At 38.6% G+C, this 141369-nt stretch overlaps 11 protein-coding genes across 13 annotated transcripts in view; 5 read left to right on the top strand and 6 right to left on the bottom strand.

Annotated features, from left to right (window-relative positions):
* Positions 1-38750: 38750 nt before the first annotated feature.
* LOC146478499 (carbonic anhydrase-like) lies at positions 38751-51104 on the top strand. Of its 3 annotated transcripts, XM_085112061.1 has the most exons (12): positions 38751-38852; positions 38949-39055; positions 39576-39750; positions 40831-40890; positions 41058-41109; positions 43700-43773; positions 45904-45942; positions 47073-47413; positions 48488-48580; positions 49104-49170; positions 49943-50115; positions 50392-51104. In XM_085112061.1, the coding sequence occupies exons 5-12, from the start codon at positions 41099-41101 to the stop codon at positions 50503-50505; spliced, it is 912 nt and encodes a 303-aa protein (XP_084968187.1). In that variant the 5' UTR covers positions 38751-38852; positions 38949-39055; positions 39576-39750; positions 40831-40890; positions 41058-41098; the 3' UTR covers positions 50506-51104. The 3 variants fall into 3 exon arrangements, with proteins under 3 accessions (XP_084968187.1, XP_084968188.1, XP_084968189.1); XM_085112062.1 differs by lacking the exon at positions 40831-40890; XM_085112063.1 differs by lacking the exons at positions 38751-38852; positions 38949-39055; positions 39576-39750; positions 41058-41109.
* Positions 51105-52339: 1235 nt separating this feature from the next.
* On the top strand, positions 52340-62549 carry LOC146478498 (EGF-like repeat and discoidin I-like domain-containing protein 3). The gene is made up of 8 exons (XM_085111700.1): positions 52340-52714; positions 53467-53581; positions 54699-54812; positions 55560-55885; positions 59328-59466; positions 60272-60606; positions 60937-61075; positions 61670-62549. Exons 1-7 carry the CDS (start codon positions 52340-52342, stop codon positions 61072-61074), a joined length of 1542 nt encoding a protein of 513 aa, XP_084967826.1. The 3' UTR covers position 61075; positions 61670-62549.
* A 190-nt stretch (positions 62550-62739) lies between these two features.
* On the bottom strand, positions 62740-88782 carry LOC146478496 (striatin-like). The gene is made up of 18 exons (XM_085112023.1): positions 88319-88782; positions 84266-84369; positions 83010-83165; positions 81809-82066; positions 81053-81273; positions 79819-80007; positions 79394-79419; positions 79007-79091; positions 78454-78758; positions 78080-78135; positions 77587-77703; positions 77131-77178; positions 76124-76245; positions 75699-75866; positions 74803-74946; positions 73681-73788; positions 66814-66900; positions 62740-64985 (listed from the first exon to the last, which is right to left on the bottom strand). Exons 1-18 carry the CDS (start codon positions 88481-88483, stop codon positions 64816-64818), a joined length of 2529 nt encoding a protein of 842 aa, XP_084968149.1. The 5' UTR covers positions 88484-88782; the 3' UTR covers positions 62740-64815.
* LOC146478497 (histamine H2 receptor-like) lies at positions 66913-71968 on the bottom strand. The gene has a single exon (XM_085112044.1). It carries the CDS (start codon positions 69897-69899, stop codon positions 68907-68909), a length of 993 nt encoding a protein of 330 aa, XP_084968170.1. The 5' UTR covers positions 69900-71968; the 3' UTR covers positions 66913-68906.
* Positions 88783-89151: 369 nt separating the features above from the next.
* LOC146478495 (uncharacterized) lies at positions 89152-98273 on the top strand. Its single transcript, XM_085112039.1, has 8 exons — positions 89152-89214; positions 89997-90126; positions 91135-91620; positions 93889-93998; positions 94353-94517; positions 95732-95887; positions 96663-96775; positions 97786-98273. The coding sequence occupies exons 1-8, from the start codon at positions 89212-89214 to the stop codon at positions 98177-98179; spliced, it is 1557 nt and encodes a 518-aa protein (XP_084968165.1). The 5' UTR covers positions 89152-89211; the 3' UTR covers positions 98180-98273.
* A 1521-nt stretch (positions 98274-99794) lies between these two features.
* Positions 99795-103928, bottom strand: LOC146478494 (uncharacterized). Its single transcript, XM_085112038.1, has 2 exons — positions 103743-103928; positions 99795-101930 (listed from the first exon to the last, which is right to left on the bottom strand). The coding sequence occupies exon 2, from the start codon at positions 101844-101846 to the stop codon at positions 100320-100322; it is 1527 nt and encodes a 508-aa protein (XP_084968164.1). The 5' UTR covers positions 101847-101930; positions 103743-103928; the 3' UTR covers positions 99795-100319.
* A 1098-nt stretch (positions 103929-105026) lies between these two features.
* Positions 105027-120462, bottom strand: LOC146478493 (spermatogenesis-defective protein 39 homolog). The gene is made up of 20 exons (XM_085112027.1): positions 120378-120462; positions 120178-120212; positions 119287-119513; positions 118797-118901; positions 116213-116386; positions 115435-115517; positions 115252-115320; positions 114408-114500; positions 113432-113465; positions 112979-113081; positions 112079-112106; positions 111855-111928; positions 110713-110803; positions 109968-110102; positions 109513-109554; positions 108635-108724; positions 106807-106893; positions 105669-105758; positions 105429-105533; positions 105027-105201 (listed from the first exon to the last, which is right to left on the bottom strand). Exons 1-20 carry the CDS (start codon positions 120429-120431, stop codon positions 105181-105183), a joined length of 1740 nt encoding a protein of 579 aa, XP_084968153.1. The 5' UTR covers positions 120432-120462; the 3' UTR covers positions 105027-105180.
* Positions 120463-122478: 2016 nt separating this feature from the next.
* Positions 122479-125481, bottom strand: LOC146478492 (uncharacterized). Its single transcript, XM_085112056.1, has 3 exons — positions 124410-125481; positions 123236-123530; positions 122479-122762 (listed from the first exon to the last, which is right to left on the bottom strand). The coding sequence occupies exons 2-3, from the start codon at positions 123519-123521 to the stop codon at positions 122614-122616; spliced, it is 435 nt and encodes a 144-aa protein (XP_084968182.1). The 5' UTR covers positions 123522-123530; positions 124410-125481; the 3' UTR covers positions 122479-122613.
* A 1092-nt stretch (positions 125482-126573) lies between these two features.
* LOC146478491 (uncharacterized) lies at positions 126574-127595 on the bottom strand. The gene is made up of 2 exons (XM_085112058.1): positions 127310-127595; positions 126574-126826 (listed from the first exon to the last, which is right to left on the bottom strand). The coding sequence occupies exons 1-2, from the start codon at positions 127593-127595 to the stop codon at positions 126690-126692; spliced, it is 423 nt and encodes a 140-aa protein (XP_084968184.1). The 3' UTR covers positions 126574-126689.
* A 5815-nt stretch (positions 127596-133410) lies between these two features.
* Positions 133411-139472, top strand: LOC146478490 (uncharacterized). Its single transcript, XM_085112055.1, has 3 exons — positions 133411-133441; positions 138147-138447; positions 139263-139472. Exons 2-3 carry the CDS (start codon positions 138153-138155, stop codon positions 139403-139405), a joined length of 438 nt encoding a protein of 145 aa, XP_084968181.1. The 5' UTR covers positions 133411-133441; positions 138147-138152; the 3' UTR covers positions 139406-139472.
* Positions 139473-141255: 1783 nt separating this feature from the next.
* LOC146478489 (uncharacterized) overlaps positions 141256-141369 on the top strand; it is a 1961-nt gene continuing 1847 nt past the window's right edge. The window contains exon 1 of the mRNA XM_085112054.1: positions 141256-141369. This exon is cut by the window's right edge and continues 30 nt beyond it. Within this exon, the coding sequence (XP_084968180.1) occupies positions 141271-141369 (99 nt within the window). The 5' untranslated portion in view covers positions 141256-141270.

Below are 141369 nucleotides of genomic sequence, written 5' to 3'. Positions count from 1 at the left end.
TGCCCTCACCCCCCCCCTTTGGAAAAAATTCAATTTTGGGACCCAGAAAAAAGTTTCGTTGAAAAGGTTCCAATCGATTCATCTTGTCCTAAAATGTCTCCCGGGATACTTCTTAGGCCTCCCAAGGGAACAGGGATAAAGAAATAGCCCACAAAGCATGAAGTCACTTTTGAGTCAAAACTGAAAAAAAAATAAAAAATTTTGCCAGGGCTTTGTTTGTACTTAAAAATGATTCCCAAGTGATGTTTTCAAGATCCTGAGGTCTCTAGGGACTTGAAAAAGTGAAAAAAACTGACTTGAAAATTTTTCAAAATTTGGTCATTTTTGAACTTTTTGCCCCCACCCCCCCTTTGGAAAAAATTCAATTTTGGGACCCAGAAAAAAGTTTCGTTGAAAAGGTTCCAATCGATTCATCTTGTCCTAAAATGTCTCCCGGGATACTTCTTAGGCCTCCCAAGGGAACAGGGATAAAGAAATAGCCCACAAAGCATGAAGTCACTTTTGAGTCAAAACTGAAAAAAAAATAAAAAATTTTGCCAGGGCTTTGTTTGTACTTAAAAATGATTCCCAAGTGATGTTTTCAAGATCCTGAGGTCTCTAGGGACTTGAAAAAGTGAAAAAAACTGCCTTTAAAATTTTTCAAAATTTGGTCATTTTTGAACTTTTTGCCCCCACCCCCCCTTTGGAAAAAATTCAATTTTGGGACCCAGAAAAAAGTTTCGTTGAAAAGGTTCCAATCGATTCATCTTGTCCTAAAATGTCTCCCGGGATACTTCTTAGGCCTCCCAAGGGAACAGGGATAAAGAAATAGCCCACAAAGCATGAAGTCACTTTTGAGTCAAAACTGAAAAAAAAATAAAAAATTTTGCCAGGGCTTTGTTTGTACTTAAAAATGATTCCCAAGTGATGTTTTCAAGATCCTGAGGTTTCTAGGGACTTGAAAAAGTGAAAAAAACTGACTTGAAAATTTTTCAAAATTTGGTCATTTTTGAACTTTTTGCCCTCACCCCCCCCCCCTTTGGAAAAAATTCAATTTTGGGACCCAGAAAAAAGTTTCGTTGAAAAGGTTCCAATCGATTCATCTTGTCCTAAAATGTCTCCCGGGATACTTCTTAGGCCTCCCAAGGGAACAGGGATAAAGAAATAGCCCACAAAGCATGAAGTCACTTTTGAGTCAAAACTGAAAAAAAAATAAAAAATTTTGCCAGGGCTTTGTTTGTACTTAAAAATGATTCCCAAGTGATGTTTTCAAGATCCTGAGGTCTCTAGGGACTTGAAAAAGTGAAAAAAACTGCCTTTAAAATTTTTCAAAATTTGGTCATTTTTGAACTTTTTGCCCCCACCCCCCCTTTGGAAAAAATTCGATTTTGGGACCCAGAAAAAAGTTTCGTTGAAAAGGTTCCAATCGATTCATCTTGTCCTAAAATGTCTCCCGGGATACTTCTTAGGCCTCCCAAGGGAACAGGGATAAAGAAATAGCCCACAAAGCATGAAGTCACTTTTGAGTCAAAACTGAAAAAAAAATAAAAAATTTTGCCAGGGCTTTGTTTGTACTTAAAAATGATTCCCAAGTGATGTTTTCAAGATCCTGAGGTTTCTAGGGACTTGAAAAAGTGAAAAAAACTGACTTGAAAATTTTTCAAAATTTGGTCATTTTTGAACTTTTTGCCCTCACCCCCCCCCCCCCCCCCCCTTTGGAAAAAATTCAATTTTGGGACCCAGAAAAAAGTTTCGTTGAAAAGGTTCCAATCGATTCATCTTGTCCTAAAATGTCTCCCGGGATACTTCTTAGGCCTCCCAAGGGAACAGGGATAAAGAAATAGCCCACAAAGCATGAAGTCACTTTTGAGTCAAAACTGAAAAAAAAATAAAAAATTTTGCCAGGGCTTTGTTTGTACTTAAAAATGATTCCCAAGTGATGTTTTCAAGATCCTGAGGTCTCTAGGGACTTGAAAAAGTGAAAAAAACTGCCTTTAAAATTTTTCAAAATTTGGTCATTTTTGAACTTTTTGCCCCCACCCCCCCTTTGGAAAAAATTCGATTTTGGGACCCAGAAAAAAGTTTCGTTGAAAAGGTTCCAATCGATTCATCTTGTCCTAAAATGTCTCCCGGGATACTTCTTAGGCCTCCCAAGGGAACAGGGATAAAGAAATAGCCCACAAAGCATGAAGTCACTTTTGAGTCAAAACTGAAAAAAAAATAAAAAATTTTGCCAGGGCTTTGTTTGTACTTAAAAATGATTCCCAAGTGATGTTTTCAAGATCCTGAGGTTTCTAGGGACTTGAAAAAGTGAAAAAAACTGACTTGAAAATTTTTCAAAATTTGGTCATTTTTGAACTTTTTGCCCTCACCCCCCCCTTTGGAAAAAATTCAATTTTGGGACCCAGAAAAAAGTTTCGTTGAAAAGGTTCCAATCGATTCATCTTGTCCTAAAATGTCTCCCGGGATACTTCTTAGGCCTCCCAAGGGAACAGGGATAAAGAAATAGCCCACAAAGCATGAAGTCACTTTTGAGTCAAAACTGAAAAAAAAATAAAAAATTTTGCCAGGGCTTTGTTTGTACTTAAAAATGATTCCCAAGTGATGTTTTCAAGATCCTGAGGTCTCTAGGGACTTGAAAAAGTGAAAAAAACTGCCTTTAAAATTTTTCAAAATTTGGTCATTTTTGAACTTTTTGCCCCCACCCCCCCTTTGGAAAAAATTCGATTTTGGGACCCAGAAAAAAGTTTCGTTGAAAAGGTTCCAATCGATTCATCTTGTCCTAAAATGTCTCCCGGGATACTTCTTAGGCCTCCCAAGGGAACAGGGATAAAGAAATAGCCCACAAAGCATGAAGTCACTTTTGAGTCAAAACTGAAAAAAAAATAAAAAATTTTGCCAGGGCTTTGTTTGTACTTAAAAATGATTCCCAAGTGATGTTTTCAAGATCCTGAGGTTTCTAGGGACTTGAAAAAGTGAAAAAAACTGACTTGAAAATTTTTCAAAATTTGGTCATTTTTGAACTTTTTGCCCTCACCCCCCCCCCTTTGGAAAAAATTCAATTTTGGGACCCAGAAAAAAGTTTCGTTGAAAAGGTTCCAATCGATTCATCTTGTCCTAAAATGTCTCCCGGGATACTTCTTAGGCCTCCCAAGGGAACAGGGATAAAGAAATAGCCCACAAAGCATGAAGTCACTTTTGAGTCAAAACTGAAAAAAAAATAAAAAATTTTGCCAGGGCTTTGTTTGTACTTAAAAATGATTCCCAAGTGATGTTTTCAAGATCCTGAGGTCTCTAGGGACTTGAAAAAGTGAAAAAAACTGCCTTTAAAATTTTTCAAAATTTGGTCATTTTTGAACTTTTTGCCCCCACCCCCCCTTTGGAAAAAATTCGATTTTGGGACCCAGAAAAAAGTTTCGTTGAAAAGGTTCCAATCGATTCATCTTGTCCTAAAATGTCTCCCGGGATACTTCTTAGGCCTCCCAAGGGAACAGGGATAAAGAAATAGCCCACAAAGCATGAAGTCACTTTTGAGTCAAAACTGAAAAAAAAATAAAAAATTTTGCCAGGGCTTTGTTTGTACTTAAAAATGATTCCCAAGTGATGTTTTCAAGATCCTGAGGTTTCTAGGGACTTGAAAAAGTGAAAAAAACTGACTTGAAAATTTTTCAAAATTTGGTCATTTTTGAACTTTTTGCCCTCACCCCCCCCCCCCCCCTTTGGAAAAAATTCAATTTTGGGACCCAGAAAAAAGTTTCGTTGAAAAGGTTCCAATCGATTCATCTTGTCCTAAAATGTCTCCCGGGATACTTCTTAGGCCTCCCAAGGGAACAGGGATAAAGAAATAGCCCACAAAGCATGAAGTCACTTTTGAGTCAAAACTGAAAAAAAAATAAAAAATTTTGCCAGGGCTTTGTTTGTACTTAAAAATGATTCCCAAGTGATGTTTTCAAGATCCTGAGGTCTCTAGGGACTTGAAAAAGTGAAAAAAACTGCCTTTAAAATTTTTCAAAATTTGGTCATTTTTGAACTTTTTGCCCCCACCCCCCCTTTGGAAAAAATTCAATTTTGGGACCCAGAAAAAAGTTTCGTTGAAAAGGTTCCAATCGATTCATCTTGTCCTAAAATGTCTCCCGGGATACTTCTTAGGCCTCCCAAGGGAACAGGGATAAAGAAATAGCCCACAAAGCATGAAGTCACTTTTGAGTCAAAACTGAAAAAAAAATAAAAAATTTTGCCAGGGCTTTGTTTGTACTTAAAAATGATTCCCAAGTGATGTTTTCAAGATCCTGAGGTTTCTAGGGACTTGAAAAAGTGAAAAAAACTGACTTGAAAATTTTTCAAAATTTGGTCATTTTTGAACTTTTTGCCCTCACCCCCCCCCCTTTGGAAAAAATTCAATTTTGGGACCCAGAAAAAAGTTTCGTTGAAAAGGTTCCAATCGATTCATCTTGTCCTAAAATGTCTCCCGGGATACTTCTTAGGCCTCCCAAGGGAACAGGGATAAAGAAATAGCCCACAAAGCATGAAGTCACTTTTGAGTCAAAACTGAAAAAAAAATAAAAAATTTTGCCAGGGCTTTGTTTGTACTTAAAAATGATTCCCAAGTGATGTTTTCAAGATCCTGAGGTCTCTAGGGACTTGAAAAAGTGAAAAAAACTGCCTTTAAAATTTTTCAAAATTTGGTCATTTTTGAACTTTTTGCCCCCACCCCCCCTTTGGAAAAAATTCGATTTTGGGACCCAGAAAAAAGTTTCGTTGAAAAGGTTCCAATCGATTCATCTTGTCCTAAAATGTCTCCCGGGATACTTCTTAGGCCTCCCAAGGGAACAGGGATAAAGAAATAGCCCACAAAGCATGAAGTCACTTTTGAGTCAAAACTGAAAAAAAAATAAAAAATTTTGCCAGGGCTTTGTTTGTACTTAAAAATGATTCCCAAGTGATGTTTTCAAGATCCTGAGGTTTCTAGGGACTTGAAAAAGTGAAAAAAACTGACTTGAAAATTTTTCAAAATTTGGTCATTTTTGAACTTTTTGCCCTCACCCCCCCCTTTGGAAAAAATTCAATTTTGGGACCCAGAAAAAAGTTTCGTTGAAAAGGTTCCAATCGATTCATCTTGTCCTAAAATGTCTCCCGGGATACTTCTTAGGCCTCCCAAGGGAACAGGGATAAAGAAATAGCCCACAAAGCATGAAGTCACTTTTGAGTCAAAACTGAAAAAAAAATAAAAAATTTTGCCAGGGCTTTGTTTGTACTTAAAAATGATTCCCAAGTGATGTTTTCAAGATCCTGAGGTCTCTAGGGACTTGAAAAAGTGAAAAAAACTGCCTTTAAAATTTTTCAAAATTTGGTCATTTTTGAACTTTTTGCCCCCACCCCCCCTTTGGAAAAAATTCGATTTTGGGACCCAGAAAAAAGTTTCGTTGAAAAGGTTCCAATCGATTCATCTTGTCCTAAAATGTCTCCCGGGATACTTCTTAGGCCTCCCAAGGGAACAGGGATAAAGAAATAGCCCACAAAGCATGAAGTCACTTTTGAGTCAAAACTGAAAAAAAAATAAAAAATTTTGCCAGGGCTTTGTTTGTACTTAAAAATGATTCCCAAGTGATGTTTTCAAGATCCTGAGGTTTCTAGGGACTTGAAAAAGTGAAAAAAACTGACTTGAAAATTTTTCAAAATTTGGTCATTTTTGAACTTTTTGCCCTCACCCCCCCCCCCTTTGGAAAAAATTCAATTTTGGGACCCAGAAAAAAGTTTCGTTGAAAAGGTTCCAATCGATTCATCTTGTCCTAAAATGTCTCCCGGGATACTTCTTAGGCCTCCCAAGGGAACAGGGATAAAGAAATAGCCCACAAAGCATGAAGTCACTTTTGAGTCAAAACTGAAAAAAAAATAAAAAATTTTGCCAGGGCTTTGTTTGTACTTAAAAATGATTCCCAAGTGATGTTTTCAAGATCCTGAGGTCTCTAGGGACTTGAAAAAGTGAAAAAAACTGCCTTTAAAATTTTTCAAAATTTGGTCATTTTTGAACTTTTTGCCCCCACCCCCCCTTTGGAAAAAATTCGATTTTGGGACCCAGAAAAAAGTTTCGTTGAAAAGGTTCCAATCGATTCATCTTGTCCTAAAATGTCTCCCGGGATACTTCTTAGGCCTCCCAAGGGAACAGGGATAAAGAAATAGCCCACAAAGCATGAAGTCACTTTTGAGTCAAAACTGAAAAAAAAATAAAAAATTTTGCCAGGGCTTTGTTTGTACTTAAAAATGATTCCCAAGTGATGTTTTCAAGATCCTGAGGTTTCTAGGGACTTGAAAAAGTGAAAAAAACTGACTTGAAAATTTTTCAAAATTTGGTCATTTTTGAACTTTTTGCCCTCACCCCCCCCTTTGGAAAAAATTCAATTTTGGGACCCAGAAAAAAGTTTCGTTGAAAAGGTTCCAATCGATTCATCTTGTCCTAAAATGTCTCCCGGGATACTTCTTAGGCCTCCCAAGGGAACAGGGATAAAGAAATAGCCCACAAAGCATGAAGTCACTTTTGAGTCAAAACTGAAAAAAAAATAAAAAATTTTGCCAGGGCTTTGTTTGTACTTAAAAATGATTCCCAAGTGATGTTTTCAAGATCCTGAGGTCTCTAGGGACTTGAAAAAGTGAAAAAAACTGCCTTTAAAATTTTTCAAAATTTGGTCATTTTTGAACTTTTTGCCCCCACCCCCCCTTTGGAAAAAATTCGATTTTGGGACCCAGAAAAAAGTTTCGTTGAAAAGGTTCCAATCGATTCATCTTGTCCTAAAATGTCTCCCGGGATACTTCTTAGGCCTCCCAAGGGAACAGGGATAAAGAAATAGCCCACAAAGCATGAAGTCACTTTTGAGTCAAAACTGAAAAAAAAATAAAAAATTTTGCCAGGGCTTTGTTTGTACTTAAAAATGATTCCCAAGTGATGTTTTCAAGATCCTGAGGTTTCTAGGGACTTGAAAAAGTGAAAAAAACTGACTTGAAAATTTTTCAAAATTTGGTCATTTTTGAACTTTTTGCCCTCACCCCCCCCCCCTTTGGAAAAAATTCAATTTTGGGACCCAGAAAAAAGTTTCGTTGAAAAGGTTCCAATCGATTCATCTTGTCCTAAAATGTCTCCCGGGATACTTCTTAGGCCTCCCAAGGGAACAGGGATAAAGAAATAGCCCACAAAGCATGAAGTCACTTTTGAGTCAAAACTGAAAAAAAAATAAAAAATTTTGCCAGGGCTTTGTTTGTACTTAAAAATGATTCCCAAGTGATGTTTTCAAGATCCTGAGGTCTCTAGGGACTTGAAAAAGTGAAAAAAACTGCCTTTAAAATTTTTCAAAATTTGGTCATTTTTGAACTTTTTGCCCCCACCCCCCCTTTGGAAAAAATTCGATTTTGGGACCCAGAAAAAAGTTTCGTTGAAAAGGTTCCAATCGATTCATCTTGTCCTAAAATGTCTCCCGGGATACTTCTTAGGCCTCCCAAGGGAACAGGGATAAAGAAATAGCCCACAAAGCATGAAGTCACTTTTGAGTCAAAACTGAAAAAAAAATAAAAAATTTTGCCAGGGCTTTGTTTGTACTTAAAAATGATTCCCAAGTGATGTTTTCAAGATCCTGAGGTTTCTAGGGACTTGAAAAAGTGAAAAAAACTGACTTGAAAATTTTTCAAAATTTGGTCATTTTTGAACTTTTTGCCCTCACCCCCCCCCCCCCCCCTTTGGAAAAAATTCAATTTTGGGACCCAGAAAAAAGTTTCGTTGAAAAGGTTCCAATCGATTCATCTTGTCCTAAAATGTCTCCCGGGATACTTCTTAGGCCTCCCAAGGGAACAGGGATAAAGAAATAGCCCACAAAGCATGAAGTCACTTTTGAGTCAAAACTGAAAAAAAAATAAAAAATTTTGCCAGGGCTTTGTTTGTACTTAAAAATGATTCCCAAGTGATGTTTTCAAGATCCTGAGGTCTCTAGGGACTTGAAAAAGTGAAAAAAACTGCCTTTAAAATTTTTCAAAATTTGGTCATTTTTGAACTTTTTGCCCCCACCCCCCCTTTGGAAAAAATTCAATTTTGGGACCCAGAAAAAAGTTTCGTTGAAAAGGTTCCAATCGATTCATCTTGTCCTAAAATGTCTCCCGGGATACTTCTTAGGCCTCCCAAGGGAACAGGGATAAAGAAATAGCCCACAAAGCATGAAGTCACTTTTGAGTCAAAACTGAAAAAAAAATAAAAAATTTTGCCAGGGCTTTGTTTGTACTTAAAAATGATTCCCAAGTGATGTTTTCAAGATCCTGAGGTCTCTAGGGACTTGAAAAAGTGAAAAAAACTGACTTGAAAATTTTTCAAAATTTGGTCATTTTTGAACTTTTTGCCCTCACCCCCCCCTTTGGAAAAAATTCAATTTTGGGACCCAGAAAAAAGTTTCGTTGAAAAGGTTCCAATCGATTCATCTTGTCCTAAAATGTCTCCCGGGATACTTCTTAGGCCTCCCAAGGGAACAGGGATAAAGAAATAGCCCACAAAGCATGAAGTCACTTTTGAGTCAAAACTGAAAAAAAAATAAAAAATTTTGCCAGGGCTTTGTTTGTACTTAAAAATGATTCCCAAGTGATGTTTTCAAGATCCTGAGGTCTCTAGGGACTTGAAAAAGTGAAAAAAACTGCCTTTAAAATTTTTCAAAATTTGGTCATTTTTGAACTTTTTGCCCCCACCCCCCCTTTGGAAAAAATTCGATTTTGGGACCCAGAAAAAAGTTTCGTTGAAAAGGTTCCAATCGATTCATCTTGTCCTAAAATGTCTCCCGGGATACTTCTTAGGCCTCCCAAGGGAACAGGGATAAAGAAATAGCCCACAAAGCATGAAGTCACTTTTGAGTCAAAACTGAAAAAAAAATAAAAAATTTTGCCAGGGCTTTGTTTGTACTTAAAAATGATTCCCAAGTGATGTTTTCAAGATCCTGAGGTTTCTAGGGACTTGAAAAAGTGAAAAAAACTGACTTGAAAATTTTTCAAAATTTGGTCATTTTTGAACTTTTTGCCCTCACCCCCCCCCCCCCCCCCCCCCTTTGGAAAAAATTCAATTTTGGGACCCAGAAAAAAGTTTCGTTGAAAAGGTTCCAATCGATTCATCTTGTCCTAAAATGTCTCCCGGGATACTTCTTAGGCCTCCCAAGGGAACAGGGATAAAGAAATAGCCCACAAAGCATGAAGTCACTTTTGAGTCAAAACTGAAAAAAAAATAAAAAATTTTGCCAGGGCTTTGTTTGTACTTAAAAATGATTCCCAAGTGATGTTTTCAAGATCCTGAGGTCTCTAGGGACTTGAAAAAGTGAAAAAAACTGACTTGAAAATTTTTCAAAATTTGGTCATTTTTGAACTTTTTGCCCCCACCCCCCCTTTGGAAAAAATTCAATTTTGGGACCCAGAAAAAAGTTTCGTTGAAAAGGTTCCAATCGATTCATCTTGTCCTAAAATGTCTCCCGGGATACTTCTTAGGCCTCCCAAGGGAACAGGGATAAAGAAATAGCCCACAAAGCATGAAGTCACTTTTGAGTCAAAACTGAAAAAAAAATAAAAAATTTTGCCAGGGCTTTGTTTGTACTTAAAAATGATTCCAAGTGATGTTTTCAAGATCCTGAGGTTTCTAGGGACTTGAAAAAGTGAAAAAAACTGACTTGAAAATTTTTCAAAATTTGGTCATTTTTGAACTTTTTGCCCTCACCCCCCCCTTTGGAAAAAATTCAATTTTGGGACCCAGAAAAAAGTTTCGTTGAAAAGGTTCCAATCGATTCATCTTGTCCTAAAATGTCTCCCGGGATACTTCTTAGGCCTCCCAAGGGAACAGGGATAAAGAAATAGCCCACAAAGCATGAAGTCACTTTTGAGTCAAAACTGAAAAAAAAATAAAAAATTTTGCCAGGGCTTTGTTTGTACTTAAAAATGATTCCCAAGTGATGTTTTCAAGATCCTGAGGTCTCTAGGGACTTGAAAAAGTGAAAAAAACTGCCTTTAAAATTTTTCAAAATTTGGTCATTTTTGAACTTTTTGCCCCCACCCCCCCTTTGGAAAAAATTCGATTTTGGGACCCAGAAAAAAGTTTCGTTGAAAAGGTTCCAATCGATTCATCTTGTCCTAAAATGTCTCCCGGGATACTTCTTAGGCCTCCCAAGGGAACAGGGATAAAGAAATAGCCCACAAAGCATGAAGTCACTTTTGAGTCAAAACTGAAAAAAAAATAAAAAATTTTGCCAGGGCTTTGTTTGTACTTAAAAATGATTCCCAAGTGATGTTTTCAAGATCCTGAGGTTTCTAGGGACTTGAAAAAGTGAAAAAAACTGACTTGAAAATTTTTCAAAATTTGGTCATTTTTGAACTTTTTGCCCTCACCCCCCCCCTTTGGAAAAAATTCAATTTTGGGACCCAGAAAAAAGTTTCGTTGAAAAGGTTCCAATCGATTCATCTTGTCCTAAAATGTCTCCCGGGATACTTCTTAGGCCTCCCAAGGGAACAGGGATAAAGAAATAGCCCACAAAGCATGAAGTCACTTTTGAGTCAAAACTGAAAAAAAAATAAAAAATTTTGCCAGGGCTTTGTTTGTACTTAAAAATGATTCCCAAGTGATGTTTTCAAGATCCTGAGGTCTCTAGGGACTTGAAAAAGTGAAAAAAACTGACTTGAAAATTTTTCAAAATTTGGTCATTTTTGAACTTTTTGCCCCCACCCCCCCTTTGGAAAAAATTCAATTTTGGGACCCAGAAAAAAGTTTCGTTGAAAAGGTTCCAATCGATTCATCTTGTCCTAAAATGTCTCCCGGGATACTTCTTAGGCCTCCCAAGGGAACAGGGATAAAGAAATAGCCCACAAAGCATGAAGTCACTTTTGAGTCAAAACTGAAAAAAAAATAAAAAATTTTGCCAGGGCTTTGTTTGTACTTAAAAATGATTCCCAAGTGATGTTTTCAAGATCCTGAGGTTTCTAGGGACTTGAAAAAGTGAAAAAAACTGACTTGAAAATTTTTCAAAATTTGGTCATTTTTGAACTTTTTGCCCTCACCCCCCCCTTTGGAAAAAATTCAATTTTGGGACCCAGAAAAAAGTTTCGTTGAAAAGGTTCCAATCGATTCATCTTGTCCTAAAATGTCTCCCGGGATACTTCTTAGGCCTCCCAAGGGAACAGGGATAAAGAAATAGCCCACAAAGCATGAAGTCACTTTTGAGTCAAAACTGAAAAAAAAATAAAAAATTTTGCCAGGGCTTTGTTTGTACTTAAAAATGATTCCCAAGTGATGTTTTCAAGATCCTGAGGTCTCTAGGGACTTGAAAAAGTGAAAAAAACTGACTTGAAAATTTTTCAAAATTTGGTCATTTTTGAACTTTTTGCCCCCACCCCCCCTTTGGAAAAAATTCGATTTTGGGACCCAGAAAAAAGTTTCGTTGAAAAGGTTCCAATCGATTCATCTTGTCCTAAAATGTCTCCCGGGATACTTCTTAGGCCTCCCAAGGGAACAGGGATAAAGAAATAGCCCACAAAGCATGAAGTCACTTTTGAGTCAAAACTGAAAAAAAAATAAAAAATTTTGCCAGGGCTTTGTTTGTACTTAAAAATGATTCCCAAGTGATGTTTTCAAGATCCTGAGGTTTCTAGGGACTTGAAAAAGTGAAAAAAACTGACTTGAAAATTTTTCAAAATTTGGTCATTTTTGAACTTTTTGCCCTCACCCCCCCCCTTTGGAAAAAATTCAATTTTGGGACCCAGAAAAAAGTTTCGTTGAAAAGGTTCCAATCGATTCATCTTGTCCTAAAATGTCTCCCGGGATACTTCTTAGGCCTCCCAAGGGAACAGGGATAAAGAAATAGCCCACAAAGCATGAAGTCACTTTTGAGTCAAAACTGAAAAAAAAATAAAAAATTTTGCCAGGGCTTTGTTTGTACTTAAAAATGATTCCCAAGTGATGTTTTCAAGATCCTGAGGTCTCTAGGGACTTGAAAAAGTGAAAAAAACTGCCTTTAAAATTTTTCAAAATTTGGTCATTTTTGAACTTTTTGCCCCCACCCCCCCTTTGGAAAAAATTCGATTTTGGGACCCAGAAAAAAGTTTCGTTGAAAAGGTTCCAATCGATTCATCTTGTCCTAAAATGTCTCCCGGGATACTTCTTAGGCCTCCCAAGGGAACAGGGATAAAGAAATAGCCCACAAAGCATGAAGTCACTTTTGAGTCAAAACTGAAAAAAAAATAAAAAATTTTGCCAGGGCTTTGTTTGTACTTAAAAATGATTCCCAAGTGATGTTTTCAAGATCCTGAGGTTTCTAGGGACTTGAAAAAGTGAAAAAAACTGACTTGAAAATTTTTCAAAATTTGGTCATTTTTGAACTTTTTGCCCTCACCCCCCCCCTTTGGAAAAAATTCAATTTTGGGACCCAGAAAAAAGTTTCGTTGAAAAGGTTCCAATCGATTCATCTTGTCCTAAAATGTCTCCCGGGATACTTCTTAGGCCTCCCAAGGGAACAGGGATAAAGAAATAGCCCACAAAGCATGAAGTCACTTTTGAGTCAAAACTGAAAAAAAAATAAAAAATTTTGCCAGGGCTTTGTTTGTACTTAAAAATGATTCCCAAGTGATGTTTTCAAGATCCTGAGGTCTCTAGGGACTTGAAAAAGTGAAAAAAACTGACTTGAAAATTTTTCAAAATTTGGTCATTTTTGAACTTTTTGCCCCCACCCCCCCTTTGGAAAAAATTCAATTTTGGGACCCAGAAAAAAGTTTCGTTGAAAAGGTTCCAATCGATTCATCTTGTCCTAAAATGTCTCCCGGGATACTTCTTAGGCCTCCCAAGGGAACAGGGATAAAGAAATAGCCCACAAAGCATGAAGTCACTTTTGAGTCAAAACTGAAAAAAAAATAAAAAATTTTGCCAGGGCTTTGTTTGTACTTAAAAATGATTCCCAAGTGATGTTTTCAAGATCCTGAGGTTTCTAGGGACTTGAAAAAGTGAAAAAAACTGACTTGAAAATTTTTCAAAATTTGGTCATTTTTGAACTTTTTGCCCTCACCCCCCCCTTTGGAAAAAATTCAATTTTGGGACCCAGAAAAAAGTTTCGTTGAAAAGGTTCCAATCGATTCATCTTGTCCTAAAATGTCTCCCGGGATACTTCTTAGGCCTCCCAAGGGAACAGGGATAAAGAAATAGCCCACAAAGCATGAAGTCACTTTTGAGTCAAAACTGAAAAAAAAATAAAAAATTTTGCCAGGGCTTTGTTTGTACTTAAAAATGATTCCCAAGTGATGTTTTCAAGATCCTGAGGTCTCTAGGGACTTGAAAAAGTGAAAAAAACTGACTTGAAAATTTTTCAAAATTTGGTCATTTTTGAACTTTTTGCCCCCACCCCCCCTTTGGAAAAAATTCGATTTTGGGACCCAGAAAAAAGTTTCGTTGAAAAGGTTCCAATCGATTCATCTTGTCCTAAAATGTCTCCCGGGATACTTCTTAGGCCTCCCAAGGGAACAGGGATAAAGAAATAGCCCACAAAGCATGAAGTCACTTTTGAGTCAAAACTGAAAAAAAAATAAAAAATTTTGCCAGGGCTTTGTTTGTACTTAAAAATGATTCCCAAGTGATGTTTTCAAGATCCTGAGGTTTCTAGGGACTTGAAAAAGTGAAAAAAACTGACTTGAAAATTTTTCAAAATTTGGTCATTTTTGAACTTTTTGCCCTCACCCCCCCCCTTTGGAAAAAATTCAATTTTGGGACCCAGAAAAAAGTTTCGTTGAAAAGGTTCCAATCGATTCATCTTGTCCTAAAATGTCTCCCGGGATACTTCTTAGGCCTCCCAAGGGAACAGGGATAAAGAAATAGCCCACAAAGCATGAAGTCACTTTTGAGTCAAAACTGAAAAAAAAATAAAAAATTTTGCCAGGGCTTTGTTTGTACTTAAAAATGATTCCCAAGTGATGTTTTCAAGATCCTGAGGTCTCTAGGGACTTGAAAAAGTGAAAAAAACTGACTTGAAAATTTTTCAAAATTTGGTCATTTTTGAACTTTTTGCCCCCACCCCCCCTTTGGAAAAAATTCAATTTTGGGACCCAGAAAAAAGTTTCGTTGAAAAGGTTCCAATCGATTCATCTTGTCCTAAAATGTCTCCCGGGATACTTCTTAGGCCTCCCAAGGGAACAGGGATAAAGAAATAGCCCACAAAGCATGAAGTCACTTTTGAGTCAAAACTGAAAAAAAAATAAAAAATTTTGCCAGGGCTTTGTTTGTACTTAAAAATGATTCCCAAGTGATGTTTTCAAGATCCTGAGGTTTCTAGGGACTTGAAAAAGTGAAAAAAACTGACTTGAAAATTTTTCAAAATTTGGTCATTTTTGAACTTTTTGCCCTCACCCCCCCCCTTTGGAAAAAATTCAATTTTGGGACCCAGAAAAAAGTTTCGTTGAAAAGGTTCCAATCGATTCATCTTGTCCTAAAATGTCTCCCGGGATACTTCTTAGGCCTCCCAAGGGAACAGGGATAAAGAAATAGCCCACAAAGCATGAAGTCACTTTTGAGTCAAAACTGAAAAAAAAATAAAAAATTTTGCCAGGGCTTTGTTTGTACTTAAAAATGATTCCCAAGTGATGTTTTCAAGATCCTGAGGTCTCTAGGGACTTGAAAAAGTGAAAAAAACTGACTTGAAAATTTTTCAAAATTTGGTCATTTTTGAACTTTTTGCCCCCACCCCCCCTTTGGAAAAAATTCGATTTTGGGACCCAGAAAAAAGTTTCGTTGAAAAGGTTCCAATCGATTCATCTTGTCCTAAAATGTCTCCCGGGATACTTCTTAGGCCTCCCAAGGGAACAGGGATAAAGAAATAGCCCACAAAGCATGAAGTCACTTTTGAGTCAAAACTGAAAAAAAAATAAAAAATTTTGCCAGGGCTTTGTTTGTACTTAAAAATGATTCCCAAGTGATGTTTTCAAGATCCTGAGGTTTCTAGGGACTTGAAAAAGTGAAAAAAACTGACTTGAAAATTTTTCAAAATTTGGTCATTTTTGAACTTTTTGCCCTCACCCCCCCCCCTTTGGAAAAAATTCAATTTTGGGACCCAGAAAAAAGTTTCGTTGAAAAGGTTCCAATCGATTCATCTTGTCCTAAAATGTCTCCCGGGATACTTCTTAGGCCTCCCAAGGGAACAGGGATAAAGAAATAGCCCACAAAGCATGAAGTCACTTTTGAGTCAAAACTGAAAAAAAAATAAAAAATTTTGCCAGGGCTTTGTTTGTACTTAAAAATGATTCCCAAGTGATGTTTTCAAGATCCTGAGGTCTCTAGGGACTTGAAAAAGTGAAAAAAACTGCCTTTAAAATTTTTCAAAATTTGGTCATTTTTGAACTTTTTGCCCCCACCCCCCCTTTGGAAAAAATTCGATTTTGGGACCCAGAAAAAAGTTTCGTTGAAAAGGTTCCAATCGATTCATCTTGTCCTAAAATGTCTCCCGGGATACTTCTTAGGCCTCCCAAGGGAACAGGGATAAAGAAATAGCCCACAAAGCATGAAGTCACTTTTGAGTCAAAACTGAAAAAAAAATAAAAAATTTTGCCAGGGCTTTGTTTGTACTTAAAAATGATTCCCAAGTGATGTTTTCAAGATCCTGAGGTTTCTAGGGACTTGAAAAAGTGAAAAAAACTGACTTGAAAATTTTTCAAAATTTGGTCATTTTTGAACTTTTTGCCCTCACCCCCCCCCCCCCCCCCTTTGGAAAAAATTCAATTTTGGGACCCAGAAAAAAGTTTCGTTGAAAAGGTTCCAATCGATTCATCTTGTCCTAAAATGTCTCCCGGGATACTTCTTAGGCCTCCCAAGGGAACAGGGATAAAGAAATAGCCCACAAAGCATGAAGTCACTTTTGAGTCAAAACTGAAAAAAAAATAAAAAATTTTGCCAGGGCTTTGTTTGTACTTAAAAATGATTCCCAAGTGATGTTTTCAAGATCCTGAGGTCTCTAGGGACTTGAAAAAGTGAAAAAAACTGACTTGAAAATTTTTCAAAATTTGGTCATTTTTGAACTTTTTGCCCCCACCCCCCCTTTGGAAAAAATTCAATTTTGGGACCCAGAAAAAAGTTTCGTTGAAAAGGTTCCAATCGATTCATCTTGTCCTAAAATGTCTCCCGGGATACTTCTTAGGCCTCCCAAGGGAACAGGGATAAAGAAATAGCCCACAAAGCATGAAGTCACTTTTGAGTCAAAACTGAAAAAAAAATAAAAAATTTTGCCAGGGCTTTGTTTGTACTTAAAAATGATTCCCAAGTGATGTTTTCAAGATCCTGAGGTTTCTAGGGACTTGAAAAAGTGAAAAAAACTGACTTGAAAATTTTTCAAAATTTGGTCATTTTTGAACTTTTTGCCCTCACCCCCCCCTTTGGAAAAAATTCAATTTTGGGACCCAGAAAAAAGTTTCGTTGAAAAGGTTCCAATCGATTCATCTTGTCCTAAAATGTCTCCCGGGATACTTCTTAGGCCTCCCAAGGGAACAGGGATAAAGAAATAGCCCACAAAGCATGAAGTCACTTTTGAGTCAAAACTGAAAAAAAAATAAAAAGTTTTGCCAGGGCTTTGTTTGTACTTAAAAATGATTCCCAAGTGATGTTTTCAAGATCCTGAGGTCTCTAGGGACTTGAAAAAGTGAAAAAAACTGACTTGAAAATTTTTCAAAATTTGGTCATTTTTGAACTTTTTGCCCCCACCCCCCCTTTGGAAAAAATTCGATTTTGGGACCCAGAAAAAAGTTTCGTTGAAAAGGTTCCAATCGATTCATCTTGTCCTAAAATGTCTCCCGGGATACTTCTTAGGCCTCCCAAGGGAACAGGGATAAAGAAATAGCCCACAAAGCATGAAGTCACTTTTGAGTCAAAACTGAAAAAAAAATAAAAAATTTTGCCAGGGCTTTGTTTGTACTTAAAAATGATTCCCAAGTGATGTTTTCAAGATCCTGAGGTTTCTAGGGACTTGAAAAAGTGAAAAAAACTGACTTGAAAATTTTTCAAAATTTGGTCATTTTTGAACTTTTTGCCCTCACCCCCCCCCTTTGGAAAAAATTCAATTTTGGGACCCAGAAAAAAGTTTCGTTGAAAAGGTTCCAATCGATTCATCTTGTCCTAAAATGTCTCCCGGGATACTTCTTAGGCCTCCCAAGGGAACAGGGATAAAGAAATAGCCCACAAAGCATGAAGTCACTTTTGAGTCAAAACTGAAAAAAAAATAAAAAATTTTGCCAGGGCTTTGTTTGTACTTAAAAATGATTCCCAAGTGATGTTTTCAAGATCCTGAGGTTTCTAGGGACTTGAAAAAGTGAAAAAAACTGACTTGAAAATTTTTCAAAATTTGGTCATTTTTGAACTTTTTGCCCCCACCCCCCCTTTGGAAAAAATTCAATTTTGGGACCCAGAAAAAAGTTTCGTTGAAAAGGTTCCAATCGATTCATCTTGTCCTAAAATGTCTCCCGGGATACTTCTTAGGCCTCCCAAGGGAACAGGGATAAAGAAATAGCCCACAAAGCATGAAGTCACTTTTGAGTCAAAACTGAAAAAAAAATAAAAAATTTTGCCAGGGCTTTGTTTGTACTTAAAAATGATTCCCAAGTGATGTTTTCAAGATCCTGAGGTTTCTAGGGACTTGAAAAAGTGAAAAAAACTGACTTGAAAATTTTTCAAAATTTGGTCATTTTTGAACTTTTTGCCCTCACCCCCCCCTTTGGAAAAAATTCAATTTTGGGACCCAGAAAAAAGTTTCGTTGAAAAGGTTCCAATCGATTCATCTTGTCCTAAAATGTCTCCCGGGATACTTCTTAGGCCTCCCAAGGGAACAGGGATAAAGAAATAGCCCACAAAGCATGAAGTCACTTTTGAGTCAAAACTGAAAAAAAAATAAAAAATTTTGCCAGGGCTTTGTTTGTACTTAAAAATGATTCCCAAGTGATGTTTTCAAGATCCTGAGGTCTCTAGGGACTTGAAAAAGTGAAAAAAACTGACTTGAAAATTTTTCAAAATTTGGTCATTTTTGAACTTTTTGCCCCCACCCCCCCTTTGGAAAAAATTCGATTTTGGGACCCAGAAAAAAGTTTCGTTGAAAAGGTTCCAATCGATTCATCTTGTCCTAAAATGTCTCCCGGGATACTTCTTAGGCCTCCCAAGGGAACAGGGATAAAGAAATAGCCCACAAAGCATGAAGTCACTTTTGAGTCAAAACTGAAAAAAAAATAAAAAATTTTGCCAGGGCTTTGTTTGTACTTAAAAATGATTCCCAAGTGATGTTTTCAAGATCCTGAGGTTTCTAGGGACTTGAAAAAGTGAAAAAAACTGACTTGAAAATTTTTCAAAATTTGGTCATTTTTGAACTTTTTGCCCTCACCCCCCCCCCTTTGGAAAAAATTCAATTTTGGGACCCAGAAAAAAGTTTCGTTGAAAAGGTTCCAATCGATTCATCTTGTCCTAAAATGTCTCCCGGGATACTTCTTAGGCCTCCCAAGGGAACAGGGATAAAGAAATAGCCCACAAAGCATGAAGTCACTTTTGAGTCAAAACTGAAAAAAAAATAAAAAATTTTGCCAGGGCTTTGTTTGTACTTAAAAATGATTCCCAAGTGATGTTTTCAAGATCCTGAGGTCTCTAGGGACTTGAAAAAGTGAAAAAAACTGACTTGAAAATTTTTCAAAATTTGGTCATTTTTGAACTTTTTGCCCCCACCCCCCCTTTGGAAAAAATTCAATTTTGGGACCCAGAAAAAAGTTTCGTTGAAAAGGTTCCAATCGATTCATCTTGTCCTAAAATGTCTCCCGGGATACTTCTTAGGCCTCCCAAGGGAACAGGGATAAAGAAATAGCCCACAAAGCATGAAGTCACTTTTGAGTCAAAACTGAAAAAAAAATAAAAAATTTTGCCAGGGCTTTGTTTGTACTTAAAAATGATTCCCAAGTGATGTTTTCAAGATCCTGAGGTTTCTAGGGACTTGAAAAAGTGAAAAAAACTGACTTGAAAATTTTTCAAAATTTGGTCATTTTTGAACTTTTTGCCCTCACTCCCCCCCCTTTGGAAAAAATTCAATTTTGGGACCCAGAAAAAAGTTTCGTTGAAAAGGTTCCAATCGATTCATCTTGTCCTAAAATGTCTCCCGGGATACTTCTTAGGCCTCCCAAGGGAACAGGGATAAAGAAATAGCCCACAAAGCATGAAGTCACTTTTGAGTCAAAACTGAAAAAAAAATAAAAAATTTTGCCAGGGCTTTGTTTGTACTTAAAAATGATTCCCAAGTGATGTTTTCAAGATCCTGAGGTCTCTAGGGACTTGAAAAAGTGAAAAAAACTGCCTTTAAAATTTTTCAAAATTTGGTCATTTTTGAACTTTTTGCCCCCACCCCCCCTTTGGAAAAAATTCGATTTTGGGACCCAGAAAAAAGTTTCGTTGAAAAGGTTCCAATCGATTCATCTTGTCCTAAAATGTCTCCCGGGATACTTCTTAGGCCTCCCAAGGGAACAGGGATAAAGAAATAGCCCACAAAGCATGAAGTCACTTTTGAGTCAAAACTGAAAAAAAAATAAAAAATTTTGCCAGGGCTTTGTTTGTACTTAAAAATGATTCCCAAGTGATGTTTTCAAGATCCTGAGGTTTCTAGGGACTTGAAAAAGTGAAAAAAACTGACTTGAAAATTTTTCAAAATTTGGTCATTTTTGAACTTTTTGCCCTCACCCCCCCCCTTTGGAAAAAATTCAATTTTGGGACCCAGAAAAAAGTTTCGTTGAAAAGGTTCCAATCGATTCATCTTGTCCTAAAATGTCTCCCGGGATACTTCTTAGGCCTCCCAAGGGAACAGGGATAAAGAAATAGCCCACAAAGCATGAAGTCACTTTTGAGTCAAAACTGAAAAAAAAATAAAAAATTTTGCCAGGGCTTTGTTTGTACTTAAAAATGATTCCCAAGTGATGTTTTCAAGATCCTGAGGTCTCTAGGGACTTGAAAAAGTGAAAAAAACTGACTTGAAAATTTTTCAAAATTTGGTCATTTTTGAACTTTTTGCCCCCACCCCCCCTTTGGAAAAAATTCAATTTTGGGACCCAGAAAAAAGTTTCGTTGAAAAGGTTCCAATCGATTCATCTTGTCCTAAAATGTCTCCCGGGATACTTCTTAGGCCTCCCAAGGGAACAGGGATAAAGAAATAGCCCACAAAGCATGAAGTCACTTTTGAGTCAAAACTGAAAAAAAAATAAAAAATTTTGCCAGGGCTTTGTTTGTACTTAAAAATGATTCCCAAGTGATGTTTTCAAGATCCTGAGGTTTCTAGGGACTTGAAAAAGTGAAAAAAACTGACTTGAAAATTTTTCAAAATTTGGTCATTTTTGAACTTTTTGCCCTCACCCCCCCCCTTTGGAAAAAATTCAATTTTGGGACCCAGAAAAAAGTTTCGTTGAAAAGGTTCCAATCGATTCATCTTGTCCTAAAATGTCTCCCGGGATACTTCTTAGGCCTCCCAAGGGAACAGGGATAAAGAAATAGCCCACAAAGCATGAAGTCACTTTTGAGTCAAAACTGAAAAAAAAATAAAAAATTTTGCCAGGGCTTTGTTTGTACTTAAAAATGATTCCCAAGTGATGTTTTCAAGATCCTGAGGTCTCTAGGGACTTGAAAAAGTGAAAAAAACTGCCTTTAAAATTTTTCAAAATTTGGTCATTTTTGAACTTTTTGCCCCCACCCCCCCTTTGGAAAAAATTCGATTTTGGGACCCAGAAAAAAGTTTCGTTGAAAAGGTTCCAATCGATTCATCTTGTCCTAAAATGTCTCCCGGGATACTTCTTAGGCCTCCCAAGGGAACAGGGATAAAGAAATAGCCCACAAAGCATGAAGTCACTTTTGAGTCAAAACTGAAAAAAAAATAAAAAATTTTGCCAGGGCTTTGTTTGTACTTAAAAATGATTCCCAAGTGATGTTTTCAAGATCCTGAGGTCTCTAGGGACTTGAAAAAGTGAAAAAAACTGACTTGAAAATTTTTCAAAATTTGGTCATTTTTGAACTTTTTGCCCCCACCCCCCCTTTGGAAAAAATTCAATTTTGGGACCCAGAAAAAAGTTTCGTTGAAAAGGTTCCAATCGATTCATCTTGTCCTAAAATGTCTCCCGGGATACTTCTTAGGCCTCCCAAGGGAACAGGGATAAAGAAATAGCCCACAAAGCATGAAGTCACTTTTGAGTCAAAACTGAAAAAAAAATAAAAAATTTTGCCAGGGCTTTGTTTGTACTTAAAAATGATTCCCAAGTGATGTTTTCAAGATCCTGAGGTTTCTAGGGACTTGAAAAAGTGAAAAAAACTGACTTGAAAATTTTTCAAAATTTGGTCATTTTTGAACTTTTTGCCCTCACCCCCCCCCTTTGGAAAAAATTCAATTTTGGGACCCAGAAAAAAGTTTCGTTGAAAAGGTTCCAATCGATTCATCTTGTCCTAAAATGTCTCCCGGGATACTTCTTAGGCCTCCCAAGGGAACAGGGATAAAGAAATAGCCCACAAAGCATGAAGTCACTTTTGAGTCAAAACTGAAAAAAAAATAAAAAATTTTGCCAGGGCTTTGTTTGTACTTAAAAATGATTCCCAAGTGATGTTTTCAAGATCCTGAGGTCTCTAGGGACTTGAAAAAGTGAAAAAAACTGCCTTTAAAATTTTTCAAAATTTGGTCATTTTTGAACTTTTTGCCCCCACCCCCCCTTTGGAAAAAATTCGATTTTGGGACCCAGAAAAAAGTTTCGTTGAAAAGGTTCCAATCGATTCATCTTGTCCTAAAATGTCTCCCGGGATACTTCTTAGGCCTCCCAAGGGAACAGGGATAAAGAAATAGCCCACAAAGCATGAAGTCACTTTTGAGTCAAAACTGAAAAAAAAATAAAAAATTTTGCCAGGGCTTTGTTTGTACTTAAAAATGATTCCCAAGTGATGTTTTCAAGATCCTGAGGTTTCTAGGGACTTGAAAAAGTGAAAAAAACTGACTTGAAAATTTTTCAAAATTTGGTCATTTTTGAACTTTTTGCCCTCACCCCCCCCCTTTGGAAAAAATTCAATTTTGGGACCCAGAAAAAAGTTTCGTTGAAAAGGTTCCAATCGATTCATCTTGTCCTAAAATGTCTCCCGGGATACTTCTTAGGCCTCCCAAGGGAACAGGGATAAAGAAATAGCCCACAAAGCATGAAGTCACTTTTGAGTCAAAACTGAAAAAAAAATAAAAAATTTTGCCAGGGCTTTGTTTGTACTTAAAAATGATTCCCAAGTGATGTTTTCAAGATCCTGAGGTCTCTAGGGACTTGAAAAAGTGAAAAAAACTGACTTGAAAATTTTTCAAAATTTGGTCATTTTTGAACTTTTTGCCCCCACCCCCCCTTTGGAAAAAATTCAATTTTGGGACCCAGAAAAAAGTTTCGTTGAAAAGGTTCCAATCGATTCATCTTGTCCTAAAATGTCTCCCGGGATACTTCTTAGGCCTCCCAAGGGAACAGGGATAAAGAAATAGCCCACAAAGCATGAAGTCACTTTTGAGTCAAAACTGAAAAAAAAATAAAAAATTTTGCCAGGGCTTTGTTTGTACTTAAAAATGATTCCCAAGTGATGTTTTCAAGATCCTGAGGTTTCTAGGGACTTGAAAAAGTGAAAAAAACTGACTTGAAAATTTTTCAAAATTTGGTCATTTTTGAACTTTTTGCCCTCACCCCCCCCCTTTGGAAAAAATTCAATTTTGGGACCCAGAAAAAAGTTTCGTTGAAAAGGTTCCAATCGATTCATCTTGTCCTAAAATGTCTCCCGGGATACTTCTTAGGCCTCCCAAGGGAACAGGGATAAAGAAATAGCCCACAAAGCATGAAGTCACTTTTGAGTCAAAACTGAAAAAAAAATAAAAAATTTTGCCAGGGCTTTGTTTGTACTTAAAAATGATTCCCAAGTGATGTTTTCAAGATCCTGAGGTCTCTAGGGACTTGAAAAAGTGAAAAAAACTGACTTGAAAATTTTTCAAAATTTGGTCATTTTTGAACTTTTTGCCCCCACCCCCCCTTTGGAAAAAATTCGATTTTGGGACCCAGAAAAAAGTTTCGTTGAAAAGGTTCCAATCGATTCATCTTGTCCTAAAATGTCTCCCGGGATACTTCTTAGGCCTCCCAAGGGAACAGGGATAAAGAAATAGCCCACAAAGCATGAAGTCACTTTTGAGTCAAAACTGAAAAAAAAATAAAAAATTTTGCCAGGGCTTTGTTTGTACTTAAAAATGATTCCCAAGTGATGTTTTCAAGATCCTGAGGTTTCTAGGGACTTGAAAAAGTGAAAAAAACTGACTTGAAAATTTTTCAAAATTTGGTCATTTTTGAACTTTTTGCCCTCACCCCCCCCCCTTTGGAAAAAATTCAATTTTGGGACCCAGAAAAAAGTTTCGTTGAAAAGGTTCCAATCGATTCATCTTGTCCTAAAATGTCTCCCGGGATACTTCTTAGGCCTCCCAAGGGAACAGGGATAAAGAAATAGCCCACAAAGCATGAAGTCACTTTTGAGTCAAAACTGAAAAAAAAATAAAAAATTTTGCCAGGGCTTTGTTTGTACTTAAAAATGATTCCCAAGTGATGTTTTCAAGATCCTGAGGTCTCTAGGGACTTGAAAAAGTGAAAAAAACTGACTTGAAAATTTTTCAAAATTTGGTCATTTTTGAACTTTTTGCCCCCACCCCCCCTTTGGAAAAAATTCAATTTTGGGACCCAGAAAAAAGTTTCGTTGAAAAGGTTCCAATCGATTCATCTTGTCCTAAAATGTCTCCCGGGATACTTCTTAGGCCTCCCAAGGGAACAGGGATAAAGAAATAGCCCACAAAGCATGAAGTCACTTTTGAGTCAAAACTGAAAAAAAAATAAAAAATTTTGCCAGGGCTTTGTTTGTACTTAAAAATGATTCCCAAGTGATGTTTTCAAGATCCTGAGGTTTCTAGGGACTTGAAAAAGTGAAAAAAACTGACTTGAAAATTTTTCAAAATTTGGTCATTTTTGAACTTTTTGCCCTCACCCCCCCCTTTGGAAAAAATTCAATTTTGGGACCCAGAAAAAAGTTTCGTTGAAAAGGTTCCAATCGATTCATCTTGTCCTAAAATGTCTCCCGGGATACTTCTTAGGCCTCCCAAGGGAACAGGGATAAAGAAATAGCCCACAAAGCATGAAGTCACTTTTGAGTCAAAACTGAAAAAAAAATAAAAAATTTTGCCAGGGCTTTGTTTGTACTTAAAAATGATTCCCAAGTGATGTTTTCAAGATCCTGAGGTCTCTAGGGACTTGAAAAAGTGAAAAAAACTGACTTGAAAATTTTTCAAAATTTGGTCATTTTTGAACTTTTTGCCCCCACCCCCCCTTTGGAAAAAATTCGATTTTGGGACCCAGAAAAAAGTTTCGTTGAAAAGGTTCCAATCGATTCATCTTGTCCTAAAATGTCTCCCGGGATACTTCTTAGGCCTCCCAAGGGAACAGGGATAAAGAAATAGCCCACAAAGCATGAAGTCACTTTTGAGTCAAAACTGAAAAAAAAATAAAAAATTTTGCCAGGGCTTTGTTTGTACTTAAAAATGATTCCCAAGTGATGTTTTCAAGATCCTGAGGTTTCTAGGGACTTGAAAAAGTGAAAAAAACTGACTTGAAAATTTTTCAAAATTTGGTCATTTTTGAACTTTTTGCCCTCACCCCCCCCCTTTGGAAAAAATTCAATTTTGGGACCCAGAAAAAAGTTTCGTTGAAAAGGTTCCAATCGATTCATCTTGTCCTAAAATGTCTCCCGGGATACTTCTTAGGCCTCCCAAGGGAACAGGGATAAAGAAATAGCCCACAAAGCATGAAGTCACTTTTGAGTCAAAACTGAAAAAAAAATAAAAAATTTTGCCAGGGCTTTGTTTGTACTTAAAAATGATTCCCAAGTGATGTTTTCAAGATCCTGAGGTCTCTAGGGACTTGAAAAAGTGAAAAAAACTGACTTGAAAATTTTTCAAAATTTGGTCATTTTTGAACTTTTTGCCCCCACCCCCCCTTTGGAAAAAATTCGATTTTGGGACCCAGAAAAAAGTTTCGTTGAAAAGGTTCCAATCGATTCATCTTGTCCTAAAATGTCTCCCGGGATACTTCTTAGGCCTCCCAAGGGAACAGGGATAAAGAAATAGCCCACAAAGCATGAAGTCACTTTTGAGTCAAAACTGAAAAAAAAATAAAAAATTTTGCCAGGGCTTTGTTTGTACTTAAAAATGATTCCCAAGTGATGTTTTCAAGATCCTGAGGTTTCTAGGGACTTGAAAAAGTGAAAAAAACTGACTTGAAAATTTTTCAAAATTTGGTCATTTTTGAACTTTTTGCCCTCACCCCCCCCCCTTTGGAAAAAATTCAATTTTGGGACCCAGAAAAAAGTTTCGTTGAAAAGGTTCCAATCGATTCATCTTGTCCTAAAATGTCTCCCGGGATACTTCTTAGGCCTCCCAAGGGAACAGGGATAAAGAAATAGCCCACAAAGCATGAAGTCACTTTTGAGTCAAAACTGAAAAAAAAATAAAAAATTTTGCCAGGGCTTTGTTTGTACTTAAAAATGATTCCCAAGTGATGTTTTCAAGATCCTGAGGTCTCTAGGGACTTGAAAAAGTGAAAAAAACTGACTTGAAAATTTTTCAAAATTTGGTCATTTTTGAACTTTTTGCCCCCACCCCCCCTTTGGAAAAAATTCGATTTTGGGACCCAGAAAAAAGTTTCGTTGAAAAGGTTCCAATCGATTCATCTTGTCCTAAAATGTCTCCCGGGATACTTCTTAGGCCTCCCAAGGGAACAGGGATAAAGAAATAGCCCACAAAGCATGAAGTCACTTTTGAGTCAAAACTGAAAAAAAAATAAAAAATTTTGCCAGGGCTTTGTTTGTACTTAAAAATGATTCCCAAGTGATGTTTTCAAGATCCTGAGGTTTCTAGGGACTTGAAAAAGTGAAAAAAACTGACTTGAAAATTTTTCAAAATTTGGTCATTTTTGAACTTTTTGCCCTCACCCCCCCCCCTTTGGAAAAAATTCAATTTTGGGACCCAGAAAAAAGTTTCGTTGAAAAGGTTCCAATCGATTCATCTTGTCCTAAAATGTCTCCCGGGATACTTCTTAGGCCTCCCAAGGGAACAGGGATAAAGAAATAGCCCACAAAGCATGAAGTCACTTTTGAGTCAAAACTGAAAAAAAAATAAAAAATTTTGCCAGGGCTTTGTTTGTACTTAAAAATGATTCCCAAGTGATGTTTTCAAGATCCTGAGGTCTCTAGGGACTTGAAAAAGTGAAAAAAACTGACTTGAAAATTTTTCAAAATTTGGTCATTTTTGAACTTTTTGCCCCCACCCCCCCTTTGGAAAAAATTCGATTTTGGGACCCAGAAAAAAGTTTCGTTGAAAAGGTTCCAATCGATTCATCTTGTCCTAAAATGTCTCCCGGGATACTTCTTAGGCCTCCCAAGGGAACAGGGATAAAGAAATAGCCCACAAAGCATGAAGTCACTTTTGAGTCAAAACTGAAAAAAAAATAAAAAATTTTGCCAGGGCTTTGTTTGTACTTAAAAATGATTCCCAAGTGATGTTTTCAAGATCCTGAGGTCTCTAGGGACTTGAAAAAGTGAAAAAAACTGACTTGAAAATTTTTCAAAATTTGGTCATTTTTGAACTTTTTGCCCTCACCCCCCCCCCCTTTGGAAAAAATTCAATTTTGGGACCCAGAAAAAAGTTTCGTTGAAAAGGTTCCAATCGATTCATCTTGTCCTAAAATGTCTCCCGGGATACTTCTTAGGCCTCCCAAGGGAACAGGGATAAAGAAATAGCCCACAAAGCATGAAGTCACTTTTGAGTCAAAACTGAAAAAAAAATAAAAAATTTTGCCAGGGCTTTGTTTGTACTTAAAAATGATTCCCAAGTGATGTTTTCAAGATCCTGAGGTCTCTAGGGACTTGAAAAAGTGAAAAAAACTGCCTTTAAAATTTTTCAAAATTTGGTCATTTTTGAACTTTTTGCCCCCACCCCCCCTTTGGAAAAAATTCGATTTTGGGACCCAGAAAAAAGTTTCGTTGAAAAGGTTCCAATCGATTCATCTTGTCCTAAAATGTCTCCCGGGATACTTCTTAGGCCTCCCAAGGGAACAGGGATAAAGAAATAGCCCACAAAGCATGAAGTCACTTTTGAGTCAAAACTGAAAAAAAAATAAAAAATTTTGCCAGGGCTTTGTTTGTACTTAAAAATGATTCCCAAGTGATGTTTTCAAGATCCTGAGGTTTCTAGGGACTTGAAAAAGTGAAAAAAACTGACTTGAAAATTTTTCAAAATTTGGTCATTTTTGAACTTTTTGCCCTCACCCCCCCCCTTTGGAAAAAATTCAATTTTGGGACCCAGAAAAAAGTTTCGTTGAAAAGGTTCCAATCGATTCATCTTGTCCTAAAATGTCTCCCGGGATACTTCTTAGGCCTCCCAAGGGAACAGGGATAAAGAAATAGCCCACAAAGCATGAAGTCACTTTTGAGTCAAAACTGAAAAAAAAATAAAAAATTTTGCCAGGGCTTTGTTTGTACTTAAAAATGATTCCCAAGTGATGTTTTCAAGATCCTGAGGTCTCTAGGGACTTGAAAAAGTGAAAAAAACTGACTTGAAAATTTTTCAAAATTTGGTCATTTTTGAACTTTTTGCCCCCACCCCCCCTTTGGAAAAAATTCGATTTTGGGACCCAGAAAAAAGTTTCGTTGAAAAGGTTCCAATCGATTCATCTTGTCCTAAAATGTCTCCCGGGATACTTCTTAGGCCTCCCAAGGGAACAGGGATAAAGAAATAGCCCACAAAGCATGAAGTCACTTTTGAGTCAAAACTGAAAAAAAAATAAAAAATTTTGCCAGGGCTTTGTTTGTACTTAAAAATGATTCCCAAGTGATGTTTTCAAGATCCTGAGGTTTCTAGGGACTTGAAAAAGTGAAAAAAACTGACTTGAAAATTTTTCAAAATTTGGTCATTTTTGAACTTTTTGCCCTCACCCCCCCCCCCCTTTGGAAAAAATTCAATTTTGGGACCCAGAAAAAAGTTTCGTTGAAAAGGTTCCAATCGATTCATCTTGTCCTAAAATGTCTCCCGGGATACTTCTTAGGCCTCCCAAGGGAACAGGGATAAAGAAATAGCCCACAAAGCATGAAGTCACTTTTGAGTCAAAACTGAAAAAAAAATAAAAAATTTTGCCAGGGCTTTGTTTGTACTTAAAAATGATTCCCAAGTGATGTTTTCAAGATCCTGAGGTCTCTAGGGACTTGAAAAAGTGAAAAAAACTGACTTGAAAATTTTTCAAAATTTGGTCATTTTTGAACTTTTTGCCCCCACCCCCCCTTTGGAAAAAATTCGATTTTGGGACCCAGAAAAAAGTTTCGTTGAAAAGGTTCCAATCGATTCATCTTGTCCTAAAATGTCTCCCGGGATACTTCTTAGGCCTCCCAAGGGAACAGGGATAAAGAAATAGCCCACAAAGCATGAAGTCACTTTTGAGTCAAAACTGAAAAAAAAATAAAAAATTTTGCCAGGGCTTTGTTTGTACTTAAAAATGATTCCCAAGTGATGTTTTCAAGATCCTGAGGTCTCTAGGGACTTGAAAAAGTGAAAAAAACTGACTTGAAAATTTTTCAAAATTTGGTCATTTTTGAACTTTTTGCCCTCACCCCCCCCCTTTGGAAAAAATTCAATTTTGGGACCCAGAAAAAAGTTTCGTTGAAAAGGTTCCAATCGATTCATCTTGTCCTAAAATGTCTCCCGGGATACTTCTTAGGCCTCCCAAGGGAACAGGGATAAAGAAATAGCCCACAAAGCATGAAGTCACTTTTGAGTCAAAACTGAAAAAAAAATAAAAAATTTTGCCAGGGCTTTGTTTGTACTTAAAAATGATTCCCAAGTGATGTTTTCAAGATCCTGAGGTCTCTAGGGACTTGAAAAAGTGAAAAAAACTGACTTGAAAATTTTTCAAAATTTGGTCATTTTTGAACTTTTTGCCCCCACCCCCCCTTTGGAAAAAATTCGATTTTGGGACCCAGAAAAAAGTTTCGTTGAAAAGGTTCCAATCGATTCATCTTGTCCTAAAATGTCTCCCGGGATACTTCTTAGGCCTCCCAAGGGAACAGGGATAAAGAAATAGCCCACAAAGCATGAAGTCACTTTTGAGTCAAAACTGAAAAAAAAATAAAAAATTTTGCCAGGGCTTTGTTTGTACTTAAAAATGATTCCCAAGTGATGTTTTCAAGATCCTGAGGTTTCTAGGGACTTGAAAAAGTGAAAAAAACTGACTTGAAAATTTTTCAAAATTTGGTCATTTTTGAACTTTTTGCCCTCACCCCCCCCCCTTTGGAAAAAATTCAATTTTGGGACCCAGAAAAAAGTTTCGTTGAAAAGGTTCCAATCGATTCATCTTGTCCTAAAATGTCTCCCGGGATACTTCTTAGGCCTCCCAAGGGAACAGGGATAAAGAAATAGCCCACAAAGCATGAAGTCACTTTTGAGTCAAAACTGAAAAAAAAATAAAAAATTTTGCCAGGGCTTTGTTTGTACTTAAAAATGATTCCCAAGTGATGTTTTCAAGATCCTGAGGTCTCTAGGGACTTGAAAAAGTGAAAAAAACTGACTTGAAAATTTTTCAAAATTTGGTCATTTTTGAACTTTTTGCCCCCACCCCCCCTTTGGAAAAAATTCGATTTTGGGACCCAGAAAAAAGTTTCGTTGAAAAGGTTCCAATCGATTCATCTTGTCCTAAAATGTCTCCCGGGATACTTCTTAGGCCTCCCAAGGGAACAGGGATAAAGAAATAGCCCACAAAGCATGAAGTCACTTTTGAGTCAAAACTGAAAAAAAAATAAAAAATTTTGCCAGGGCTTTGTTTGTACTTAAAAATGATTCCCAAGTGATGTTTTCAAGATCCTGAGGTTTCTAGGGACTTGAAAAAGTGAAAAAAACTGACTTGAAAATTTTTCAAAATTTGGTCATTTTTGAACTTTTTGCCCTCACCCCCCCCCCTTTGGAAAAAATTCAATTTTGGGACCCAGAAAAAAGTTTCGTTGAAAAGGTTCCAATCGATTCATCTTGTCCTAAAATGTCTCCCGGGATACTTCTTAGGCCTCCCAAGGGAACAGGGATAAAGAAATAGCCCACAAAGCATGAAGTCACTTTTGAGTCAAAACTGAAAAAAAAATAAAAAATTTTGCCAGGGCTTTGTTTGTACTTAAAAATGATTCCCAAGTGATGTTTTCAAGATCCTGAGGTCTCTAGGGACTTGAAAAAGTGAAAAAAACTGACTTGAAAATTTTTCAAAATTTGGTCATTTTTGAACTTTTTGCCCCCACCCCCCCTTTGGAAAAAATTCGATTTTGGGACCCAGAAAAAAGTTTCGTTGAAAAGGTTCCAATCGATTCATCTTGTCCTAAAATGTCTCCCGGGATACTTCTTAGGCCTCCCAAGGGAACAGGGATAAAGAAATAGCCCACAAAGCATGAAGTCACTTTTGAGTCAAAACTGAAAAAAAAATAAAAAATTTTGCCAGGGCTTTGTTTGTACTTAAAAATGATTCCCAAGTGATGTTTTCAAGATCCTGAGGTTTCTAGGGACTTGAAAAAGTGAAAAAAACTGACTTGAAAATTTTTCAAAATTTGGTCATTTTTGAACTTTTTGCCCTCACCCCCCCCCCTTTGGAAAAAATTCAATTTTGGGACCCAGAAAAAAGTTTCGTTGAAAAGGTTCCAATCGATTCATCTTGTCCTAAAATGTCTCCCGGGATACTTCTTAGGCCTCCCAAGGGAACAGGGATAAAGAAATAGCCCACAAAGCATGAAGTCACTTTTGAGTCAAAACTGAAAAAAAAATAAAAAATTTTGCCAGGGCTTTGTTTGTACTTAAAAATGATTCCCAAGTGATGTTTTCAAGATCCTGAGGTCTCTAGGGACTTGAAAAAGTGAAAAAAACTGACTTGAAAATTTTTCAAAATTTGGTCATTTTTGAACTTTTTGCCCCCACCCCCCCTTTGGAAAAAATTCGATTTTGGGACCCAGAAAAAAGTTTCGTTGAAAAGGTTCCAATCGATTCATCTTGTCCTAAAATGTCTCCCGGGATACTTCTTAGGCCTCCCAAGGGAACAGGGATAAAGAAATAGCCCACAAAGCATGAAGTCACTTTTGAGTCAAAACTGAAAAAAAAATAAAAAATTTTGCCAGGGCTTTGTTTGTACTTAAAAATGATTCCCAAGTGATGTTTTCAAGATCCTGAGGTTTCTAGGGACTTGAAAAAGTGAAAAAAACTGACTTGAAAATTTTTCAAAATTTGGTCATTTTTGAACTTTTTGCCCTCACCCCCCCCCCTTTGGAAAAAATTCAATTTTGGGACCCAGAAAAAAGTTTCGTTGAAAAGGTTCCAATCGATTCATCTTGTCCTAAAATGTCTCCCGGGATACTTCTTAGGCCTCCCAAGGGAACAGGGATAAAGAAATAGCCCACAAAGCATGAAGTCACTTTTGAGTCAAAACTGAAAAAAAAATAAAAAATTTTGCCAGGGCTTTGTTTGTACTTAAAAATGATTCCCAAGTGATGTTTTCAAGATCCTGAGGTCTCTAGGGACTTGAAAAAGTGAAAAAAACTGACCTGAAATAATATTTGTTTTTTAAATCAAAATTTTTTAATGACAGGAGACCTTAATCTTATGATTGATAATTTTTCTTGAATTTTGATTTTCACTTGCCCAGCGGGTAAACAAGAACGGTTTGATGGGAGTTGCTTTCGAGGCCAGTGATTTCCTCTTTGCTGCTCGAGTTGCACTCTGGGTAATTTCGATACTTTTGCGAAACGGGTCTCTTGCGATCTCAATTGTTTAGTTTTTTTATAAGTGTCGAGCCACCCGGTCCTACTGGCAAAATACCTTGTTCATTGTTTTCTTTTCAAGCCAAATCTCGCCCAAATTGCCTTGGTAGGTCCAAGAATACATCCACAGAACGGCCAGAGAGACAACTTCACTCGTGAGCCGCCATTACGCGATACGAAAATTATGACTTCCCAGTCGCTATGAAATTATCTCTCACCTCTGGATTCGTTCAGAGGATTGCCTCTACTCTCCATCCCAGCTTTATGATGCCAGTCTGGGAGCTTCTGCAGTGGAAAATGGCTCAAAACACACTTATAAACCGACTTCTGACCGATTAGATCTTGTTTGTGCTCGCGAGGCAAACAACGGTTGAAGTTGATGACGTCACAAAAAACTTGAGTCCTTGGTATTCAAGAGCAGAAAACATTTCAAGGCAGCCCTTCATATAGGATAACTAATTTGCATTGCAAAAAATTTCACAAGACAGCAAGGAATTTGCCAGCGAAAGGATTAAAAGAAACTTTTAAAGGAAGCTAAACCTGTGAATGTGCGCCACGCTCTTGATATTTACAAATGAAAAGACCTGAAGTAGCCCATGGCAGGGTAGTAACGAGGAATGTTTTTTCTTCAATGATCCCGTTTTTCACCCCTTTTTTCTCATCCCTGATCCTCAGATTTCAGCGATTATAAATGATTCCAGATCCCCCCAAAATTGCAATGATGCCATGGGAAGCAAAAATGATCCGTGGTAAAAAAAAAAATGATCCCATTGTAAATTATATATACTCCGCTGAAAAGAGTCGCTTGTTCATTCCATTGCAACGTATAGGATATACGAATATAAAAAGGGTTTAACAGCTAAAGGTGGCGGAAATATCAGCGTTTTTCTCTTTTTAGAGGTATTCAGATTTTGCTGTGGTAACTTATGGTTTTGGGAATGAAGAATAACTAACTCTCCTGATCTAAACTGAGTCTGCGCACGGACGTTCCGAACTAAGTAAAAAGGAGACGTATTCGTGCAGGCTAGTAAACGAGACCATACCTTGATTACTTGCATATTACTTGGTAACCACGTGATAACAGCTTGGTAAATGATGAATCAAGACCACAGCACAAGATGTGACCTTCTCGAAGACATTCCCTCGTTTGTAAGTAGCTGCCTTGGAGACAAAACAACTAAAACAGGCCATTTCGATGACAATTTCTTCTCTCTTACGGGCGCAAATTCCGTGTAAAGTCATTGACGGAAACACGTCAGGTTAGCGGTGTGTTCGCGCGGTATGATAACTGCTAACTGGCCGGCAGGAGTGAAGCTTCTTTGTCATCCTCAAACTTGTTATGCAATGTCTCTCTCCTTTGTCTCTACTGTTCAGTACCTAAAAAAGAAACACTGATGACTTGGGTGTTGCAGTCGTCGAAGATCAATACGTCTTCTGACACAGACCTCGATGATTCAATATGGTCGCCATGTGGCAAAATGAATAACTTGTCAATCCGAATACTGCTTGATTTGAATATTTAATTTGCTATGGACTTTATCCTTTGCACATGCCTAAGACCAAAGCTATTTTCTTTTTTTCTTTTTATTGGAATTGTAACAATTAACAAATTTATGCAAAAAAAATTATCACACAATTATTCGGCGACAGTTTACAAAAGAAGGCAGAAAGCTTGTCAGTAGAATAGCAGCATAGTAAGTAGATGGCAGGTATTACGATTGACTGAAATAAGCGAATAATTATAATGACAAAAAGCGGAAAGTGAAAACTGAAGAAACGACTAAAATTAATGATGAAAAATATGGAATAAAGGAATGTGATTCAATGCAGGCATCATTCCGCGCCTTTCTTTTTGAAAGACTGGAGTTCATTAGTTGCTGGTTGCCAGACCTCTATATAGGGTGTCCGCCCGACTCTGTCTTGGACGTAAATTCTGCCTATAAATTGGGAGGGGCGGGAACCAATATACAAGGGAAACTCCATGGGAATTTCGTTGGGGCAATTTCGGTGAGATCGACATGTCTATGTAACATGAACCGAACCCCCAGTTCCGTTAGATGGATTCACTGGTGTCGTTCCCAATCTAACAGAAATCACTTACTTTCAAACCAAGATCTGAACAAACTCGAAAGTTTCAACTACACATTGGCAGAGCGAAAAACTTGTCGAGAGCGAATGCTACTTAATCTGTAATGAGCTATACATAGAATTCCGAAAGTAACGGCCGATCGAAAATGACTAAAACTGAATACAATATCGCGTATTGTGTTTGATTTATAATTTCAAGTAGCACTTTTAACTCTACAATACCATCCTACAAATAGATAGTCCCTATTTCGATCAACTTACAATATGATTAAAGTATTTCACAACGATTTTCAATTCTAGCATACAGCAAGGAGGATGGATAACACCTTGGAAACGAGGAGGTGGATGACTGTATTCAAGAACGACGACATGCGAGAAGTCAGGAACTTGAGACGGGTCACGGTACTACCGGCTTTGGGCAAGGATGACGAAAAACTTTTGAACAAGCCACGCCACGAGCCACGCCCTCTCAGCTTATAGGAAGAACAATGGATTCTACGGTTTATAGATAACTGGAAAAAGTCTGCTTGCGTCATATTGTAGACGATATCTGCTTTCCAAAGTTTACGACATTGCCGTGACGTGGAACATCTCTTTGCAGGATTATTATTGATTATGCCAGCCGTAGACCAAGCTGCATCATAGAATCCGAAGGTGTATAACTCTTCCTTGTCGCTGTATACTGGGCCTCAGAGCCAGTACAAACAGTACACCTAATTAACGAACATGTACAATTCACAAAAAGGAGCCGAGAGGCCGCTTTATGAGCGTATATAGAACCGGACAAGACAATTTTAGGCAAGAACGGAAAAGGATGTTTTAGGAGCACAAGCAAGAAATTTGAGGCTGTCTGCTAAGGATGTTACTAAAACGAGGAACGGGCAACGGGGAACGTTAAGTCACTCAAGTAAGCCAAGTTACCCAAGACACCCAAGTAAGTCAAGTAACTCAAGCATACGAAGTCAATCAAGCAGGGCAAGTAACTGAAGTAGGCCAAGAAACCCAAGACACTCGAGGGTTTTGCTAAAAGGCGGCCCACGGCCCGTGGTAACCTGTGTCACATACGCTTTGGTGATCTGTGGTTTGAGGTGGACCGCGGGCCGAGCAAAACCCAGCCACTCAAAGCCAAGTAACTCAAGCAGAACAAATGAGTCAAGCACGCAAAGTCACTCAAGTAAGTCAAGTCACTCAAACACGCCAAGAAACGCAAGTAATCCAACAACTCAAGCAGACCAAGTCAATCAAGCAGGGCAAGTAACTGGAAAAAAAGGAATTTAACAAGTAAAAGTGAAATAGCAAGTGAAGAATTTTATCTCGGTACATTATAATTACCATATATGAAGTAGTTACGGTTTAGAGGCCAAAACAAACATGGCGGCATGGACGGCGGTGAGTGCTTTATGGGACGGCGGCATGGTAAATATCGTTGCGGCGCAAAAAGTGTTTTTGCGAACGGGAAAAGCCAGCGATTGTCTTTAATCTTCGTTACTGAACGCAGGGAAATGTCTTCAATTATTCCAAACGAAGGAAATAGGTAAGTAAAAAGGGACTGATTTGCGAGGTAGAAACTGCACGAGATAGAGCTTTTAGCACTTATGGATGTACATCATGGATTAGGCTGGACAGTTAGACATTTAAGTTATCCATTCCCACCAGATCAAGACTTGCGGCATTTTCTCCTTAAAACGTTTTCTTTGGGACAATAAATTTAGGCTCTGAAATGTTGACTTGTAAGACATGAATGTTCCAATTATTGACTCGCTCTCCTCTTATCAGCTCTTGCATTAAGCTGCTACAGCTGTAGATCTGTGCCGGAATTTCGATTCTTATTTCTTAGAGTTACACTACCATTTGTGTTCTTGTGAGTTAGGAGGGAAAGAAATAATGTGAAATCTTCTTAGCCTTCTAGTCTAAGGTCCTGCAGCACATTACCATCTGATTGTCCAAATAAATAATAATAAAAAGTTCACAAAATAAGATATTAATTATTCTAAACGTAACTGTAGGGGTAACCCGAAAAGACTGACCCCCGGTATGTGGACCCCTCCACCTGACCGGGTCCATGGACTACCCCCTACTGACCCCCTAAATGAACCACCCCATTAAAAGAAAAACAAAAACAAAACATTGACTTAATGCAAGCAGAGGAGGTGACAAGTCCACTTGTGCAATATTTAGAGCGTGGTATTTTGTAAAGTTAGTAGGCTCTGTCTCAGCCACATCATTGGTATATACATGGCAAAATGGTATTTGTTCGTTGTAGAGATCGAAAATGGGCCGAAGAATTGTCTGTTTTAAAAGTTGGTGACAAAAATGTTTGTTCTTTGAAAAATAAGTTTAAAATCTCTTTAGTTGAAGAGAGACACAGATGTCATCAAAAACAAAAGATTAAAAGTGATGAACATTCAGACAGTAAATACCTGTTATCTATGACTGCACCTAGTACAGGTCTGCATTGGGACACAAAAGTGGTCCCTTTGTAATTTTATGAAGCCTGGGACGAGTTTCATGAACCCGCGGAAAAATGCCCCAACAAAATGGCGGAGAAGAACAGAAAACAAACAGTACTTTTATCATCCAGTTTTAAAACACACTTGCTTCTTCGGTTCATTTTTTATGACGAAGAAATGCAATTTTGCCATGTGCATACCATGTGGGTGAGCTGGAACCAGTGCCTTACAAAATACCATGCTCTAAATATTGCACGAGTGGAGTTGCCACCACCTCTGCTTGCGGTAAGTAAAAGTTTTGTTTTTGTTTTTTGTTTGTTCGTTTTTTTATTTTTTAATATGGTGGTCTGTAGAGGGGGTCAGTAGGGGGTTAAGTCCCCGGACCAGACCAAGTTGAGGGGTCCATGGACCGGGCATCAGTCTTTTCGGGTTACCCTAACTGTATAACTGGGAACTCTCACGCATTATGCGTGAGTCTCACACCTGCTGACTAAAGACATCAATCTCACGCATCAAGGCCAATTTCTCAATTGCCTGAGTCACAAATCCGGATAAGTTGTTCTAAAAAAAACTTCAATTCATTTCATTTCAGATTTGAATATGTATTATTTCTTTGCTCTTTATAACAATCCCAAAAACTTAAAATGTCTACAATCCGTTTGAATCAAAGGTCGTCGGAATATCTTCGGACATTTTCAGCAACGTTCGGAAGTCTTGGGAAAATTGCGGAAATCTTCAGAAGTGGCTCGGATGTTTTTGGAAATCCTGGTCATGACAAGACAAAATTTTCATGTATTTGACTCGGAAAAAGTTGGCAGGTTTATAACATACTGCATGTTTTAATTGATAGAAAATGTAAAATAACAAAGTGACTGGATATCCTAGATTAAAGCTTGCATAATATCAAGTTGAGAAGATGGCATTCATGGATGATCCAGAGTTTATAATCGCCCACATACGCCACTCCTGCGTCATTACAGATGACACTGGTGAGCAATTTTTTAAAATTATTTGAGATGCAGTTACATCATATACATGTATTCGTTTAATGTTCAAATAAAACAATGAAATGAAATAAAATAAAATAAAGCAAAGCTTGGAAATCAGAGCAGGGAATGATCTTGCACTGGCTGGGGTGGGGGAGGGTTTGGGGGAATGTTAAAAAAAATATCAGGTTAAAATGTATGTGACAGTATTTTTTATTTGCTAAATCAAATCTTCATGTCTCTCATATGTTAATTAAAAAAATGTGTATCAATTTTTCCTCTCTGTGTTTGAGGTACATACACGTATAAAAGCGTCAAAATTTATTTTACATCTGTCGCGTACAATTTATCGTGCAAGACAGGAGACTGAGTATGGTAGAGCTGTGACATGACATCAATACAGGAACACTTAGTCTTACAGTTTCTCTATTCCTCAGATGTTTCATTCTGAGTATACTGTCTTTACAACAGTTCTCCTTTTAAAAGTGGAAAATTCCATTTCAAATTGGAAGTTGAGAACTCTGCCTTATTTTGCGGAACATATCACTTCTCATCCAATCAGAAAACAAGTCTTTTAATTGTGCTTGTTTGTGCGGGACTATCCCGCATCCAAACCAATCATGAGTTCACAAAGAAACCTGATATTTTACAAGGTCAGGGTATCCCGCATATCAGCCAATGGGAGGAACTATCATTGTACGTATCACTCCACACCAATAAGCACATTACCGATATCAAGATATTGAAAAAACGTTTTCACCAATTTCGTCGACTATAAAAACTGAAGTGTTCGCTCCCATGTTCAGCAATGTGCTAGTTGCAATCTGCTTTTCTTTAACTTTGGATGAAATTCCTTTGTTTAATCATCAGAGTTTCAGCTTTTTTGCCCACTATACTGTTTTCAAACTTGCGCACGGCCTACCTTTATTTGAACTTACAGTATGTTACACTCAAATTCCATACATTTATTGTACATGATCTTAAATTCTAAATTATTTTCCTCTCCCGAGTAATGAAGCACGTTCCCTTGGTTTTCGTACCTTCTCCAGTATCCCTTCAATCGCCGTACAAATGTGATGCATGTTTTTGAAAAATCTGATTAATTATTCTTCCCTTGCCAAATATTCCGTTTCTTATCTCATAATTCGCAGCAGTACTAATTCTAGTGTAAAAGATTTGAGTTGTTTCGCTTTAAGCCAAGAGCGAACTGCGAGGTAGCTTCTATAAAGCGCTTTACTGCACTAGCGCACTTAGGTTATTTAAAAAAAATCTCCCTCTTTATGGCACATGAATACACAAGCGAAAAGGCGCTTACAAGATTTCTGGTCCTTTTTTTAACAACTATTTCCTTTTGACTGTTGGTGGTAAATTTAAAACAAAAGTTGTTACTCGACCACTACGACAGCATGTTGCAGGAAGAAAGGAAGTCAACAAGTGGAGATTTTTTTTCAACTGTATGAGGTGAACTGAGCGCAATAATGTCAATAATCGCTTACAATACCACTGTTGATTAAATATTTATGTATTAATTTCTCACACAAATTAAAAAAAAAACAGGAAACTGATGACAGCAAATAAAATGGATGTTACCTCTTGGAAAAACGTGACGCCAACAACACCAGAGCAAGGAGACGCACAAAAGTTGTGGTGTGTACGTAATTAAGGTGGGCACGCAAATTCAAATTACAGTGTACTGCTGCATTTATGGAAGACTATTATCACTATTAAACTATAAAGGAAATTTCAGCAAACATGCATTCAACATTTTGTTGGACCAAATGTCTAGGGCATTTGGACAGGTCGTTCAACATTGCTGAAAGTGTAAAAAAGTGTTGACTGCTTGACCTTGTTGATTTCAAAGCATACTGTTGAATCAACGCTTTGACATTTCCTTTGTTCTTGAAAATGTTGAATGGCACTGAAGCAGTTGGAACACTACGTTCATCCAACATTTTCCCAATATTTGTCAGCTTTTGTTGAACAAATTTTGGTCAAATGTTGAAACTGTTTAAACGGGCCCTTAGCACTCTAACATATACTGTGGACTAAATTCTCTGATCCATCATTGCAGCAACATCTGCCTCACAAAACAGATGTTGGTAGTCATGCTGCCATGTGAAGTAAATTAGCTGACCATACCATAATGAATGTGGCTAATAATATACATGTTGTTTATCAATCTAGTACATACAACTCATTTCCAACAACAGCTGAAGATTTGTCTGATGTGTTTGGCAAGCGTGAAGTGAAACAGGATAAGAGTAAAGCAGTCACAATTTCTCAGCTTAGCAAACAGTTGGAAGAATCTCACGGCGAACCAAATAACCCATTCCTGGAGTACTCTAAATCTGAAGGAGAGGTGAGTGCCTAAGGAACTTTTGAAAACTATTCATTAGTGACAAGAAACACATTGCACCTATTTGATTAACCACCCTGGGCACTTATTAAATTTTGGGCCGTGCAGATGAGGGTGGGTGCTTATTTGAGGTGGGTGCCTATGTTGTAGGTTAAAATGAATCCAGGTTAAAATGATTTCAACCTAGGTTGATTTGTATTTTCCTTTGTTAAGGTTGGGTAATTTACATCTTAAACAAAGGAAAATACAAATCAACCTAGGTTGAAATCATTTTAACCTGGGATTCATTTTAACCTACAACACCTATTCAAGGGTGGGCGCTTATTATTTTCCCAACATTTTCGGAAAACAAGGACATTTTTTAGAGAATAACAAAACAAGGGATAGCAAGTTTATCTCGCCTCAACAAGACAAAACAAAGTGCAAAAGCTACCATGAACAAGCCGTAAAACAATGTAAAAGTTCATTGACTATCATATCTAAAACCAATTTAAAACCAACTAACGTTCCTCTTACTTCGCGCTGGGCTAGTACAGAAATGTCTTTTGTTGGGACTGGGGCCGGATAAGGGTGGTTGTTCATTCAAGGTGGGCGCTTAATAAATTGTTGGGCTTTCAGGGTGGGCGCTTATTTGAGGTGGGTGCTTATTCGAAATTGGGCGCTCATTCAAAGGTGTATGGTTAAGCGAGTAAATACGGTATTATAATTATAATTAAAATTAGTACTATTCCTGCCTATGACTATTCTGCTGCCTGTTGTTACTTTTTTTTACAGCACCCTTAAATTTCTGACTTGTAAAATTAATGTTTCCTTAATAAAATATACATTCCCTGGCTGGGTTCCAGATATATTTTTAGTGATAACCATATATGTGAGTGCTAAAGCTACAAGCACTGAGGCATAACAAGCTGTGCAATATAAAATGAAATAAAATGTCCCTTTTGGGACCTTCCACAAGCTGTCATCATAGCCTATCTTCGGTCTTGTCAATATTTTCTAGGGAACAGACTTCTGGAGCCAGTGTACAATCATGTACATTGTATAGCATTTTTGACTTCTATAATTGATTTCTTTTTTTTTCAGGCTTACCAAGGAACGTCCCCCAACAAGAAATATAAGATATATTTAACCATGCAGTCAGAGGTACACTGTACTTAGAATTATAGCAATTTTTAACTGCAGTGGTAAGCTTGTCTCCAAGAAGTATAGCCACTTACGAGTGGGAGTATTCTGGTTACAGACAAAATATTATTTTAACAATGACACTATTATTTAATGCATTGTTTAAATAGCTGTATGACACTTTTTAGGCCTCCCAAGGGACCAGGGACAAAGAAATAGCCCACAAAAGATGAAGTCAGAGTGAGAGTTAAACAGAAAATTCTTTGTCAGGGCGTTATTCGCACTTAAAAGTTATTTCCAAGGGAGTTTTACAACACACCGAGATCCCTAGGGACATAAACAAGTGAAAAATGCGGACTTCAAAATTTGGTCATTTTTGACCAAAAACCCTGGACTTACCCCTTGGAAAAAAGTCGATTTTTGGACGAAATACATATATTCTTTTAAAAGCTTCCAATCGAATCAGTGTGTCCGAAAACGTCCCCTGAGACGCTTTTTAGGCCTCTCAAGGGACCAGGGACAAAGAAATAGCCCACCTCTTGGAAAAAAGTCGATTTTTCGACGAAATACAAATATTCTTTTAAAATCTTTCAATCGAATCAGTGTGTCCGAAGACGTCCCCAGGGACAAAGAAATGGCCCACAAAAGAAGAATTCAGGGTGAGAGTTAAACAGAAAATTCTTTGCCAGGGCGTTATTTGCACTTAAAAATGATTTCCAATGGAGTTTTACGACATACCGAGATACCTAGGGACATAAACAAGTTAAAAATGCCGACTTCAAAATTTGGTCATTTTTGACCAAAATTGTGGACTTACCCCTTGGAATGAATTCGATTCTTGCACGAAATATAAATATTCTTTCAAAAGCTTCCAATGGAATCACTGTGTCCAAAAACGTCCCCTGAGACACTTTTTAGGCCTCCCAAGGGACCAGGGACAAAGAAATAGCCCCAAAAAGATGAAGTCAGGGTGAGAGTTAAACAGAAAATTCTTTGTCAGGGCGTTATTTGCACTTAACAATTATTCCCAAGGGAGTTTTACGGCATAGTGGACTGTCAGGTAATCCTCTGTTTATTATTAGCTTTTAATTTTAATTTTCAGTCACCTTCAAATCCTGAATTTTCACTTTTCTTCATAAATTCGTAACCTCCCGTTTTTATTTTCTTCTTTAGAAACATTCTAAATATCATTTAAAAATTATCAATCATATATTGCACCATGGACTACAACCTAAGTGGAGGCATGTATGTTTCGAATGTAATCTCGCTGAGAGAAAGAAAGTTTGATTAAGAGCTGAAAAAGAGCCGGTTTTGTATTACAAAACAGTAAGTTGACCAGAATGCCCCCTTAATGTAAGGGACTACAAAATTTCAGCGGGTTATGTGTACTTTTGGGAACAACCAGAAGTCTTCAGTGTTCGGAAAACTATAGAAAAAGAATAACAAAGTGTTTAACAAAAAGCAGGTGAAAGACGGGTACCTTCAAACTCATTTGCAAAGGTGCTAGAGCGTACATTACAAGGGTACATTAAAGAAGCGAATTTAAGTTGAAAACGTAGGGCATCAAATTCAATCTGATACCATTTTGAAAATAAGGTAAGAACATTCGTAGAGTTTTAATTCTAAACAAAACTCACTGTAAGATGTTTCTGCAGCACAAATAACTCTTGTCTTTGGCTGTCTGCACCCAAGTCTGTCACTATAGGATCTTGAACTATCGGGCCCTGGTTTAATCTCGAGTATCCGATCCGTGACGATAACGAATTGACTGTAGTTGTATTGCCTCTCCTTTATTTTGGAAAAAACTATGGGTGTTCATGGGTTTTTAGTGAAAATGTTAAATGCGTTCCAGGTAAATTGCCTTGATTTTCAACAAACCGCGTAATAGAAAAACTTGATTATCGGGTTACGTAGTAAGGGTCAAAATGATACCAGCTTATTTTTCACTAAATCTTATCGAATTAATTCTGAGTTCTTAACAATGTATTTTTTTTTAATAGGAGTTTTCAATATCTGCTGAGATTTACACATCTGACTGATAATTTCTCTTTTTAATTTCACCTTTTTAATATAATACCTTTTCACAGTGTAACCGTTAATAAATTAATACAAACAGTTGCTATTTGTATAAGCAAAAGGCGTTTAGGGTTTCTTCTTACCCCAAGATTTGCCAAATAGTCAAACAATTTAAAATCAATTTTCTGTTTAACAATTCGTTAATCTAGTACTAAATTAGTACGCTCCAATTAAAAATATCGATATTGCTTGTTCAACAGTTTTTGAAAGGCGTTGAATAATATCGACAGTAATACACGGGGCTTGAAAATTGTTAGAAATCAACTGAAAATTTCTCTTAACTTATAATTTCATTTAATTGTAAATACCGCCAAGTTAGAAGCATAAAATCAAATAAAATTATTTACGCCAATAACAAAGAATAACGCTTAGTTTCCACGAAATGGCAAAAAAGGGAAAGGCATTGTTATAAGAATAATGACATATTTTACTTAATGTAATTATCATTGATTTTAGCTTAATCTTTTATACTGACAGGCCTGTTTACTCCTTCCAGAAAGGGAAAAGCACTAACTCTAGACAAAAAATTATTGATTTTTTTTAGCCTTCATAAATGTGGAGTCCACTACTATTTTTAAACTACAATTGATCATCACTCAGACAAAACACTCGACAACTTGTCTTTGAAAGCAGTGGCATCGTGTTCCGCAACAATATTTCTTGAGACAGTCGCAAGTCTAAGACATAAATTTTTAGTTATTCCGGCTTTGGTTTCCTGATGTGTTTCGTTAAATACATATAAATTATTATTTAGAATTGTGACAATGCAGCCAGGTGCCTTGGTATTTGTCTCGCTAATTGCGGTAGCTAAATCATCCTCAACTGCAGGTAAGTTGCAAACATTTTACCTTGATACATCATTTCATCTTATCCATTTATTACTTGCCGAGTATAATGATTGATAAATTAAAACTATTTAAAATAAAAGAAATTAAGCAGTACTTCCCATTGGTGCTGTATGTCATGCTAAACAACTGAAGGCCGAAAACATTTTACAACCCTTAGATGAAAGGTGTGTCCATTCAAACGAAATCTAGGTACAAATAGAACTCTCCTGTTTTTTTTTTTTTTTCTATACTGCACAAAGTAGTTCTATTTCAATTTTTAATTTTTAAAATTGGCGAGAGACGCATTCTTATTTCGCACAGTTAGTGCTCAATACTGTTTTCAGTGTGTACAATGCTATAAAGCTGCTAGAATGCAGTTACCTTCCGTGGTACTATCTTTTTTTTTTTAAATGTTTTGCAAAATTTCAAACTTGGTGTACTCTCAGTCTTGCCCTCTATCGCAAAAGGATTCCCAACCGCACGTAGACGAGTTGAAATTGAAGAGTCTCTTGGCTGAGACGAAACGCCGCGTCAGACTACCCACGAACATTTTCAATTCTTTATTGTTTATATTTAATTACCAGCAATAAATAAGGTTTGAACTCTTTTCAACCAAATGCACTGCTTAAAGCATAAGCGACCTGCAGCAATAATCGCGTAGAAAAAAAAAATAATGAAATTGCTGACTGATGCAATGCCACTACACCGAGCAATATAACTACTGCCAAGGGTGTTCACAGACGTACGTAATATTTGTAACCATGGAGCACACTTCAGGGTTATTGGTGAGGTCAGTGTACCAAAGACCAAAGACACACATATCTAGGAGGGTTGGAGCAACATGAAGGCTTCAACAGGTCAGAGAGCCATTCTCTATCTCCCCACAAAAGAAGATCCACAGTTTTAAATAGAAAGTAACCCTTGCCTATGTTAAAAGCACTTTCTACTTGCCTTTCAACTTTTTTTGTATATCTTGAATAAAGCAATATATTGCAATTACTTTTTACCTAACACGATGGACAAGTGGAACTGTGATCTAGCGTGTGCAAAAAAGCGATCGAGTTATTTTTGTTGCAGGGTGCAATTACTTCTTTCTTGCTTTTTACTTAGGAAAAAGGAAGTCAAATATAAAATGCCTTGTAAGCATACGCACTTAACAACTTAACTCCCTTGACAACGATATGATCTTAAACCTTTGTCATTGGCATTTTTTATTTATCAATGATCGTAAGAAAATGTGGAGGGTGACTGATGTTGAAATTTCAGTCGCCATTAAAGGAAACCTCCACTCTTGAAATACATTAACGTTAAATTGTTGAAAATACAATCTAATTTCAAACGTCGTTGGAAAACATGGAAATAATATTTCTGTGTCGGACAAAACAGAATTTGATTATCGCCTATGTTTCATTTTAAATTTCCCGGGCGCCGCCATCTTGGATTTCATGACGTAAAACGGTTGCTCTATTGTTTCACACAAAAGAACTTCTGCTTACTGACAATAGCGGCAACCATATGACGTCATGAAATCCAAAATGGCGGCGCCCAGGAAATTTAAAATCCAAAACAGGCGATAATCATATCTAATTTTTAGCACACTTGAATGTCATTTCTGCTATTTAAAGTAAAATTTAGAATTTAGACACTATTTTCGACAATTCACCGTCAATTTGTTGTCGGAGTGAGTGGGGGTTCCCTTTAATAATCCGAACAATATCTTCATTTAACTTGTAATAATAGTAGTGGTAGTCGAGTCTTTATTTAGCAAGGGTAATTCATAATAGTACCTAACACTAATAGACTTGTAGCCCTCAAGACTAAAATCAATACAAATAGATAAAAAGAAAAGAAAACAACATGTTGAAAATGATAAAAGATCTTTGTTTTTCAAGTAGCAAGTTAACATTATTATTCTTAAAAGCATGAACAATGACTTTCTTTGTCAGATTCACACCTACCTCATTCCACAATTGAGTTGTGGTGATACTGAGTGTCCGTTCTCCCTCAGTTTTTCTTGTAAATACAGGACAAATATTGTTCATATGAGCGAAGCGAGTATTTCTAGAGTCAGTGAACTTCATTCGGCCAATATCAATAGTTAGTTCACTATTAATGTATTTTTATTCAATAGGTGGATCAGCCTGGGGATATGACGAAAGTTCCACCTCAGGTAAGGTACAGTACAAACGTACACAGAAACTAATTTGACAACCTCTAAAATTAAACTCGGTGTGGATGTTGAACAAACCAGAAGAATCAGGTTTGTCACTCATGTATTTTTTTCTGTTTTTCTATTGTTTCCATTATTCAAAGCAATATTTAGTTTATCTTCAAATGAAAGTTATAGAGCAGTGCTCGCCCGCGATATTCAATATATTTATAATGATAATTGAACTGAGTAGAGTGCAATTTGGTCTGAAATCATACGCATGATTTCAAAATCGAACGAGCGCGCAGCGCGAGTTCGATTTGAAATCACAAGTATGATTTCAGACCAAAATTGCACGACACAAAGTTCAATTACCACTTTATTACACCTGTTTTGAAATCACAGAGTATCATTGTCAATTTTAATATTCTATTTTTGTTACTTCATTTCCATTTTGATGGGCTGAAGAAAGGATGCAATTTAGAACAAAAAATGGTGCAATTTGGGAATAAATCGCACTGTTGAGAGCCAATCAGATTGCAAGGATCACCAGCGATTTCAAAACGGGTGTAATAAATACTGTAAGCAGTGGAGGATACAGAGATTCGGATAAGTGGAGGGTCCGCTGTCGAACGCTCGACTTAATTAATTCGTGAATCTTCGTGAAACGAAATATCTCGGCGCCTCGGTCCTAGCTCGGGGCCTCGGTTTTCGGCCCCAGGCGCCTCCCCTTGATCCAACACTGGTAAGAGATAGATAGAGATTGTTGTGTGTCAATCACTCACAAATATGTCTAATACTTAAACTTGTTAAAACGTAAGTCCTCCGCTGCTTATGTAACTAGTACTTATGTAACCGAATCTTTTTATCTCGCGTTTTAATCCGTCCGTACTTTTATAATTAGTGGTACCATTATATTGTGTTATATAGTCTTCTAATTAACATGGTTTATACTGATCATAATTTCAGCCGTTAACTGTTACATAGGATGAAATTACATATACATGTACATAGAATATCTATTTTTTAATAGCTGCACATGGGCTTATAGCAGCGTTTACTTTGTATTCGCTTATCCATTTTGTAGTATAAAGAAACATTCATTCATAAATAAATAAAATTAAGACTTTTTTATCATTTTTATTTTGAAGCGTTTGGTCCAACACGCTGGAACGAAGTGGCCTCTCAGTGTGCTGGTTTTGCCCAATCGCCCATTGACATCGAGGAATACCCGCTAAAGAGTAGTAATCACTGGAAAACTAATTTGCAGATCAGTTTTGCCAAACAAGGCGGTTTAGTCACTGGTACCTTAATTAACAATGGCCATGCTCCAACCTTGCAAGTTGAAAAGGGAGGTACTGAACGTGTGACCCTGACAGGGGGTCCGGTGGGGGACGGTGTCTATGTACTAGAACAGTTCCACTTTCACTTTGGATGCGCGTCAAACGTAGGATCCGAACACACTTTGCATGGAAAATCGTACCCTGTTGAGGTATCCACAATTTTCTTTGTTGTTCAGATAAATAATCTTCCTGGGTGAATTAGATCAGTAAACGAAATGTAGTATACAGGGAAGAGGTAATGGAAATTTGCCAAGGAAAGGGAAAACTTTAAATGAGCCATTGACCTTTGACTGCTGACCCCGTGAGATCCTTTTAAGCCGCCGTTACACGTTGAAACTTTTAGCTGAAACTTGTGTGCAACGGCGCTGCGAAATAAGTTTCAGCAGGCGTTGCGCCGTGTAACATGGTCGGTTTCGTGAAACTTTTTCGAACTTCCGTTACGAGACAAGTTTCACGAAAAGTAGAACCGCTTTCTACTTCTGCAACGGCTTGCAGCGGTCTCAGTGGCGAAAAAACAAGAGTTTCACCGTGTAACACCACTTCGTGAAACTGGTCTCGTTCGCCGTTGCACACAAGTTTCAGCTAAAAGTTTCAACGTGTAACGGCGGCTTTATTGTGCTGAAATAATCAGAAATACCCAAATTTTGACGCAACCTCGTTCCCAGGGCCTTTTCCCTAGCTTGGGGGTGGGGAAAAGGCCCTGGGAACGAGGTTGATTTTGACGATGTTTCGGCTTGAATAAGTGGATCTCCATTGTACTCCGCCATAGGCCTTGTTTGGATACTGTCAAACAAATTACATGTAAACTTTCTAATTACGACAAACGTACCGTTCTGAAGTGGCTCAAGTGGTATGGCTTAGCAAAACGTTATTTGCTACTTCGTTTGGTCTTCAGTTGCAGTAGATCAGTCTATTTGTAAAATAAAAAAAAATGTTTGATTCATTTCTTTTGTTTCAGCTCACCACTTATACTTAACCCAAGAAATATTGCTAGATCTTGCTGATTTCGCTTTGCATGAATAACCAGAAGACAATTAAATGCTCGTTATTTCTCGGGTATGGTACATAATGACTCATTTACCATGGCCGCTAATCCAATCAAATCCCTGGAATTGCATTATACAATGATTCACTTTTTAATAATCAAAATAATTCTAGCCCAAAGTGGGCTAATTCACTGGCTGATAATTAGACGTTAATTTTTTTTCTCGTCTGCGTTTCAGGTTCATTTTGTGTTTTATAACACCAAATACAAGAATTTTGCTAACGCCATGGATAAACCCGATGGACTGGCAGTTGTTGGAGCCTTTTTTGAAGTAAGAGGAAAACAATAAGGTTTTGTTGCAAAATTGCTTTGCACCTACATAAAATAAACTATATCAACACAAGTTTATATGTTGAAAAACGAGGATGACTTTATATTGATTTTACCACGATAATCGACAGAATGCCCAGTACTCTAAATCTCTTGCTTAGTTATTCTATTATATCTCTTTTCATCTTTTTGCACAAAAAGAAGCTTATTAATGAACGCCTATGATTTTTAGGTTTTCCGTATTTTGTCTGAAGATAACCCACCGCGAATTACAACAGCCTTCTCCGAGTATTATTTTCCTAATAAAGTTTCTTTCATTGTTCACACCAAGATTGCTTTCATAAGTGATCGTTGACCTTCAGTTCAGTTCAGTTCAGTTCAGTTCAGACCTTCGCGAGTACAAGACGAGCACATTGAACTCCGGTCACAACCGCTCCCCCCTCCCCCTCCCCCACATAACTCCTTATTTACCCATCTGTAAATTATTTTTATTTACACAATTTATGACCGCATTTCTCTTTCAGCTTTGTCTGAGGGCCAATACGATTCTGGAAAAGCTGAAGAGCAAGCTAGAAATGATCACCGAAGAAGGTACACAGGCAATCAATTATTGTCTATCTTCAGGATTTTAAAGAAAGTTGCTTTAATCATCAATCAATTAACGTTTATGAAAACAAATTTCCAAGAAAAACGTTAAATAATCCAAACAGTAAACAAATAAATACATTTCTTAAAAAGACAGAAAGGTCAATGTGAAATTGAAAAGTACAATACTGAATTTAATTCGGCGCTGATTGCGCATTCATGATCAAAAGTAAAGTAGCGGTTCCCTGTTTTAAAATGAGTTGCGCGAGTTTCCTTTGTATCCTAGAGTAGTTTGCTCCCATTGCCCAGCTAAAATAAATTCAACGTATCTAACGTTCCATTTAAGACTGTCATTGCAAGTGAATTGTCATTATGTGCTCATCAATTTAAACCTTGGACTTCCCCTCCCTCCCCGGACATATTCAGGTTACTTGGGTATGCAACGTACCAAGGAGATGAGGAATTCAAACGGGGTGGGGTGAGGAGTTTGAACCAGATTTACCTTTGGTCTAGCGAAATCCGGGCGTTGGTTTTTGGGGGTTGGGGAGTTTTTCAAGGACAAAATTTCGCTTGTGTCAAAAGGGGCTTCAAGAGAAAATTAAAAAAAAAAAAACAACAGCAACAATCCATAAAAGTTCAAACGCCGAAGGGTTTTCAGGGAGGAGGAGATGTTGAAGTTTCGAATTGATCGGCCATTATTTTACAGTCTTAAAGCATGCTCGAGATCTGGTTAGACAATATTGTTGCCTATTTTGTTACCTATTTTTCTAAAAAACAGGAGCAAACGTCAGCGTGGGAGAAAGAGACGGTATTTACCTTAAATACTTGGTACCCGCCTTAAACAGAGGATCGCCGTACTATACCTACCAAGGTTCCCTTACCACCCCTCCCTGCTATCAATCAGTGCGATGGATTCTGCTACAGGTCCCAGCGCCACTCAACCCTGCACAGGTCAGCCAACGGTTAATTTGTCCTACGAAATCTCCACTTTTGAACTGAATTGACGTTTAACTGTTGAAAATGCAGTGTAATTTCACATTCTCGTTTAAAAAACCGTGGAAATAATATTTCATTATGAAACAAAACAGGGTTTATTTATCGCTTATTTTCAAAATTCCTCCGGCGCCGCCATTTTGGAGGTCATGTGTTTGCCCGGCGGTCATTTCACACGAAAGAACTTCTGCTTCCAACACTCTTCCTTATTAATCTTCTTTGATTTCATTTCAGCTGATTGCCTTCAACCGTCTGCAAGCAAGACACGGTTATGCGCATGGCAGGATGTGCAATAACTTCAGGCCAACACAACCACGGAACGGACGAGAAGTTTTGTTGATTTATTGAAGCCGACCTAAGCAGCCAGACCCTTTACAAAATTGGCGAAGCTGATAAAATTAACTAAAGCCACTTTCCATGATCGCTAACGATCGGTAGATTACTCAGCATACTGAGCAATCAGCAATACCAGGGAGACGTTACAAGTGGCGACTCAGCAAAATAAGGATTCAATAAACTGCGAACATTATTGGGCTTGATTACTATATGATTTGCAACCTCGTTCCCAGGGTCTCTCACGGGAAAAGGAGAGAACCTGGGAACGAGGTTGTATGATTTGCTGGCTCAGTTTCAGCAAGTGTAACGTTCGTTGGCGATGTGTGCCTGTCACGTGAAAACCAAGCTTTAAGCAAGAAATTTCTGTGTTTTAATAACGTTTTGAAACATTTCAAATGGTCAACATGCTCATGAAATGAATGTTCTTCTTAATATCTTCACTGGCACTAAATTGAAGTGAGCTAAATTTGTTGTAATTTGGGGGAAGCCTGGCCCTCGTAAGGCTCCGGCTTCTAGTCCAGGCTTCTTCGTCGCAAAACGTGCATTGTATGTGTCACTGTGTGTAATATCTGTAATGTGTGACAAAACAAATAAATTTTATTTCTTCCTACAATTAGGATGTTTTGCGTTTCATTTTGATTCTGTTTGATGGTTTTTTGTCGAAAACAAAATTGCAATTCGTTTCGATTCTGTTTTAGCTTTTGAAACGCATTTGATTTTAATTCCAATTTTTACTTTTAAACAATTTACGTTGTAACTTTACTTTTACTTTTTTATTCATATTTTTTCATCATGTTTTTTTTTTTTTCGGATAAAATTTTAATTTAAATCTCAAAAAGTGCTAAACAAAGATGGCAGCCCTGGGCTACTAATTTGGCAATGGACGGCACTATATTCATATTTAGACACTTCCCAAATGTAATTCGCTTAAACATTTTAGTTTCTGCGTAATTGAAGCTGTTAATTTACTTGTTTGAGTTGTAAAACAGATGTAATGTAATTAATATAAGATGGATGAAAATTCGCCTTTGATTGATTGACTAGGTTCGTAGGTTTCTATGCTCCTCACCGAATTTCGCTGAAATAATCAAAAGCGTCCAACGGTTCATTTCGGTCGATATCTGTTAGAAATTCGGATTTAGTTTTAAAGAAAATCGAAAGTTTTACTCGGCAAATGTCAGCTAAATTTTTTTTAACAATGGAAAAATAAAAGCTTTCGTTTTTGAAGGGACAATTATGTCGAGAAAAGGTCGTTTAGCTAAAGCATACCGAACAGATCATACTGAATTACATTAGCTTACACAAATATGTCTTTAAAAGGGCACAAACGATCTGACAACACAGAAGACAATATTTTAGGATGTCATGTTCTCATTGGTTGTCAATGGGCAGCCCAATTTTATGGCGATTTCGCAAATTGTAAAACCATGAAAATAAAACTTTATGAGTAAGTCAGCTTGCAGCTTTCAGTTATATCTGTACTGAATTAAACAGACTGGCGGTTATAACATACATTGTTATGCAAAACTACTGGGCTGACACCAAACAAAATATCAGACATTCAGCTGTGGCTTTTCTAGGTAATTAATTATGGCCAAGAGCATTTAAGCTAGTTCTTAAATTTTCGAAAGACACCGAAAATTAATTCGGCTGAGGAAGCCAAGCAATTTGTCATAATTTTAACCAACAGTTGAGAAACTAACTAATCATGACTAATGAATTCAGAAAATCATTGTAAAGTTTAATGAGGCAGTGATAATTGAAAAATAAGTAAACACGTGATGGCAAGCCTTATTTGTTTCCCAGAATAGTGAAAACTGAAACGTCCTAATTGATAGTGGGCAAGATGTCACAGTTAGAAAAAATCTTTCAGCTTGGTTTATTTCTGCTAGCTCCCTATTTGACGCATCAAAATCAACGCGTAGTTCAAGGAAATCGTGTTTTAAAGCGAGCTTCTTATGACAACGGCGTATCCTACGCACACTTTGTAGTTCATAAACATCAGCATCTTCAGGGATCTCTGTTAGACTCTTCTATCGAAGTTGATAAACCAAGCGAATGTACTCTGGCCTGTTTGAATAGCAAACCGTGTTTTTCGTTCAACCTCGCTTTGTTGCCGAATGATAAGAAAAAACTGCGATGTGAGCTGTTAAATGAAGACAAGTATAGAAGTCCCAGCAAGCTTGTGGCCTCACAAGGGTTTCACCATTACAGTTTAAAGGTAAGCAATCTAAGGGTGTAATTAGCCGATGGGTGCGCTCGACAAAGACAAATTTTCTGAAGAATGAAGAATGTCCAATGTGATCGTACAATTTTAGATGGCCGATGACCGAGTAAATATTTGACAAACTAAACTGTTTAATTTCATCTGATAGCTGAGAAGATTGAATGCTTGTCAGTTGTGACAACTGACTTGTATAATATGTTGGCTGGTTGTGTTAGTTATGAGAATTCCGGCAATGGCCAAAATTGAAACTGCCTTAACAAACACAATTCCGGAAACTTTTCACCGTTCGACTACTGAGGAGAACTCTGCATTACCTGTTAGTTCAAATTTGGCATAATGCATTGATGAACATGATGTTATTTTCTCTTTTTTTCTGGATTTAATTTATTAGCCACAGGTAAACTAACGATATATACCGATTTTTGTGTATATCTGGCCGCCGTTGTCAGGTTGATCAGTGAAGTAAATAAGTGTTCTAGCCACAGGAAGCTGCCATAAGATTATTCAGCTATACGTTATTAGGCTAATCCGGTTTTGGAAACACACAAAAATTTCTATATTCTAGAAGTTATTACACCGTATTTAGTGAAGTCAGTTGCATCATTATCTTCAATAGTTGCTCCAATTGCAATTCAAAAGGCAATTATCATTTTTATTACTGTTCATCGTTGCATACGTCTGATTGCAAATTTAAAGTCGTGTATTTCCAATCCTATTGTCTAAATGTTTTTTCGTTGTTTTAACAGACGCCATGTTCGAGTCGCCCTTGCAAGAACGGCGGGACTTGTATTCCAATTTACGAAGAAAATAAATACCATTGTGCTTGCGTCCCGGGATATACGGACTCTTATTGCACGACAGGTGAACAAGAAGTACCATAACACCCAGAATTCGTATTTAAAGTCCTAATTCTTAGATTTTCTATTTATCTGTATATCTTTTTATTAAAAGGAAGTACAAGATTCCCAAAGTGTGACCTCACATCTCGCCCATGACGGATAATAAAAAATTAGGTTTAGTTAATCTTCAAAACAGGAAACATGCTGGCGGTTTTCAGTTTGATTTTAAACAACTCCTGCAGTTGTAGGATCGCAGCGCTGGCAAATTACGTCAATTATTTGCATTTGTCTTCCACAACATTTGAATGTCTTAGCTGTTTAGATTCAGATGGATGCTTATTTTGAAGATGACAAGCCGAAGTATCGCTTATGACAAACGGAAGTTGGACTAAAAATACTGGTGTATTTTGCAATTATTTCTGAGGTAACGAATGAAATGGAATTCTGTTTGGCTGCACCCGAACAGTGTAATCTCATTCCGATTCACGAGTTTCCATCTCCAACTGCGAGAAAACACCCTGGAACTAATTGGCAATAAAGAAATAAAGGCCACGTATTTAAAGAAACAAAGGCCACCTACGAAGGGAATATGAATGTAACCAAAACAATTTTCGTTTTCCCAATTTCAGAAAAAAAAAACAACAACAACAACAATAACAACAGAAGAAGCTCGCGAGGCACACCAAACTTTTTCGGTTTTTTCTTGCTACGAAATTTGTGTCCTGTTCGATACTGCGCCCGGATTTTTCAGAGATTTTATTTTGTCAAATCGAAAGCTCTCAAGAGTTGATGATACATTAGCAAGTTATTTACAACACTACCAAAGGTGAAAACAAGACGCAATCAAAAAACGGTACATAAATAATTAATACACAACAGAATTTAGTCGATTAAAAAAATGCTTTATAATCAATGTAATAACGGCCAGAAACAATTCTCGATTTTCTATTGACTATATTGCATTTCGATTTTTCTAATGTGATAGCCGTTGATCGCGAATCTTGGCAAGTATTTCACTATCACTGGCATTGCTTGCTTCTACGCTCGGCACCACTTGCAAGAAAGGGGGGAGGGGGTAATATTTGGCTCTACATCTGATTGGTTCACAGCGTAATCTGTTTGTCTCGCTCGGTTTTCAGATATCAACGAGTGTTTAAGTCAACCTTGTTTAAATGGCGGCACATGTACAGACCAGGTCAATAAGTATTCATGCACTTGTCTGCCGGGATACCGAGGATCTAAGTGCCAAACAGGTCAGTTTAAAAAGTAGTGGTGTTTTTTGTTTGTTTAGTCGACAAAATAAATAATGTTTAAAGAATCAAGTAGGCAATCTTCATATTGTATTTCATATTTCATTTTATTTATTTATTTATTTATTTATTTATTTATTTATTTATTTGATCACTCACAAGTTACAAATAATACGAAGAGAAACAAAAAACTAAAGAGAAAGTCAGGTGAGAATTAAAGCCTTAAGACAAACCATAGGGCTTATAGAATAAGGTTTCCTAGACGTTCAGTGTTGTTACATAAATGGAAAAAAAGCATAGAAACTGGGAGACGGTTGATACAAATTTCCAATGGATAAATGGTATACAGCCAAACATCAAAGCAAGGTAATCAAAGCCACTTTTTCGCTCTGTGAGCTGAAACAATCACAAACGAAAAGACGGAAAACAGCCAATATGTAGCTGAAAAATTACTTTACAGATTTTGTAGTTTGCTATATCTTGGGATGTACGAAGTACCTGTTGTTGTTGTTATTGTTGTTTGTTTGTCGTGCTTCAAGAGGATTTTCATTGTACTGGCGTGCTTAATGAGCGAGAATAGATACCCTACAGAACTCGCTCCAAAGTATTATTACGCGAAGTGTAAGGTATGAAACTCGAGGTCAGCGCTTCAACGTCTGACTTAACACTAATATGTACTGTGGAAATCCATACAAAAATGGTCTGGGTAAACAACTCACTGAATCTGATTTGAATTCTGTTCCTATTTAGAATGCCTGGCTCCTTTGGGAATGCAAAACCGTAAAATAACAGCGGCCCAATTATCAGCGTCCTCTCAATACGATGGCTACCACTCCCCCGATCGCGGAAGGCTCTTCATCCAGCAAAACGGACTGTACAAAGGAGCTTGGTCAGCGAAAAGAAATGACCTGTATCAATGGATACAGATCGATCTGAGAATTAAAACACGTGTCACGCACGTGGCAACCCAGGGTAGAGCTGGCTCTAACCAACGGATAACAAATTATCAATTACATTTTAGCAACGACGGCAGCGCATTTTTCGGCTTTAAGCAGCAGGGAGACAGTGTCGTTAAGGTAGGATAAGCTGACGATTCGGTTTTTTTTAACCTCTGTAAATGTTAAACCTCGGCATACTCGTTTCTTGGAGCTAGTCTCTGCAACAAGTTCCGGAGACATTTCTTTTGTGATTAATTTTCGATTTTCGTTAAAAATTTGATCCCGTCCACTCGGAACTCCAGTTGCAAACTATTCCGAATTGACCGGACAAGTTGCCGCAGAATTCACCCCTCAAATCTTTATTGTACTCTTGTGCGTGCTGTACCCATGAGACCAGATACCAATGCAAACAGTCCCTTGCAAAATTCGCCCGCTCGTGAAATCGCTCGAGGACCTAATCCCCGGCTTAGCCGCACAACAATCAAAGTTCCCAGTTATAACAAATCAAAAACATAATATAACCCTTGCAATTGGGATCATATTCGTTCAAGGATTTTTTTTCAGAGTCTCATCTTCAGGGAGAAATTGTTTTCTCGAATGCTTATTACGGTCAGGAATTTTTCCGTTTATATTAGTCTTGGGATTTGCAATAAATAGCTTGAGATACAAAGATAACTCCCAAAAACAGCTTAAAACAGCAAACGCTAATAGCGACTAGCACCTATGATATTTCCTTACAATACATCACTGCTCAATGCATCACTACTCAAACAGACATACAGACACATTTTATAACGCAGTTCCAGAGTTTTGACTGGTTTAGCGGCCATGGTGTATGAGCCATTTACACCAGCCCCACAAATATGGCAAGAATACACGACAAGGGGGAATCCAATATCACTAAATCAGTACGATTTGAGTGATTTTTCGTAGTTGTTTTTAATAACGAAAAAAAAAAAAACGTTCCTCTCATGCTTGTTGGATACGAGATGATTACAGATGATCACCTTATAATGCCTTGATGTTAACGGAAATTCTCCCAATTAGTGCCATAAGAAATATTTGGAAAACAGTGAGGAGAATTTAGATGTTGATATTCATCGCTCCGTTTTATTATTATTTTTTTCTGGGAAGTAACTTAAAGTGCCTATCACCCTTACACAGTTTTAATGAATTTCGAAAATTTATGCATGTCTAAGACGCTTTGCGAAGAAATAAATCGTATTCCATGTTTCGTTTTGTTTTTATCAGACGACAAAATCGCCCAAAATAGGTCGTTTTCCGCCATATTGAATACAAAAAGGAGCAGTTGAGAGACTGGGTTCTAACAAGCTTGTGACGTCGACCCGGTATCTCAGCCACAGAGCATTTGCTCATTTGTCACTACATTCTCTGTACTGAACTTGGAATGTGTTAGGATGGTATGTGGTAGGTGAATATGCTGCCTTCACAGTTATGTAGAAGGGTATAGTTCTGCTCGCTACACTGTTCGATAATGATGAAGCAAGGAAATGCAGAAAGAAATAGATCGATTTCATGAAACAAAAGCGGGTAAACCTGGAAAATCGTCAATATGCTCCAAGCACTTCGTGAACGACGACTTCATGCGTCGATTCTGATTTCTTGATGAAGTAAGTAACAAGCCAACCCTACCAAGACTGAAACGAGATGATAGCGGTATTAATGTGACGCCAACTGCCCATGCTAAAGCGGTGACCAGATTTAAACCATTTCCAAACATCGCCGCGAACGTGCGGTAAGAAATGTTTCCGTTTTTTTATTTAAGCTCATAGGTGCAGCTAATAAAAAACCTACTGAAATAGTAAACTTATTTTCATTTACAATTGGTCTAGACTCACAAAAATGCGAAGAGGCGAATGGAGTCTCTTACTTCTGAGACTGCTGTCTGTTGGCGCGCGGATGAGGGGCCACAGTGACATGATAAAGCTAGTTCTTTTTCTTTCTCAATTCCACGTGTATAAGTTTGGGATTAGCCTTTCCAAGAAGAACAGAACATTCTTTTTAAAAAAGCTTCAGTTTTGAATTTGTCTGTGAAGAACGAGCCAGTAATTAAGAGTCAATCGAAAATCTCGGTCGATTGACATATACTGTACTGCTCAAAATACTGCTCGAAAGGTCGGCTTTTCTCACCTGGAAATCGAGATATTTTGAAAAATTACACACGCAATGGCTTTCCAAACGTTGTGCGGTTTTACTTCTCTTAATACAAGAACAATTTCAGCTAAAAACAATTTAAAAATGGTAAAAAAATCAACTGAATAAGCTTATATTTACGCCACGAAAAATGTCTCCTCAGCGGTCCGCATGTTGTCGCGAAGTAAAATTTGATGTGGGTATTTTTGTTGACAAAAGGCAAGCCTCTTGTTCATAGGAAAAGTCTTGCTTATTTACACTTCAATCGAGCCCCAGTAAAATATTCTTTAAAACCGAAAGATTTCAAATATTTAGAAAATAGCAAGCTCCCCCAACACAAACCTCAGAGCGGAGCGAAGCGAGGCGATGCAAAGGGTCATGCAAAAACGAAGCCGTAACTAAACAAACATTTCACGCATTGCATAGCTCTCGAAGCAATCTACAGTGCTAGAGAAAGGATCAAAAAACAAATAGCAACGACCAGAGACACAACATCTTGCCACAAAAACAAATGGCCGGGCCCCGAAATACAAAAACTGTAAGATAAAGTGATGTAATTACACAGTTGCATCCTCACAAAGATGACAACAATAGCGGTCGCTTTCGGAGGTTAAAGATTATCACCCGGTTCAATCCTAACTAGAAGCTGTACTGTCACCGGACCGCGAACTGAAACGAGCCAAACTAGATCTAAATATTAGTAAAATGAAATGGCATAAGAACGACAGCGGCTAAACAGAAACAACAAGAGGTGAAATAAACAGGCGCTAAACGCAGAACTCTAACCCCAGAATGTCCTTTGAGATCAAAATACAAAACATGCTACAGTTAAGCACATGGTTTTGTTCTATGATTATCATACAAATCCTTCAAATCGTCATGCCAACCAGCTGTAAACATATAAGAAGCTAAATTGATCAAAAGACTGAGATAGAAGCGATAAACATGCGAGTAGGAGTTGTGTAGGCCTTTCATTCCTATTATACGTGCTTGATAGTCGCGTCAATCACGTAGCCGGGGTTGTAGTTAAATTCTGAATCATCTGCGTTACAGCTTTGCTCGGATTCGGTGTCAGTGTTCGGATTTTAGGCTAAAAAATCGGCCAGAAACCCCAAACAGCTCGCGTAGAATTCACTCCGACTCACTACTGTTTTGTTGTGTGCTTGTTATCGAGATACCGGGTCGACGTCACAACTCACTAGTGCCAGTCCTCTAATGGCGCGGTTTTAACTTCGGAAATTGTGATTTCGATCGCGTTTTAAAAATCGAGAATAACTTCAAATCTCATTATTTTGCTTGTTTTGGCTTACTTTCTACGTCTACTTTTGAGAATGAGAGGAATTGGGTAGGGGTGATAGGCACTTTAATACTAATCTATTCGCAATTAACAGGGTAAATGTGATTTACGTCTTTTCTTCATGATTAGGTGTTCGTTGGAAATAATGATGCTGAAACTGTCGTAAAGCATGCTTTGATTCCACCAATCAAAGCAAGGTACATCAGATTATTACCAACAGCATGGAACAATCACATATCTACAAGGATGGAACTCTACGGCTGCTTTGGTAAAGTACCCTGTAGAATGTGGATGGAAAAGGTTTCGATTTTTGATGAAATAGGAGAAGATTTAATTAAAATACAATAAGGGAAACGTTTCTTATTTGCTAGCAGTTCGGCTGGGGGTAATCGGGGTCAGGAGCCAAAGTCAGGATTATGGCTCCTGTAGGGGTATGATCATGAGAGCGATCGCAAAAATCTTGTCGCGAGGAGACGCGCGGGAGCGCGAGAGGATTCTCGCGCGCCCTCGTGTGCTTTGCTTTAGCTTGAAACTAATTGTAATCTTAAGGCCCGTTTAAACGGTTTCAACATTTCAAGGCTTCAACATGCGTTCAACACCTTGTTGAATCAAATGTTGGGGGCGATTGAACAGGTCGTTTAACATTGTTGAAAGCGTATAAAAATGTTCCAAGCTTGTTGAAAGTGTGTAAATTGGTTTAAACTTTCATTCAACATCGATTCAACATTTTTCTTCCTTCTTGAAAGTGTTAAATGGCATTGAAACCGTTTGAACACTCATCTAGCATTCGCCCATCATCCGTTTAACTTTTGTTGTTGACGTAAATCTTGCTCTAAGTGAGACTTCTTTGAAAAAGTCGGCTCACAATGTAATCGAATACCGTATTTAGGGATGGAATTTGGCCACCGTAAAGGAATTTGAGAGCTGAGGTTTTCGACTGTTAGCCCTTCATCGGCAGTTTCAGAGGCGGGCCTTGGTTACATCCCGATCACAAATTTGTCGGGTACACCCTTGGCTTCAGCAAAGGCCATATTGTCTTTAGTTCCGTTTTTTCTTTTTTTATTGATTTGCAGAAGACATGCGGGCTCTAGGAATGGAAAGCGGTGCGATAACAAACTCCCAGCTTTCTGCGTCCTCAGAATTTGATGTCTACCACAGTCGCTTCCGGGCAAGGCTACACACCAAGGAAATCTCGGCATACGCTAGAGGGGCCTGGTCCAGTCTGTTAACTGATTTAAATCAATGGATTCAGGTCGATTTTGGCAAAATAAAAAGCGTGACGTACATTGGCACACAGGGAAGAAATGCCTTGTCTCCTGCACAGTATGTAACAAGGTACAAGCTGCAGTACAGTGAAAATGGAACGACGTTCTGGTTTTACAAGAAGGAAGGGCAATCTTCAGATGCGGTAAGCAGCTTCTCATGGTCACATCTTTAAACCTGATTTTGTTTCTGTGCTAAACGTTTTATTGAGCAAAGACAAAATTACAAGGATTGGTATGGGGTGGTCAGAGCACAACAATACTAATATCTCACCCCCGAACTGCAACAAGATGCTGATTTTTGGCAAGTAGACGTTTTTCATCATTTTCTTTCAAAATATCTCAACAGATCCCATAATTTCGGAAATTTATTTTTTGTGACGTCGTCACTTTAGTACTCTATTGGATCTGAATCCGGGAACCTCCCATTTCCACGAGTGATTAAAAGTGACAATTTTTTATTTGTTGACGATCAGGTTTTCCTCGCCAATTTCGACCGCGACACAATTGTCTACCAGCACCTAAATCCACCAATCACTGCACGATTGTTGCGAATAAGGCCAACGGAATGGGTGAATCATATTTCAATGAGGATGGAGCTTTACACTTATTAAGGTATTGAATTATATTATTGATTGATCAATTAATTGTTTGATTAGTCACCAGGCGATTGATTGATTGATTGATTGATTGATTGATTGATTGATTGATTGATTGATTGATTGATTGATTGATTGATTTGGTTGGTGGTTGGTTGAATGGAATAATCGGTGCATCTACTGACTGACCGACTCACCAATATATAGTTTACTGGTTGATTGATTGACTGATTTGACTGAATGGTTTGTTAAATGATTGATTGATTGATTGATTTGGTTGGTGGTTGGTTGAATGAGAATGACTGATTGGATAAACGGATTTATTTTATTTATTTACTGACTGACCGACTCGCCGATATATCATTTACTAGTTGATTGATTGATTGATTGACTGATTTGATTTGATTGATCTGTGGACTTGACCAACTGGCTGACTGATTGGTAGACACTCAGAGATTGATTGACTGACTGACTCGTCGGCTGGTTGCAGTAGCAGCAGCAGCAGTAGTAAAAGTGAGCAGAAATAGTAGTTGTCGTTGTTGATGATGATGATGATGATATATGATAACGATGTTGTTCAGTAAGACAATGTTTATTTTCCTTGTTGCAGAAGATACGTTGTGTGTCTCACCTGTGAACTGAAGGCATCGTGACCCTCACCAATCTGAAACTTTTAACGACATACCAGTGCAAATGCTCAGGGACAACACGAGATGCGGTATGCTTTGCTTGAAGGTCTTAAGTACTGAAATGGAAAGATACAAGGCAAACAATTTAAACACAACATACAACCGGTACAGCCGTGCTGGCGTGCCCACAGTACAGGAGCTTATACAATCGAACCCCTTGATATTCGTCGCCCATCGGGTGGACACTGACTGGAGTGGTAGCCTGAGTATCAGGCTTTTCGGGAAGGCCTGATACTCAGGCTACTGGAGTGGTCACTTGCGAGAGATGTCCACTTACATATGGAATGTTTCTATGTGCAAGCTAGCACGACAGTCTTTTTGTCAAGGTGTTCGACTACAAGACGAAGTGTTAGAGTACAAGAAGAACCTCCTGAAAAAGTTAAGAGTGGACCATTTCCGCGCAGGTGAAGAGACGGAAGGGTGAAAACGCTACTTTGTACCTTCCCGACGATTTTCACCGGGAAGCACGTTTTCTTCTCACTCGACTGCCTTCGTTTACAAATGACAAGGAGTGTAAAATATCAACAGACCTTCAAGTTGTCACCTTCTACCGTTATGCGCATGTCAGCATCTTGCTATAGAACATGCACAATATAAGCGCAAGTTCTTACACAACAAATCGCGCGCAAGAAAGGAAATTGACGTTACAGAACATACAGGTGCACTTTTTAAAGGGAATTGCATGAAAATCTTGAAAGCAAGTAGTTTCTTTTTGAGACCGCAGCTTTATCATCCCGTTTGAGGTGGACCAGTGGTCTTCAATAGCCGCTTCGGTTATAACACTAAGCTTTCTTTGGGGCTTTAAACTAAACTAAAGTAATATAAAAACATTAAAATTGTTACCTTCGTGCACTTCGTTGCACTAAACTTGTTGGTAGATTTGAGAATTGCAAAGTATGTTTTACAAACATGAAGTTATCATTTAACCAACCTCGCAGAGGTTGGTATACCTATGACAAGATTCCTGACAAATTATTTGCAGACAAAAATATTCAAAGTTGTTGAAGTTTTTATTTAGTCCCTATTAATCAGAACATTTTTCCGCTTTAACTTTAGATTAGTCTATACAAGCAATGTTTGAAATCAAAATTACTGTACAATTTTGTTTGCCCAAAAACCAATTCTCGAGCAAAAACATACATTTACCCTGTCCTAAGATGGCAATATATTGCTGATGTAGAACGAATAAGGTATCACTGTAAATTGACAATCAAATTATTATAAACCCTTGCACTCTCAGAAGTAAGCTGTCACTCCTAATACGTGGTTATAACTTTTTGAGTCTGTGAATGAAATCCTAAAGTGTGACCATTCAAATGAAAGCTACGGAGCAGTACTTTCCTGTGGTGCTGTTTGTTATGCTGTCCAAGGTGATTCTAACTTTTGAGTCTGTAGATGAAATCCTAAAGTGTGACCATTCAAATGAAAGCTACTGAGCAGTCCTTTCCTGTGGTGCTGTTTGTTATGCTGTCCAAGGTGATTCTAACTTTTGAATCTGTGGATGAAACCTTGAAGTGACCATTTAAATGAAAACTATTGAGTAGTGCTCTTTGTTATGCTGTACAAAGTGGCTCTAACTTTTGAGTCCTAAAGTGACCATTCAGAAGAAAGTTACAGAGCAGTACCTTTCTGTAGTGCTGTTTATTATGCTGTACAAGGTGGTTCTAACTTTTGATTCCGTGGATGAAATCCTAAAGTGTGACCATTCAAATGAAAGCTATTGAGCAGTACTTTCCTGTGGTGCTGTTTATTACGCTGTACAAGGTGGTTCTAACTTTTGATTCCGTGGATTAAATCCTAGTGTTTCCATTCAAATGAAAGCTATTAAGCAGTACTTCCCTGTGGTCGTGTTTGTTCCTCGGTATTTTACAAAAATAAAATTCGACTTTTTTTTCGGTGTTTCCACCTTGGTTTCTTCCGAGAGTGAAAGGATAAAATAATTTCAAAACTAGCCGGCAGCATTTTTCATCAATAACTTGTAGTTTTGGAAGACGAGGCTTTCATTTGGAGACGAATATCATCAGCGAAATGAAGGGTTTCTTCCCGTTTTCATAATTACAAAAAATAGCACGACAAAAAAAAATGCCTTCAAAGTACGAGCTAGTTCGTGATTAGCGAGGGAACTCTTTCAAACCGGAAAGGTTTTCCAAAGGGACGATATAACGCGAATTGTACCTAACACGAGCAAGTTTGTTCTAAGGACTAGGAAAATCCTTTCACTTTTCAAAAGAGTGGAGGAAATTATCAGTTGTCGGTTAGAAAGAAAAACGGTTGAAACTATTTCGATGTGAAATGACCTTCGAACAAAAATTAACATCGCAGTCGGTTTTACAGAACGATACGCTCACAGAAACAAATCGGGTTACTACAAATGTTGTTATAAGAGCTCCTGGGCTATGAGAAGCGTTTGTAAATGACGGAATGCTCGTATCACCAGTCAGTACTCGAGAAGCTCCTTTCATTTCTATCAACCACAAGGATCTGAAGAAGCTTTTTGGATTGCGATTAAGACTCGCGCACAGCGTAAGACGTTGAGGAACTCAGTTTGACTTCAAATGGTAATGCTCCTTGTCAGCCAAATAGAAAAGACGTATTCGCGTAGCAAATATGTCTACGAAACACATTAGACCACAGCTTGATTGTTTCCAAGGGCTGCGACGAGACTGCATGGCATTTCATACATCTTCAGCGATTAAGAACCTCTCCAGGATCCATATTACATGCTGCAATCGTCTGCGTTAATATTGGTAGCGGGAGCCTATAAGGATTTAACGTCAGTTTACAACCACAAATGAAGCTGTCCACATTGTTTATTTTCCTTAAAAAAGAAAACAGATGCGTGAAATTTCTACAGTTTACTCCAATGTATTTGGTATCGTGTCTTAAGCCATTTTGCGTCACGCGACGTGCAACATAGCGTTACCGGGAACGCACACCGTCACGCTGTCCTCTCGTTAGCGAGATTTTTTTCACGAAACCATTCACTTACACCAACGCAGCGTTGCTTTTGGCTAAAAAAACCTCACGACGTTAAATTCGCACGAGCCAAGTTCGCACGCGAGGCAGGTCAAACGAAGACCTTGGCTAATCCATCCGCGCCAGCACTAGCAATGTACGGTCGATTGGGATGGAAAGCTACGTCATATATAGCCTCATCAAATTTCTTCCTGTGTGAGGTGATTTCTTGGACGCATGTTTTGCTGTCCAGGTTCCAGAGACGAATAGAGCAGTCGTGACCTAAACGAAAAAAGAAACAAAAACAACAAAGTAAGCGTATTGACAAGGTGACGGACAGGAGTTAACACTTTCTCTAAGAGTAACATGTGGTCCCAAATTTCTACTGAATGGATGATGAAATCCTTAAATGTAACTGATCGAAAGAATTCCCGTCAGTAATGCCAAGTGTAACTATTCGATTCGGATAGAAAGCCAGTGAAAAATACTTTCTCATGGTATGATGTATGATGTTCTAGTCTGTGAATGATGTGTGATCATATAGAATAGTGCTTTCCCAGGTCCTGATACAGCTTTGAGTCTGTAGATGAAATCCTAAAGTGTGAGCATTCAAATGAAAGCTACTGAACAGTACTTTCCTGTGGTGCTGTTTATTACGCTGTACAAGGTGGTTCTTAGTTTTGAGTCTGTAGATGAAATCCTAAAGTGTGACCATTCATATGAAATTCTAAAGTGTGACCATTCATATGAGAGCTACTGAGCAGTACTTTCCTGTGGTGCTGTTTATTATGCCGTACAAGGTGGTTATTTCTTTTGAGTCTGTGGATGAAATCCTAAAGTGTGACCATTCAAATGAAAGCTACTGAGCAGTACTTTCCTGTGGTGCTGTTTGTTATGCTGTATAAGGTGGTTCTTAGTTTGTGACCATTCATATGAAAGCTACTGAGAAGTACTTTCCTGTGGTGCTGTTTATTACGCTGTACAAGGTGGTTCTTAGCTTTGAGTCTGTAGATGAAATCCTAAAGTGTGAGCACTCAAATGAAAGCTAATGAGCGGTAGTTTTTTTGTGGTCCTGTTTATTACGCTGTACAAGGTGGTTCTTAGTTTTGAGTCTGTAGATGAAATTCTAAAGTGTGGCCATTCATATGAGAGCTACTGAGCAGTACTTTCCTGTGGTGCTGTTTATTATGCTGTATAAGGTGGTTATTTCTTTTGAGTCTGTGGATGAAATCCTAAAGTTTGACCACTCAAATGAAAGCTACTGAGCAGTACTTTCCTGTGGTGCTGTTTATTATGCTGTACAAGGTGGTTATTTCTTTTGAGTTTGTAGATGAAATCCTAAAGTGTGACCATTCATATGAAAGCTACTGAGCAGTACTTTCCTGTGGTGCTGTTTGTTATGCTGTATAAGGTGGTTCTTAGTTTTGAGTCTGTGGATGAAGTCCTAAAGTTTGACCACTCAAATGAAAGCTACTGAGCAGTACTTTCAAGTGGTGCTGTTTATTACGCTGTACAAGGTGGTTCTTAGTTTTGAGTCTGTGGATGAAATCCTAAAGTGTGACCACTCAAATGAAGCTACTGAGCAGTCCTTCTCTGTGGTGCTGTTTATCAAGCTGTATAAGGTGGTTCTTACGTTTGAGTCTGTGGATGAAATCCTAAAGTGTGACCATTCAAATGAAAGCTACTGAGCAGTACTTTCCTGTGGTGCTGTTTATCAAGCTGTATAAGGTGGTTCTTACGTTTGGTCTGTGGATGAAATCCTAAAGTGTGACCATTCATATGAAAGCTACTGAGCAGAACTTTCCTGTGGTGCTGTTTATTACGCCGTCAAGGCGGTCCTAACTTGACTCTGGATGTAAGCCTAAAGTTTGAACTGATCCGAAAGGGTTGACCATTCAAACGAAAGCTGCTAAGCAGTACTAGGTGGTTCTAACTGTGAATAAAATCTTAAATTGCGACCATTCAACTGAGAGTTATCCAGCACAACTTTTGCAACTTACTCTTACTTTTTCAATATTTTATGAAATGAAATCTGGGTTTTAAAACTGTTTTAAAGCACGCCTACAAAATGTCAGTATAGGGGAAATAATTAGGCAGGTTGAATCCTTACTTCCAGAGAGTAAATAAAGTCCATTAGGATCCACTGCTAAACTTGTTACTGCATCCAGATGAGCCACCATAGTGTGAATCTGTTTACCTGAACAGACAAAATACAACAGTCTTCAATGCAAGATAAGATGAGATAGCTTTATTTAGACACGGTAAAGTCCTTCAGGTATTTATAAGGAGAAAAAGAGAAAACTTACTATAACTTACAACTAATAATACAATACAATAAAATACAAGAATTGTGTCTACTTTAGCATTAAGTAAAAGTAAATAAAAGATGACTTCCTGCTTTACAAGATCGCCGTGTATAAGTGATTACCTTACTCTGGGAAATTGTGAGGACGAATTCTAGATTTAAAACTTGTCAGTGACGATGCCTGCCTTAAATGATCCGGTAAACTGTTCCACAATACCGCTCCACTTCCACCGAAACTATTTTTTGAAGTGTTCAGTAAGGGGAGGCGGCAATGCGAGTTTGTTCAACGTGTTTCTTAAATTATATGGCGTTACGTCCGTACGAGTAATAAATTTTGAGCTCAAATACTCAGGAGTTTCATGCGTTTCGCCAGTAAAAACTGTCCGTGAGAGATGCGAGGCAAGAGTGTTTGTTGGCAACGGACCTTGAAGCCTATAAACATGTCATTGATTAAACAAAACGAGTGTTCTTGGTTCTGTTGCGGAAGATCGGCTGACAGATGCCACCGAAAATTTGATGTTCTTAAAGCGATTATCACATGCTGGTTTTAAGAACATCGAGGATTTGACTTAAGAATTGTAGGCAGGATTATGAAACACTTGTTATTCTCAGTTCCATAGTCTGCAGTACGCAATTTGGCGGACAAGCGCAGGATTGTTTATGTGAAAGGAGTGAGGAGTGAAAGGACGGGAAGAGAAGAGAGCGAGGAGCCCGACTTCCTCTTCCGCGGTGGGTCTCCGGCATGGCTCTCTCCAAATAACCCCGACAAAATGCTTGAGGGGGGCCCTTCAATATCGCCGCTCCCTGTTTGAACAAATTCTCCAAAATGGGAACACAAGAAATATCTGCGAAACAGTGAGGAGAAAGTGTATGCCGATATCGGGGCTTCAAGGGTCAAGAACAGACAAGGAATGAAGGTGATCTAAGTGGGCATCAAGAAATCAACTACGGTGATGTCTAAAGAGTAAAACTATTTAATAAGTCATCGTATCCTCGCAAGTTACATTCATAGGGAAAAAAGGTTTCACTGTTTAAAAACTTCTAAATAACTAAATAACAGTAAAGAAGCTTGTTATTTTGATCATTGGAGTCTTACAAGACTTAACGACAGGTTTCGAAGACTCGTGGTTAACTCCCGAAGATTTGCTGAAAGGTTGCAATGACTTGTCGGAAAGTTCCAAAGTCGAAACGTTCCGTAGACTAGTCGACAACTCGCGACGGATTGCTGAATTGCGAAAAGTTCCGAAGATCCCGACGAAGTTCCCGACGGATTGCCGAAAGGCTAGCGCGACTTTCCGAAAAGTTCCGAGGAATTGTCGATAGGCTGCTAAAGACCCCAGTAGGTGTGGTTCAGTAAATGACAGTATTCCAGAGTAAACCGCTTACACTGTAAAGGGATTCGATTGCTGATGTTTCAAGCGTTAGCCCTTCGGGATTCACTCTGACGAAGGGCTAACGCTTGAGACGCCAGCACTCGACTCTCTTTACGGTGGCCAAATTACCTTATCAACTCTGTCGATAAAACCAAACATCCGTTACGCTCCCCACCGACGCAGCACCACAGTTTCTTTAGAAACTTATCCCCTAATCATAGAGCGGTTTTCAATTGAGTGTCGAAAGTCATTCGCGTTTGCTTTGGTTTTGCATTACTACGCTCTATGATTGGTTAATAAAACTCGCGCCACCTTCTCAACCAATGGGAATCCAAACCAAAACCAATTATGTTTTGGTCGCACGCGTTTTCCCGCGCTTGGCGCCGGTTACATGTATTTGCTTTGAATTCTGATTGGCTCGTTGTGTTGTTTACATCTGTTGCGATTGGCCAGAGTAATTACTTTGGTTTTGGTTTAACGACACTCATTTGGAAACCGCTCTATCGTTTACAATGTAAATTGTTTTTAATCCACTTGAAGGGATCTCATATTAGTAAGAACAACCGGCAAGGCAGGCACCCTCTTTTCTTTAGACTTGCATTTGAACAGCTCCTTAACAACTTCCCTGAACCGGCAGGTGCGCAGAGAATACACGATTGGGTTGCACGCGCTGGAAAAATAAGTGAAGAAAAACGCAAAATACTCCGCCCAAGGAGAATTAATTCCGTTTCTAACGAGCAAGCCGTGAACTACACTGGGCACGAAGCACACAAAATAAGCCACAACAACTACTGCGATGTTTCGCGCCGTTTGAACTTCTTTCATTCGCAGCATGCTAAGCATTTGCCGTCCTTGTGGCGAACAATCGTCTCTACCAGCAATGGCTAATATTCGCCACCTACTCGCTCTAACTGCGCGCCACAACAGAAAACCAAGAATGACTATTCCAAGAAATGAGACGCCGAAAACACCGAGAGCAACTTTCCAGCCTTCGGCATTGTATAAAATCCGGCGGTATTCCATCAGCGTTAAGCCCTCGTACGGCGCGAGAATTCGATCGCGGCGGAACCCTAAAGCGATTAGAAGCACAGTTCCAGAAGCCCAGATACAGGCGATGCCGAGGAACGCTTTAGATTTGGTCTTCCAAGCGTGATACCGGAGATTGTATTTGATGGCTCCATACCGATCTGCCATAAGCAGAAGCAATGCTGATACATTCAAGTATATCACGTAATTATGGAGAGAGGAACACACATAGCTGACCCACTTTCCTCTAAAGATGTCCGCTTTGATGACATAGTAACCCACGAAAAGAGGCATGTTTACAAGAGCGTTACAAAGATCGATGATCGACAGATTTACAATGAAAAAGTTTGGGATTGTACGCAGTTGTTTAAAGTGATAAACAGCACAACAAACTAAACCGTTCCCGGCGATCGCAGTTACGAAGACTATTGCCAACAACACAACCTGAATTGAAAAAGTCGTTGGATTCACTTCATCCTCTTCAACCGACATTTTAATTATTCCACCGGAACCAAGTGTGGGATATCGGAGACGGAAAAGATGATGCTTGTAACAGTCTTTAGGAGATCGGAGGAGAAAAACGGTTTCGCCAGGTTCAACCTGAGCACGAAGATGAGCGAAAATAAAAAAGTTAACGTCTAGAAGCAAGAAAAGTTTTGCTATATTGCGTTCAATTCACGTACACCTGTGGACTGCCGAAGAACTGGGATGCGTTTAAGTATACCGCTCACTGGAGTCCTGCGAGACTTCATGTCAAAAAGTTCAAAGTAATAACGAAGAAAAGTGAAAATTTGCACTGTTTCAGAAGAGTTCACAACCTACAACAACAACAAAACGTTTATCGCGACAAAGGATGAGTTTGTGGAAGTTCTGCGAGGCGAAGTTCACTCAGAGACTCCAAAATTAATTGAAGATGAGCGAAATATAGACGTCTTGAAGGAAACGCTAAAAGTTTAGAATTCAACTACGCAATATTGTCAGAAGTCGCGTTCACGCTGTCTTGATTAAACGAGTTCCTTCTCCAACTCATCGAAATGCGTTGAGAAGCAGGAAGACTTGAGTGGCGCGTTTGAGGTCTCAATGGTTTGACCGGTGCCGCTTGTTAAACACAATCTCGAGGGCTATTTCTTCGAAACAAACGCGGCGAGAAAGTTGAAGCAAACTATGAAAACTCGTGAACCTAATCAACAAGGAAACGTTCTAAAAGCCTCCGTTAGCTTATACTTGCTGGTTCCCTCCGCTTTCGTGAAGTAAACAACACGTTCATCTCCTTTTTCTGCCCGAGATAAGAGAAAGGGCATTTGCCGTTATTTTCCTCTCCATAAGCTAAGTGTTAATGAACGTTATAATGATAACAATAATCATGACAACACACTTACTGAATCATTCTTTACATTCCCTTTCTTTGTTCAAGACCTTCCGCTCCGTTTTTAGCCTCCCACGCGATCGTTTTTAGGGGACTCGCATACGACTGTGTGGGAGGCTACTTCGTTTACGGAGTTAAAAAAAAAAATCGATAGCATTTCGCTGTTTGAAACGAGCGGTACAAACTACACACACACATACAAAAGACATTCCCACTTCTAATTCATATTGCCAATGGAGGGAAATTTTTACGAAAATGCTTGGAATTAAAACCAGGAAAAAACGCTCAACTAAATTCATGACGAAAGAATACGGCTGCCGGATGAAACCAAAACTCAAGACACGCATGCGGTTAACGAATAAAAATCTTAAAATCGGTCACGCCGAAAATAACGTCAGGCTAACTTCGAGTCTACTAATGAATTTCTGAAAGGAAATCATTCAAACGCCAGCCATTATGCGGTATTTTCATGTGGTGCAATTTAGTATGCTGTGTGAGGTAGCTCGATCTTTTTGAGTCTGTAGGTGAAATCCTTAATTCCATTGATTCAAGAGAAAGCTATTAGGTAGTACTTTTCTGAGAAATTTTAGCAGTTAAACCGACAAAAAAGGAGGAAATTTGAAAGTTTCTATTCTTTGGGGGTGAGTGGGCCAGTAAATTGCCCACGCGGCCACGCCGCACGGAAATTATCATTTGAAAACACACAATTTCCCGGCAACCATGACGCATTTATCAAAGAATAAGTCACCACTTCTTTTCGCACCTTTAATATTAATACTCTGTGTTCTATGACAGATGTTATACGTTTGAATGGATGCTTATGAAGTTCTCTACAACAAAACAAACCAAGCAATATATTTTCTCTGTACAAAAGACGCAATTTCGACGATTTCCATTGCTCACGATCAGGAAACGTACTGTTCTTTCATTGCTCACAGCAGGCAGAGAAAAAATAATTTGGAAACAATTGGAAATCATATCTCATTTAAACACAACGACTTTTAAAAAGTATACTTTTATTTTAAAGGACGGTAGCTCCTTTTGTTGCTGCACATACGTTCTGCGCATCTTGGGATGGCCCGAGAAACTAAACTCTAATTTCGTGAGGACGACCCGTGCCTCCTAATACGAAGGTATTTTTGCGCGGTTTGTGACTATGCGGGAAAAGTAGATCTAAGTAAGGGTCATTCAAATCCAAAAAGAAAATTGGGGGTAACCACGCATTTTCCAGACACAATTAAGCTTCAATTTGGACAAAAAAAAATCCATACATTGTTATGTACCGTATCTTAAAGCTTTTTACAATTACTGATGCTTAATTATCTCTGAAAAATACGTGGTTAGTTCCCCTCAATTTCCTTTCTAGGTTTCAACAGTACTTGCTGAGATATGCTTTCTCCGTGTCGTCCTCAACTGCGCAAAAATACCTCTGTATCACGAGGCACCGTCCTTTAGCACTACTGCGACAATAACAGTGAAAATTGTTTTGGCGAAACGAAAAGAAGCAAAGAACGAACGAGCAAAAAAAACGGATGCGTAAGATGCATCCAATACCTTCTACACACTTCAAACACTGCCCGTAGCTACCTTCGTACATGTCAGTTAATTCAATGTGAGGTAATTCCCAGTTTTTCCATTCATTCTTAGTTTGATTTTCTAGACGAAACGGATAATTTGTGCCAACGGGAAAAGTCGACGACTTTTGAATGATTATGTGCATATTTTCATTATTTTTTTATGATATTATACTACTTACTGACTGGTTATCACAAAACCTTGTTAAGGAAATTCACGCTTAAGAGCAAGGCATTCTTCGGTTTCGCCAGAAATTTCTAAAACGCTCAAAAAGGCACTCAGACCAGAAAACGTTGGTTTGATCATGAAGGATCCGATTAGCACGCGGTATGCACCTGCAAAATGGCGGGAAAATGTTGGTGCAGCCGCGTTTGTGGCGGGAACACGAAGGATAGGAGAAAAAACATATTTTTTTTAAAGTCAGAAACAAAATTGGAAAATACAACACGGGGCAAACGTCGATAAAGATTGGATAAGCTTATTTGTAAAATTTAATGTCGGGAAGTTTGATGTAAACAACGAGCACTCAAAACGAATATACAAAACACTACAGCCAAATCTGCAAACCCGTAAAGACGAATTAGACCTTGACACGGTAATTTTTAATGACATCATAAGGCGATAGTAAAATGGCCAAGTTAGAGAATTACATCTAAGGCAAATTTTGTAGACGTTGCGATGGCGGCAAAATTGAATTCGAAAACGCAAGGCTCGGAAATGTCGATCAAGACTTGATAAGCTTAGTAAGGTTATTCGTCGAGTTTACTGACTTGGGCGATTTAACCTCAACAACGCACACTTAACGAAATGAATTTCGAAAACATTCTCTGGCCCGAATGATAGAGATAAGGGAAGTGGTGGGAAAATGCTGGTTTGACAAATAATATTAAAGCAACCGTAAAATGGCGGGAAATTCTGGCGCAGCCGAGCGATACGCATTTGGCAAATGACGGGAAATTCTGGCGCAGCCGAGCGATACGCATTTGGCAAATGGCGGGAAATTCTGGCGCAGCCGACCGCTAATAGGCATCCGTCAGTCTAACAAGACTATGGAGTCGCGCTCCGACCACTACACACTTACAAAATGACGAAAAATTGCTGGCGCAGCCAAGTTAAATAAAATGGTGCGAAATCTAGATCAATTAATAAAACGAATACTTTGGGAATTACATTGTATTGTGCACAATAACACTAAAAAGATGTTTTTGGACGTTCTAAAAACCGCATTTCAAAATAACTAGGAATGAGGATTTCCTGTCGCCGAACGGCGGGAAAGCATTTGGGCAGGCGCGTTTTTGGCGGGAAATGTGGATGTCAAGAACCGGTACTTACCAGTATTGTTGTCAAAGAAGCGTATATGTCTGTCCTCGTGTGCTGTGACTATGAGGGGGAGGGTGGGATGGCTGACTACTTTGTTGATTTGAGTTGATGGTGAATTATCTGCAAACAAAATGATAAACAGTGTTGCGAATATTGTCACGGGTGCCAACAGATTGTGGCCGTAAAACATGTTTTAAATGTGGAAAACAAAGACGAAAAAGGACTCTAAAAAGCTTTTGCTGCAGTGTGCTGACCAATAGACCGGTTCACCGGGTGGAGCGTATCAAGCATAATCAGGGCAACATGGCAGGAAATTCAAAGCAAGGCTTGCATGACAATTCAAAACTATGAAAAACTGTTGACAAACCCCAAACTCTTCAGTTCATAACTGAAGGAGGATAAGTTTGGAGATCATTGCTACAATTCAGGGTTTCTCCCATACATTCTTTGTAATCTACAAACTCAAAATTTACAGAGTATAGAAGACACCCCAACTGGTAATTAAAAAGAATTTCAGGAATAACTGTGATGTCCAATTTATTCCGTTTCATCTTACAGCTCATACGCTTTTATTGAATTAAGTTCAAAAAATGTAAATTCACGAAGAGCTTAATTTATAGCTTCGAATTTTTATACAAACCTTTAATCCTACAAGTAGAACCGCAAGCACAAGCGCAAACATAAGAATGCGTATTTCACAGGAAAACGCCCTCGACGCAAGCATAAGCACAAGGATCAAATTTTTTCCTTTTCTTGTGCTTGCATTGCGTTTGTCTTCACTTGACATAAAGCTCTTATGCTTGTGCTTGTGCTTGTACTTGCATCGCTAGTGAAAACCAGGCTTTAAACTACTTGCCATGTTGCCCTGGAAACCCACAATGCACCAAGACCATGAACCTGTCTATATCACTGACAGGGTCTAATACATCTAAAAATATAGACTGCAAGTAGTCCCTTTCTGGTCAGTCGAGAGGGTGGGCTCTCAGCGCAGCGACGGACTGGAGCGAGGATAAATAAACGACTTCGCTCTTTTGCTCCAGCTTTTTCGTGCTCGGCTATTTCGCGCGACCTCTCGACTATCCAGGAAGGGACTGCTTGCAGTCTACTAAAAATAACGCTTAAAAACCAACTTACTGTATGTTTTTGCACTGTCGAGCGTAACTACTGGTGCTGCTGTTTCCAGATCATAAATAAAACATTGAGCAGTTGAGTATGCCGCAACCATCTGTGACGTTTCGGTGCGGATAAAGTCAATTGACGTGGGAACACCACATCCTTCTGCAGATGGATAAAGAAGCACAGTGTAAGGGTAAAATAACAAAGCCATTGTTAACTTACAGTGGTTACAGTGTCCCGAAACACTTTATTTACAATGACGACATAACCATTAGAATGCATAGAAGTATGTTACTTTCCCTCCCCAGAGAGGGGTTTCAAGTCAGAGACATTAGAAAGCTGGCTTTCTGACCCAACAAAAGGAATGGTAAACTTGAGAAGATTTGGACAGTCACAGCTACTGACACCTTAAAATTCTTCATTGACTCCTTGACTCTGAAAGTTATCTGGGACACTGCCTCCCACAGCAGCCCACGAATCATGGCGACAAAAATCACAATATGTGGATGAAATCCTCAACTGAAATCCCACAATGTGACCATTAGAATTTATGTATGCTATCAAATTAGCAAGTTCCTTCTATGCTGTACAAGGTGGTTCTAGCTTTTGAGTCAGTGGATGAAATTCTAGGGTGACCATTCATAGTAATTATTATTATAATAACGAAAGCCACTGAGCAGCATTTTCCTGAGGTGTCTGTCAATTCTGCTGTACATAGCGGGTCACAATTATTTATTTATGGATAAAATCTTATCCAGTGATATCTATTGCCTGTATGTTTACATTAACAAATGTTGTTTTACGTTTCAAGTCTGTGGATAAAATTTTACACCATTGAGTTTCTGGTGGGAAAAAAGGTGTCACTCTAGGGAGACAAAAAGATGAGAATATTATTAACAGAATATTAGACTTGCCTTGTTCAGGAATGTAGGTATTTAATAAAGGTGATTTTAATGTGGGACTCCAAAGCCTACAGCTACCATCTGCAGATGCCGACAACAGCTGCAGTGAGCCTGTCTGTACCGCCAGGTCCCACACAGCATCTGTGTGCGCTACCAAGATGCCGCTGAGATTTTCAGAATCTGGAAAAGAAAGTCAGTCAAAATGAACAAGGAAGTAAAAACAAAAAAGAAAAGAAAAGAAAAATTCCCACAAGATCATAAACAGCACTAATATGACATCACAGAACACAAAAACTGAGGCCAGCCTTTGGTTTGGAATGAACTCAGTCAAGCTTTAATTTAAGAGAAACTTTGGTCTTTGTATCAATTTATGGAAATCAACAATGTTGATAAAGTTAATTTAAAGCCTGCTTTCAACAACTTTCAAGAAAACTTACCATAAGGACCATATGGGTCAATATCAAGTGAAGGAATACTCCAGCAGATGATCGTTGAGTCAGCACTGCCACTAAAACACATCTCACTTGTCGAGTTGATTACCACTGAAAGGACAGGTGCACTGTGTACAAAAACCGAGCAAAAATTAATATCATCAGAGCCAAGAGTGAGTGGCAAACCTAAAGGAGGCCAATAAGGAGTTTAAGCAACCACTATGGATTTGCTGAGAGCAAAGGCTTTGGAAATTAAAAATTTTATGTCCTTGCTTCACTATCAATTGAATGATTAAACATTCTTGCTTCATTATCAAGATTAAATCAATGAACGGGTTTCTCTTCCTACATGTAACCAAGATAAGATGTTTTAACCCTATCTAGAACAGGGGGGGGGGGGGGGGGGGAGTCAAATCTGCTTGCGGCAACTTTGAACCTGAAATGTGAGCAAATGCCATGACACTTTAGGATTTTCAGTTTTTTCGGAAAATGAAAAGTCCCTATTTAAATGAAGACAAATTACTTTTCTTACTGTAAATATTATGTTTTTAGTTTATATTAGTGTTCCTTTATTGCTTTTGACTACTTTTCGCTCAATTTTGGCGCTTTCCTGAAGTTTTGGGGAAATCCAGAAATCCAAGATGGCTACAATTTGGTAATCACGACGACAATACCATGTCATATGACGTCATCACTTCCCGTTACAGACCTCAAAGGAAACGTCTCTGGGTATACTACCCATCCTCCAAGCCTCACTGTCACAGCTTTTATACCCCAGCTCCCCACAAAAAAAGCCCAGTCTAGAAAGGGTGAAGGAAACTTTAAAACCCCATAACAAAACACACAAATAATCCTTTTTTGTGGTGTGTGCTGTCCATAAAATGAAGATGCATGAGCAGATGCAGTTCTGCTTATTAAAATATTAGAATCGCAGTCATAGTGAATGAAAGGTGATGAACTTGATGATTAAATTGTTGTTAATGAGAAGTCAATATCAATAGAAAGCTAGTTACCTGTGGCCTCTGAACGTGTAGATGGGCTCAACATCTAATATATTGCTCCTGTAAACAAAAAATAAGCACATCAGATTGTGCGACAACAACAACAACAACAAACACATAAAAAGCTATCTTATCAGTGATTACACATGGTCAGTACCTATTTTTGCATTCATTACCATCTGTGAGTTTCATCATTATTTTCATTCTGTTGCAGTTCCTTTCAAGCATGCATGAAAAGTCAAATATCCCTCACATGATATTTCTTGTCTAGTGGGAAAGGCGTGTTTAGTTGCTTTTGTTTTTTTGAGGTTGCAAGTTGAACCTTATATTGGATTGTCTTCCTAAATATCATGTCGAATTTTCTTGAGAGGTGCAAATAAATTACCGGAATGTTAACTTACATAAGAATGTTATTATTACGTCATAAAAAGGTTCAAATATTTAATCATTCTAGGCAAGTTGACTTACTTTTTCTGTGGTACAGTTTTCTGAAGATTCCATAATTTAAGCGAGTGATCTTCTGAAGCAGTTATGAGGGCTGCCTCAGTCGGGTGAAAGTACAGTGATCTAATGCTATCGAAATGACTGCAAATAAACAACACATTACTTTGTTACAAATTGCAATTTCTAGGTTCTTCTTTTTTCCCACACATGCACTACAATATTATTCAAGTGGTGGACTCTGAAGTTCAGTTCTTAGTTCAACCAACCACTGTTTTTCACTGCCGTCAATCATTGTATCAGACCTATTAGGAAACAAACGCATTTAGCTCAACGGGTCCAAAACATCATGCTCACATGCTGTGCTTGGCAGATTTTGTTCCACTTTGTTGGTTTCTGTTTTTTTTTTGCAGACAGTCGGTTGTTAGCAGTGAAAAGCAAAAATTGTTATTTGGGTTTGAAGTTCAAAGTTTACAAGTTATTGAAAGATGCAGCTTCATGTAAAATATACCGTTAATACCTTCTTAATGTGAACTTTGGGCTCCATGTTTTCCTGAACTCCTCCTTTGTATTCACCTAATAAGAAAAACATGAAGATGAATTTAAAAAATCTCATGTTTACAGGACCATCAATAACATTGCTTACATTATTTGCCAACTCTCAACAAAACCAAGGACTATTGTATAGAGAGTAGAACTATAGAAACACAATGCTTCACACTGTCTTGTCTAAGCAACAATTTTTTTTTCTGGGTTTTTCACATAATTATTACAAAGCATGGAGAACCCCCCTACCCCCCCCCCCCCCCTTACATTGCAAAAACTAAAAACCAGGGTACTCAAAATTGCTTCTTCTACAAAGGATCTATCTTGCAGGCTGTCTTGAACACTTACTTCATATGACAATGCTTCAGCCTCGTTCGACACTGTCAGACTCGCCAATTCACCCAGACCAAGGGCACTCTCAAAGGGCTCGTCAGCTGTGGTTGCCGGGGGTGATGCACCTTTACCACCACCAGCAACATTACTTGGTACTGAGATGCTAGCTATAGGCGGGATCTCGGCAGCAGCACGAGAGCCGATCAGCCTAACAGGGGGAGGAACGTTTATGATGGGTGGGGCAGGCGTTGACTGTGGTGGCATTTCATCTTCTCCTTCTAGATTTGCTAGCATGGCCTGTAGAACTGACTTGGTTGGTCCTGTGAGTAAAAAAATTGCTGACTTAGACACTGAGTTGATAATTATATCCCGTGGATTATGACACAAAAAAAGGTGTGTGGCTGGATGGTAGATGTTCAAAGGGTGATGGAATGCTTGCACTTTTATGGTTATGAGAATTCCAATTTTTTTCTATTATTTTTCAATACAAACAGAAGCTAACTTGAGATTATATCAAAACTGAAGGCGCTCTCTTTAGACAGTACTTAGTGGCTGAATTTTTGCTTACTTTTTTGGCTCTTCTTAGTTTTCTTCTCTTTCTTGTATTGCTCCTTTAACTTGGCCAGATAGGTTGAATCCACTCCCCATTCATTCTAGAACATCACAAAATCAAACTTTTAATCAAACACAATAACTATTCATGAACACCATCCTTGTAGTCAAATGGGTCACCCTGATTAATCAAACAGGTTTGTACAAACTTTAAGACCAATTTACAGGTAGCACAGTTAGTTATATTCTGACACTGTCCAGATTAAGGCCTATTTGTGAGACAAAAATCTGTTGCAGGATTTCTATCAAATTGGGTTGACACGGTCATGTCAATCACAATTCACAATAAACAATTGGTGTTAAATTACCCACACAACACAAAAAAACATTTAAAATCACAAACCTGTGTATTTGATTCACCTCTGTCTTCTATAGGGGAAAAACAAAAAAAAAAAAGAAAAGCATTTACCATGTAATATTATCTAGTAACATATTAAAATATTTTGTAGGGACTAGGGATGGTGCAGAGATGACAGCATTCCCCCCCCCCCCCCCCCAGCAATGTGGCTTGGGCTTGATTCCCAAACTCACATTATAATTTTTATGTGGGTTGAGTTTGCTATTGGTTCTGGACCTCGCTCCGAGAGATTTTTCTCTGGGTACTCCAGTTTTCTCCCTTCCTTTTAACAACCAACTTTTCCAAATTACAATTTGATCAATTAATGCTCTGAGCTAAATAAATTGACACTTAAATAAAGTGATTTATTGTTTTTTACTTTACTAAAGTCCAACAAATCCATGTAGTATTTTGCAAACAACAGAACCTACCTTGTGTCGTGGGTTCTTCTGGCAAATGAATATCCATGTCTTCTAATCCATCACCATTACCTTCCATTTCAATCACTGTGACATCCGTTTCTGAGCCCGAATCTTCGCCCATTACAAAATCAAACTCAGCAAGCGCGTCTGTTTCATCATCTGCAGTTAGCATTTCTTCAACAGCATCTTTACTCACATCTGCAAATGGGGAATAAACAGTACAGTCATGATAAGTAAAATGGGAAGAAAATAACGAATAAATGAACAAGTGTTCTCACGTTCATATAAACTCAGAAAAAAATTCTGAGTCCTCCCAAAGAGATTCAAGCCCATGCACTTCCAGGTGCTGGGGAGCAGGGATGGCACAGTGGTGAGAGCACTTCCCTCTCACCAGTGTGTCCCGGTGTCGACTACTGGTCTCGGCATTATGTGGGTTGAGTTTGTTGTTGGTTCTCGGAGGTTTTTCTCTGGGTACTCCAGTTTTCCTCCCAACATTTCCATATTCCAATTCGACCAGGAAACAGTGGATAGTCCACCCTGTGGAATCTACTGAAATTCCCATTTATTTTATTTTATAATTTTGTTTTTATTTATTTTTACTTTGCATCCAATAACATACATGTACCAAACAAGCATTAAGGAATCCCTGCAACTCTGATGTGAGCTCTGCAAACCCAGGCAATCAATCCTCACAGTGAATTACACAGTAAACAAAAATAATAATTTATTATGCAACCCCACCCCACCAAGCAAAATGCTGCAGAAATGCCAACATGATACAAGCATCTCACATGCTGCCATTTTGTACAAGAAGCACTAATATGGAGCCAAGCCACTATTTACACCACTGTTGGCCACCAAGTCTTGTTGTTGACAGCCTTTGTTGAATTCATTTCAACTTATCAAAAACCAGTAACTGCTTTTCTCACAATCAAGTGAAAACCCTTGATAGATCAGAACTACAATGATGGCTGGGGTGGTAAAAAAAACACACACACACACACACATACACAAAAGAAATAATGCATTACAAGAAGGTTTCTTTGAGCTGACCTCAAGGGGTTACCAGAAGTACTCTCAGTGGAATACAAGACAGTAAAACAAGCATAAATTTTGAATTCCCAGGGTGCTCACAGATAAACTGTACCCCCAGTTTGGAATGAAAAATTTGCATAAAAAGAGTGTTACTTATAATATTACTACCCAGTTTATTTGCTTTTTTCATCTTAGATATTTAGCTTACCTGGCTTGGCCCTTTTGCCTAGTCTCCTCCCCAGTCTTATGTCATCTCGATCATCAGATTCGTCGTCTGCACTCCCACCATCATCCAACTCGTCATCATTATCTTCTTCATCTTCCACATCATTTTGGAGGAAATCAAAGTTTGCCATAACTGCAGCTTCTGTTTCAAGATCATCATCCAGTGGAGGCCCTATGGAATTAACAACTGGCCGCACCGGAACTCTATTGGAGGAAAAACAAACAATCGATAAATAAAAGCTTCTGCACTTTTATGTTAACATCTGAGGTTTTGATCATGCTTATAACTAGAAACAATTTGGCCTACTATCCTGTGCATGTCTTGTGTTTGATACTACACTGAAATCGCACCTAGTTAAATTGTACTGAAATCACTGGTTCACAGGTGCAATTTGAACTTGCAAAGCTAATGCATGAAAAATTGTAGTGGAAAATGTAACAAAAATTGCGACCACACTGTTGCCTGCATAAATGGGCCTTACCGCACCTTTCAATAACATACAGACTCTGAACTTCAAATGCAACTAACGATTTGCATGTTTTACAGCTGTCAATCATAACTGCGGCAACAACCGGCTGACCACAAAAATACAGAAACTGACAAAGTAGATCGAAATCCGCCAATCACGGAAAGGTCTGCTGCATTGATTGACTGAAGTGAAAAGCTAATAGTTGGCTGAATCTTGAACTTCAGAGTCCGCGTTATTGAAAGGCGCAGTAAGTCTGCAAAACATCTTACCTTTTTCCAGACGGTATTGAGAGAATACCTTCAGCTTCATCTTCAGACAGCTTTCTATTGGTAGCTGAATCATTTCGTTTAGGTGACCGCACACGCTCTTCAATTACAGCAAACTCTTCCCCACGAGCTTTGCCCGGGATTCCATTTGGTTGAGGGTGATCTGGAGTAGAATCAGCCACTGAGAGGCCAAGGATAGACCTGACACGTGACGAACGCACGTCCAGAATAGTGTCTGTGTAGCCAACTTCTTGAAGGTACCTGAACAAAGATTTAAAATTACCTTGATTACTGTGATTGACAAGCATAATTGTGTTTTAAAAACCAAAACCTAAACATTAACTATCCAAACCTGAGGAAAACACAAGCAGACAAAACAGATTGTACACAACTATCACAGCCCATAATGTAATGGTGCAATTTCGATATATAAAAATTCAGCCTGAAACAATAAACATCACTGTGAGGCTCCAGGGAATAAACTCATATAAACTCTACAATTTATTCCCTGGAGACTCTAAGTGATGTTATTATTTCAGGCTGAATTTTGAATATATCAAAATTGGGCTATTTTGAACCTGTGGAATCAATTTGCCTGTTTCCTGTGATATCTGGACAAAACAATGTATAGTATTAAGCTTCTTGAAAGGAAGAAGGGGAGGGGGGTATCTGTTGTAGGTTAAAATGAATCCCAGGTTAAAATGATTTCAACCTAGGTTGATTTGTATTTTCCTTTGCTTCAGATGTAAATTACCCAACCTAAACAAAGGAAAATACAAATCAACCTAGGTTGAAATCATTTTAACCTGGGTTCATTTTAACCTACAACATATACATGTAGGCAAGGGATTTTCCCCAGTGGAAAAGGTTTAATGACTCTTACTACCACCTTTAAAATGCAGGGCGGATTTGAACAAAACATCTCAGCTACTCCTGCACCCCCCCCCCCCCCCACACACCACTCCACTCCCCCGTGGCTTAGCATTGATACATGTAGGTGGATAATATTGATGGCAGCATAGAATGCAACCATCAGCAAAATGTTCAACTTGAAAGATGCAACAATCCCCTTTGTTTGTTTTTATTTTTTCATGCTTTTTTTCTATTGCAAATGGAACAATGTTTCAATTGCCCTGTTCTACATCCTTACTATTATCGCGAGAGAGAGACCTGATCATTGATTATCCTCAAAGACTGTACTTACTGCCGTAAAAGTTGTCGACCCTGTCTCCAGTTCACTCCAGGTTTTGTGTTATTTGTAGTGCTATCATTGTGAGGTTCTTGTTTGACATTTTCCTCTTCTTTGTTCGCTTTCTCTGGTGATACTTCTGTCCCATATTTTAATCTATGGTATTTTGCTCTGTAAAAAAAAAATAATGTCAATTGCTAGAATTAATATTACTTCCTTGTTTGACAGGATACATGTATGTGTCCTTTGTTCCAAAATTAATCTTTTACATCTGCCATCTTCAATTTTTATACAAGACACTCCAATTACCATACATGACATAATAATAATAATAATAATAATAATAATAATAATAATAATAATAATAACAATAATCTTTATTTCACTGATAAAGATACATGTCAAGTGTTACATGGTGAATAATATAAAAAAAACCAAAGGCGCAAAAATTAACATTTTTATGTCTATCAAGACATAAAAATGGTAATTATTACTAATAGCTAGATTATAATTAAAACTAAGTCTACTATTAATAAAAAAAAAAACATCATGGGAAAGGGAAGGGGGGGGGGGGGCTCCCAAAATGCACTAACATTTTCAACTATGAGGTTAGGAGAGCTTTGGCAGCAAACCAAGATGGAGACAATGACGTCACATCTTGCTTTCTATAGCAAATCCAACAAGGTAACAAGTTACTAAGACAAATTATTTGCACCTGTAGGCACTGTGTCCTTGAAGCAAAGTTAAGAATAACTTGACATTTTTAAAAATGGTTGGACAATGTCAGATGACAGACTGTCACAGCATTGCATGCTGATATCTTGTAGTCATTCTCAAACTCTTAAGCCTGCCGCACACTTGAGGAAAGAGCTAAGCAAACTGGCTCGCAAGGCCAAGCAAGGCAATCAGCTCAGCTGTTTCCTCAAGTGTGCAGTTGCGTTTTCGTGAGTTTTTTGCCTCGCGAGGCCATGAGGAAAATATCTATCATGTGATATTTGAGATTTTGCCTCGCGAGGCAAAATTCTCACAAAAACTCAACCGCACACTTGAGGAAACAGCTGAACTGATTGCCTTGCTCGGCCTCGCGAGGCAGTTTGCTCAGCTCTTCCTCAAGTATGCGACAGGCTTTAGTATCCAACTATCTTCACTGTAATTGCTGGCCATAACAGCGGGCGTCTAGCTACCACTGACTGCCCTCCCATATTGTTTAATCACAAGAAACAGATGGTACATAAAGCTCTTGAACAAAAAAGTAAATAAACAAAGATTACCTTTCCTGTTTAAGAGCATACTCCAGCATCTTAATTCTTCTAATCAAATCATGTTTGAGATTTTCCTGTCCCTTCCTTTCTCCTTGTAAAAATGCTATACGAGCCTGAAAATTAAATCATTAAGAAAATGAACCTTGAAGACCCCAGTATCAATTGCTCGTATGCATGTGACGTCATAATTTTCTAAAATCCAAAACTAAAGAGCCTCCAAAATTTTTATCCTCACCAGGCATAAGAGGCCGTATATTTTTAACTGTTTACAATTTTACAGCTCCATAGCGTCCTTCGTTTGGAAATCAGAGCAGTTTGAATTTCACAGATATGGAGTTGCGTGACAAAGAGCTACGATCGACTTTGTTGAAAAATCTCATTATTTTCAGCTTTTTAGAAGTTAGAACATTAGAGAAAGTGCTTATGTAAGTGGTTTTGGTGTTCAGTACTGCTAATCAGTCGCTAGATAGCCAAAGTAAGTTCCAGATGTTAACGCTATTTTTCGGCCGCCATATTGGTATTCCGCAGAGGTACACCAAGATGGCGGATCCATACTGGGCTCTGTAAATTTCGGCAAAACGTTTTGACAGATATCTGACATTTGGGGAGACGTACAGGCCTAAAATTTGGAGAATTGTCTCCTTTAGTCATCCTCTATAATATCACAACTTCTCAACTTTTTCCACTGGATGGTTTTTGATTTATTTTTTTACTACGTGACAGTGCATACCAGCAATACGTATAATTATTTTCCTCAACTCTCTCCATACATGTATGGAGAATTTGTTTGACCATCAAAACATTTTATAAATATTTGGTGATCATTTTCTGTATTCTCCTGACCTGCACATTTTATTAAGTAGTGATATTGCAAAGGAGAAAGTGGATGCTGATCAGCACTGGAACTTAAAGGGTTAACACCACACTGACAATAAGCTCCAACATGAAAACACCTGGGCCAGTTATACCTCAAAGCAACGTTTTAACCAGAAGGGCATTAAGCATTACATGCTCATTTGTTGAACAAATTCATTGAAATTCACCTAATCTTTGTGAAGGAAAACCTTCTGGAGGTGCCCTTTTCGAATTCCGACAAAAAACCTTTGTCACTTGGTTAGTGTGCACGTTTTCCTGCATTTGACACCATTTACAGTCAATCCACGCCATGTGTGGCCGGTATTTTTGAAATTTGAACAAAGTTTTGAAATTTACATGTCAGTTTTGAACATTGGCAACAAGATTTCAGAGTTCCAGTAGAAATTTCTCTAGTTTATTGACGGTATAAAGCTATGAATTTTTCTTTACATTTTAGCATTAAGTATTTTAAGAATAACAATTGTTTCCAAGTATTTTGAATCGTTTTTTCAGTTAGTGCGTTTTTTTCGGAAAGATTTCCAGAGAAATGTTCAACATTCCATTCACATGTCAAACAGTACAAAGAGAAATTCGAATGTTCATTTCTGTCACGGAAATACTCGTCATGCATGACGTGGATTGACTGTAATATATTATCTTAACTGCTTCACGTTTTGAATTATTCACCATTTATGTAGAGTAGGAATACGAGTCCTGCATCCTTTGGATAAGGTTGTTTGTGTTATGATTGGTTAGACTGCAGAGTAAAGATAAAATTAATTTTCCAGCTTGCCTTCAGGCAAGTTACACCCAGGATGTAATACTCTGGAGGTCTTTATCATCAGCCAAAAAAAAAATTCCACTAACACGATTTATCATGAGAAAGACTCTGAAATGCAAAGTAAAGCCATACATGATTCACAGTTTAACAAAACTTGCTACAATTTCAGTTCAGCAAATCTGTGTTATAATGTCTTCCACATATAGTAATAACAATCAAGTAAAATGGTCCAAAATTTATTTTAGATCTCTTATCACAGTATACATAGTAGTCCTGCAATTTAAATTTCTTTACTTTTTTCACAACCTAGTGTAAATACTTCCCCCTGTCCTCCGCCCCAACCCCCCCACCTCCCCCCAAATAGAATCAACAAGCTCCATAGCAAAAGCCGTCAGCCCCAGGTATTCAGACATGACTTTCTTTGCCACGGTAAGAGCAGTTACATTGGTTTTAGTGTTATCATACTCGTTTGAAAAACAAGGTGTTACATTTAGTAAAAGTCTGGTTTGTCTAGCATGATTGTTCAAACAAGGGAACAAGGATAGTTTTGAAAAGGACTGTTGTTGGTAACAACTGAACAACACTTGGCAAGACTACTTTGACCCAGTAATCACAACAAACAAACATTTGTACATTTAGGCCTTAGATTTACCTCTGCACTAAATAACAATTTGTTTATTAAGTAAAGGCTTTATCTGAAACAAATAAAACCGATAATCCTCAATGACGAGTACAGTTGTACTGTTCCTTATACTCAGTGCCTCAAGTGTGGAGCTTGTATAAATATTATATCATGAATAACTGTGCTTGGCTTAACTGTACAGTTTTGAATACTGGTAAAACACAGATCAATCCAACCTTCTATTGTGTAACAGCTGCCTAAATTTAAAGTTATTTTTAAGGTACATGTACTGATAATCAGCGATAACCATTTATGATCAATTGGTCAGAGTAAACATGACTAATCATTCTTTATATTTGCATGCAGCTTATTGAAAGCCAATATTCAAACTATTAACATCTCAAATTGTGTTTTTGTTTCATGCAATTATGAAAGTGTATTTGAAAGTATTATAAGTTTTGTCACAAAACTATGACTTACAGACGTAAATTATATTATTTTACTTACAACAATATATCCGGACAGTACCCATAATTTATTTGATAGTAATCGTCAGGACAAAAGCAACAGGTATTCAAATGAACTCCTGATTGAAGATTCTAGAATGTCTAATCAAGATCTGAGCCACTGGTCATATTGAATTATTTATTTGGAAATTTCAAAACAACTCTTTCCCACAATTAAAGTCAACTCTGGTGTTGTGCTTTCTCCGGTCATTATTCCCTGTTAAGCCTTTGTACTGTAAGGTGTTCGGCACAGTTTTACTTGTAAACAAGCCAAAAGCTAACTGTATGAGCAAAGGGTAACAGAGTGTAAAATATAACCAAGACACAAGACTCTGACAATTACTCACCAAATTGTGATTTGGATGTTGTTATAACCAAGAATTTTCTACCAATGTAGTACAAAAATCAATTATCACCAAGTTAACATGTACACTTTTTCCCAAGCTGTCACAGCACGCTGTAACAACGCAATCGAATTTTGTTTTAAGAAAAGATTATCCTAAACTCATACAGCTGAAGTTGTGACAGGTCTACGTGCATCAACTTACAATAAGCTTACACTATTCCAAAACATTTGTGAAGATCGATATCGTCTAGAGATCGAGATAGCTCGCTACGCCACGCACAAGTTTGCTACAGAAAATCTTAATCTCAGCTTGTCGACTACAGCTCGTTCAAACACGAAAAATTAAAAAATCTTCGTAAAAATTCAAAGGAAAGAGCACGAGCAAATAGATAGAAGCTAAGATCAGAATTTCAAAATAAAAACACCATGGTCTTACATAAAAGCAGTCCTTGTTAAGAACGTTTTGTCAAAACAAGTGAAAAGGGGCTTAAAATTTAACCATAACATTACGAAAGCCATTTAGCTCGAAAACGGTTAAGTACCAATATCTAAAGATTTCTACGTAGATCGATTAGACATTACAGTCAACGACAACTAGATTCATGGCTCGTTGGAATCTGCTTCCACACGAAGAAAAGCTAATTTTCAACGCAGTATAAATGAATATAGAGCTCTTTCTCTCCAACTCGATTTCTGTGTCAAAAAATTAAGAAAACACCTCGGAAGTAACCTTACATTGGATCAGAACACTCCACAGCAGATAAGATGAACTTCGAAGCTACGTAAGGTCATGAATGCATGCATTTACAACAGCAAAACGAAGCTTTCAAACGACTTGTATTAGGAAACACAACAGAGATAAAATGAGAGGAGAAACGGGCAAGTCTTAGAAGGTTGGAGGGTACAATTCACATTCAAAGGCTTCGAAAAAGTTTATAAGTTAGAAACTAACCTGCAATTCGGCTTTTTCCACATCCCAGTGAGCGCGGTCCATTTCGAATCTAGCCCATTCATGTTGAATAAAGTGCAAAATGCCCGGAATAGTGTACTTCGTCCCCGAGTCATTGTCTTGGTTTTGCGAAGACACGGGGACTTTTCCACCATTGTCGCTTTCCATGTCAAACTTCTGCGGACAACTCTCCTCTCTACTCCATGCAAGCCGCCATTGCAATTTAGCACGCGACAATCGATCGCTGCAAGAGAAACACCGAACGCGCCAAAGAAACCGTCATTTGATCTTCTGGTAATTCGTTCAACGGTAGCGATAGGTGTTCTTTAGCAATGGACAGCGATGAATATCGGTTTCGCTTGCTAATGGAGAAAAAGTAAAGCGTTCGCCTGTCCGGAAAAACCGCTATCTTATTGATAATCCCCTCTCAAAAATGGAAGACATTTAGATTGCCTTCAATCGAGATCACATGACATCTTCTCTCTACTATCACCCTATCAAATTCCTGCACACCGAATTCCGAAAATTTCCGAAGAGTACCGAAGATGCAGCGAAGATTAAACACCGCGCCCGCACGCCTCAAAACAAAATGAGAAGGCAGACTTACAAACGCTTGTTTAAGAAGAAAAAAGCATTCTGTTTTGCTCAGCATGAAAACAAGACCCACAATTCACAAGTATAATTTAAAATTCTACAAGCCAGCCCCTTTTCGAGGGTTTTTGAAAAACTGCCGTGAACTTGATTTTATGGTCAAAGCAAAAATAAACAATGACAAATACGTCATGTTGGTTTTCACAAAGTTTACCTTTACCAGGTCCCTTGCAGACATATGCCTGGAACTTTTCAGCACAAACAAATACTGTGTTGATCTGCAGTAGGAAGTTGTCAGTTTTTGCATGGTAAGTGAAAACAGGTTAATTAGCTTTAATGATACATAAAAATATATAAAACTTCCAACGTAGAAACTGAAGATTTCTCGCTTTTAGATCGATCATTAAACTAGGTAATCCCTTCATCCGTTTATAGTCAGCTGGTTAGTGAACTACGATGCAATACCCGGGAACTAGCAACACTGAACTATAGTGGCTTATGCGCATACACTAAACATACTTATACCATGCATTAGATCACACTTTAGGAGTTGCTTTTTTATTTGCTTCGACACAAAATATATATATTCGTGCTGCTGGAATTAGCACTTTAAAAACAAGACACCTCGATAATACAGACACCTCTCTATTGTGGTCAGTTCTCTTGGCTGCCAAGATGCCGAAATTCATAGAGTTCTTATCACTATAATGTCTCTTAATGTCTGTAATATAGGCACCTCACCCATAATTATAAGACCACCGACAAACTCTAGTAATTTACGGCATTAGTGGTTTCTTGGACTATTAAACCACTAGTACTCTCTGGACATCTTCATCAAGCATCACTGTACTGTTCCCAGGTTCTGTATCCTGGGCCTTTTAAGGGTTACATTCCAGGCTCTTGATGTAGATGCAGTGTGGTTGACTCTCTCTCTCCTCCTTGTGCCTGCATTTAGCCTGGCATCCAAAATACAAAGACACACACTCCAAAAATGAACTTCTATACCACAACATAGCCTGATGGGAACCGCAATATTGTGTTATTGCATTAAAATAAATGTTAAGTATTGTTTATCTGCTTCATGTTCAAGTTTACCAGTTCTGGGATACCTATTCCTGTGGACTCTTGCGGAAGGGAGATGTGTTTGCTGTTCATTAAATATGGCAGGTGTCGATTCAAGAGTAAATGCAAGAAGTCTCACTGGACACCTCCTCTACCAGGTGGGTGGATTGTAAATGGCTACTGCCGTCAGCAATGTTTTGGGAAGGGGGTGGGGTAAGGGCTCAGACTGGGATGGGAGATAAGTAACACCATACCAGTCATAAGGTCATTTATGGCTTTCAGTTTAATTTGGAGCACTCTTCCTGAAACAAAACTCTCTTTAGTGTGTACTAAAGATGGTTCGCAATGGCTGGTGGTGTGAGACAGTCAGCTATAGTAAATGTTTTACTTTCTGTAGTGTGAGATACAATTAGCAACTAGCATACCATTCACATTGTAGTACTGGGCCAATTTTTGATCTGTGACAAAACCTGCACAGACAGGCCTTCTATTCTCAACATATGTACTGCTATTTGCACCACCTTTGCTTGCAAGTTTTGTTCCTGATCCAGGCAGGGTGCCGAATCATTGTCCCTTGAAAAATCCGGTCTCGGATCATTTTGGATTTTGTAGACCAGGTCTTGAATCCCGTTTTCCATTATTTTCTGAGTATTCCAGCTATATGCTTAGTGAATCTAAATAGAAGGTAGTTTAGTACATTCTTGGTCTTGGAATTTTAAAAAAATTATGCATTCTAGGTGTCTCGTTAAGTCTCAGATTTACCCAAAATCATACTGGTAGAACACTACTGTGAAGTAACGCACCTCACTTGATTTACCAAGAAAAGTATGACATTGTACTGCCATGCAAGATTTGATATGGATCCAAACCATTCTGCCAGTACAAAACTTGCATTATGCATCCAAATATGCATGCAGTACACTTGTGATCTGTGCAAGTATTGTACTGTTTATAAATTTGGATCCATGCAAGGTCTGTACCAGTCTGGTACAATGTGTATGAAGCCTAACAGCATAACATACTCTGACTTGTTGTGGGTTTTCCCCTGAGCCTTTTTTTAGGTTTCGGTCCCAGTCATACATTTTGGGAGTTCAAAAAACTATCTGTATTTTCTTGCCTTCTTGTGTTATGGTGTGATACTAAGACATCATGAAACTTTCTTTCAGACGAAGAATACACCAAGCCACCGCCCTTGCCACTGTCCCCTCCCCCCTCACTTTCTGTCAGTGACACATCAACTGAAGTACAACATGCTAACCGAGGTATTTTTATGGCACACGAACAAAGACGGAAGGTCCCTGCCTTTGAAACAAGTGATAACCAAAACAAATGTGCAGATCAATTAGAAAAAAAGAATGAAGACTGGAAACCAAGTGCTAGCGGATGGTTAAATTCACAAGGATACATTCAAAATGGCAGTGATTCAACAATGATCCAGGCTTCTACAAGTTTTGTTGATATGAAGACTGATGCTGAAATAAACACAGAAAAGGAATTTCAAGGTTTAGACAACCAATTTGGAGGATCCAAAACTATTCCTCCAATTGTGACAGGGGAGACAAAGGAACTGGCAGTAGATAGATTATCACATGTTATCTACAAGAGGAAGCGCAGATTTGATTTTGTGTACTGTCCAAACAGACAAGAAAAAGGTTTGTAACTATGCATGAAGGTAAAAATAATACTCAAACACAAGCACTGTATTTCCAATCTGTGTAGTTTTCAGTCCTCTGAAGAGATTACCAGTGTTACTACCCCCTCTAGACTGGCTGCCAGTTGTCTGTTACAGGGTCCCCACCCCAATGGTTACATGTTCTTCATTACTTACTCAATAAGAAGCTGTTTCCAGATTATACTCAGGCCATATTTGACTGTCTGGTGCGTAAAGCCTACAATCTTTTAACAATGATAACCTCCAGCATCGCCAATTCCCCCAAATAGATAGCCTGCGAGCAAGCTCTCTTGGGGGTGGATCCTCTGTCCCCCTCCCGCCCCCCACCCCCAAGAGAGCTTGCTCACAGGCTACCAAATAGATAGATACAGAGATATAGTGAGACAATAAGTAACCACCAGATAGAATTGCATTTCTTGCAGTCAGAATGAAATACAGGAAAAAACGACATTAATGTCATACGAATGCTTTTTATAATCCCTGGGCTTTAATCTTTATGTTTTCACCTTTTATCTAGAGACAGAAACCATTTGTACAGTCCTAATATGTATCTATGTATCTGACGCCGGGTCAATGACGGATCATAATTTTCTAGACCGGGGGGGGGGGGGGTACTCCCTTATGTGACCTTAACGGGGACGTGCGGCCCCATAGGGTATGGTTTTCAGGGTGTTTTGTCTTGAACGCGGTATCTATTTCATCACTTTCTGTCTTAAACAGGGTATCCCTACATGACCTAATGGCTTAAACAGATTGTGATTGCCAATGCATTAAAATACAGTAAGAAACCAGTGTATTCTTATTTCAATCTAGTCTTAAACAGGGTGTGATTTTGGGTTAAATGTCTTAGAAAGGGCCTGAAAATTTTGAATTCTGTCTTAAACGGGATAGGGAAATCGGAGAATTGTGTCTTAAACAGGGTCAGGGTTTGAACGCCCGGGCCGCACTTCCCTACCCAAGCATCTGTTGAGTACCTCCCCCCCACCCCGGCATCTAGAGTAACGTTACGCATCACGCGTACAGTTATATCCTTGTACGTTTTTCAATGTTTCGCTGTTTATATTTTTAAATGAAATTCAGGGGAAAGCATTTGTTATTCACCTTTCATTTGAAGACAGAAAGCGTTTCTACATTGATTGTTTTTCTATAGTAAACGTGAGACATCTTTATCTATCTTGGCCCGCGAGGTCATAGACTGATTTAGTTGCCAAATTTTTGGTTAAACAAAACTAACCTTGAGGCCCTCAGGTTAGCCTAAAAAACACTCCGGTTAGCCTAAAGAGCACTCCAGTTAGCCTAAATAGCACTTAGGTTAGCTTAAATAGCTCCCCGGTTAGCTTAACGGTTAGCAGTTTATGTTGGGGTTGTTCATGCCTCGCATGCCTCGGATGTTTTGTTCATGCCTCGCACGTCCGACTTGCATATTGTAAACACTCCTTACGACCCGAAAACAAAGAGCGCGACCGAGAATTTAAAGAATTTGATAACACGACAGAAAACGTAACTCTTACCAGCCGAGTACAAAAAACGAGACCGAGAACAATAACTCGTGGCCCGAAGTCTTATCTCTCGGCTCATCGGGACCCCCAAAAGAAAAAAGAATTTGATAATGCTACCGAAACCTTAACTCGGTCCGCCTTACGGCCCGAGTAAAAAGATATGGAAGGGGGAGATCTAAGAAAGTGCAAACAACGAGGTTGAGGCAAGAAATTAGTAGGTGGGAGAATTTGGCATTGTACTGTGTACATGCTGAAGGGGTTGGGGGATGGGGGGACGGGGGATCAGGAGAAAAGATTCTAGCAATGATCGACAAGCATCAAAAAAGGAAGGAAAAGGGAGATGCCTACATGTGCAAAATGTAATGCACAAGGGATTCAAAATAAGTTGAATAATAGGCACTGAAAGATGAGGGATAGGGGAGACGTATGTGAGCACGGAGTGTGTGTTGTGCAAGGCATGAAGTGCCAGAAGATGGTACTGATCACTCAATTCCCACCCTCCCCTCTCCCCCTCACTATCCTTTTTGACACCTGCCTCACAGGCTAGAGTCTGGTAGACAGGGGCAATTTGAATCAGTATGTCTTTTCTAAGGAACCAAAGTCTGTCTGGAGACCAAGCTTTGACTGACCCCAGTGCAACCTCTGACCTTCTATAAACTGAGACGGAAGTAAATCAATTTTCCCTTGTTTTTGCATATTTCTTGCAGCTAGCAGGCAATGTTAGTTATGTTCTAGTTGTTCCTTTGCAGGAGCTGGTTGGAAATTCCAAAGTAGCATTGATCAAAGTTATAAAAAGTATGGAGCGTACTATGATCGCGTGAAAAAGAAAGTTGAATTTCGTCATCAACCTCTGAATAAGGTATGGGTAATAGAGTGAAAGGAGTGTTTGGAATTTCTAAGATTGTTTTAAAAAAAAAATTCCTGTAGTCTGCAAAATCAAGTTATGACATTCAAGAATTTTCCAAGGAGCATCCTTGGTAACAGATTCTCTCGAATCCTGGCCGGTTCACGCCTTCCATCCTTTGAAAAGTGGAAACAGTCACATTTTCCCATTTTTTTAAATACGGGCCATCGTTTTCTCTAGCTTTCAAGATGATTTTTGGTAGCATGAACATAGCGAACAGCGTTTTATTGTTCCAGGTACTCCTTTATTCTTTGTAATTAATTGATATCGTAGTTGAAGATATATGAACCTATTTTGTTCTCTTTGTAGGTGGAGAAAAAGTTCTTAAAATTTCTGCGCAGAGCTCACTGGAACACATGCCAAGAACTCAGAGCAAGGCTGGCTCAACTTCCTCCAGGTTATTCCCTGAAAGTGGATTTCACCCGAGTGAACTTCAGTAGATTGCGGCCGTATTTTTATCTTTTAGTACACCAGGTACTGTGACAGTTTTGGGTCAATCGAATACAAAAGTTCGTGCTTGTCAATGTTTCAAACGGAGAAAAATTGTTGCTGATGCAAACAGCGTGTTTGGGTTAAGGGAGTCTGATGTAAAAACGGTCAAAAAAGTGAAATGTGCTTTATCTGTGTGACGATAAACTCAGAATTTTGTTTTTGAAAGCAACCGCATTTCAGATCACCATAGATTTGTGTGTAAAGTTTGCTCCCAACTCACCAGGGGCCCGCTTCAGTGCCGCTTCTCCAAAGTCCCGGTAACTTATCGGGCCCGATAAGTGTATTTGTAAATGTTTTTTCGCCGATTACACAGCGATTACAGACATGGTACTTGGCCAATGTTTTCAAAGGATTATAAGATTTAAAAATTTAGTATTCAAAGCTAACAAAATTGACTTCTGTGAAGAAACATTTATCACCAAAGACACTTATCGGGCACGGTAAGTAACGGGGACTTTCGAGAAACGGGCCCCAGGTGTTTTAAACCCAGATCACGGGAGAGCTAGGCGGTTGGCGAGAAATCAAACCCTTTCACGCGCGTTTCTTATCGCGCGCTGGCGACGCCAAGAAACTCGGCGATTGATACACAGTTGACAGGTTTGACAGAGCATTCCTGGCAATGGAAGAGCTCTGGATTGCTTCCCATTTAGCCAAGGGTTTCGGTTTAACCGGTTGCAATGCAAAAGGAACGCGTGCATCAAACGGAAATTTTCTCAATAAAGGAGAGAATAAGATTGCAAGTTTGGGATGAATCAAGTGGAAAATTTTCCAACCGAAAATTTTGGCTAAATACAAAAGCGCCTCTGGTCAGCTTTCAAGCGTTCATGCCCATCTCTCTTGCATTCTGAAAGAGTAACAGTTGACGAAAATTTTATCTATAAGAGTGCATGAGAACAGTCCATCCCACAAGGATGAGGATTGACGACAATTTATACTTTTCGAGAGCGCATAAGAGTCGATGGGAGAGCATGAGATTTCAGGACAAACAGAATTCAGATGTGACGATGGAGTTTGGGGGCGATATCAAATGAAGATAAGAGCTCATGCAATCGAAAGGAAGGGTTGAAACTGTTCTCAGTTGCCTCTCTCGCTTTTGTTTTTGTTTTACTATTACTTTTGTTTGTTTGTTTGTTTGTTTGTTTATTTTTTTTTTTATCTGATGTCAAACGGTGCTTTTCCTCTTTGTTTCCTTACAGTGTTTTTTCTATGAAGACTCAAATGACAAGCGGTGGAAGCCGACCCCGTTTTCCTGTTTAGTTGCCGAGACTCTTATAGCGCTTTTCGCAAGTGGGAATGTAACACCCACGGAGGCAGAAACGAAGATGCAGGACTGGGGCGGCAAGCCAATCAGGGTCAGTTGAAATCAGAAGAAGTTGCTCAAAGCACTGTTGAGCCTAAAGGTGGATTTCCACTGTCGCGTAAATTTTACGTGCGTATGGATGTACATTGGGCTGGCTTTACGTACGTAAACACAATAAGAAACGACGTATGAACGGCTTACGTAAACGTAAAAAATTGAATGTTGTTCAACTTTTCACGTTTATGCAGGCGGCTCACCTATCGCTTCTTATTATATTTACGTACGAAAAGCCAGTTAAATTTACGTCTGTACGCACGTAAAATTAACGCGACAGTGGAAATCCACCTTAAGTTATGCAGCAGTCATTTCCAGTGTAACCGTAGTTGTCAAAACAAAGGAAGAACACATTCTTTTAAAATAGTCGCATTCTAACTTTTGGAGTTAAAGCAAAACTAATTTACACGAGTTTTCCCGCGCTTGACGTCAGCGCCGCGCTTTGCTTCGAGAACTGATTGGCTCAAGGCGGAATTTTTGGACGCGCTCATTTTTCCAAAACCAGAATGCGAATAGTCTGAAACAATGCGCTCTTCCTTTGCGTTGTTTTGATTTTTACTTTGGTTTCTAGCCTGCGTAGCTGGCAGTTTTGGTGGGGTTTGGTGGCCCGCGGCAAAGCCGCGAGAAGAATGGTCTCACGGCTTCGACGCTCCTTTCCGCGGCTTTGCCGCGGGCAACCATTCCCCACAAAAACTGCCAGCTACGCAGGTTATCTGGTTTCATGACAGCATCCGCAAATCGTTTCGAGATGTTCCCTTTAATTTGTTTCTAAGGTGCGGCATTGTGTTTCCCACATGTGGAATATTATCGTCAAGTCTTCGTTGTCAGCGTCTGGAGTGGCAACGGAGGTGCTGAATTGTGAGCGGCAAGTGTTCGCTAAGAAATTGTAAGTTTTTTCCTTTATTCATTTCTTTTTGGCAGCTTTACAGTGAACAGAGCAAAGTGCAACGGAATGTGCGTGCTTTTGACAGAATGAGTGTCTTTAGATTGCGCGGTTCGTTATAGCGGGGATTTCGTTATATCCCGGTTGGTTATAGAGGGAATTTCGTTATATTCCGGTTCGTTGTAGCGGGGATTTTGTTTACATCCCGGTTCGTTTTAGAGGGGATTTCGTTATGTTTCGGTTCGTTATAGCGGAATTTCGTTATATCCGGGTCCGTTATAGCGGGGATTTCCTTACAGTCCCGGTTCGTTATAGCGGGGATTTCACTATATCCCGGTTCGTTATAGCGGGGATTTCGTTATATCCCAGTTCGTTGTAGCGGGGATTTCGCTATATCCCGGTTTGTTATAGTGGGGATTTCCTTATATCCCGGTTCGTAATAGCGGGGATTTCGTTATATCCCGGTTCGTAATAGCGGGGATTTCGTTATATCCCGGTTCGTTATAGCGGGGATTTCCTTGTAACCCGGTTCGTAATAGCGGGGATTTCGTTATATTCCGGTTCATTATAGCGGGGATTTTTGTTATATCCCGGTTCGTTATAGCGGGAATTTCGTTATATCCCGGTTCGTTATAGCGGGAATTCTTTATATCCCGGTTCATTATAGCGGGGATTTCTTTATATCCCGGTTCGGGTTCCCCCACCGACGAAGCGCCTCAATTTCTTTAAAAAACTCACCCCCTTATTTCTTTTATTTTGTAAACAGATCGCTCGCTTTTGCGCACTTTATATTATGCTTTACCCAAACAAGAATAAAAAAAAATACTTAACTTTGTTTCAACTAAAGGTTTTTCGTTTTCTCTCCAGCAACGCACTTGTAAAAGAACAGCTTTGTTTTTTACAGTTTTATAAGCATGCGTTTCCCCTTTGCTTTTTACCAACCGAAGCGCACGCAACTGTTATTATGAGAAATAGCCATGTACTAACTTGAGCCGTTGTTGTTGTCGTTGCAGATCTGCCGTGGACTATGCCTACGCTTGTACACTAGCTGGTCCTGTAGTGAAGGGAAACCAAAGTAATCTGGGAAACAATCCCACTCCGACGATTACTAAATCAGTCAGACAAGGATTTCGAGCAGCTAAACAGGCGCCCCTTTTACGAGGGAAAAGGGCGTTATTGAAGTCACCGGGATTTTTTGGGAATGTTAGTTCAAGGACTCAAGGCAGGACTATTGAGGCGGCATCTAGAACGATTAGTTCTAATGGCGTGGAAAAATCCAGGGGAGTGAGTTTTAAACAGAAAAAAAGAAAAACAAAACGGTCGAAGCAATTTTCACTGTTAGATGAGCAAGGAAAGCAAGAACTTCTGAAACGCTGTCAAACAGTTCTAGCGGAGGAGAACATGTAGACGCTACGTTAAGAGCTCAGTCAGAGATGTTTCTTATCGCTATCGTAACTGTGAAATTTCCTGCATTCTCATTAAATGACTGTGCTTTATTTTATAGCTGGTGATGATTACCTTTGACTCAAATAAATGCTTTTATCTACGGCTGAAATGTGATTTTGTAACCCATGGTTGTTTATACAATAAAATAAGATTTCACCCATGCCTTATTTCAAAGGAACTTACTGTTGTTTAAAGCTCTGATCCACTCTATGCTTCTATGGATCAACGGATCCATTCCTACATTAAGCCCCGGGGCACCGTCAGTCTTCGCTAATTCAAGGAATCGATCCGGCTGAATAAGCTTCATTTTATAGAAGTTCTTTGGAAATGAAGGCAAGACATGGAAGACAAAATGTCTACATTGTCATATACACATACATGGCTGAATCTCAGTTTAAGTCAGCAAGGTGGAACTGAGGTGCCAACGAAAGGGATCTGTCTCATATGGTCTAGGGGCCGACTTTTCCCTCCCTCGCTGCCTTGTCGGGAACAAGGTATCGGAAAGCATCGCGGAACCATCTCCAGCTGGCATAAGCGAACCGCGGGCCGAAATCTCGTGGTGCATCGTCATGGTACAACGCTCCGGCAAAGTGTCCGGGGGTACCGTAGCCTGTGAACATCCGCCCCCTCCCTGTCGGCTGTATTTTTCTCTCTTTTTCAGCCATTTTGATATTAAGGCTGGCAAGTCGCCCGTAGGGAAAGAAGCGTTTCATTCATGTCCCTTGTTATGTCCTTGTCAAATTGTCGACGGGTATTGTGTACTATTCATAGCCTTATACACGTTACGTGCTGGGGGGATTGCAACCCTTAGGTGTCCAAGATCAAGGGCCTGTTTCACAGGAAATTTCTCTGCGAATCTGGAGAGATTTTCAGAAATGTCAGGGAAACATGAAATAATTAGGGTACAGCAGGAAATTAAAACTCGAGAAATTCGAAATCTTTTAGAGAATGTCACCGAAAAATTGGGAGGATATTCCAAATTTCCGGAAGAGGGTAATTTTATTGGACAAAAATGCCTGGAGAGGCCCATGTGTATTTTACGGCCTTTTCGAGTGGAAGAAAAACGCTGGTCATGTTCTGTGTAAAATAGTTCGCGAGTATTACGATTTCTTTTCTGCTGAGATATAATTTAAAATTAGTTACCCCATTTAATGTTTTCTTGCAGCAGTATTATTTCTAAAAGCTTAGGAGCAGGAGCTCTCAACAAACCCTACTGGGCTTACAAGGAGAGCCCTGGTAATGTATTCAGTTCCCAGCCAGCTCTATTCCAGCCTGCAGAGCGGGTTTTCAGTCGAGCAGCCCCATCAGCTACTCCTGACACTAGGATTTTGGTTAACACTGTGGTAAGTTATAAGGACTTTGGAGAGATAGGACTCCTGGAGTCTGTTGTATGTACTGCCTCTGTCAATGCCTGTGTTTTTGTATGTCTGTGGAGGTGGAGTTGGGTGTGGATGGGAATGTAGGACGGGTATGGTCTAAAATTAACTAAGTGACAGATTATCCTTGGGGTGGCTGTAGTGCATACCCCAGGGTTTACGAGTTCCTGAGGGTTCCAATCAAGCCTTGAATCAAAAGGTGGACTACGAATACAACCACCGCTTTATTTCATGCAGAAAAAGGGCCACTTTGATGATAATTATACATAGGCAAAGGCAGGGAGATGTACTTGCATACAACATGACAATTTTACAACTTTACAAAATAAGCTTTTCCAACCAAACACCCTTCCTTCGAGATCTTGGGGCAGTTACTTGGGATGAGACGACAAAGGCAAAATTCAGAACAACAAAAAAAGAATTTCACCCATGTTGACAATGTTTGTCCAATTTTTGCCCAGGTTTTAAAAATTCGGCACACCTTGACTAACTGTCCCTGGGTCTCCATTGACGCCAAACACAAAGGAGGTCAAGTTACTGGTCTGAAGGTATCTTTGTTCTCCATTTTCTTAAAGTTCATAATCTGAATATTTAATCATACAATGATATTGTAAAGAGGAATTAGATAAAAAGAAATTAAAAAATAACGGTTCTTCCGAAGCTCAATGCGTTGAATAGGATGGAAATTAAAAGGTTCATACACTGTATGTGTAATTCAAAAATAATTAACTTGACTGTTGCATCATTGCTTCCAAGTGAGAAAAAAGGTTTTTGCTTCCCATATCAGCATTTCGGAATCCTTCATCAAGCATGCTTGCTTCATACTGTGTCAACTTCAACTGCAAGATCCTCTCTTCTGAACGACGGAACAGTTCAGGATTTTCTACACCTGCTTTTCCACATGCCCAAACCACTTGTGCTAGCTGATCAGCTGGTAAGCTTGCCAGATCTCTGGCCAACAATTCTGCTGTAAGTTTCTCCAAAAATCGACGGTAGGGGATTTCTGACAATGCATAAGAATACATGCAAAGTGATAATTCACCATTTGTGAGTTTATCCAGACCTCGTCCGCAGATCTCCCCTGCAATGACTTTGTACACGTCACTGTTCATAATTCCCCTTGCTGCAAATGACCAAACGATCCACACGAGTCGGTCACTGTAATATTCTCTGATTCTGTGGTTGACTATCTCCTCACCAAGAGCATTGAAAAGTTCCTCACTCCCCATGCCTGCAGTCGCAAATGACCACAACATCAAAACCATTTCTTTTCTCCGCAGTCTGACTGTTGAACGTCGCAAAATCTCTTCTTCTACTTTCTCAAATAAAACATTGGCGTGTATTCCACGAGCGGCAAATGCATACAAGAACTGAGCTATTTGTCCATTGTGAAAACTCTTGAGTCCTCTTTGGAGGATGTTATACTCAATATGATCAAACAACTCAACAGAGCCACGTCCTACCGAGGCAAAAGCCGTTAGTATACCAGCTATTTGGCGGGTTTCGCACATGGATATTCTGATTATCTCTTTCAAAATAGATTCTTCAACCCGTTCAAATATTGGGGAGTCTTTCAACCCCAAGGCAGCACATGCAGTCAGGATCTGGTTGATTTCTGCTGGGTTAAAGATTGAGAAGTCATGGGAAATAATTTCTTCTTCACATACCCTGACGAGAGCATGCGTTTTCTCCCCAATTCTTCCCAAAGCCCACATCACATTTGCAAGTCCTTGGGCCTTGCAGGAAGAAATGTGTTCAGAAATAAAATCCAGTATATCAATGTATGCACTTTGTTGCCCATGCTTCACTTTTTCCCTGTCTTCACGCAATACCTCTTCTTCCACGGCATATTGATGTGCCCTCTTTGCAATGTGGTAGAGCAAAGTAATTCTGTTGATCAGTGACACTTGATCTTTATTACTCAGATAAAAGTCCAGGTGATCCTGCACCTTCCTTTTAGCCAAAATCTTGTCATTAAGATCGCATTCTCTAACATAAAAAAGTGGTTGTTCACTACATTGGCGAGCAAGCTGTATTGGTATACATGTTTGCAGCACAAGCAGTTTTCGTTGGGACTTTGAAGACTGGATGGGTGAGTATAACATGCTGTACTTGCAGTTGGACGTCGCAGCAAGTTGAGGTGTTAAAATCCTTCCAGTCAGAGAGGGTAATGCTTTAACATAACCTTGTCTAAATGATGACAAAGCAATGGTTCTGCAGTTCTTTGCTGACAGGGTCAATCTAAACATCATGTAAGCTGAAAGAGAAAGTCTCTTCCTCTGCAGTGTAGTGGTTTCTTGTTTCAGGGGGGGTGGCCTTGCTAGTATATTTTACAGCTCTGTGAAAACAAGTTCAAACATGCAACCTCTTTAGAATGTGTCTAAATCATTTCCAGCAGTTCTGGAGTTGCCAGATGAAACTGTATGTTGTTCAAGAAGGGATTGTTTCCCAGTAATCCGTCAATTCACCCACAACAGGCTCACAGCCACTTGGATGAAGATATCTTTCCTACACAATAAAAATATACTTGAAAAAGTTTTCTTTGCTAACCCAGAACACACTGTTAAAACACAGTTAAAATTCCAATAAATCCATGTAAGGGATTTTGGCTGGCTTTCGACCTAACTCCACATAAATTTGGTAGGAAATAAAATTATATCTACACAAAAAAGGTAATTTTGTCCTGTAGTGGGGGCACTTGAACCGTGAACAGTCAAGGCTTTTCTTCGTTTTTTTTTTTTTTTTTTTTCAAATGCTGCTCAATTAAAAACTTCTTTGAAAACAATACACGTGACCTTTTTTTAACGACATTGAATCAAAAAAAAAGATGTAAAGTTCTTAGCGAGTGATAAATTTTCTTTAGTCTGGTTATATTGCAGAGAGACAAAACGTCCAAAAAAGCCTTAGCCGTTCACGGTTCGAGTGTCCACACTGTAATATTAATTTATTCCTCGCGAAGCGACGGCCGAAGGCCCGAGCGTAGCGAGGTTAATAAATTTGTCGGGCCGAGCAGGCCCGAGCAGAGCTAAGCCACGTGAATTTCGAGCGAAAAATATATTTATATATATGTATGTTTATATATTTCGTTGAAGGTGTCCGCACTGTTGCCTAGCAACAGTGAAAAACAAAGTATGAATGACGTCAGAGTGTCTGGCGTCGTCTGGAGCAAAATTTGCATACATCGGGAAAGTTTGCGTGCCGGATCAAATTTCAACTGCAATGTTCATCAATATTCACTGGATACAGAACTATCTCTCCAGAATCTTTTCCTTTTCTTCCAGAAATCTTTTTTATGAAAGATTGCATTGAAGAAATTACACGTTTTGTGACCGCCGTAAAACAATTTTCCGTGGGAAATAAATTCATCGAACACGACAGCACTTCACGCACGTTGTACATTTCGTCTCGTCAGAAATAGATTTTCAACCGCAAATTAAACTAGCCTGTGGAACCTCAAAAAGACCATGCTCATCAAAATAGTTGCTATGTTCAGAAACCTTTCAATCTCCTCATTTGATGCTACAATACGAGTAAAGAGAGCTTTCCACCCAGCCCCAGCTTCGCGAGGTTTTGCGAGTCACGTATTTCTAGTATTTCTGCCAAATAATTATAGTGAACAGATCTACGCTATAATGGCCCTAAATGAAATTTTCAGAACTTCATGTAAACCTGCCTAATGAAATGCAAATTGCTCAAAAAGAAAATTTCTAATGACCATTATTAAGCGTCCATGCCATCATGACGGTATTTTTCAATCCCCGATCATATCAATCATGCAACTGAGGTATATTAAAAAAATTTGAATGTTCATCATTTTCTAGTGGAGTTACATAATTTCAAACTCTTAGCCATGTATGTTTGTACGGCTCAACCAAGATGGCGTGAGACATAGTGTTAAAATCATATCATTGTTCGTCAATATTTAAGCTTATTACAAATAGTGACATGACTAGCGTTTTAGTACGTGAAATCTGCTAATCTGTGCATTATATAATAAGAAATTCTGGTGAGTATATCGCATGGAGCTGATGTTAAACGCTCTTACAAAATGTAAACCTTATTACATAACGAAGCTCTTTTCAAACAAACCAAGCACGAGGTGATCCTAATTTCTACACAAATTAACACAAAATACGCGACTTACTTACCTACAATATACTAAAATTAGTTCATCGCTTTGGAGAATCTTTTAACTGCTGATCTGGAGCGATGTTTCTCGTAGATTCAATCACAATGATCCACAATTGCAATCAACACTTCTCAACTTCACCACCATCTTGATCTTCAACCCGACACTCGTTCCCAGTATCTTAGATCCGAAGAGCGCTGTCTATCCCAGGCCCCAACGGGTGAGCATAAACGGGGCTAGGGGGAGGGGAAGCTGGGGGAACATCGTTGCAGGAAAAAGTGTTACTCGCACTTTAAGCATATGTTGCGGAAGTAAGAAATCTGTCTCTCATTATCTTCCTTTCTGTCGGCTTCCTCTTGTGCAATACTATTTATCTTTTTTTTGTTATTTTGGAAGGCAAGGAAATACGACCGCACAACAATTCGAAGAGCTGATTTGACGTATTTTCCACCCCAATAAATAACGATTCACGTATGCACTTGAAAGGACTATTCAACACCCAAAACATTTTTCAATGGGAACCATTGGAAGTGACTTGATCAAGTCTTTCAAAATCATCAACAGCTTTGTGAACTACGGTCACAGTATGTTTGGGAAGAATACAGCTTGTCAAACTCGTAATCTCAAAGTTAGAGTTATTAAATATTGGAACCAGCTACCACAACGTGCGAGATACTCAACAAGTATCAACGCCTTTAAGGCCGGTCTTGATCATTTTAAGTTATGTAAACCTGATTCACCTAATGGGTCCTGGGAACTATCGGAACAAATTTGTAATAGAATAAGCGAACATGTAAATTACTTATTGGCTAATCGGGATGTTGCCATGCGGCAAAATATCGTTTTAATTCTATCGCTTTCTTGTTTTTTTATAGCCTACTAGATCTTCTTAGCTTACACCGATATATTTTTATTTCTTACCACGTGATTGTAATAAATTTGTAATTTTTTTTATTAGAGATATCCTAAATAAGATATAATAGTTATCTTATCTTAAGAATAAGCCCTTACTACTCCCCCCTCCCACCACTCCCTGCGGAGGGCCTATTGTCTCTATGGCAACGCTTGCAAGGTAAAAGAAGAGAGAGAAAGACAAGCAGAATGGTGGGATTGAGGTACAAAATGTATGATCAACATTATGGGATTGAACTCAGTTTTATGCTTTTGGTCCTGTGCTGTATGCTGTGAGAGTAGTCTTGAGTGCAAAACCACTTTAAATTCCTAGGTGCTTATTTACCACAATTCTGATTGGATGGAAGTTCAATGTGGGGAGGGAGGGTAGACAACACAAAGACCAGATAGCTAATACAAACCTATATCAGCATTTTAATTTAAAAAGATATATGATAAAAGAGATTTTTCTCTTTGTTAAATTTTAAAAAAATTCTAAATTTTCTTCCGGGAAATGAAACATCTTGATTGGGGGTCTTTAATATCTAGTGTTGACGGCTGCCACTTCAGTTTTTCCATTTAATTTGCTGTAAATGAAAAACAAATAAGAAAGACAAGTCAATAAATATAAATGCATTGAGAACGGTAGCCTGTTTGAAGGTTAATGAGGAAAATATGGCAACGATCGATTGGATTGCGTCTTGCATTCAATGGAACAGCAAACAGCAAAGTACAGCAAACGGAAAAAATGTATTTTCTATTTTCCCCTTTAGACAAGTCATTAAAAGCCTCTCGAACACAAAAAGACCCTTACCGAGTTGTTCATGTATTCGGTAATTTTAGCTTGCTCTGGTGCAGTTCCTTTTAACTGGCTTCTATATTTGTCAAGCTGTTGTCTGTCCTTCATGGCAACTAGAGTCTGTCGAAAAAGCGATGATAAATTAATAATAAAAAAACCCAGGTTAAACCGAGCGATTAATACTGGGCATATAAATGAGATCCTTTACGTTATAATTGCAAGGCTTAAGCTGCGTAATGATTAAAGTGCTCTTACCTCAATTGCCGCATTATGACATTTTATCTTTGTCGCCAAGGAGAGTCTTTCATTTAGGTCGTCAATCAAATTTAAGTACGTGTTTAAGACCTGTAAAGGAGACAGATTAAAGTCAGAAGGAGGGAAGATTAGACAGTGAATCACTCAAGTGTAAATCTACGATCCGCCCTACGCAGTCTTCTTGTCAGAATACCTGTTGCCATGCTACACACTTTGCCGTAGACAAGGTGACTTCAATCCTCTTATCGGGGATACTTCGCAATAGAAAGCAACATGCATTTTTCAACAAGCCAGGTAAAAGCCGGACTGGGAGAACATGCGCGGCCTAAAGTTAACCCAGTTTCTGTAGCATGAATCAACTGAGGAATGCGACGACCACCCCTCTACCCTTCCCCTCCCCCTCCCCCCCTCCCCCCTCCCCCTCCTCCCACGCCCGGGTGGAATGCTTATCCTATATCCCTCGGTGAATTATCCCAGCGTTAGGTTGGCCCGGAACCTATTTATAAACCTTGGCACAGTTGTTCAAAGCCCGATTCTAGTTTAACTACTAATCAATGAAGACCTTTCAAAAAGATTTTTGTTACTCATGTCTGACTTGGACTTTTCTTTATGAATTATCACTAGCTCAAAATTAGCTTTCAAAAACACTTTTTAATGAAATAAAAACCGTAGAATAGCGTTAATCAGCTTTAGAACAACCGGGCCCTGGCTAACTAGTCTATCAGATAGCGAGAGCGAGAAAAAAGGAACAATTAAGCGCTTAAGTAACTGCGGATAGACTCACCCAAACTATTTTACTGTCTACAAGAGCGACATTGCGAGGTGAAATTTCTTGTTTTCACGTGAAAACATGAATAAATAGTATTTAGCGCCGAGCACTTATTGGGACACTCTCCAGATCGAATTGGAATTTAGAAATTTGGCTTTTGAGGAGAGGGGAAAACCGGAGTACCCGGAGAAAAACCTCTCGGAGCAAAGACGAGAACCAACAACAAACTCAACCCACAGATGACGCCGAGTCCGGGAATCGAACCAGGGCCACACTGGTGGGAGGCGAGTGCTCTCACCACTGTGCCATCCCTGCTCACAAAATACTATCCTTCACCCGCAATCTATTATACCTTATTACTTTCAGTACCTGCTCAGGAGCACCATTTTGGTGAAGTAACTCGACCACCTGTTTGAACCCAATGACAGACTTCATCTTAACTGAACCAAACCATCCCTGAAAACAAAACGAAGTAGTATTCTAACAACAACAACAATCTTTATTTTCTTAATTATTACCTATTTACAATTGGACTGACCCGCAGGCAGCTAGTCTTGGCGGACCTGTCCAGGCTTTTAGCCAGGCGGCCGTCCAGCCGTCCAAAGGACGGCCACTTCTCAGAAATGGGAGATTTTCGACGGCCTGTTTTGGGCGGCCATTTACGAACTTCTGTGCTTAATGTAACAAAACATTGTCTATAAATTTAAAAAAATTACATTCCTTTTTGCTCTCAAGAGTTGTTTTAGTGTTGCTGTCGTATTTTTCTTCTATATTAGCACTTTTTGAGCGAGTTTCCTTTCTGTTTTGATCAAATGAATCAAAGTTGAGCGAAGCGATTTCACAGGCAAAGCCGCTGTTCAGTTATATTGGCTTACCACTGAAGTCGTCCCCAGGCTACTTTGCCGGCTGCTATAAATAAATACGCACGTTGGTGATTATTTATGAGGATATGAGTCTTGTCTACGCCGGGATTCCAATTGAAGACGTCGACTACGAGGCAGCTAGAGTATTTTTCGACTGCCAACCGCGAAGAATATAAAATCCAAATAATGCAAAATTTAGGCCCATAAGCAGTTCGACAGTTTAGGCCTTATATTGTTTTATTAAACTGACTTACAGTTGTAATTGAGTAGATTTGTTTTCTTCGAAAAGGTCTTAGGCTTTGCGCTACCAATTGTCTGAATGTAAATGATGACTTCACAACACATAAATTAAAGTTCTTTACTGAAAATAATAATAGATAATGCATTTCTGAGATTGGGAGACTGGCACTTGTAGACCAGAATGCAGTTCGACCAACAAAGCCACGTATATCTGTTCTTTCGTGTAAATCATGGCTTGACAACTTCAAATTTTAATCACTCTTAATAACAACTGGAGTTCCTGTCCCAAATATAATTTAATGTTAAACAAAGTAAGTTGAGGAAACGATAGCTTAGTAAAATTATCAAGGAAAAACAGCGGTTTAATAGGTAAATTGAAAGACGTTTACAGTTGTCAGAATCGCGGAAATCACGTCTAAGAGGCTTCAATTTTTCAAAATTTTCTGGGGGAGCATGCCCCCAGACCCCCCTAAGAGCATGGCGCGTGCGGCGCCATGCTATGTGGGCCTTCGGCCCACATAAAATTTGGACTCCCACTTTCAAAATCCTGGCTAAAAGCCTGGTCACCTGTCTATTTAGTTTTAATTACAAATTCTTTATTTTATATCTACATTGTAGTAAAAAAAGAAGATAAAATAGAAAGGAGTGGGTAGTGGGTAGTATGGGTGGTGCCTACTAATACAGGGATATTTCTGCGCGGTTTAAAACTATACGGAGAAAGCAGAACTTAGCAAGTGCTCTTGGTATCCAAAAAGAAAATTGCGGGTAACCATGCATTTTTCAGAGATAATAGAGCTTCAATTTTGAAAAAACGCCATACATTGCTTTGTATTTTAATGTTTTTTTAGAATAATTGCTGCTTAATTATCTCTAAAAAATGCGTGCTTACCCCCAATTTTCTTTTTGGAGTTCAATAGCCCTTGCTAAGATCTGCTTTCCCCGCATAGTCATAAACCAAACAAAAATACTTCTTTATTAGTAGGCACCGTCCTTAACACCAACGCGCCTATCCACTACACCGGTATTGAGCGAGAAATGGCATAGAATGAAATGACCTTCAATTTATCCCCACCCTCTTAACCCTTCTTACAAACCTTTGCTCTAAACATTTGTTCCAGGCCTTTCCACTGTTTGATCTTGGCCCGGGCAGCTAAGGCCGTCCATTCGTACTGCTTGTCAGTTAACTGCAAAAAGTTTCAGGAGTTTCAGTTTTTTGTGAGCCTAAGTGCCCCCCCCCCCCCCCCCCCCGGACGGAGCTTAACCCGGTTTCTGTAGCATGAAGCAAGTAGGAGAATAGACCCTTCTCCAAAATGGCGGCCGAAAATTCAAATAAGTTAAAATTAAAAACGTATGCCAGCACTAGAAAGAGCACTTTTACTTTAGTAACCCAGCAAAGTTTCAGCATATCAGGTGTGATGTCAGCTGAGAAAATGTAAGTTGAAAAATGAAAAATTTACAGACGTTTGCATGACTGGGGGTATGACGTTTACCCCCAGTCATACAAACGTCTGTAAATTTGTCAAATTTCATCTTATATTTCCTAAGCTGATATAACACCTAACTTGCTGAAACTTTGCAAGGGTGCTCTTTCCAGTGCTGGTATCAGTTTTTTCATTCAGTTCAATTTTAACTCATTCAAATCTGTTGCCGCCATTTTGGAGAAGGGTCTATTGCTATCCCCGGCCCTGGGATGGAATGCTAGTCCATCGCAGGGTTACCCCCAGTAGTATGTCGCCGGTACCCGGGTGAAGAGAGAAAACGTGTAGCAAAGTCTCTCGTCTAAGGAAACAACACAGCGATGAAGAGACCAACCTAGCCTTGAACCACCAACCCTCCAATCTTCCGATCGATAAGTCCGACTCGCCAACCACTACACCACCGCGCCTTCATAAAAGTTACGTTCTTGTTCTTTTCTAGTTAATTTCTCTCACTGTCAAAAACATTTAGAACCAGAAAAGCTCGCTTTACATACCTTAAACTTAGAGCGAATGGCCAAGGGGCTACTGTAAAGGTTCTGCGACAAACAAAGTAAAAGAGTTAATTAGACAACTGTCATCTGCGCAGTCAAACAACTGGACCTGTAGCTAGAAAATACCTCGATTCGTGTAATGAAGATGCCAACTTTCAATTCTGGGAATAATATGCTGAAGTATAATTAAAAGCTGCCGAGCAGCACTTCATTGTGGTGCTGTTCATTATGCTGTACAAGATCGTTTTAACTTTTGAATCTGGGTGAAATCCTAAAGTGTGACCATTCAAATGACATCTACTGAGCAGTAATTTCCTGTAGTACTGTTTATTATGCTACACCAGGTGGTTCTAAATTTTGAATCATGAAATTGAACATTTTAATACTCAGTTGTGAATCCCGCACAGAAAGAGTAACAGTATTAACTATCAAAACAGCAGTTTTGAAAATTGTGGTACCTCGGGTTCTCCGAAGTGATAACGACAACAGTAATACAGCGTGACAATTACAGAGCACAGTGGTAAGGGGACTTTTCGCGGATGTGCAACCAACAAGTGATTCTTTTTCTCGAGTTCTGCTCTGGAATCTTCATCCTGAAATGCAAAGAAAAAACTCAATACCAACAAAAGTTTCCACAGCTTTTTATTTAGATTTTCAATCAAAGCAGCCAACTCCTCAGGACTCTCCAATATGGATTGATGGTCTGGCGTTACTCCAGACTATATCCATCTTCAAAAATGGCAGTGCTGATTTGGCAGTAGGCATTCGCAGACCAAAGCTTGGGCTCTTCATTTGTATTCGTTTTCAAACGACCTGCATGCTACAAGTCAACCCTTAACCCTTTAAGCCCTGACAGTGATCAACATCAAATTTCTCCTTGTAATATCAATGCTTATTCAACTCCTGAGGTCATGAGAATTAACGATATGATCACCCACTATTTAGCTCTCATGAGATGTTTCCTGTGTTTTTGTACCTTTTTTTTTTCACATCAGGTAAATGAAGCTAGTCTGGATTTCGCGTGAACTTTATCTTACAAACTGGACAAAGGGTAGGATTACGGCCAAAAAAATGAAAACCACTATGATAAAACAATCCAATAACTCAAAGATACTTGCATATAGACTCACTCCCACTTTTGCGAGCAAGCCCTCTTCCTATCAAGCGAGCTTGCTCGCAGGATAATTGCATTTGACACTTTACCTCAATCAGTAATTGCTGCTCGAGTAAGTTGATGTATTCCTTCAAATAATTTGTTTGCTCAGCAAGTTGTGGATAACCTTCAAAATAATGGCTACAAACAAAATAAAACAAATCGATTAATTTGGTCATGGAAACCTAATTTTCTCCACAGAAGTTAAATACAGATAAGCGAGGTGAAAAGCCGGACATTAAAAAGCTGGATTCCTTGCAGTACGTAATAACACCTTCAAAGAATCATGAGAATATTTTGGGCATTCATTGTGTCAGTCGATGAACTAAATTTGTGAAAAAGAAATGAGATGAATAAATTTTAAGCCTGGTGAATAAATGCTAGATGTATTTTTCAGTCAGTGAGACAGGTATACTTGGAAAAAGAAAATACACCACTTATCGACATTCAAATGATAATAATAATAATAATAATAATAATAATAATAACAATAACAATAACAATAATAATAAATTAATAATAATAATAATAATAATAATAATAACTTTATTTCAGTGTCAATCTCCTAGCTAGCCTATAATTGGCTTCCTAATCAGGGACACTATCCTAATTAAAACATACAACAATCTTTAAAATTTGCAACAATAAAATCCTAGGCTACAATAACTATATACAATAATGAAATACATATTCAGTAATTAATACTTACTTAATTCAAATCTGTATCTATAAAATCTACAATCTAAAGGCATCTAAAATCTAGCAACTGCACGTGGGGCAGTTGCCATTACAAAAGTTGTTCTCCACCAAGCTAGTGAGATCTCTTTTTCTAATATTGGCCATGAAGGCCGTTAATGTCTGTCTCTCTCTGTCTCCAGGTCTAGGTTTGGACCAAAGTCACGGTCTGAAGATGATCCTAACAGTATGCAGGAAGTTTGTCACATGAACAAAGTTTTTTTTTTCTTCATTGTTGTTGTTTTACTTTATTTTGGTGAGACATGTTACTTAAAAGCAGGTTTGGCAGGTTATTTAAAGCATTTTCTGTTGTGATGAGAGTCAAGAACTTTTTACACAGGTAAGAGACAAAACACTTTTAATGCAGAGAAAAACATGGAACCCCTTAGATACATAGGATACACTTTATGGGCTGTATGAATGATGAGCAATAAGAAATGGAAATAAACGTAATCACCTGAGAATGTATTTAAGCTTGGTTAACCTTACTCCAGGATTTTTCGATTTGATGGCTTGATTGAACTGCAGCATCTGAAAATAAATGAAATATTTTGGGAGTTGCCGGTACCCATATATGGCTAACTTCGAAATAAAATCTACAAAAGACAGCTTGCACAGCCAATGATGTTAGGAAAAACTCATCAGTGGTCTTTAAGATTCAATAAGCTTCCATAACCTTACCGCTGCTTTTTCATATTCACCAATGGATCTGAAAAATGAGTGAAAAAATCAAGCAAACTTGATAGAATCTAGAATCAGAAGAGCATCCTGATTGTGGACTTATAATGGACTTTTCATTTTACACCAAACCAAAAAGGGTTATTAACATTATTGATATTACTGGAAGATCTCCAATTCAGCCAAAAAAACAGTCTTACATGTAGAATTATTTTAATGTCAATAAATTATTTTTTAATGTACAGTTTTTTGGCCTGAAAACGAGCTTGGAATGCTTGGAATGCTTGGAATGCTAAGAAACCCTCAATATTTCAAAATCAACTAAATGTATTAATAACTTTTTAATTGGGTAATAAAGTCTTCTTGTTGCTGTTGTTGTTGTTGTTGTTGTTGGAATATTGTCGCTCAAAATGAAGAAAGTTTAGCACAGATGATAAGACAACCTCATTCCCAGGGTATCTCCTCTTCATGTCCCAGGGAGTGAGAGAGGGGAGACCCCAGAAACGAGATTGGGGATAAGAGGCCCACACAGCCAAGTTTCTTTAGCACAAAGATGTATTTCAGTAGTTAGAATATCTGATTAGCATGTGGCCGGAGAGTGTTCAATGGTTTTGTCTCAATTTGGAATTCTTTGTCTCATGCTCAGATCATTGACATTTATTTATTTTTACATTTTCCTCAATAATTCCCTTGTTTTAAAACTTGGAGAGTTGGCAGAAACTAACCTGTATAATTTGGGGCTCTAGGAAATGCCCATTACTCTTCCAGAAATTTCAGTTAAGGCACCCTCACTCCATATAACATTAGAAGAATTCCCAGCAGCATAATCTTCATTTTTTAAAATATTTAATACAATAAAAACACACTAAAAATTAGACTGAAAATGAGAGTGGGTCAACTTACCTATAAAGTTCCGTCAGCTCAATGTAATCATAATGTTCTTTAAGGTATTTGGCCAAATGGTGTAAAGCTTTAGGGCGTGTCCTTAACTCATCGTGGAGAACCCCTAAAATAAAGAGAAAATGGCACCTTTAGGCAAATGTCTGCAGCATCAGATTACAATCTGTCCTTATCCTTTGATATTGGAATGAATAATAAATTGAAAAAAATAGCATTCCTGCTGCAAGTATTATCCTTGCCAAAAAACTTATACTTTTACTGTTTTGCAATCAGTCAACACCATCACCATGATGAAGACTAGCAGTATAGAAGTCGAAACATCGCGATTCACATCTATGTGACTCAGATGTGAGACAAACGATTAAACTCAGCTACCATTTCAAACTACAATGATGAACACCTTTCATAATTTTGGTTTCAATTGGTAGTTTGACAGTGATCAGTACGGATACTCACATTGTTTAACTGTTTTCTTCAGAAACAAGACGGCCTGGAAATAAAAAGAAGACTCAGTCAGTTATCTGATCTTGCAATTCCATAATTTCAGACATTTTTTCTTAGAACAATGAAAAGGCTACATTATTTTATGAATCTACTAGGAACAAGTGCATCAATACCAGGTTCAGATTTTACATGAAGGGTACAAACAAATGCCGTGCTCCCAGCACTAAGGACACAAATGATAGATCAGAGAATTAACTAATAAACTAAGAATTAACTTTTTGTGGTTGCATTACCGCAGTTGCCACTGCAATCACCCACAGCTTGCTCCCGTCTGGCCTTGTAGCTCGGTTGGTGGAGCAACAGATGATCAAATCGGGAGGTTATGGGTTCAATTCCCTCCAAGGTCAAACATTTTTTCTTTGCCTTGTGTAATCTCCCATTTCCTCACTAGGGGCTCGTGTTCAGTACGTGGGGAATTCCTTGTTTTAATTAGCACTTTAACATACACTGCAGAGATAATTCTCTGATCCATTAGATTGTACATGGCTGAATGGCACATGACTGATGAGATGTCTATATGTAATGCATCAGCCTCAAAATTCAACATGTTCACAGCTTGTCAGTCAGACACTGTGTGTAAACTTCAGGGGAAACGGGGGGTTGGGGTTAAGAGGGTACAATCCCCCATCCTGTAAGGTCTGTAAGGAATTAGAGTTTTTAAAAGCACACCAGAATTGCCTTATGTTAAAACCTACTTTTTCAACCATCCCCGATTTAGCAAGCCTCCTGAGCACCCCCCCCCCCCACCCACCCCTCTTCCAACCCCCTCACCCTGCCCGACCCACCAAAAGAGCTCACATTGAGTGACAAACCTCTCTTTGAAAAAATCCCAATCGGCCCCTTAATTCTGGTGTTCTAAAGAGGTACATCAAACACTACTGGCTAGAATGGCTAAAATACATACAACAGAAACAAATTGAGCACTTACAGCAGTTATGGCATTCCCATCATGCATCTTAATGGCACAATCAAGAAGAGATAACTTATCTTTAAGGGACTTGTAAACTTCAAGGGTGTAGGGCTACAAAAACATAAAAAAAAATTGTGATCTCAATGCCTTTGGTAAAGTCAGTTACACATCATTAGGAGATTTTATATGCTTGCTGCACTAATTGGAAAAAATCATCAGGTATGTCCACCACTGCAATACGATTTTATCCATTATTTTGATTGCCACAAAAAACAATCAAAGTTGCTGATACCTGCAGCTATTAAATTTGCTGGCCAAGCACGACTGGACCCAAATATTGACCATGATCAAAACATTCACACAAGTGTAGGAAATTGATAAGACAAGTATGTTGCTGACCTAAATGCAAGAAATTTTATACATTTCTATTTAAACTAAAGGTTTACTTAATTAAAAGAACTTTTACAAAAATATACATGCGACAGGGACCCTGTTTAATAGTGACATCTAGATAGGATAAGCTGTTGCCCATGTAGCAGATCCCCCTCTCCGAGCCGTTGATGGATCCGAAAATTTGGCAGCGGAGACAGGACTGCGCAGGAGAGAAGCCAAGCAGAGGCAGACAGCTGAAAAAAGTGTACAAGATGCAAGAAGAACAGACAACACCTGCTGATTTACAGTTCAAGTGCAGCCTGTGCAACAGATACTGTCACTCCCGTGTGGGCTTCTACAGTCACAGGCACTGTTCCAGCGCCTCCTGAAAACTGGACTTTTCAGGTACAATTCGATGAATTTTCAAGACCAACGGATGCCGATGGTCAACTTATCTAGAAATACCTGATTTTAACATGTTGTCACCTACCTGCCCTTGAATAATTTTCTTTACAGTTTCTTGCACTGATGGTACTACTGATTTGTCTTTCCTTGCCACCTTAAAAGAAAAACAATTATTAACTAATGATAATTAGGCAAAGCACCTCTGGGAAGACCTGTCTGAATCTGACAACCAAAAACATGACTATTAAGTTTTCATCTTATTGCTTACTTGCAGGTCTCTTTTTAGCTGTCGAATTTCAGCCTGAAGTTTGTTGTATTCTGTGACAGATACCTGAGGGGTGTTGCTGATCACTGCAGGAGACAGGAGATCACAATCTTTAAAAGTTAGGTTTCACATATCAAGCCACATAGACTTCACTACATTTCAACAGTCTCTCTTCTGCTCCTAAACCCTGTCCTTGTCTTCACCCCATTTACAATCTACTGCTCTCAACACACTCACACAGGGCTCTCTATCCCCACCCATCACCCCTGTCACCATTCCCTTTACCTGCACCACACCCCTCTACAAACTAAACTCCTATGTACTTGCACTGTGCCCCCCACTTCAGCTCAGCCATCCTTCACACTATTTCCACTCCCATCGATCTCAATACATCTCCCTCCATCTCTGTTCCCTGCCCTTTATCAACACACCCCGTCTCACAATATAGCATCTCTCTCCCAATTTCACACATTTCAGTGCTCCCCTCCTCTCTAAAAGTTACCCCTTTATACATCCTACCCCTACTCTCATGCCCCACCCCTCAGTGAACCATTCCTCTCTCCACAACCTGCTCCTTTTTCTCCACCACACCACTCTCGCATCCTCAAACTCCCTACATTGCACCTCCCTTGAGCTATCCCTTAAGCTATCTCCTTCTTTGTGGGACATTAAAAAAATACTATTTTTAGTCAGTTTGAAGACAGAACAGCTTTGCAAAAGATTTAAACCGTCACTTAAGGTGAGCTCGCTGTTGTTGCTAGTATGAAGTCGCACAGTTTACCATCATTAATTGAGGAAGATGTACTCTGTATAGCTGCCTGTGTAGTTGGTACTTTTGCCGTCTGGTTTCTGACAGCTGCTGCTGACACATGGGAAGATGGTGTGGAAACGGAAACTGATTGCACAGATGAAGTTGGCTGAGGAGGTCGTTTTGGGACAGCTTTCACCTTGGTACCTTTATAGAAAGAAATTCTCCTCTCAGTCTAACAAAACGAAAACTCTCTGCAGGTCACCATGCATTGTATGACACTTGTATTCCCAAAATCAAAACCTAAGTGACGTAACAATGGGCCTACCTGCAAAGTCCAGGAAAGAACTGAAATTCAGGTTACATTGTGTGACAACTGAAATGAAAACTACTAAGGGACCGTTCATTTTTTATGAGCATGGGGGGGGGGGGGGCTGGTGGGATTTGGGGGGGGGGGGGCCACGAGAAAAATAATGTCACTAAAGGGGGGGGCTACCAAAAAAAATTTAGTGAAAGAGGGGGGGTCACCAGCAACAATTGGCTAGTAGGGGAAATTAAAAGTGGCTCAACACAGAAACAGATGAAGAAATTGAATATTTTTTCAATTTTATTTAATACGATTTTCCTAACCACTTTTAATTTCTTTTCCATACTGAGGTCGAAATCTGCATTTCATATTACAACAACTGAGGAAATGAAGCATATCTGTTGGAAAAGCAATAATGAATATAAACTGAAGTAGAAACCTATGTTTGTACAAGTTCAAATTAATATAAAAACGTAACAGTCTCACTATTGAATCATCCGTGGGGGAGTAGTTTTCTATTAAGTGGTTGTACTCGGAACTATATCAATAGATTGTTTAATGTTCTGTTTAATAGTACTCACTTTTATAAAGACTGTTGATTAGTAAATTATTTGAACCCAGGAGTATCTGTAGACAAAGTAGTATGCCTAGTGTGAACATCCAGATTAGTTTTTAATAAAAGAACTGTTGTTGGTGACTTCAGTTGACGGTAAATCTGAGCCGTAGGCCATCTTCAGAAAAGCTTGTAACTATCATTTTTAATAGCAGTACTTTAATATCCAGGCGTGTAGGAGGGGGGGGTTCGAGGGGTTCGAACGAACCCCCTTTGAAGATCAATAATGGCGGAAGAAAAAGCACAATGAGGAGGTTGAACAACTACATGAGGTGTACCATGCGAGAGAGTAGAATGTCTGCCCTGGTTCTAGTGCATATCAAATATGATATGCCTGTCAATCTTGATGAGATAGTCAATTTGTTTGAAGGCCTACACCCGAGAATGATGCAGTTTACCAGCTTGGTGTATGACTATCAGCAGATCGAATAGCTATTAGAACTTGACAGGGCGCGGAATGTACATTGAACTTTCTTGTTAAAGTTGAGACAATTATGCCGAAGAAATGATGTATATAGCTTAAAAAGCTGCTGTAAAACAAATTTGTGATTTGCCTAAAATGGGTCTGAAAATGCAGGAAATGAGGTTTCTGGGAACCTAGATTTTCAAAAATTTCCGGGGGAGCATGCCCCCGGACCCCCCTAGTGAGAGTGCCTCCGGCGCTCAACAAACACCCCTATCTAACCCTTACCTACGCTCCTGATATATTGTGTCCGCTGTTTTTGTTTCTGTTTAATATGACTCGTAATCGTTGATTGGTATGCTTCGATCCATATTTTGTTAGTCAGATCTGTATGTGTATTATATGTTTCTACTCGAAGGGGTGTAATTTCACTTTAAACATTTGCTTGATTAATTTTTATAGTTCCTCTAAGAATCTAAATGGAAATTTAGGGTTTGCTGTTGCCGTAAACGTGTTGCTATCAATAAAACGTTTTTTTTTTAAACAAGAGAAATCTTTACCTAAGCAGAGCACGGTAACTTTTTAATAGTACTGTAAAGAAATCACAGTAACAATAACGTTTATCTTTGATATAAACAGTACATATTAAGCGTTTTGCTAAGGTTAGGAGTATGATTTGTTTCTGGTTGGGCGGGAGGGGGGGGGAGTCATCAGAAAAAAATAGTTTCTGCTTGGGGGGGGCCATGTGGAAAAAAATTGCATGCTAGGGGGGGTCATACAGTTTCGTAGTGGCAATTAACCAAATCCCACCAGCCCCCCCATACTCATAAAAAATGAACGGTCCCTAAGCAGAAGTGGTCCTGTTTATTACATTGTACAAGGTGCTTCTAACTTTTAATACCGTGGTTGAAATCTTCAAGTGTGACCATTCAAATGAAAGCTACTGAGCAGTACTTTCCTGTGGTACTGTTAATGCTGTACAAGGTGGTTCCAACTTTTGAGTCTGTGGATAAAATCCTTATGTGTTACCATTCAAATGAAAGCTACTGAGCATTACATTCCTGTGGTGCTGTGTATTATGCTGCACAATGTAACAAGTTCTAATGTTTGAGTCTATGGATGAAATCCTATCTAGAGTACAACCATTCAAATGAAAGTTACTAGTGTAGGATTGAGCACTAGTCTTGTGATTCTAACATGAGCCTGTCGACGAAAGTCAGTTATACAATTATATATAGCATTTTAGTATTACATATATATAGCATTTTAATTTATTTATTTATTAGTATCATACCTTCAAAAGAGGTATTTTGTTTATTTGCTGTTAGGTTACAGGACACTGATGATGGCTGTGGTCGTGTCCGTGCTGACTGGGCATCTGAGCCTGAGCGAGGCTTTCCTTTGTGAAAAAAAAAAACATCACACAAAGTTGAAAGACTTCTACCCTGAGTATAAAAGTATTATCTTACATTGGATTATCTTACATTGCTGGTCCTTGCAATGTGTTTGATCATGCTAGAAAAATCAAAAAATATGATACATTGTTTTAGACATTTTTCAAATTGCTATATGTTGCCTGTGAAGAAAACAGCGGGGATCACAGAACAGAGCAGAACATTTCCAACTTGAGAGCATTGGCTGCGACATTGATGCAACTCACTAGCAAAACTCATGTAAACACAATGCTCACAATTTTTGTCTTTAACAGATCAGTAGGCAGATATTTGCAGCAGCTCTCCGGGCAGCCCAAGCTACCACTAAAAGCAAATCAACTCAGTACATACCTGTACTGATGCTATACTGCGCACCTCCCCAGGCCACTCCAAGGTCCCCTTCATCATCATCATTATCACTGAGTGACAGATTACGAGACTGCTTCATAAAGTCTGCAACCTCTTTTTGACTCACCCAAGTGAAACTAGAGTCAGTGATTCCAAAATCTCCTTCATCATGGAAAGGATTGCGACGAGGTTTCCTGTCATCCTCATCCTCAACATCAAACACCTCTTCACTGGAAAATTATACAAAACATTATAGTATCTTTGTGTGAAGGTACCATTAATATATATGATTTGTGTCCACATGCATGAAAAGCTATTGATTGAAGCTGAAAATCTGTCCTTCAGAATAAGCATTTGAGTACTTGAGAGTACATGTAGGCATTTTGGCCCAGGAGAGGGGGCAGGAATTTAAGCAAACAATGTGTGAGATGAAAACACAAGGATGTCAAATGACCTAAGGTAGACTAATGCCCAACCCCTGGGTTAGACAATGTTGAAAAATCCCCACCCCCCCCCCATCCCCCCCCTCCACTAAATCCGGGGGAGGGGAGGGATTACCACTGCTGGACTAGGTGGTTTCCACTGCCGTCATGTTGGTGGACAAAACAAAAGAAAATTTGCTCACATAGTTTGCAAAAAATGGAAGTTCACTCCCAGAGGTGAAAAATCTTATTGTTCCTGTCCACCAACATGGCCGCCATGACGTCACATACCAACAACTGCAACTGACATCGAGCTGCTCGCAGATTATATGCCAGCTCGACATTTTCATTAAAATCCACGTCCCATTTTTCTTGTATGCGTATCTCAAGCTAAAATTTAAAATAATTGATGTACTTTCAATGTACATGTACGGAACAGATGCCAAATAAAAGTAGATAGTTCCTTACTCACCTTTTCTCCAACTGTCGAAAACTGAGCCCTCGAGACTTGGAGAAATAAAACGCATGAAACACAATTTCAGGTTAATTAAACAAACTGCAAAGCTAATTTCTTCCTCTTATTTTATAAACCCTAACTCCCATTTGCTAACTGGCATTATCTGTCGCACAAAACGCATCAAAGGAAACGACATGCCTACAAATAATCCTTACCGCCATGTTGAGCACTTCCGCAAGATTACAAACACTTTGTGTAACTGGTAACATAGTGTGTCACAGCTAGTCTCCGAATTCATATTCAGCTGTTTTCTGTGTTCGCCATATTTTTGGACAACTTCTCTATAGAAACGCAAGTATTCTGGAACAGCGAGACTATCCATGGATGCTGAGGTGACGCTAATTAATCTGCGTAGCTGGCGGGATGTTGACCGAAGAAGAAAGTTGAGCGAAGAAGCAGTGATGCCACGGAGGGGAATGGGAAAAAGGCGATTCGAAATCGGCGGCCCCCCATACCTCCGCTAAACACCCCACCCCACAAAACGCAAAATCAAGAAGTTCTGCGGGACCGTAACATCCTCGGAGACCCAGGGGTATAAGTCGCTAGGAGGGATTTTCATGGGCGAAAGTTTACAACATGAAAATTCCTTCCTCCCGACCCAGTGCTCAGCTACCCCTGGGTGGCCGAAGTCAGAATAGCCTTGCCTTGTTCCTAGGCCTCTCCCTGTTTTTCATCTCAGCCAATCCATTTCGTACGATAAGAGAAGCAGAGATCGATACAACGTAGAATTAGGTTTTAGAGTGTTCTATATTTCGGCTGGCCAAACCAGCCTTCTTCAGGTACAATGAGAATTTGCATTAGGACATACGCTTATATTACAAGTATTTGTATAATAGCGGAACTACAGTGCTAGTCGAGTTCCCTTGGGACAGTTCACAACCAAGCAGTAAATGTCCCTCTCCTGCTCTTCTCGCCCCTCTCAATGTTGTTTTCGGCAATTGTTCTTGTCAAACTTGTGAGCCAACATTGAGAGGGCAGGGTAGCGAGATCTGTCCCAAGTAATTTGACAAGCACTGTAGGTAAAACATAAGTGATTGACAGTATAAAAGATGGAGCAAATGAAATAACAATAATAATAATAATAATAATAATAATAATAATAATAATAATAATAAAAAGGAAAAAAGCTTGCAAATTTCTTCGCAAATATTGAGGACAAGTGAAAGAAGAAGTGCTCTGCCTTTTGAGATTAGAAAGGCTTCCCTGGCCTGCTGGATTGAGTTTCGATTAGTATAGACTTTTTCTATGGGGATTAATTGCATGTCGTTAGCGGTGCGGTTAGGAACGGTGAGAAAGTGTTCTGCGGCTGTGGTGGGTTTAGATTTAGTGTTAGGGTTAACTATGGTGCGACGGTGTTCATTAAAGCGGTCTTTTAAGCGTCGTTTAGTCTCTCCTATGTATTGTAAATTACAGCGGTTACATTGGATCATGTAGATTAGATTTTTAGTTTCACAGGTCAGGTTAGATTTGATTTGGCGTCTTTCACTGTTCGCCTTGGTTACGTCACCGAAACGAATTTATCGCAAGGGGCCGGGATAAAGCCGTACAGGGACTAGCCAAAGAATAGCCTGTGTGTCCCGGGCTGTGTGTATGCAAATCTCGTACCCAGTTACCAGTACTTTAAATTTGTACTCTTTTTATATAAAACTTTATGCTGAACTTTGCTTACTGCGCATACGTTCTGCGCATCTCGAGATGCTCGGATTTTCTATGGGTGGTTCCTACTAATAGAGGGATATTTTTGCGCAGTTTAAACCTATGCGGTGAAAGCAAAACTTAGCAAGTGATCTTGGTATCCAAAACAAAATTAGGGGTAGCCATACATTATTCACAGATAATAAAGCTTCAATTTAGAAAAAACGCAATAAATTGCTTTGTATTGTACTGTTTATTAGAATAATGATTGCTTAATTATCTCTAAAAAAATGCGTGTTCACTCCCAATTTTTTTTCTTTTTTTTGGATTTCTATAGCCCTTGCTAAGATCTGCTTTCCCCGCATAGTCATAAACTACACAAGAAATACTTGTTTATTTATTAGTAGGCACCGTCCTTAATTCAGTAGAAAGAAAAGTGATTTACACGTCAGAAGAAAGAAAATTCACTTCCATTACGGTGGAACAATTAAACCATTTGCAAAGAACATAGACCGTGATCGAATAAGGAATGGACCATTTTCTTTTGTGGGAGGGGCGTGGGGATTGCGTGGGAATAACTTTAAAAATTCCAGCAAAGCTTTTCTAAAGAGATCATAAATGTTCACTTTCAATAACTTCTTTTTATTTATTTGTCACACCGATAACATTTAACAAATTATTGGTCTAAGTACAGACTACAGAACGGAAGTTATCCAGTTTATGCTGTCTTCGGTGGTGACGTGACGTAACTCTGGCTTATCCCGCGCGGGAAGGCCTATAAGAGGGACGAGGATAAACGGGCTTGGGGCTGCACCAATAGAAAGAGTAAAGCCAGTTGTTGATCACAACATAACCGGATTGGCCCACTGTAATCCATCCTTTGAACCCAGGACGCATGCCGGGAACTGAAAAACAAAAGCGACATATCCAAGGTGTAAATAACGGGGAAATCTATCAATTCTAGAAAAGCTTTATCAGTAAATTGAGTTAGAACATCAAGGCAAATACCGACAGGGTAAACCATAGCGAGTTAAGGATAGTCTTGGAAAAAAAAATTAAACTTACAGGGAGGAAGTGGATGGATCAATTTGTAATCAACCGTTACTTTTGAGACTGACTTCAAAAATATATGGCTGCTTTGTATACATGTTAATGACTAATTGATTAACTTTTGATTAACTTTTACCAAGCATTATTTCGTACAGAAATTCTCACAAAGAAATAGCAATCATTTATCTTTGCTTTGCCTTGAAAGGGCGAGTGTTCCTTACACCGCTTTGTATTGTTACATGTGTTTCACCGTCTTCTAAACTGTTGTACTGATTGGAAACGCCTCTCAGAATAGACTTGATCTGACTAAGGTACAACCATTATTTACCATAGCAACGACGTCTGAAGCAGTAGCAAAGGTTGAAAGAGGCGCTGTTGCCGACATTACTTGGAACACCAATGGAGAGATGGAATAAGGGACGAAACTGACGTTTCTCTTTGGAGTCTTCCTTCAGAGAAGCGTCTTCTGCAGTGTTGGCAGTCTCGTCCTCTGTGAAAGATTTATCCGCGGGCTGTTCTTTCAACAGCTCGTCAAACTCGGTGTCTGTATCACTTTCAGCTGTGACAAAAGCCAAACATATTCCGACCAAAACCAGTATCTCCAACAAACGCATATCTGGTTGCTGCAATTAAGTAAATGTTGACACAAGAATTATGAGAAAGGTTTCTATAGCCTTTTAATTTCAGCATTACCTAAGCGGCTCACGATACTGTTAACTGACTTGTAAAAATAATGTTAATGGTAAAAGTATAATGAGCAAACAGTGGTCCTACGCGTGCATTATAGTTTTGGTACATGTCTTCGCCGTCCTCTGTAAAAACAACAACGTGAAATGACCAAATCCAAGGTTTGTAGAGGACGTCTACACGCGAAGGTCAATTTTTCATCTTCTTACTTAACTTGAATGCCGTTCCTACCAATTCGGTTCATGGATAGTTCGCCCACAAGATGGACGAGTTCGACTAATCGCAAAGTGTAATTTACATTTTGAAACTATGTTTCGTGTTCGTTGTGGTTGCTTGCCCATTTCCTGGAAATAGCACGAAAAGAAAGTAGAAGGACAATGAAACAACTTTCCGATTTGAATGGACACACTTTATGATTTTATTCACAGACTAAAACGTCTTCACTGTTTACAACGAAGTAAACTCGTAAAGTTCCGTCGGCTTCAAAGTCCATTTATGTGTTCAAGTGCTACTCTACAGAACACAATTCCGCACCTAATTATTTGCCTCGATTATTGACTATAAAAAGGGTTACTAAATGCATTAAAAAGTACTGAGTATAACCGCAAACCAAATGCTTAGTTGGTTCAATTTATATTTCATAGAGGAAAAAGCACTGTACTAAAGAATTGGCTTTCAACTTTATCCCGAATGTAGCCGGATCTGGGAACAAATATTCATCAGACTGTTTTCCAAAAGAACAAAGTTTGAAGAGAATTTTGCAAAGATGCAGGCAATATTATCTATCATTGAAATCAACTGATGTAGTGACTTACCTAAAGCTTCAAGTTTAGATGATGTACTGCAGGTTCGTCTGACTAGTCGTCACTCAGAAGGTTTCTCTCCAGAAATGATGAGCGCAGTCCAAATGCCGACGTTCTTTTATATCATCAGCATTGAAAAGCACATTTTAAAAAACAAATAGACTCCATTGATTTATTTTTCTAGTTCGTTGGCGTGGAAGGTATACACATGGGAAATACATGACAGAAGAACAGCTTATTGAAACACAAAAAAAATTATGACGGTTCACTTTAGAACTGGGCGGGCCTTCAAAATTTCCGCGATTAAACTGAGCGCGCGCTAAAGCACGAAAAGCCATTATATACAGGTATATATTGAGAACACTTTGTTTAACTCTTTCTTCAAAACACTTGCCTTAATTATTAATTTAAAAAATTGCTGAAGCAGTACTTATTTCCGAAACACAAAAGATTATCGAGGCAACCGCTGAATACATATTTCCTTGTCAACAGACCTAAACGCTGCAAACAATCGAAATATCGTGGAAAAACTAACTGAAAACAGCCTTCAAAAACAGGCAGAAAAACAAACATTTCACTGTGCATCTTAAAAATCTCAAAATAGAACTTGGGAAAAAACTGTCAGCAACAGCTCTATTGACGGTGTTAAAAAAGTTGAACTGCAAATATACATGCTCAGTTCATCTATACCCGTGAGATTCAACATGTTTCAATTTCTCATCGGATGATCCGCCGCGGAAAGGGTCAACTGACATAACGTGAGACCACAGTAAACAGTTCTTAAGTCTCCACAAACTTAACTAAGAGCTGAACTGGCACTCCTGAAAGCCCAAACCGGATCATCGATTTCCGCTACAGTGGAACCTCGATTTAACGAACCTCTATTAACGAAGTCCTCGGTCTTAATGAACGATATTCTCCAGCCCGGCAAAAATAAAATGTATGAAACCAAGAAAAAGACTACCGATCTCCCTTGTCGCTTGGCACTTCGTTACTAACGAAGTTCGTCAGAACAGTCAGTCATATTTACCAATTGGTTTCTTGTTTTCAGTGCAGAAAAGCAATGAGTCCTAGAACGAGTCGCTTTTGTTTTTATTGCTTTCCTTTTATTGATCTCCTAGCTTGGCCGATTGTCACCCAGTCGTAAAGGGAAATTCTTATGGCGTTATATTTAACTCTTAATCAGCGAGACTAAATTTAAATCCAAGACTTTCTTTCGTTGTGATTCATGCAACTAACAACCGTTTAGTGTGGGTGAGGACCGCATAACCTCCATACTGAACATTTTTTCGTGTTCACTGTTGATTTGTCTCGATCTTTAGAGGAGTCCAAATACTTCAGTTTAAGGTTACGCTCGATTGACGGTATTCCGGAATAAGAATAAGCGGAATAGCTGTTAGATTTCTCTTTTTATGTAAATTTGGGAAGACATTTGAGCAAACTTTCACTGACACATGCAACAAAAGAGCCGTTTCATACTCTAGTGACTCCAAAAGCCTTTCGCGAGGGATTTCTTGTCATCATTGTATGTATTCATATTCCGGAATAGGGTCAACCCTCGAACGCACCCTAAGTATCAGCGACCCGAGCCTGTGATAATCAGTAAATCGAGAATGCTCTCGTTTTCTATGGATGGTACCTACTAATACAGGGATATTTTTGCGCGGTTTAAAACCATGCGGAGAAAGCAGAACTTAGCAAGTGCTATTGGTATCCAAAAAGAAATATGGGGTAGCCATGCATTTTTCAGAGATAATAAAGCTTCAATTTGAAAAAAAAAACCCAATAAATTGCTTTTATTTTACCGTTTTTTTTTAGAATAATTGTTGCTTAATTATGTCTTAAAAAATGCGTGCTTATCCCTAATTTCTTTTTGGATTTCGATCCATAGCCTATGCTAAGATCTGTTTTCCCCGCATAGTCATAAACTACACAAAAATACTTCTTTATTAGTAGGCACCGTCCTTAATTCAGTGAGAAGAAAAGTGATTTACATTCCACAAAAAGAAAATTCTCTTCCATTACGGTGGAACAATTGAATTCATTTGCAAAGAAGATAGACCGTGATCGAATAAGGAATGAACCATTTTGTTTTGTGGGAGGGGAGGGGGGGTTGCGGGGGAATCTGACTTAAAAAATTCCTGCAAAGCTTTGCTAAAGAGATCATAATACTCACTTTCAATAACTTCTTATTATTTATTTGTCACACCGATAACATTTAACAAATTACAGGTCTAAGTACATACTACAGAACGGAAGTTATCCAGTTTATGTTCCTGACATAACTGTGGTTTATCCCGCGCGGGAAGGAGTGGGGCGAGGAGACCTGAGGTTGCACCGATAGAAAACGTAAAGCCAGTTGTTGATCACAACATAACCGGAGCTGCCCACTGTAATCCATCCTTTGAACCCAGGACGCATTCCTGGAACTGGAAAACAATAGCGACATATCGAATGTGTAAATAACGGAGAAATCTATCAATTCTAGAAAACCTTTATCAGTTAATTGAGTTAGAACAAATATGGCAAATATCGACAGGGTAAACCATAGCGAGTTAAGGATAGTCTTGGAAAAAACATTAACTAAAGTTAGACGGAGGACGTGGATGGATCAATCTCTATGTTCATATTATAAACCAATCGTACCTTTTGAGACTGACTTCAAAAATATATAGCTGATTAGTATACATGTTAATGACTAATTGATTAACTTTTTTTAACCAAGCGTTATTTCGTACAGAAATTCTCACAATGAAATAGCAATCATTTTTCTTTGCTTTGCCTTGAAAGGGCGAGTGTTCCTTTCCCGGGATTGTATTGTACATGTATTCAACCGGCTTCTAAACTGTTGTACTGATTAAAAAGGCCTCTCAGAATAGACTTGATCTGACTAAGGTACAACCATTATTTACCATAGCAACGACGTCTGAAGCAGTAGCAAAGGTTGAAAAAGGCGCTGTTGCCGACATTACTTGGAACACCAATGGAGAGATAGAATAAGGGACGAAACTGACGTTTCTCTTTGGAGTCTTCCTTCAGAGGAGCGTCTTCTGCAGTGTTGACAGCCTCGTCCTCTGTGAAAGATTTATCCGCGGGCTGTTCTTTCAACAGCTCGTCAAACTCGGTGTCTGCATCACTTTCAGCTTTGACAAAAGCCAAGCATATTCCGACAAAAACCAGTATCTCCAACAAACGCATATCTGGTTGCTGCAGTTAAGTAAATGTTGACACAAGAATTATGAAAAAGGTTTCTAGCCTTTTAATTTCAGCATTACCTAAGCTCAAGATACTGTTAACTGACTTGCAAAAAAAAATATTGACGGCAAAACGATAATGAGCCGTGGCCCGCTGCGCGTGTGCTATATATTTTTAGTACATGTCTTCGCCGTCCTCCCCAAAACAACAACGTGAACTTGAAATGACCAAATTTAAGGTTTCGTGGGGAATGTCCACACACGAAGGTAAATTTTTCATCTTCTTTCTTAAGTTGAATTTGGTTCCTGGATGGTTCAGCCACAAGGTGGACGACTTCGACTAATCGCGAAGAGGAACATATTGTGAAATGTCGTACGTTTCGCTTTCGTTGAATTTGGTTGCCTATTTCTTGGAAATAGCATAACAAGAAAGTAGAAGGACAATGCAACAGCTTTCCGATTTGAATGGACACACTTTAGGATTTTGTCCCGCAGAATCAAACATACTCATTGTATACAATGAAATAAACTCCGCACAAATTCCGCACCCAATTATTTGCCTCGATTATTGACTCTAAAAAGGGTTACTGGACCCATTAAAAAGTAGTGAGTATAACCGTAAAGCAAATGCTTAGTTCAATTTATATTTCACAAAGGAAGAAGCACCGGCTGTACTAAAGAATTGGCTTTCAAGTTTATCCTGAATGTAGCATCAGGAATAAATATTCAGTGGACATTGAAAGTTGCAGGCTGTTTTCCAAGAGAACAAAATTTGAAGATAATTTTGCAAAGAAGCAAGCTCTAACTATCCGATTTAAATTAACTGATGTAGTGACTTACCTAAAGCTTCAAGTTTAGATGATGTAGTGCAGATTCGTCTGACTTGTCGTCACTCAGAAGGTTTCTCTCCAGAAATGATGAACGCAGTCCAAATACAGACGTTCTTTTAAATCATCAGCATCGAAAAGCACATTTTAAAAAACAAATAGACTCGATTGATTTTTCTAGTTCGTTAGCGTGAAAGGTATACGCATGGGAAATACTTGACAGAAGAACAGCTTATTGGAACACAAAAAAAATTATGAAGGTTGACTTCAGAACTGGGCGGGCCTTCAAAATTTCCGCGATTAAACTGACAGCGCGCTAAAGCACGAAAAGCCAATATACATGTATATATTGAAAACACAGAAAACTTTCTTCAAACCACTTGGCTTAATTATTAACAAAAAAATGCTGAAGCAACATTTATTGCCGAAACACAAAAGATTATCAAGGCAACCGCTGAATACATATTTCTTTGTCAACAGAGGTATACGCTGCAAACAATCAAAATATTGTGGAAAAACTAACTGAAGACAGCCTTCAAAAACAGACAGAAAACAAACATTTCACTGTGCATTTTAAAAATCTCAAAATAGAACATGGGAAAAAGCCGTCAGCAACAGCTCTATTGACGGTGTTAAAGAAGTTGAACTGCAAATATACATGCTCAATTCATCTATACCCGTAAGATTCAACATGTTCCAATTTCTCATCGGATGATCCGCCGCTCAAAGGGTCAACTGACATAACGTGAGACCACAGTAAACACAGGGTTAACCAAGTGCTGAACTGGCACTCATGAAGGCCCAAACCGGATCATCGATTTCCGCAACAGTGGAACCTCGATATAACGAACCTCTATTAACGAAGTCCTCGGCCTTAATGAACAATATTCTCCAGCCCGGCCGGCCTTTTAAAGTGTATGAAACCAAGAAAAAGACTCGATATAACGAACCAATTTCCCTCTACACTTGGCACTTCGTTACTAACGAAGTTCGTCAGAACAATCAGTCATATTTACCACTTGGTTTCCTGTTTTCAGTGCTGAAAAGCAATGTCCTAGAACGAGTCGCTTTTGTTTTTATTGCTTTCCTTTATTGATCTCTTAGCTTGGCCGATTGTCACCCAGTCAAAAGGGGAAATTCTGATGGCGTGTTCCGCCACTGTACCTTAATTTCCATAAATTTTTCGCGATGCGAATTTTTTTCGCGACTAAGCAAAACCTGACGAGAACCAGTATTGTGAAGCCTTACAAAACAGTTTAGAACTTTGTAAAATAATTTTTAGAAAGTCCTGAAAAGGCAATTATTGAAGCACAAAATATCATTGAGGCTAACAACAAGCTTGTTCAAATACGAAAACTCTTATTAGATCATGACTTCAGTATTGAGTTTCACAAGAGACAAATTTTAATTAACTGATCGAGAAAAGACACAGGGGTTTTAATGGCTTCGATGCGTTATTAATATGCCTTCATTAAAATAATTTTGAACTCAGTTTGCACTATCGATACGAATGGTTTCAGAGATTAAACCTAGCCCTCCTACAAACAGCACACTTTTGTATACTTCATGGCTTATCAGCTAAGCTTTAAACCGCGGACTATAAGTTCTCTCGCTTACAAACAGTCCTAATTTTGTCAGTCTGCAACACTTTAAATTTGATGCTTTTTATACGAAACTAAAATCAAATGCAGTAATTTTGTTTGCGGTCGAAAATTGGGTCCATTTACAAAGAACGTAATGGTTGGTATAAAGGGTTTGGTTTGGGTCAAAATCGCACCTGCTAAAATTTCCGCGATCCGACTGATGCAAGAGGTAAATAAATCCGATATTTTGAAACCACAGAACACGTGCTTTTAGTTACTTACCTAATTTTTTTTTAATACTTTGCCAATGAAAAACGCAAATTATTTGTTGCTGCGAATTCAAACTCGAATGAAGTTTGTCAGAACAATCAGTCATATTTACCAATTGGTTTCTTAGTGTTACCAGTGCAGAAAAGCAATGTCCTAGAACGAGTCGCTTTTGTTTTTATTGCTTTCCTTCATAGCTTGGCCGATTGTCACCCAGTCAAAAAGGGAAATTGTTATAGCGTTAAACTCTTAATCAGTTAGACTAAATTTAAATCCAAGACTTTCTTTCGTTGTGATTCATGCAACTAACAACCGTTTAGTGTGGATAGACCGCACAACCTCCATACTGGAAAGCTTTCGTGTTCACTGTTGATTTGTCTCTTTAGAGGAGTCCAGATACCTCAGTTTAAGGTTGCGTTCGATTGACCGTATTCCGGAATAAGAATAAGCGGAATAGCTGTTAGATTTATCTTTTTAAGTAAATTTGGGAAGACATTTGTGCAAACTTTCACTGACACATGACAATAAAAGAGCCGTTTTTTACTCCAGTAACTCAAAAAGCCTCTCACGGGGGATTTCTTGTCATCATTTTATGTATTAATATTCCGGAATAGGGGCAATCCTCGAACGCACCCTAAGTATCAACGACCCGAACCTGAGATAATCAGTAAATTTTCGCGTTATGCTGTCTACCACAAGCAGAGCAGACAGGGTGGATTAAACATTATTAAATTACCGCTTGCACATAAACTAAGTTATGTTCTCGGTTGGATAAAGATGAAACATTGCGACTTGATTTGGGATGGTTGAATGATTTAGAAGCTTGAGCGTGTCTAATTTGTATTTTAATGGTATTTAAAAATGTAACCTTAATGATAATAAGTCGGTTTGTTTGCTTGAGTTTCTGATGGCGACTTATCTAGAAGGTAACTTCAGTTAGCAAATAAGAAATATTATTATCACTTTAGTCAATTTTAGAAGGATACGCCGTGAATGTAAGATTTGTGGCATAACCGTTTAGTTCCTTACTACAGTTTTTTCGCAGTACTCCCTTGCTGTGCTATTCTTACATATTGATATGGACACTAGCCTGAAAGGTATTTTGTCACGCCCTAGCTAGTATACTGGCACCTTCCAAGATATTTCTAAAGAGAGGCCGCGAGGTTGCAGGCTAGGCCAAGCCAGTCTACATGTATCGAGCAAGTAATGACTGGTGAATTACGTACCATTCCGCTTTTGATTATCTGCTCTAAGTATATGAGAGTCAGTCCTCGTTCGAGAAATACCCGTCGAAACCTTTGGGTAAACAATGAGAAATTGAACCTGACAAACTCAAATGCTATGGCCGAACTTATATCATCCCTCTTTCGAAATACAGTATTCAGTATGTGTACCCGCTAAATAATATCAACCACTTGGATGACTATTACTACTGAGGTGCACGTGTTTCACAAGAAGGCTAATATTTAAATAGCTAAAGCTTATATCCCTCCTTTATCGCCTCAAAAACAAAAACGAGTATATTATCTATTTTGGACTGGATGGAAATGAATAATATTCCTATCATTTCGTTTTACTTTATTAATTGCACTGCGATTATCATAACAACTCAATACCCTGCAAATTGTGATCCGCTCTGATGAAGAGTTAACGCTCGAATCCTCAGCCCTCAAATCTCTTGGTGACCCCCGGTTTGTTTAGAAATCAACCCCTTATCTCCGTAAACTGCAAATCACTTTGCATGCCAATGAAAATCAGAACCTTTGCGTTGCTGTGAATCTTTAAACTCGAATGAAGTTCGTCAACATAATCACATTGATCTTTTGTTTTTAGTGGAAGCGATGTTCTAGAACGGTCGCTTTTATTTTGCTCAGCTATTTTTACGTGACCGATTGTCACACAGTTGTAACGGAAATTCTTATAGCTTCACTTATACTTTATAGATCGCTGTGAAATTCAAACTCGAATAAACTTTGTCGGCACAGTCATATTGATCTTTTGTTTCCAATGGAAGTAATGTTCTTGAAAGTCGTCTTTGTCTTGCTCAGCTCTTTACTGCTGTTCTTGCATGACCGATTATTGTCACCCAGTCGTAACGAAAATTCTTATAGCTTCACTAAACTTTTTATACATTGCTGTGAATTTTAAACTCGAATGAAGTTCGTCATCACCAACATATTGATCTTTGGTTCCAATGGAAGCGGTGTCTCTAGAAAGTTGCTTTTATTTTGCTCAGTTCTTTACTGCTATTCTTGCATGACCGATTGTCACCCAGTCATAACGGAAATTCTTATAGCTTCACAAAATACTTTATACATCACTGTGAATTTCAAACTCCAATGAAGTTTGTCAGCACAATCATAATGATCTTTTGTTTCTAATAGAAGCGATGTTCTAGAAAGTCGCCTTTGTTTTTCCTCAACTCTTTACTGCTATTCTTGCGTGACCGATTGTCACCCAGTCGTAACGGAAATTCTTATATCTTCACTAAATACTTTGAGCGACGTTTAGTGTGAATAGACATATTTCAGTTCCGTACTGAAATTTTGTGGTATTCAAGTTGCGTTCTTTCTTTAGAGGATCGAGTCCAAAACCTAAGGGGATAATTAAAGTCTCGCAGTATGATGTCAACTGATAAGCAGATAACGTGAGCAGATTGAGACAACATTGAATAGGTTGCACATCAACTAAGTTGCGCTCTGTTGGATAAAGATAAAGGGCCTACTGGTTGAATGGGATGATGGCTTGAGCATGTCCAATTTGTATTTCAATGCTATTAAATAAAGCGTTATCACCAAAAACCTAATATCTTAGTTATTTTTCGACTGTACTGTAAACAAAATAAGGCCACATAATCTGTTTTTGTCTTTCTTGGATACAGTGCGATTTTCGCAACGATTCGAAACACTACAGATTAATTTGCCCGTAAAAAGTTGTACTGCTGTGAATTTCAAACTCGAATGAAGTTTGTCAGCACATTCATATTGATCTCTTGTTTCCACTGAAAGCGATGTTCTAGAAAGTCTCTTTTGTTTTGCTACACTCTGTTGACATTCTTGACCGATTATCACCCGTCCAATTTGTATTTCAATTATATTAATTATAGCCTTAATGATAACAAGTCATTTCATTTGCTCGAGATTCCGACGACGACTTATCTAGAAGGTAAGAAGGTAAGAGAAACATTCTTCTCACTTCACTCAATTTTTTAGGATACAAAATGGAAGAGTTGAGGAATAACCGTTTAGTTTCATACCCTCTTTTTTATCGCAGTATTCCTTTGGAGATATTTTCAGTTTCTTCCATGTTGATGTAGACACTAGCCTGTAGGGTATTTCTCACACCCTAGCTAGTATAGGCCTTCGAAAATATTTCCTAAGAGAGGAGAGCGAATTTGCTGAAACTCGGCCGAGCCTCGCATGGATTATTTTTTAACTAGAGCAAGTAATGACTGGTGAATTAGGTATTATCCTCTGGGTATTTTCATTTATTGGTTATCTACTCTAAAGTATGCAAGAGTCATTCCTTCTCGTCCGAGACATACTTCTCGAAACGTTTGGGTAGACACTGAGATATTTAACCTGACGAACTCTACATTTGCCATTGCCAATCTTAAAAAATTCTCTTTCAAAATACAGTATTCTGTTCTACCGAATTCTCCGATAAGCTGAATCTTTCAGATAAGTTAGGTTATATCTAAATTGTTTTCCCTCCCTACCATTAAACTTGTCCCTATAGGGAATTCCTAGATAGGTGATAAATCAATAAAGGCATTCTCATTTACGAACTCCACCCTTTCCCACTTTAGAACCAGCTATATCAGCGATTTAGAGGACTTATTCGACTTATCTTTTTCATAAAAGGCTAAAAGTGATAGATTGCTCAGGAATGTATCACGTAAAAACTTCACATCTTAATTAATTTTGAACTGGAATGTAAACCAAATATGCGCAAACTTTTTTTTTCTTTCTTGATTACATTGCGATTTTTGCAACAACTCGAAACACTGCAGATTACTCTTCCATTGAAAAGTAGATTCTGTGCGCTGCTGTGAATTTCAAACTCGAATGAACTTTGTCAGCACAATCATGTTGATCTATTCTTTCCATTGGAAGCAATGTTCTAGAAAGTTTCTTTTGTTTCGCTACTCTCTGTTGATATTCTTGGCCGATTATTACCCAGTCGTAACGGAAATTCTCATAGCTTCGCTACTTCTTAGCCAATAATAACCTAAATTTCAATCGAAGACGTTTTCCCGTCTTGTGACTTATCAAAAGGTCAAACGTTCAGTAAGGATACACATATTTTCATACCGGGAATTTGGTCGTGTTCAAGTTGCTTTCTTTCTTTAGAGGAATTAAAATACCTCTTAGTATCAGCGACCCAAGGGGAGAATTAAAGTCGCGCGGTTTGATGTCTACCATAAGTAAACAGCGTGAGTGAATTGAGACAATATTGAATAGCTTGCTCATAAACCAAATTGTGCTCTGTTGGATAAAGATAAAAGGCAGTACCTTCTGATTGATTGGAATGATGGCTAGAGCATGTCCAATTTGTATTTCAAAGATATTAAATATGGCCTTAACGATAACAAGTCATTTCATTTACTCGAGATATTGGCGACGACTTATCTAGAAGGTAAGTTCAATCTTCAATAACAAACGTTGTTATCACTGTATTTTTAGAGAATGCACAATAGAATAGTTGAGGAAAATCGTTTAGTTTCATCGCAGCATTCCTTTGGTGTGATTTTCGGGGTAGTTCCGACACAAGCCTGTAGGGTATTTCTCACACCCTAGCTAGTATAGGCTTTCGAAAATATTTCTTAAGAGAGAACGGCGAATTTGCTGAAACTCGGCCGAGCCTCGCATAGATTACTTTTTAACTAGAGCAAGTAATGACTGGTGAATAACGTACCATTTTGCTTTTAAATCCTCTGGGTATTTTCAGTTATTGGTAAAAAGTATACAAGTATACAGGAGTCATTCCCTCTCGTCCGAGACATACTTCTCGAAACGTTTGGGTAGACACTGAGATATTTAACCTGACGAACTCTACATTTGCCATTGCCAATCTTAAATAATTCTCTGACAAAATACAGTATTCTCTTCTAACTAATTCTTTGGTTGGCTGAATTTCCAGAAAAGTTAAGTTGTATCCAAACTGTTTTCCCTCTCTACCATCAAACTCTGCATAGTGAATTCCTCCATCGATGATAAATCAATAACCTGGCATTGTCATTTACAAACTCCACCCTTTCCCAGTATTGTACCAGCTATATCAGCGATTTAGAGAACTTGCTCTAATTAAATACTTCATATAGGTCTCAGTAATATTTAAAAAATTGCTCAAAAATGAATCACCTAAAAACCTTACATCTTATTTAATTTTGAACTGGATTGCAAGCCAAATATGCCTCTATGATCTGTTTGTTCTTCTTAAATACATTGCGATTTTCGCAACAACTCGAAACACTGCAGCTTACCCTGCCATTGGAAGGTAGATTCTGTGCACTGCTGTGAATTTTAAACTCGAATGAACTTTGTTCAGTTCCATCGCAGCATTCCTTTGGAGTGATTATCGGGGTAGTTCCGATACTAGCCTGTAGGGTATTTGTCACACCCTGGCTAGTATATGCCTTTGAAAATATTTCTTAAGAGAGCACAGCGAATTTGATGAAACTCGGCCGAGCCTCGCATGGATTATTTTTTAACTGGAGCAAGTAATGACTGGTGAATTAGATATTATGCTTCTTTTAAATCCTATGGGTATTTTCAGTTATTGGTTATTTACTTTAAAGTATACAAGGGTCACTTCTTCTGGCCCGAGACATTCTTCTCGAAACGTTTGGGTAGACTCTGAGATATTTAACCTGACGAACTCTACATTTGCCATTGCCAATCTTAAATAATTCTCTTTCAAAATACAGTATACTGTTCTAACTAATTCTTTGGTTGGCTGAATTTCCAGAAAAGTTAAGTTATATCCAAACTGTCATTTACAAACTCCACCCTTTCCCAGTATTGTACCAGCTATATCAGCGATTTAGAGGACTTGTTTTAATTAAATACTTCATATAGGTCTCAGTAATATTTGAAAAATTGCTAAAAAATGAATCACCTAAAAACCTCACATCTTATTTAATTTTGAACTGGATTGTAAGCCAATAATGCCCCTATAATCTGTTTGTTCTTATTAAATACATTGCGATTTTCGCAACAACCCGAAACACCGCAGATTAATTTGCCATTGAAAAGCAGATTCTGTGCACTGCTGTGAATTTCAAACTGGAATGAACGTTGTTAGCACAATCATGTTGATCTCTTGTTTCCATTGGAAGCGATGTTCTAGAAAGTCTCTTTTGTTTTGCTACTCTCTTTTGATATTCTTGGCCGATTATCACCCAGTCGTAACGGGAAATTCTTATAGCTTCACTACTACTTAACCTATTATAACCTAAATTTAAATCGAAGACGTTTTCTCGTCTTGTGACTTTTCAAAAGATCAAACGTTTACTGCGGATACACATATTTTCATACTGGAAATTTGGTCGTGTTCAAGTTGCTTTCTTTCTTTAGAGGAATCCAAATACCTCTAAGTATCAGCGACTCAAGGGGATAATTAAAGTCTCGCGGTATGTTGTCCACCAAAAGAAAACAGCGTGAGTGGATGGAGACAATATTGAGAAGCTTAAACGTAAACCAAGTTGCGCTCTGTTGAACGAATATAAAGTGCCTACTGATTGATTGGCATGATGGCTAGAGCATGTCCAATTTGTATTTCAATGATATTAAACATAGCCTTAATGATAACAAGTCATTTTATTTGCTCGAGATTCCGACGGCGACTTATCTAAAAGGAAAGTTCAATCTTAAGAGAGAAACATTGTTATCACTTTACTCAATTTTTGAGGATGTACAATGGAACAGTTGAGGAATAACCTTTTAGTTCCTTACCCTCTTTTTTATCGCAGTGTTCCTTTGGTGTTATTTTCGGTTTCTTCCATGTTGATGTAGACACTAGCCTCGAGGGTATTTCTCACACCCTTATTAATTGGTATAGGCCTTCGAACATATTTCTTAAGAGAGGTGACGAATTTGCTGAAACTCGGCCAAGCCTCGCATGGATTATTTTTTAACTAGAGCAAGGAATGACTGGTGAATTAGGTATTGTGCTTCTTTTAAATCCTCTGGGTATTTTCTGTTATTAGTTATCTACTCTAAAGTATACAAGAGTCAGTTCTCCTCGTCCGAGAAATACCCGTTGAAACCTTTGGGTACAAACTGAGATATCTAGCCTGACGAACACTACAATGTCCATTGCCAATCTTAAAAAAATTCTCTCTCAAAATACAGTCTTCTTTTCTACCGAATTCTCGGTTTAGCTTAGTGTTTCAGATAAGTTAGGTTATATGCAAATTGTTTTCCCTCTCTTCCCCGAAACTTGTCCCTATAGGGAATTCCTACATGAATGATAAATCAATAAAGGCGTTGTTATTTATAAACTTCACCCTTTCCCAGTATTGCACCAGCTATATCAGCGATTTCGGGAACTTATTATACCTAATTAGTTGTTTCATATAGGTCTCGGTGATATTTACAAATTGCTCAATAATGTACCACCTATTAAAAACTTTTCGTCTTAGTTAATTTTGAACTTTTTACTAGACCAGATATTCCCCTATAATATGTATTTTTTTCTTCTTAAATACAGTGCGAATTTTGCCACAACTCGAAATACTGCAGATTACTTTGCCATTGAAAAGTAGATTATGTTCTTTTGGCTCGTCGCGCAATCTTTCCTCCATTAGATTGAGTGACGAGCCAAAAGAGCGTCTACGAGGGAGGCTAATCCTCATATTAATTTTGGTTACTTTAGCCAGACATGCGTTTGTTGGAGATACTGGTTTTGGTGGGAATGTGCTTGGCTTTTGTCAAAGCTGAAAGTGATCCAGACACCGAGTTTGACGAGCTGTTGGAAGCCCAGCCCGGGGATGAATCTTTTACAGAGGACGAGACTGCCAACACTGCCGAAGACCCTTCTCTGAAGGAAGACCCCAAGGAGGAAGCCCGCGGTCGGAGTCGGCGACCTTCCCCAATCTCTCTTTCTTTGAGTATCCCGAATAATATGAAGGGCCGCGCTTTCAGCCTATGCTACTGTTTCAGGCGTCGTTGCCCTGGTAAATAATCGTCTAAATTAAGATGAGATTCTATGGTAACAAGGACTCAGACATGTCAGAAGTGGCGTAAAATACACAGAGCGTTTAACGAGTGCTCTCCTTTTAGTTTTTTCTTTTTTCAGGCGCAATCTTTAAATATTCACGCCTTCCAGTTTTCATGTTCTTTTTATTTTCACTATTTTTTTTTTACCAAATGAGGTTCGCTTAATACTTTAGTAAACCGTTACAGTCGTCAAAATATTGGAGCTGTAAATCACAGTTTCTTAAGATGAAAGTGTAAGAGTAGCTAATATTTTAATACGATCCAGTGCGCAATTATAATTTGGTTTGGACAAGTTCATCATAGGCCAGCTTTTCGAGCCTCTAGCTAGTGAAGGTTAGCTTTGTCTAACAGAAATTTGAGCTCTTAAACGAATTCAAATACTAGCTGTTCGCCAGCCTTACATCTCGAAATTTTTTCAGTTTTTCCATTGCTTGTCCTGATCTACCTACAAGTTGCTCCTGTTTGAACAAGTGTTCCTTGCCGCTAAGTGCACATGTTGAAGTCGTTGTAAATGGATGTTTGATTGTACTGAACCGCGCCAACGGCCTTATGTGCCGTTTGCATGGTCAGGATCAACCTCGTTCCCATGGCTTGAAAAACCTCTGGAACGAGGTTGGGTCAGGGCCCAAAATTCAAGGAAAGCCAGTAGTATTCTCACGTTAATTATGTGGTCTAATTTAGTTCGCCTTTACAATCTGTTACAGGAAAATATTTTTTCTACATATTTATTTCATTTAGTAGACTTACTCAAGATTTATGGTTTTCTCTCCAGTTCCACGCATGCGTCCTGGGTTCAAAGGATGGAAAACAGTGGGCGTGTCCGGTTATGTTGTGAAAAACAACTGGCTTTACATTTTCTATCGATGCAACCCAAGATCTGTGCGGCCTCGTCCCACCAAATCACCCCGTGCATAAAGTGCAACTCTTCGATAAATCGTCGGCTTTGGGCATCATCTCTAACGAGCCCTTTCATGTAGAATGTAATTGGTGGTAGTTGCGAAAATCGCTCAATAGTAAAATGTTGTTAGTTTAAAAATAAAAGAAATTCGTTTCAAAAGTTTGCACTTTGATAACTTGGATTAAGGTTATTTACAAGAGTAATAGATCGTCGATACCCTTATAATCAATGAGGGCAGCCGTTTTCACCCGTCCTTGGTTTGATCCCCAGCATCAGTGGTTTTCCTTCCAGACCTGTTCGGGGGAGGGAAAAGGTTGCACCAATATAAGACTTAGTTATCTCCATTAACTTGCCCCCACCCCTACCCACCCCTCTTCCCAAATGGCTACGCAATCACCGCACTCAGCACCTTTAAATAAGGAACATCACGATTCGTTTTGACACCCCGACAATCAACTGAAGTCAGCTTAGCCTGTGTGCATGCAAATCACGTCTCTTGTTTTCCTCATAGTGTTACTGACTTGCTCGTTTAAATTCAGAAGGAATGAATGTGATTTACGGACAGGAAGAAAGAAAATTTTCTCTAAACTTATTACGCACAAGATTTCGCGGTCCAACCCCCCTTTTATCAATGTTTGCTGATCTATGATCTATGGTTTAAATAATTACAGGGTCACTCAGGGTAAAGATTGATAAATGGGCTCAATATTCCACTGCAGTCAAAGAGAAGTAACAGTTTCCCTTTTAGCTTCATGTAAAGAATACAAATTAAAAGTGCTGTAGAATAAGGCCGTTAGGATCCTTTATATGAGAGGCATAAGCTTAGTTAAGCCATGAAGGATACGAAAGTGTGCTCTTAATAGAAGGGTCGGGTTTAACTGTTTCGATAGTGCAAAATAAATTCAAAATTGTTTTAATCAAGGCATATTAGTAACGCTTCGAAACTATCCAAACTAATTGTTTCTTTTTCGGTTGGTTGAAACTGTCTCTTGCGAAACTGAAGTCATGGTATGGGATGAGTTTTGTATCGTTGAACAAAATGAGATACACGTGTCGTTAATATCAGTGATATTTTGTGCTTTAATAATTAATTGCCTTTCCAGCAATTTTTAAAATGATTTTAATACCTAGGTACTAAGATTTCACAATACTGGTTCTTTGAAGCTTAATGTGCTTGTATCATAGCTAAACGTTTTCAGAGCTAACGAAGCGGAGATTGATGATCCCTTTTGGGCCTTAATAAATGCCAGTTCAGCACTCAGAGTTAAGTCTGTTGTGACTAGGAACTATTTACTATGGTCTCACGTTATGTCAGTTGACCCTTTGAGCGGCGGATCATTTAGTGCGAAACTGGCACATGTTGAATCTCACGGGTATAGACGAATTGAGCACGTATATTTGCAGTTTAACTTCTTTAACACCGTCAATAGAGCTGTTACTGACAGTTTTTTCCCAAGTTCTATTTTGAGATTTTTAAAATGCACAGTGAAATGTTTGTTTCTCTGCCTGTTTTTGAAGGCTGTTTTAAGTTAGTTTTATCACGATATTTTGATTGTTTGCAGTCTTCACGTCTGTCAACAAGGAAATATGCCTTGGTTGCCTCGATACTCTATTGTGTTTCGGCAACAAATGCTACTTCAGCATGTTTTTAATAACTAGGCAAGTGACTTGAAGAACGTTTTCTATGTGTTTGCGTTTGATCGTGAAAATTTTGAAGACCCACCCAGTTCTGAAGTGAACCTCCACAAATCTTTGTGTGTTTCAATAAGCTGTTCTTCTGTCAAGTATTTTCCGATGCGTAGCTTTCACGCAGACGGAAAAGAAAAAAAATCGATTGATTCTATTTGTTCTTGTTTTTTTTTTTTTTTTTGTTCTTGTTAATATGCTTTTCGATGCTGATGATATAAACAACGCCCACATTCGCACTTTCTTCATCATTTCTAGAGAGGAACCTTCTGAGAGACGACTGAAAGGAATCTGC

Source organism: Pavona decussata, unplaced genomic scaffold (genome assembly GCF_977016875.1).
Source record: "Pavona decussata unplaced genomic scaffold, jaPavDecu1.1 SCAFFOLD_64, whole genome shotgun sequence".
NCBI lineage: Eukaryota > Metazoa > Cnidaria > Anthozoa > Scleractinia > Agariciidae > Pavona > Pavona decussata.
The sequence above is the reverse complement of the archived record's forward strand: the minus strand, read 5'-3'. Positions and strand labels throughout refer to the sequence as shown.

Coding starts and splice junctions, on each gene's coding strand:
- LOC146478499 (XM_085112062.1), top strand. Junction 43,774..45,903: donor TAAATCATCCTCAACTGCAG/GTAAGTTGCAAA, acceptor TTTATTCAATAG/GTGGATCAGCCTGGGGATAT. Junction 49,171..49,942: donor AGAAATGATCACCGAAGAAG/GTACACAGGCAA, acceptor TCTAAAAAACAG/GAGCAAACGTCAGCGTGGGA.
- LOC146478498 (XM_085111700.1), top strand. CDS start 52,340: ATGTCACAGTTAGAAAAAATCTTTCAGCTTGGTTTATTTCTGCTAGCT. Junction 52,715..53,466: donor TTCACCATTACAGTTTAAAG/GTAAGCAATCTA, acceptor TTGTTTTAACAG/ACGCCATGTTCGAGTCGCCC. Junction 54,813..55,559: donor AGGATCTAAGTGCCAAACAG/GTCAGTTTAAAA, acceptor GTTCCTATTTAG/AATGCCTGGCTCCTTTGGGA.
- LOC146478497 (XM_085112044.1), bottom strand. CDS start 69,899: ATGTCGGTTGAAGAGGATGAAGTGAATCCAACGACTTTTTCAATTCAG.
- LOC146478496 (XM_085112023.1), bottom strand. CDS start 88,483: ATGGAAAGCGACAATGGTGGAAAAGTCCCCGTGTCTTCGCAAAACCAA. Junction 80,008..81,052: donor AGGCAAAAGGGCCAAGCCAG/GTAAGCTAAATA, acceptor CCCCATTTGCAG/ATGTGAGTAAAGATGCTGTT. Junction 74,947..75,698: donor TACCTACATTCCTGAACAAG/GCAAGTCTAATA, acceptor ATCCATCTGCAG/AAGGATGTGGTGTTCCCACG.
- LOC146478495 (XM_085112039.1), top strand. Junction 90,127..91,134: donor CTGGACACCTCCTCTACCAG/GTGGGTGGATTG, acceptor ACTTTCTTTCAG/ACGAAGAATACACCAAGCCA. Junction 94,518..95,731: donor TTTATCTTTTAGTACACCAG/GTACTGTGACAG, acceptor GTTTCCTTACAG/TGTTTTTTCTATGAAGACTC.
- LOC146478494 (XM_085112038.1), bottom strand. CDS start 101,846: ATGATGTTTAGATTGACCCTGTCAGCAAAGAACTGCAGAACCATTGCT.
- LOC146478493 (XM_085112027.1), bottom strand. CDS start 120,431: ATGTTACCAGTTACACAAAGTGTTTGTAATCTTGCGGAAGTGCTCAAC. Junction 114,501..115,251: donor AGAAAATTATTCAAGGGCAG/GTAGGTGACAAC, acceptor ATGTTTTTGTAG/CCCTACACCCTTGAAGTTTA. Junction 105,534..105,668: donor GTCATAATGCGGCAATTGAG/GTAAGAGCACTT, acceptor CTTTTTCGACAG/ACTCTAGTTGCCATGAAGGA.
- LOC146478492 (XM_085112056.1), bottom strand. CDS start 123,521: ATGCGTTTGTTGGAGATACTGGTTTTGGTCGGAATATGTTTGGCTTTT. Junction 122,763..123,235: donor CTTCAGACGTCGTTGCTATG/GTAAATAATGGT, acceptor TTTGTTTTTCAG/TTCCCGGCATGCGTCCTGGG.
- LOC146478491 (XM_085112058.1), bottom strand. CDS start 127,595: ATGCGTTTGTTGGAGATACTGGTTTTTGTCGGAATATGCTTGGCTTTT. Junction 126,827..127,309: donor CTTCAGACGTCGTTGCTATG/GTAAATAATGGT, acceptor ATTGTTTTCCAG/TTCCAGGAATGCGTCCTGGG.
- LOC146478490 (XM_085112055.1), top strand. CDS start 138,153: ATGCGTTTGTTGGAGATACTGGTTTTGGTGGGAATGTGCTTGGCTTTT. Junction 138,448..139,262: donor TTTCAGGCGTCGTTGCCCTG/GTAAATAATCGT, acceptor TTTTCTCTCCAG/TTCCACGCATGCGTCCTGGG.